This window comes from Macrotis lagotis, chromosome X (genome assembly GCF_037893015.1).
Source record: "Macrotis lagotis isolate mMagLag1 chromosome X, bilby.v1.9.chrom.fasta, whole genome shotgun sequence".
Lineage (NCBI taxonomy): Eukaryota > Metazoa > Chordata > Mammalia > Peramelemorphia > Peramelidae > Macrotis > Macrotis lagotis.
This window is the reverse complement of record NC_133666.1, coordinates 428,983,321-429,127,499: the sequence shown is the minus strand read 5'-3', so window position 1 is coordinate 429,127,499 and position 144,179 is coordinate 428,983,321. Positions and strand designations below refer to the sequence as shown.

The following is a 144,179-nucleotide window of genomic DNA, read 5'->3' as shown; positions in this document are numbered from 1 at the left end:
CTTCCAGGAAAGAGTCTGAGTCAATAGTTTAAATAATTGATTTGATTTGATCTCCTAGCTGTTCAAAGGACTCTCAGAAGTCTTCTCTAGTGAGAGATTTGGAATTATACACAAAGAGCAATCAAACTGTGAATACCTTTGTCCCAGCAGTACCATGACTAAATTTATATCCCAAAAGATGCTAAAAAGGGAAAAGGACCTCCATGTACAAAAATATTTATAGCAACTCTTTTGTAGTGGCAAAGAATTGGAAATTGAGGGGATGCCTATCAACTGGGAAATAGCTAAACAAGTAATATAATGAATGTAGTACCATTGTGCTATAAGAAATAAAGAGAAGACAGATTTCAGATGAGTCTGGAAAGACTTACATGTACCGATGCAAAGTGAAATGGAAAGAACCAGAAGAACATTAATCATAGTATCAGCAACATTGTGTGATGATCAACTATGATTGACTTAGCTCTTCTCAGCAATACAATGATATAAGACAAGTCCAAAAAGAACAATGATGTTTTTTTTTAGGTTTTTTGCAAGGCAAATGGGGTTAAATGGCTTGCCCAAGGCCATACAGCTAAGTAATTATTAAGTGTCTGAGGTTGGATTTGAACTCAGGTACTCCTGACTCCAGGGCCAGTGCTCTATCCACTGGGCCACCTAGCCATCCCTCAAAATTAATGATGGAAAATGTTATACACACCCAGAAAAAGAACTGATGGAGTCTGAATACAGCTCAAAGTATACAATTTTCACTTTATTTTGTTTTGAGTTTTTTCCATTTGTTCTGTGTTCTCTTTCATAACATGACTAATATGGATATGTTTTACATAATTGCATATGTATATATAAAACCTAAATAAAATTGCTTACCATCTTTTAGAAAAGGGAAAGGAGGAATGGAGAAAATCTGGAATTCAAAATTTTATATAAATATGAATTTTAAGAATTGTCTTGACATTTAATTGAAGAAAATAAGATACTACTTAAAATAGGAAAAAAAAGGTTTCTCTAGCACCACAATTTGGAAGTGTTGATTCTGTAACACTCAACATTCTTTATAACCCAACTCTCACAGCTATACATTGCTACTGAAACAATCATAACTTTAACTATATGAATCATTGTCAGCAAGGTGATGACCAATAGTTTTCCTTCCAAGGAGCTTTGTATCTTTTAATTTTGGGGCTGCAGTCACCAACTGTACAAGATGAGTCCAAGAATATAAAATGTGAAACTGCTTCCATTTCTATTCTCTCTTTTTCCCAGGATGGGATGGGACAAGTTGCTGAAATCTTCATTATTTTTTGATGTTAAACTTCAAGTAAGCTTTTACACTCTCCTTTTTCACCTTCATCAAGAAACTTAATTCTTCTTCACTATCTTCTGTCAGAGAGATATCTGTATATCTGAGAATGTTAATATTTCTCTTTGCAATCTTAATTCTGAGCTTTTTTTATTTGTCAAACCTGGTATTTTTCATGATGTACATTGTATATAAGTTAAATAAATAAGGTGACAAGCCTTGTTCTTCTTATTTCTTTGAGAGGCTGCCACATTTTGTTGCGATCCACAAAACAAAGACTTTAGTATAGTCAACGAATCAGAAGAAAATATACTTTCTGGAACTCTCTTGTTTTCTACATAACCAAACAAATGTTAGCACTTTGATCCATAGTTCCTCTGTCTCTTTGACAAACAACTTGATCTTCTGAAATCTCACTTACAGACTCTTCAGTCTAACACTATCTCAAATGAACTATTTTGGTTCCATACTTTGCTTGTGGGATCTTAAGTATAACTTTGCAAATTGTCCAAAAATCTGCACATTCTTTGGTATTGACCTTTAGAATTGGGATGTAAACTGATTCTTTCTAATCCAGTGGCAACTGTTGAGTTTTCCAAATTTTCTGGCATATTGAGTGTAGCACTTTAACAGCATCATCTTTTAGGATTTTAAAGAGCTTAGTTGGATTTTTGTTACCTTTATTAGCTTCATTGTTGACAATACTTCCTAAGGCACACTTGACTTCATTGTCTAGGATGTCTGGCTCTAGATTAGTAACTACAATATTGAAATTATTGGTGCCTTTAAGGTCTTTCTTGTATAGTCCTTTTGCATATTCTTGCCACCTCTTATAAATCCCATCTACTTCTGGTAAGTCTCCCCCATTTAGTCTTTAATCATGTCCATTTTTACATGTAACATTCCTTTAATATCCCTAATTTTCTTGAAGAGTTATGTCTTTCCTATTCTATTGTTTTCTCTTATTTCTTTATATTGCTTATTTAAGAAAACCTTATCTTTCCTTGCTATTCTCTAGAATTCTGAATTCAGTTGAGTATTTCTTTTTCCTTTTACTTTGTTTTTCTTCTCAGCTCTTTGTAAAGACTAATCAGATAGCCATTTTATATTCTTGCTCTTTTTTTCCCCTTTGGAATGTTTTTTGTTACTGTCTCCTATACAATATTTCAAACTGTTGTCCATGGTTATTCAAGCATTATATCTACCAGATCTAATCCCTTAAATCTATTCATCATTTCTACTTTACAGTCAAAAGAGGTTGCTTTCTCCTACTTTCTTCAGTTTGCCTGAATTTTGTAGTAAGAAACTTGTAATTTGAGCCATAGTAAGCCTTTCATTTTTTTTAAAACTACTTAGAGGTTCTCCACCTTTGGCAGCAGAGTATATAATCAATTTGATTTCAATATTGACCTTATGGTAGTGTCCATGTGTATGGTACCTGTTGGATCATTAGAAAAGAATGTTTGCTATAACTAGTGAGTTATTCTGACAAAACTCTATTAATCTCTTCCCTTTTTCAATTTGTATTCTAAGGATAAATTGCTAGTTATCCCAATTTTCTTTTGATTTCCTGTTTTGGCATTCTAATTCCTTATCATGAATGTGACAATTTGGGGGTGTTATTTCTAGATGTTATAGGTATTTATAGAACTACTCAACTCTGACCTCAGCATTAGAGGTTGAAGCATAAATTTGTGTTACTGTGATGTTGAATCGTTTGTTTTGGATTTGAACAGATATCATTTTTGTCATTTTTGTGATTATACCTCAGTACTGCTTTACCTTTTTATTCACTAAGATGGCTATTCCATTTCCTTTAAAGGATTCTTGCCACAGTAATATATGTATTGATTATCTGAACTAAATTCACCCATTCTCATCCATATGAGTTCATTGACATTCAAGATACTGATATTTAATTGTTAATCCCCTATTTGACCACATTCAGCTTATCTTAGTTCATAAATCTTACATTCCAGGATTCTATGCAATATTAATCTTTACAGCATTGAACTTCATAGCATCAACCACATCCACAGTTCAGTTTCCTTTCAGCTTTGGCCCAGTCATTCTTTCTGGAGCAACTTGTAGCTGCCATGACAAGACAGTGATCTAGAATGAGATATTTATCTATCACCTATCTCTGTCTGTTATCTATATATCTGTCTATCATCCAGCTATTATTCATCTATCCATTTGTCCACCCATCCATCCATCACCCATCCATCTATCTGTCTGTCTATCTATCTATCTATCCATCTATCTAGGCAGCTAAGTGGCACAGTGAATAGAGCACTGGCCTTAGAGTCAGGAGGATGGGAGTTTGAATCACAATGTAGGTACTTGACATTTATTAGCTGTGTGACCATGGGCAAGTCACTTAACTCTCGTCATCTCACATCCAGGACCATCACCAGTTGTCCTGATTAATATCTGGCCATTGGACCCAGATGACTCTGGAGGAGAAAATGAGGTTGGTGACTTAGCACACTCCCTCACTCAAATCCAGTTCATGTGCTTGTCATAGCATCATCTTGCTGATGTTGTGGTCTTCTTTGATAATGAAGGACAAAACATTATTATATAGATGAGTCTTTAAGTCAATATTTTGCTATATTGCATCATCAAATGCTTTTTAATAATAAAGAAATAATGAGTACAATAGGATCTTGAAATTCTACATTATTTTAATCATTTGCAAGATGGCAAAGATGGAATCTATCACATCATATCTGCTTGTTCTCTTTTTAATTTTTTTAACTTTTTTATTTTATTTTATTTTTTTAATCTCTTTTAATACCTTAAAGGAGAATGCCCTCTGAATGTATGGGTGAGTCTCATACGGTTTTTCTATAAATAACCCCCATAAATCATTAGCATTTCTATATATATTACCAATAATGCTCAGCAACAAGAGATAATTTCCATTTAAAATAGCTATAGGTCATATAAAATACTTGAGAGTCTACTTGCCAAGACAAACCCAGAAACTAGATGAACATAAATATAAAACATTTTTCATACAAATAAAATCAGATCTAAACAATTGGAAAAATGTCAATTGCTCATGAGTAAACCTAGTCAATATAATAAAAATGACAATTCTACTTATTCAATGCCATACCAATCCAACTACCAAAACTTATTTTATAGAGTTAGGAAAATTAGTAACAAAGTTCATCTGTCAGAACAAAAGTGGCCTGGCTATATATATATATATATATATATATATATATATATATATATATGTGTGTGTGTGTGTGTGTGTGTGTGTGTATTATATACATATAATATATATATATATCATATTATAAATAGGCATTCATCAAAACTTTTCATTACTGTCAAAGAAATAGAGTAGTGGATCAGTGGAATATGTTAGGAAAAGAAACAGCAGTAACTAACTATAGTATTCTGCTATTTAATAAGCTCAAAGACTCCAGCTTCTGGACTTAGAACTCAATATTTGACAAAACTGTTGGTAAAACTAGAAAATAGTATGGCAGAAACTAGGTATAGACTCACATCTCACACCCTATCCCAGGATAAGGTTGAAATGGGTAAAAGAAATAGTTTATCTGCCAAATCTATGGAGAGGGGAAGTATTTAAGACAGAACAAGAGACAGGTAACATTATAAAATGCAAAATGGATAATTTTGATTGCATTAAATTAAAATGTCTTTGTACTAGCAAAACCAATGCAACCAAGATTAGAAAGAAAGCAGAAATCTGGGAAACATTTTTTACAGTCAGTGATTCTGATAAAGGTCTTATTTCTAAAAAAATAATGAGAACAGAGTCAAATTTATAAGAATACACGTCATTTCCCAGTTGATAAATGATCTAAGCATATGGACAGGCAGTTTTCAGAGAAAGAAATTAAAGTTATCTCTATAGTCATATGAAAAAATGCTCTAAATTACCACTGATTAGAGAAATGCAAATTAGAACAACCCTGAGGTATCACCTTACACCTATCAAATTGTCTAATATGATATAGAAAAAGAAAATGGTAATGTTGAAATGGATTTGGGAAAACATTGTGGAGTTGTGAACTGATCCAACCATTCTGGAGAGCAATTTAGAACTATGCCCAAAGGGTTATAAAACTGTGCATACCTGTTGATCCATCAATTCCACTACTAGGTCTGTATCCTAAAGAGATCATAAAAAAGGAAAAAGACCTACATGTAAAAACATTATAACAGCTCTTTTTGTGATGGCAAAGAATTAGAAACTGAGGAGATGAGCATCTATTGGGAAATGGGAAGTTGTGGTACATGAATGTGACTGAATATTATTATGGCAGATTTCAGAAAAACATGGAAAGATTTATAGGAACTGATGTTGAGTGCAATGAGCAGAACTAGGAGAACATAATGCACAGCAATAGTAACATTGTGTGATGATCAGCTATAATAGACTTAGTTCTTCTGAACAATACAGCAAAAAAGACAATTTCAAAAGAGTTGTGGTAGAAAATGTCAATCACATCCAGAGGAAAAACTATGGAATCTGAATGCAGATAAAGCATATTATTTTAGTATTTTAAAATTTGCTTTTTGTTTTTCATATTCCCCCACCCCCACCCTTTGTTCTGATTCTTCTTTCACAACATGACTACTATGGAAATATATTTAACATGATTGTACATGTATAACCAATATCATACCATTTGCTATTTCGCTTTGTTTTGCTTTTGCAAGGCAATGGGGTTAAGTGACTTGCCCAAGGTAGTAATTCAACTAGGTAATTATTAAGTGTCTGAGACTAGATTTGAACTCAGGTCCTCCTGGCTCCAGGGTCAACATTCTGCCCTAGCTGCCCTTACCACTTGCTGTCTTGGGAAGGGGGAGGAAAAGAGTGGAGGGAGAAAAATGTGGAATTCAAAATTTTACAAAAAATGAAAGTTGAAATTATTTTTATATATTAATTGGATAAAATATAAAAATATTTTTTTCTATAAATGTGAAAATGGACACAGCTGTTTGAAGTTAAGATATTCATTTATTTGCATTTTTCAATATTTATAAAATCTGAGATTTCTCCCTCCCCCAGCTTTGATTTCTTCCTTTTATTTATATGTTCTAGGAATTAATCCCTAAATACTCTCAGAATTGTATTACTTCTAGCACAGATGTCCTTTTGTATACCTCTGGTACAATCTGGCTGCTTTTCCATCCAGTTCAAAAAAGTTGGCTGCATTTTTGGGATCCCTGGGAATCTTCCTTGATGTTGACATTTCTTTGAATTTCTCTGTCTGTAGGCTGATCCTTGGGAAGGTGGCCAAGAGAACCATGTGTAGTAGTGTTTATATCTTACCTCCTATCAAGAATCTAGTTTATTGTGACCAAGGACTCCATTGACTTTAACCTTCTTGGAGAAGTGAATTTATGATAATAAGACCTTTTTTGAGATAGCTTAGACTGTACCTATGAGATAGCAACCATCTGAGTCTCATCCATCTCAAAACATGTTTGAACTCAGGAAAAAAGTTAATAGGAATTGTTTGATAGTTGTCTCTTAGGCTACTATTTAATATGGACTGAGTTACTTATGGTGTTTAGCACAATTCCCTTGGGTTACCAGGATTCAAAAAGCTTCTTTAGATTATGCTTTCTGTGAAAGAACTGATAAGCACTTTACAAATCTCCATTAATGTTTATACCACCTCAGTGATGTAACAAAGGAAGATTTTAGAAAGATTGAGCTTCATAGAGGAAAATGATTTGCCCAAAATTTCCACCCACACAGTCACTCAAATAACAATCTAGTAATCCAAACTTCAAGCTATGTGTGTGCTGAGTAGTTGAAGAGAGAGGTCAACATATGACTTGCCAAATACACTGATAAATTCCCAATTGATCATTTAAATTTATATTTCTTTTTTTCCTTCCATTTTCTTAAAGAAGGGGCAGTTTTGTACATCTCTTCTATCACTGACTACTTCATTCATTCAAGAACTCACCTATATCTTTCTTTTAGAACTGTAGCAGCTTTTATCTGCAATCATTTCTCTCACCTTTTATAACCACATGGGAGAGATTTGGGCAATATTTTTAAGTGTAACCATAGGATAGGTAATTGTTAATAACCTTTGGGACCTAGGAAAAAGTGTTTTATTAAGGCAATCAATACTCTCTGTTATATGTTTGTGATTTAACTTTTCTCAATTCATCAAATTTTGAGTAGGAAAAATATTTACATTCATTTAATACAAATGTTTAAAGCTTGACAAAGAATTTGAGCACCAAGGGTATGTGTGTATGTATTTCCAAATATATATATATATATATATATATATATATATATATATATATATATATATATATATATGTGTGTGTGTGTGTGTGTGGTTATGCATATATGTATAGCTCCACAAATATCTGCATATACATACATACAGATACATTCTGAGGGTAGGTCAGTCTATTTCTCTCTCTCTCTCTCTCTCTCTCTCTCTCTCTCTCTCTGTCTGTCTAACAAGATTGTCCTTTCCATCAAAAAATGGGGTGTGTGTAGCTAAAGTTCTGCCAGAAAAGGAGAATGGGCATGGGATTGAAGTATACATATCAGCACAAGAGTACAGGCATATAGGGTGGAAAGAGAGGAGGTAGAAGGAAGGCCATTGCACCTATGACACTACTGAGAGGAGAACCCCTGGGAATTGTAGAGGGAGAAAGTACCAACCATAAGACAATTAACATCAACTCTGTAATCAAACCAGGAGGTAGGAGCATGGGATTAACAACAACAATAACAATGTCAGTAATGATGATGACAACAACACAAAACAAAAACTTGTTTATAAAAAAATTGTGATTGAAATTTTATTATTCATTCCTCTTCTTTCCTTCATTCTTTTATGGCAGAGGAATTCTTATTCCATTCATCTTTGTTTTTTAAGATTTTGTTTGCTTTCATTAGCTTTTTTTTGCATTTTATTTTATTTTCCCCCAGTTACATGTTAAAACAGGTTTCAACAGTCACTTTTTAAAAATTTAGTTCTGAATTCTCTCCATTCCTCCCACCTCAATCCTCTTCATTTAGAAAGCAAAACATTTGATATAAGTTAAAAATTTGTAGTCATAAAAATATTATCTCAATAGTCATGTTGCAAAAATAAGCATAGTACCCCTCAAAAAAAAGAAACCTTAAGAAAAATAAAGTTAAAAAAGTATGCTTCAGTCTGTATTCAGACACCATCAGTTCTGTCTTTGGGATGGATAGTATTCTTTATCATAAATCCCTCAGAGTTCTCTTGGGTCATAGCATTGCTGAGAAACAGTAAATCATTTGCAGCTGATCATCCTACAACATTGCTGTTCTTTGTATATAGTACATTTCCCATTCATTTGTTCAAGTTTTTTTACTAAGAGCATCCGGTTCATCATTTCTTAGAACAGAATAGCATTTCATATTTATCATATACCACAGTTTGCCCAGTCAGTACTCAAGTGATGGGCATCCCTTCAATTTCCAGTTAATTGCCACCACAAAAGAGTTTCTTTAAATATCTTTATATATATATATATATATGTCTTTTTCCTTCCTATTTTTCATTTCTTCTGGAATATAGATCTGGTAGTTGCATTGCTAGGTTGAAGGGTAGGAATGATTTTAAAAAACTTTGGGAATAGTTCCAAGTTGTTCTACAGAATTGTTGAATCCCTTCATAATTACTCCAACAATGCTTTATTGTCTCATTTTTTTCATCCATCCCTTTTAATGTTGTCATTTTCTCTTTTTGTCTTATTAGTCAATCCAATAGGTATAAGATAGTACCTCATAATTGTTCCAACCCACATTTCTCCTGTCAATAGTGAGTTAGGATATTTTTACAAAAAGGATTTAAATAGACAGCATTGATAACTTCATCTGAAAACTGTTCATATCTTTTGAACATTTTTAACTGGGGAATGGTTCTTTTTTAATATAAATTTGATTCAGTTCTCTAAGTTTAAGAAATGAGGTCTCAATATTTTTTCCCTACAATTTTTATTGCTAACTGCATTTCCCTCCACCCCGTTCCTTCCACTCCCATTCATTGTATTCTCGCTCTTTCTCCTTTCACCCATTCTGTCCTCAAAAATGTTTTCATCTGGCTATCCCTCTCCCCTCTTTCTTCCATCCCTTTCCTTTCCTACTTTCCTCTAGGGTAGGATAGAGTGTGTGTTTATTCCTTCTCTGAATCAATTCTGATGAAAATAAATTCACTCACTCCCCCCTCATCTCCCCCTCTCCTATTCCACTGCAAAAGGTTTTCTTGACTCTTTTATGTGAAATAATTTATCTCATTCTACCATCCCTTTCCCCTTTCTCCCAGACATTCTTCTCTCACCCATTTACTACATCTTTTCAATATATTATCCATTCAAATTCAGCTCTCACCTGTGCCTTGATATGCTCCTTCTAACTGCCCTAATACATGAGAAGATTCATATGAGTTGTCAACATCATCTTCCTATGCAGGAATATAAACAGTTCAGTGTCATTAAGTCCCTTATGATTTGCCCTTCCTGTTTCCCTTCTTATGCTTCATTTGAGTCTTGTATTTGATGGTCTGGTCATTTCATCAGGAAAAGTTTGAAAGTTCATTATTTCATTGATTGTCCATCTTTCCCCTGAAATAAGATGTTCAGTTTTGTTGAGTAGTTGATTATTGGTTGTAATCCAAGTTCTTTTACCTTCTGGAATATCATATTCCAATTACTATGATCCCTTAATATAGAAACTGCTAAATGTTGTATTATCTTGACTGTGGCTCCACTATAATTGATTTTCTTCTTTCTGACCGCTTACAATATTTTCTCCTTAATGACCATAGAGAGCTCTGAAATTTGGCAATAATATTCTTGACAGTTTTCATTTTGGGATCTCTTTAAGGAAGTGATCAGTGGATTCTTTCAATTTCTATTTTACCCTCTGCTTCTAGAATAGCAAGATTTCCTTGATAATTTCTTGAAAAATGATGTCTAGGCTCTTGGTCATGATTTTCAGGTAGTCTTATAATTTTTAAATTGTCTCTTTTGGATCTGCTTTCCAGGTCAGTTGTTTTTTTCAATGAGATATTCCAAATTTTCTTCTAGTTTTTCTTTTATTGCTTTTCTTTTATTGTTTCTTGATTTCTCACAAAGTTATCAGCTTCCCTTTGCTCCATTCTATATTTTAAGGAATTATTTTCTTCAGAGAACTTTTGTATCTCCTTTTCCATATGATCACTTCTGCTTTTTTATTTTTTAGGTTTTTGCAAGGCATTGGGGTTAAGTGGCTTGCCAAAGGCCACATGGCTAGGTAATTATTAAGTGTCTGAGACTGGATTTGAACCCAGGTACTCCTGACTCCTCCAGGGCTGGTACTTTATCCACTGCGCCACCTAGCTGCCCCCCCAACTTCTGCTTTTTAAGGCATTCTGCTCCTCATTGAATTTTTGGACCACTTTTCTGTTTAGCCCAGTCTGGTTTTTAAGATGTTATTTTTTTTTTTTTTGTATCTCCTTCACCAAGCTGCTATGTTTTCCTGATTTTCTCTCATTTCTCTCATTTTTATTCCAAAAATTTCTTCTATTTCCCTTATTTGATTTTCTTTTTTTCTTTGCAAGGCAAAGGGGTTAAGTGGCTTACCCAAGGACACACAGCTAGGCAATTATTAAGTGTCTGAGGCTGAATTTGAACTCAGGTACTCCTGACTCCACTGCGCTATCTAGTCACCCCTCCTTTATTTGATTTTCAAAATCCTTTTGCAGCTCTTCCATAGCTTGAGTCCAATTCATATTTTTCTTAGAGGCTTTGGATAAGAAGTTTTGACTTTATTATCTTCTGAGTGTGTATTTTGCTTTTCCAAATGACCACTAGCTGTTTAATGTAAGGTTTTTCCCCTTTTGTTATTTGCTCATCAACTCAGTCTAAGATTTGATTTTAATTCTTTGTTAAGGTGGGGCTCTGTTTCCAGGATGGAGAACTCACTGTCCCAAGCTTTTGAGTCTTATGAGAGGCCCTAAACTGCTCTCTTGGTCTGTGGGTTACCATAAACACTTCTTTCTGTCCTGGAACCCTGAGGAGGGTCCCTGCTCTGCTGTAGGCCATATACTCTGTTGTGCTTCTGCTCCTTTTCCAGAGACTGGTGTCCCAGTCTGTGACCCAGATCTGAGAATGGGTAAAGCAGTAGAATCCTGCCTCAGGATAGCAAAGAGAACCCTTGTAATCTCCCACAATTCACCTACCATCCTTGGGCTGTGAGCTTTAGAAGTGACTCCTGAGGCCTGCTCCTGGTTCTCTGGGACTGAGTATGCCCTGCTGAGGCCCATGCTGAGCTACACTTGGCAATCCCTGGACTGAGAAGTCTGGAAACTGCCACTGCTGCCATTGACCCAGTCCCTGGCTTTCTGTAACTGGATGACTGGGGCCTGTTTGCAATGGCATGGTTTGAAGGGCTCTACATTCCTCTCACCATGGTGCAGCAAACCTTTTCCATCTGATTTTCCAAGTTGTCTTGGGTTGAAAAGTATTTTTCTCAGTCTTACAGATTTTACCAATCTAAAATTTAGTTAGAACCATTATTTAAATGACTCTACTTCCATTATCCTTTTTTTAAAAATTTTTTTTCCAAGATAAATAGGGTTTAACATTGCATTAAAGGGCAGCTAGGTGGTACAGTGGACAGAGCACTGACCTTGGAGTCAAAAGGACAGGAGTTAGAATCTGGTCTCGAGACACTTGCCAGTTACTAACTGTGTGATCTTGGACAAATCACTTAACTCGCATCCAGGGCCATCTTCAGTCATCCTGATCCATATTTGGCCACTGAATCCAGATAGCTCTGGGGGACAAAGTGAGGCTAGTGACTTAGCACAGCACCTCTTCAACTCAAATCCAATTCATGTACTTGTCATGACATCACCTCCCTGATGTCATGGTTTTCTTTGAGAAAGAAGGATAAACATCACAGCAATGAAAGGATATCAGAGCAGTTATGTCTGGGACTTTGCAAGTTAAATGTATTTGCTGGGAAATTTCTCTTGTGGGAGGTTCACATATATAGATGAGAGGATTATTGATTGTTTTTAAAAATAACTTCTCAGATCAAGGAATTAAACAAAGATCTAGCTCTTTGTTGACAGAACAGGTCAACAATTTGATGGGAAAGACTGTGACAAACTGGGATATGGAAGAACGCTTGTATCTAGCTTATTTTCTATGCCCAATTTGTCTTCCTATGGCCAGTTTGAAAAGGAAAACTATTTCTCTTGAGGAGTGACTACAAAAAAAAAAACAAGCAGTATAACTTAGGAGTAGACTGAAAATCAGTGTGGACCAGTTAATTTTTTCCACCAGTGCACCAATACTATACCTATCTTACCACTGTGTGTTTGTGTGTGTGTGTGTATGTGTTTATGTAGAGACACACATTCCTCTTGATTTCACTGCAACATATCTTATAGAAAGGTAGTTATTATGAAAGTATTATTATGAACCATTTGATGGTTTCTAATTGGACATTTTCTTTTTTTAAGTTTTTTAAGTTAAATGCAAAGTAAATACAATATTAACATAAAATTCAACTATTAAACTCTAATACATCATCCCACCAATGCACATAAGTGGGGAGAATGAATAAACACAAGGTGTTGGGGTCCTAAGGTAAATTTGTAAGTAATATATGTGGGTAAGGCAACAAAACCCTCTGAAACTATAGAGTCAAGCATCTCTTTTATGTTCTAGTTCTAATAAATCATCAAACAGATATTTCCATTATTAGGCTGAGTTGTTCCATATTTGTGCTTGATTAACACTTCACTGTGCACAATACTTCAAGTAGATTAACTTATCTTCAGGGCTGTTTCTGTGATTATTTCCTTCCAAGCTGTTCCTCTGTTTAGGTGAATTTGCTTAGGGTAACCATCACTTTCTCCTCCAAGCTTAGTTGATGCCTTCAACTATATTAGTGTTAAACTTTTGTAAGGAAAATGCAAGAATTTTTATCCTAAAACAGGATTTTATCCTTTCCAGTTCCAATCTGCAAGTTTTTTCTCCATTTCTCACCAATGTGGCAATGCAGAGGAGTATCTTCTGAATTTTCTGCTGAGAATTCTCTTTTCTCCTCTGACTTTTTCATGATTTACCAGCTAGGTCCTTCTTATAAACAAGACCACTTTAACTTATAGTAAGTAAGGTCCTCTTCAAAAAGGAAGGATCAACAACCTCAGCAACCAATATCTCCCAGAGAATGTTCCACATTACTGAGGAATTACTACATTTCTTAGTTATTCTTTTCTATCCCACTCTTCCCTAAAATGTAGCAGTTTTGTATCTCATATAATGTAGAAGAAAGAATATATTTGGAAAATTCTAATCTTGACTGTGTTACTACTGTGGTGATGAATAAGTCACTTCCCTGAAAAATGAGAGTTCTGTTAGATGATCCCTTTTAGCTCTATGATTCTATCAAAATTGTGTCCTTCAAGCACTGCAGATGGATGAAGTAGTGAACTCACTTTTGAAAAGGAGGAAACAAATGGATTGGATTATAGGCAGGAAGTTGTGCTATATCTTCAGTGATCTCAATTTACTCTTTTTTTTTTTTTTTTTTTTTTTTTAGGTTTTTGCGAGGCAAACGGGGTTAAGTGGCTTGCCCAAGGCCACACAGCTAGGTAATTATTAAATGTCTGAGACCGGATTTGAACCCAGGTACTCCTGACTCCAGGGCCGGTGCTTTATCCACTACGCCACCTAGCCACTCCGATCTCAATTCACTCTTAACATAAACCCCCACATTGTATTGGATCTTTTACCATGGGGAGCAGAAAAGGTGGGGGGGGGAGGAATAGAATGGAAAACTGATAAAACTGGAAAATTGACAACTGAAAATTTTCAGCAAGGTTAAGGAAAAATGGGTTAAGAAAGTAGTCAAATTTGATGCCTCTATCCAATGCAAGCTAATCATGTTTTTGAAATTATTTTCCCCCTCTCTTTTCTACTCCTACTCTTAGGCCAAAAAATATATTTTGTGTTCAGGGATCCCTTGGCTCTATATTGTACTCCAACATTTTAGAATTTAGCTTTCCTTTCAATAATTGGTAATAGGGGCGGCTAGGTGGCGCAGTGGATAAAGCACCTGCCCTGGAGTCAGCAGTACCTGGGTTCAAATCTGGTCTCAGACACTTAATAATTACCTAGCTGTGTGGCCTTGGACAAGCCACTTAACCCCATTTGCCTTACAAAAACTTGAAAAAAAAAAATTTGTAATAAAATGACTTGAAGAGGTTGATTGCAATATCACACTTTACTAGGGGATGCTGTTTACTTATGACCTGTACCACACTGTGAATTCTCTAATTATAAGGTTCTATGTTCTGTTTATAAATTATATTTTATTAGGTCTCTGTGTTAGAAATTCCTCTGTAAAATACATTTGTATCATAATTGAGGGTTTCCTATAGAAGCAATAGAAAAATACTAAATATTATCTGTAGAGTGGGCATTCATCTGTGTTGCCAGGTTCTACATTCTCCATTTTATTTTAATTCAGAAATTTAATCCTGTTGGGATCAATTTTATTATTGATCATTTTGCTAATCAATACTCAGTTAAATGATCACAAATAGATCACAACTATTCAGAAACAGTTTTATACAAGCAATCTGAAACAGTTAATGAATATCCTTAAGAGACTACTTTACTTTAATGGAGGTTTAATTTACATATAGTAAATTAACAGACTCTTTTACATATGTAGGTCTTCTAGCCTTTTTGTTTTGCAAGGGGATGGGGTTAAGTGACTTGCTCAAGACCACACAGCTAGGTAATTATTGTGTTTGAGGCTGGATTTGAACTCAGGTGCTCCCAACTCCAAGCCTTCTATCCTAAATAGATTATTAGCTACTAGAGGTCAGGGAACTCGTTATTTCATGAAGCAACATGTTCAGTGTTTCTAAAGAGTTATAATCCGCTTCCCAGGGCTCAGCATTATAGAGCTATATTTCTTCTGAATGGGAGGTGAGGTTCAATTTTCCAAGACAGCTTGTTTCCCGGGATTGAACTTTTTTTTTTCCTAAACAGTACAAGGGAGGCATCTGAGGAGTTATCTCTAGACACCACCATTTCTATTTATTAATTTTCAACCAGCCAAGATCTGAATTGAGTTAGATAAGTACATCATTAGTATTACAGATTCTTTATTCTGGATGTTAGTATTTTTGACACTATCTTTACAGATTTGATCTACTTTTAAGACTTTTATCAAGCTTCAGTTCTCATACTATCTTCATTTAGGTATAACTTTTTCCATTCTTTCAGCATGAATAGTACAAAATAGGCACTTGGGGGTCAATTCTAAAACTTTCATAGATGTATAAAACCAATATGTATTAAATTACTCAGACATAAAGACTATTGAATTTGACTCCTTTAATGGCAAGAGAATTCTTTAAATTTGCTAGTATATGGTCCTATAGTCAGAGATTCTGAAGGGGAAAGATGGTTCAAGAGTAATGAAGGAATCTCATGAATGAAATTCTTATGAGACAGACATGAATTATTCTGAACAAAAAGAGTAGTTATTCTGAGGTTTTGGAATCAAGATGCAGAATGAGATGTATTTTGGGATAGGGTCAATATAAGAATTTATTTTACTCAATTATATTTGTCAAAAGGATTTAATTTTTTTCTCTTTTTCAGTGAGAGAGAAGGGAAGGGAAAATACTCATTAACTGAAAAAATATAAAAATGGAAACATTTAATTTTTAGGATTTAATTGGGAATTTTTTATTTGTTCTTTTTTCTAAGTTTTTAAATTACATACCTAATTCATTAGTTTTTCTATTTTATTGATGTAAGCATTTAGAGACCTTATATATTCCATAGGTTTTGATAAGTTATCTTATTATTGTCATTCTCTGTAATGAAGTCATTAGTTATTTCTATGATTTATTTTTTAATTCACTCATTTGTTATAATTAGTTTGTTTAATCTCCAAATGGTTTTTATTTCTTTTTCTTTTTTAATTTTTACAAGGCAATGGGGTTAAGTGACTTGCTCAAGATCACACAGCTAAGTAAGTATTAAGTGTCTGAGGCCAAATTTGAACTAAGATTCTCCTGACAACAGGGCCAGTGCTCTATCCACTGTACTACCTAGCTGCTCCTCCAATTATTTTGTAATCTATGTTTCTTTGATCCCTTATTAAATTAAATTTTATTGCTTTGTGATCTGAAAAGGATACTTTTAATATTTTTTCTTTTATGCTTTTAACTATAAAAATTTTATGTACAAATATTTGATCAATTTTTTTAAATGTGTCATGAACCTCTGAAAAAAGTATTTCTATTTATTTCAATTCAGTTCTTTTCAGATATCTATCATAAATAGATCATATAAAGATATATTCACTTCCTGAAGTTAGTCCTAAAAAGGGAATATTAAAGTTCCCTACTATTATAGTACTGTTATCTCCACCTGTAATTTATTTAACTTTTAAAAATTTAGATGATAAAGTTCTTGCTGCATATAGATTCAGTATTGATATTGGTTCATTGTCTATGGTATCTTTTATCAAAATATAGCTACCTTGTCTATCACTTTTAATCAACTCCATTTTAGCCTTAACTTTGTCTAAGATCATAATTGTTACCCTTGTCTTTTTTTGCATGAACTGAAGTAAAATAAATTCTATCCAATTTTTCATTTTAACTCTGTATCTTTTATTCTTAAATGTATTTCTTATAAACAAGATGTTGAATTCTGATTTTTTTTTTTAGGTTTTTGTAAGGCAAATGGGGTTAAGTGGCTTGCCCAAGGCCACACAGCTAGGTAATTATTAAATGTCTGAGATTGGATTTGAACCCAGGTACTCCTGACTCCAGGGTTGGTGCTTTATCCACTACGCCACCTAGCCGCCCCCGAATTCTGATTTTTTTAATCCATTCTGCTATCCATTTTCATATTATGATTGAGTTAAGCCCATTCATATTCAAGTTTATAATTACTATTAATGAATTCCCCATCATCTTATTTTTACTCACTCTTTTCCTGTTCAGCCTCTCTTTTTACCCTATCCCTATTATAATCTTTTTTTTTTTGTAAGGCAAACAGGGTTAAGTGGCTTGCCCAAGGCCACAACAGCTAGGTAATTATTAAGTGTCTGAGACTGGATTTGAACCCAGGTACTCCTGACTCCAGGGCCGGTGCTTTATCCACTACGCCACCTAGCTGCCCCTTCCTATTATGCTATCTTGTCTTCTTACTCTTATTCCTTGTATTACCCATCCCTCTAAAAGTTCCTCTCTTATCTTATACCTCCCCCTCCTAATCTTAACCTATACACTCTGCTAAAAGTCTCTCCCTTACCCTATCCCCCAGTTTTCTCATCTTTCTAGAAGTTCATTAGGGCATATTTGGCAGGCATATTTGGCAACCTACTATAGACCATTTAAAAACATCTTATTATTGGAAGCCCAAAATAAATTTGTGCTAGTATTAAATGTATACTCTTTGAGGGTAGGGGAGGGGGAAGGAGCACTTAGAATATCGTATGGGAAAATTTAAGATACCTTTTAAAAGCGGAAAAAATCTTTCTCTATTAGAGAGCCAACAAAAGAGAGGAGAGTAAAAGCATCATATATGAATTAGAAATTAAACTCTTCCAGAGTTTGAGGAGTACTTTATAAAAGAACTTAAAAATCATGAAGACAGTATTTGAATAAATCAAAGGGTGGAAGGTAGTCAAAGAATCTGTTGGAACATGGAGTTTGAAAGTTGTTTCCTTTAGCTAGGGTCTGGTTCCTTACTTCAGCTACCTTTGTTTTAACTCATTGAATTCTTTTTAGATCTAAATCAGTTATCTAATGTCTTAGCTAACCTCATCAGTCTCTTGCTATTTGTTGATTTAACAATCATATGCCTTGACAAATTATAGCTTTATCAAAGCTACTAACAAAAACAATGTTTCAAAGCATTCATTGACCAAATCACAAAGTGTTCTGAACCACTTCATTAATGATTATTCCTCTTTTTTCCAAACCCTGAATCAATTCTTTTTTTTTTTCATTGAAAGCAAAGACAAATTTTATTTTTTTCTCAATTATATGCATTGGTAACTTTTCAACATTCACACATTTGGACATTTATAAGTAACACATTTTTCTACCACCCTCTCTTCCTCCCCCTTCCCCTTGGTGGTGAACAGTTTGGTGAAGGTTGTACATAAACATTTTTGTTTAACATATATTCATATTAGCCACTTTGTGTAAGAGGAGTTAAGACTGGGGGGGGGGAAGAAAATCATGAGCTAGGAAGGGAAAACATGAGAATTTTAAAATAGTGAACAAAGTATATATATATTTAAATTCTGTGGTTTTATTTTTTTGCTATTTTTCCCCTTCTGAATGTGGATGGCATTATCCATAACAGGTCTCCAAGTGTTGTCCTCGATTTCTGAACTGCTGAGAGGAGCTGCATACATCATAGTTGATTAACTGACAATGTTGTTGTTAATGTGTTCAATGTTCTCTTCATTCTGCTCCTTTCTCTAAAGTTCTACCAGTCATAATTTCTTATAGGACAATAGTACTCCATAACATTCATATACCATAACTTATTCAGTCATTCCCCATTTGATGGGTATCCCATCAATTTCCAATTCTTTGTAAATACAAAAAGAACTGTTATAAATATTTTTGATCACGTGGGACTTTTACATTTTTTATGATTTCTTTTGGATATAGGCCTAATATTGGTATTTCTGGATATTTTTATTGTTCCTTGTGCATAATTCCAGATTGCTTTCCAGACTGGTTAGATCGGTTCACAACTCCACCAATAGTGCATCAATGCTCCAGTTTTCCTATATCCTCTCTAACATTGCTCATTTTCCTTTTTTGCCATCTTAGTCATTCTGATAGGTGTGAGATGGTACCTCATAGTTGTCTTAATTTGCATTTCTCTAATCAATACTGATTTGGTGCATTTTTTCTAATGACTATATATAGTTTTAATTTCTTCATTTGAAATTTGCCCATTCATATCCTTTGATCATTTATCAATTGGGGAATGACTTATATTCTTATACATTTTTTCAATTTTCTAGATGTTTTGGAAATGAGACCTTTATCAGAAATGCTAACTGTGAAAATTGTTTCCCAGCTTTCTGTTTTTCTTCTAATTTTGGTCACACTGGTTTTATTAGTGCAAAAACTTAAATTTAATATAGTCAAAGTCTCCATTTTGTAATTTATAATGCTCTCTATTTCTTGTTTGGTCCAAATTTTCTCCCCTCTCAAAAGATCTGATAGAGGATTTCTTGATCTCTTGAGTGATCTATGATATTGCCCTTATATTCATTTTGATCTTCTTTTGTTATAGGCATGAGAGGTGGCTCTATGCTTAGTTTTTGCCACATTATTTTTCAGTTTTCCAGGAGGTTTTTGCCTGAATCAACTCTGACAATATCTATACAGTCACTTAGTCCAGTGGTCTCTAAAGTGGGATCCCTGATTTCCTGGGGAATTGTGGCATAAGTAGAAGGGATGTGATCAACCAACCAGAAGAAGAGAAGATGGATTGTAAGTGCCCTTTCCATGTTCATGACAGCCAATTGCTTTACTTGTATCTAACACCTCCACCTTAATGCCATTTACTTATTATTTGCAATATTCTTCCCCATGTGCCACTGATATGTAGTTATCAAAACTCTCAATCTCTCAACTTCTTTTTTAAAGAATAGGACCCTTAGGTTCTATTTAATTTAACCAAATCTAGGGCACCTACAGCATCTCCAAGTAGGCAAAATTCCCCCTTTCCTCATAGTGTCCCATCTCTTCAGATGACATTTTGGCTGTGGCAAGTGTCCCTTGGGGGTGTTGGAATCTTTGGACTCTAGGACAGTGTCTGGTAAGAGTCCTACCCTTTCTGCTCTTTTCATATTTGGTGGGATAGAAAGTGTTGTCCAAGGATGTATTGTAATCTGCATTAAAGATCTCATTGAATCATCTTTCTCTATTGTCTAAATTTCCCATTGATGCTAAAAGCATCGTTATCCTTGCATCATCTTCAATACCTCACTCTCTGACAATGTATCCAATCTCTTCTGGCTCTATTCTGACTTTCTGACTTTTCTATTTTGCCTCACCCTTTAGGACAAAGGACCTCCTTACTCTGGAACTTCCTTTCACTATGTTGAACAATTTCTCCCATTGATGAGTTCCTCCCAGGGCTTTCATTGTGGGGAGGGGCCCAGAGTGGCCAACTTTCAACTTTACTCAGGCTCCGTTTCTGACTTCCTTGATTTTCACATCATACCTGCATACCTCAAGGCAAGTACTTCTCCCCTCCCTCTTCCATGTGATTTTTAGCTCCTTTTTTTTGTGTTGTTTTCTCCCATTAGGATGTAGTCTCCTTAAGAGCAGGAACTGTCAAACGTTTTGTTGTATTTGTACTTCCAGAACTTAGCATGATGTCACATAATAAAGTATTTTGTTTGTTTTCTCCCTTTGCCTGGCCAAAACTTATCTTATTTTTTACTTCCATGATAACATATTTCATAACTGTATTCCTTCTTTCTTCTCATAGATAATGCCCTAGTTCATGCTCTCATCACATCCTGCCTGGATTATTGAAATAGGTATTCAATAGGTCTTGAACTTATTGGTGAGTTAGAGGGATGTCCACCCCAAGCATGTGAAGGCTTTCCCCAGTGGAATGGTTGACTAAGAACAATTTGATCTATTGAAGGTAGCTGAAACAGGCACTGTGGAGTGCTTAGAGATTGGTCAGGCCTTGAAGATGCCAGGGTCATCCATTACATCCCAGGCCATCACTCATCATCTTGTCTATTGTCCTGCCTCTGGAATTCAATGGCTCTGGAAGAGAGTAAGGCTGATAACTTTGTGCAACTCTACCTTGATTAAATTCAATTCATGTACAAGTCATCAACCTGAGATGTCATTGATCTTCTTCAGAAATGAAATATGAACAAATGACAATTATATTAGCCTCTTATTTTTCCCCTGCCTTGTCTCTTTTAAACATGTGCTGGTAATGGCTTAACAATTAGCTCTCTGAAAAGTATTACACATTTAGAATTTAGTCTACAATATTAATGTTTCTCTACATTCCTTTGTTAAGTCTAGATAATTAACCAAAAAAACCAAATCAAGCCCTGATTTGTATTTGTTGATTTCCAAAGTGTAAATTACAATGAAAATTTGACAGTAAGGTTTCATGAGTTAGTAGGAGCTGGTTCCATCACTCTCTATTCCAATTTGTCCTTTTGGGAACCGTCAAGGTGATTTTCCTATAATCACTTCCCTACTCAAAAATTCAAGTAGCTCCCTATTAACTCTAAAGTAAAATATTAGTACATTTATTTTACCTCATTCTTTTAAAATCTATTTTGTATAAGTTTTATAATGTGCAATAATAACTATATAATTTATTAATAAGTAAATGTAAATATGCTTATACTCTCAAAACTATTTTTAATCATAATGAATATTTGATGAAAAAAATTAGATCTAGCCAATCTCTCTTTAACTTGTTAAGTCTATATGCATTTATTTAAAAGGCTATTATGTTCTAGACACTGCTAAGTGCTAGAGATACAAAGACAAGAAAAAAAATTCCTGGCCTCAATAAGCTCATCTTCTAATGGGGAAGACAACATGCAAAAATATGTACAAAAACTTGTGTAGGAATAAGCTCTATCCAGGATAAACAGAGATAATTAAAGACACTAAGGTAAAGGAGAATTGGGAAAGGTTTCTTGCAGAAAATGATATTTTAGCTGAGATTTGAAGGAATCCAGGGAAGCCAGGAGGTAGAAATTAATGGGAAGAGAGTTTCAGGCAGTGGACAGTCAGTGGAAATACCTGGCATTGAAATAAGAAGGAGGCTATTGTCCCTGGATTTTTGAAAAGGTGGACAAGAATAGAATGTAAGAAGACTGAAAGAAGGGGAAGTGGCAGATGATGAAAGGCTTTAGAAGGCAAACATAGGGGTTTATGTTTAATCTTAAAGGAAACCATTAAAGTTGGTTGAATATGGAAGTGATGTGGTCAGATTTGCACTTGAGGAAGAACAATTTGGAAACTGAGTAGCAATCACTGCCATCTGCCCTATCTCACATAATGACTTCAAGAAAATCATAGCTTTTTCCACCTCCAGTGGGATGGGTTATACTGGGGAGAGATTTGAGGCAGTGTAATCAACCATAATATTATTGAGGAATGCCTGAATCAGGGTGGTGATAGCATAGGAGGTGAGAAGATGATAAATGTGAGAAATGTTATGATGGTAAAATTGACATAACTTGGCAACAAATTGGACATACTGAGTGACAGAGAGTGAAGAGTTGAAGATGATTCTTATTTTGCAAGCCTGGTGACTAGGAGGATGTAGATGCCCTTGACAGTGAAAGGGAAGTTTGAGGAGGGGACATATTGAATTTAAAATCTCTGTAGATCATTTAGTTCAGGATGGCTAACAGGAAGCTGAAAATGTGAAAAAAATCAGGAGAGAAGTTAGAGCTGGAAAAAATAAATCTGAGATCATCAACATAGAAAAAAATACTTGAATCCATGGAGACGATTAGATCAAGAAGAGAAATATTTAGAGGAAGAGGAGGGACCAGGACAGAGCCCTGTGGGATGCCTACAGTTAGTGTTTACTAATGTCATTCATAAGAATAATTGGGAGAATTCTTTAAATACTTTGCTGAAATTTAAATATGCTATGCCTAGGCATTTTTTGATCTATCAGTTTAACAATCTTTTTTTTTTTTTGAGGAAATGATGTTAGTCTGGCATTATAAGGATATGCACTGTTTTCCAGTTCTATGTTACTTCTATTTTCTCCTGCCTCCTTATCATTTTCTGTTATTTTTAGAAAATTCTAATCATGACCTCCAGACTATTTCTTGTAGCCTCCTTGGATGATGATCTCTGTAGTTTACTTCTTTATCACTCTTATTTTACTTTTTAATTTCTCTTTTATTGCTGACTCTTTAGAATGGTAAGGGAGTTCATGGCCATTTATTTAATTTCATACACAGATTTTTTTTAAAATACCTAATCAGTAACCACCCAGGCTCTTCTTGAAGCCTTCCAAAGAGGAACTTTTGTCCTATCAGGGTAACCTATTTTTGAACATCTCTTTTGAACATCTCTCTCTGAGATTTATTTTTTTGCTGACCTCCTGAGTAAATTAGCTTTTTTATTGTTGTTGTTGTTGTTGTAGTAATTTTTTTAGGTTTTTTTTTTTTTGCTAGGCAATGGGGTTAAGTGGCTTGCCCAAGGCCACACAGCTAGGTAATTATTAAGTGTCTGAGACCAGATTTGAACTCAGGTACTCCTGACTCCAGGGCCAGTGCTTTATCCACTGAGCCACCTAGCCGCCCCTGTTGTTGTTGTTGTAATTTTTAACACTACTCCTGGTCCTGCCCCCAAAAGAACAAATCTTATCCTTCCTCTTTATGGTAGCCCTTCAAATACTTGAATATAGCCCCCATCCCTCAATTCCTCCCAAAGTCTTATTTTCTACTGTCTAAATATGTGTAGTTTCTTTGAAATTATTCTCATATAACAGGAACATAAGGCCTTTTGCCATCTTGGTTACATACTTCTGTATATTACAACTTAACCATATCCTTTGTGGTATGTATAATTGAACAAAATACTAAATATGAAATTTACAAGGGCAGAGTTTAGAAGGATATATTTTCCTGGAAGACATATGCCTCTTAATTCCAGTCCAAGGTTGTTTTACCTTATTTGCCAATCATATCACACTGTTGACTCATATAGAGCTAGTAATTCTCTAAATTTCCCAGATATTTTTTAAAAGCAACTGCTTTCTATCATGTCACCTCCATCCTAAACTTTTGAAGTTTTTTGTATCTATGAATTTAATATTTAATCTATTTTGATTTTCATCTTATTAAATTTAGTCTAATGCTCCAGGCCAGAGGTATCAAACTCATGGACAGGTTGCAGAATTTCCTAGTGAGACCTGGGCCAGACTAAAATATAATTAAATAATTTTAACAAATGAAAATACAATGCAACATAGGTGATGTTTATTTGTGGTTTTTCTAAGTCAATATGTGACCTGAAGTTATCCCTTTCTATTTGAATTTTTTCTCTTTTTTCTTTTTTTTTCCTATTTGAATTTGACACTATTGTTCTACCTATTTTGAATCTTGACTTGGTCATTCAGTGTCTTGATGTAATCTGCAAATTTGATGAATATATCACCCTTCCATTTATCTAGACAGAAATGTTAAACTGCACAGATCCAAGTACAGATCCCTAAAGTATTCCAATGAAATTTTCCTTGCCATACTGATATGGAACTCTTAATATGTACTTTTTGACTCCAGTAATCTGATCAGTTCTGAATTCAATGAATTTTTACTATTTTATAGACTATAGACTATGTTTCTCCACCTTCTCCACAAGAAAACTCTCTCTAAGTTTTTCTAAAAACTTAGGTAAATCTAACTACATCACATGGGTGAGGAGGAAGAGGGAGAAGGTAAAGGAAAGGAATGTTAGGGAAAAATTATATGACATGATTAGGGTGCACAAATAGTCATCTGTACTAACAAGGAGAAAGCTGTTGAGGGAAATGATTGACACTTGAACTCACATCAGAACTGGCCAAAATGTGGAAGAAAAATACACTCGCACAGTTCAGTACAGAAATATATTTCTGTGTACTCAACAGGAAAATAGTAAGGAAAGGGGAGAAGGGGGTAAAGTAAAGGAGAGTAGATTAAATGAGGGATTAATCTTAACAAAACAACCTCTAGGAATGTAAAATAAAGTATGGTCTTTTTTTGAGGTATCAAAGAATGGGGATCAATAGGAATGCCAATAAATTAAGGAATGAAAGAACAAATTAGACATATAAAGGTGATGGAATGCTATTGTGCTGAATTCTTGTTGGCATAATGGTCAACCTTGATTCCAGAGGACTTATGATGAAACAGGCTACTCACCTCAGGATAGAGAGGTAATGGACCAGAATAAAGAATGAGTTAAATAATTTTTGGACAGGGCCAATGTGGAAAGTTCTTTTGATTGCTTATACATCACTCTTCTGAGCCAAGTTTTATCTCTCCCTATTCCCTACATCCACCCCCACAAATTCCATAAATACCGAGAAAGAAAGAAACTTCTCACAGAAATCTGTTAAGTCTGATATCCCCCAGGATAGTAAATACAACACATGAAGTAAAAACATAGATTGTAAGATGTCATTCATGGGAGATGATGCCCCAAAAGAAGATGAGTTCATTAAGAACAAATCATGACAGAATAATGTTATTTGCTCTTTTTGACGAAATTACTAAATATTAAATTGAGGGCTCAGAAGAGTGATATTATTGGTGAGGGAAGTCTGTTGTGAAAATGTTCTTCATTGATGTAAATCGGTGGCTCATCACTTAGCATACAATGTTAGAGATATTTGAGATCACTGAGAAGTTATGCTTGGTCAAAGAACCATTATATGGAAGAGACAGTTTGAATTCATGTCTTCTTGGCTTGAAGGTGGCTCTCTTCTGAGACACAAGCTTGTCTCAATAATTTCTATTATTTTTTATTTCTCTCCATGGTCTTTCCTCTTTCTTCTTTTTCTTCCCACTCAATCATTTTTGATCATTTAAAAAATTATTGTGTTTTAATAAACCCAAATTCATCCCCTCCCTCTTTCTTCTATTTAACACATTACAGATATATATAGGCAATCAAAACCACTTTCCACATTGGCCCTGTCCAAAAATTATTTAACTCATTCTTTATTCAGGTCCATTACCTCTCTATCCTGAGGTGAGTAGCATGTTTCATCATAAGTCCTCTGGAATCAAGGTTGATCATTATGCCAACAAGAGTTCAGCACAATGGCATTCTATCACCTTTATATGTCTAATGTGTTCTTTCATTCCCTAAGTTACTGGCATTCCTATTGATCCCCATTCTTTGATACCTCAAAAAGAGACCATACATTTTTTTTACATTCCTAGAGGTTGTTTTGTTTTAGATTAATCCCTCCTTTAATCTACTCTTCTTAACTTTACCTCTTTCTCCCCCTTTCCTTGCTATTTTCCTGTTGAATACACAGAAATATATTTCTGTACTGAACTGTGCAAGTGTATTTTTCTTCCACATTTTGGCCAGTTCTGATGTGAGTTCAAGTGTCAACCATTTCCCTCAACAGCTTTCTCCTTGTTAGTATAGATGACTATTTGTGCACCCTAATCATGTCATATAATTTTTCCCTAACATTCCTTTCCTTTGCCTTCTCCCTCTTCCTCCTTACCCATGTATTTATCTTCCTTTCTCTTTCCAGTGTTTTCTTGAGAACAATGAATAATAGAACCATTTCTAGGCATTATCTGATTGAATTCCTTCTATAACATGTTAGGGGTTTAGAGGGTGCACATGTATCATTTCCCTGTAGTTGAATGATAGAAGTTTTCCTTGTTTAGTCCTTTATCATTGTTGATTATATTTATCTCTTTATGGTACTTTTCATTCCTATGTTTGAGCCCCAAGTTTTTACACAGTTGTCTTTACATTAGGAATTTCTGGAAGTTCTCGGTTTCATTAAAGATTCATATTTTTACCCTGTAGTATTATATTCAGTTTTACTGGGTAAGTTATTTCTGGTTATCAGGTAATATCTTTTGCTTTTTCAAATATTGTGTTCCAAGTTCTACATCATTTATAGTTGTGGCAGCAAATCATCTGTGATTTAGCTCCTTGGTACCTGAATTCTTTCTTTCTTGTTCCTTGTAGTATTTTTCTTTGACCCGGAAACTCTGGATTTGTGATAGGACAGCAGCAGCAGCAGCAGTAGTAGTAGTAGTAGTAGTAGTAGTAGTAGGACAGTCGTAGTAGTAGTAGTAGTAGTAGTAGTAGTAGTAGTAGCAGCAGCAGCAGTAGTAGCGGTAGTAGTAGTAGTTGTAGTGGTGGTAGTGGTGGTAGCTGTGGTAGTGGTAGTAGTGATAATAGTAATGATGGCGGTGGTGATAGTGGTAGCAGTAACTCCTGTTAACTTTAAATCCTTACAATCATATTGGGAAATGGGTACTTCTTTTTTCTCATTTGATAGTTGAGGATACTATGGTAAACAAAAAGCTGTTTTGCCCAAGGTCTCAAAGATAGTTAAATGTTTGAGACTGGATTTGAATTCAAGTTTTCTTGATTCAAGATCCAATGTACTATCTAGTTGCCCCTACAATGATCTTCTGGGATATTTTGAATTGTGCAGTTTTTTCCAGAAGGTGATTCATAGATTCTTTCTATTTCCACTTTGCCCTTTGGCTCTGGGGTAATTTTTCTTTTAAGAATTTTTGAAAATAGAATTTCTAGGCTTAACTTTATTTTTTTGGTCATGGTATTCAGATAGTTTAATGATTATTACATTTTTTCTCCTTAATTTGTTTTATTATTTGGTTGTGTTTTCCTTTTTTGTTTTGTGACACCTTATATATTTTTTCTTTATTTTCAGGGTTTTGACTTTGTTTCGATATTTCTTGTTGTCTCATGGAGCATTGCTTTCTATTAGGCTCATTTTAATTTTCAATCTCCTGTGCCAACCTATTAATTTCCCTTTCAATTCTTTCTTTCATAGTCTTTATTTATTTTTTCTCTAAGGAATTCTTATTTCATCTATAAGAAACATTTTAAACTCTTTTTAAAATTCATGTTCTATCTCTACTAAGAATTCTAGTTGAGTTTGTGCCCAGACTATTTTTCTCTGTAGATGTTTTGTAGTCATTCTCTTCTTTGGAGTTTATGTTTTTACCTCATGTATATTATATTGGATTTTTTTTTTGTTTGTTTGCCCATTCTTCCAGTCAACTACCTAAAGATGAGAATGGTGTTAGGGCTGTGCTTTGACATACTTCTGGAGGGAAGGTCTGGGTTGGCCCTATTACTGTTTCCTTGGGTTATTGAGTGTTGTGTGATTTCAGGATCTCAGAAAAAGACTGAGGATCCTCAAACTTTCAAAAGGGGTATGATCCAGTGCAAAGACTGATTGCTGTCCCCACTGGGTTTGAGTGAGGAAGATCAGTGTCTGCCATACTCAGACCTATCAGTTCTCTGAAAGGTTCTATTGATTTAGAGAGGCAGATTGTAGGCTACACTTTGGTCTAGGATTTCTGACCTGACTATTCCTTTGCAGACAAGGTTAGATGCTGAAAGTGAAACTAGCTGAAAGTAAAACTCTGCTCTGCTCCTAGGGTCTGAACCATTCCACTGTTATTGCTTCTTGCTTTTGAACTTCCTTTCTTCATACACAGTCCAGGGTCTTCCTACCCAAGTTAGGGTGGTGAGTTTAATAATGTCTTGAACTGAAAGTCAGGAAGACCTGAGTTTAAAACTAGCCCCAGTCACTAATTGTGTGACCCTGGATACCTCACTTAATCCAAGTTTCTGCAAAATGGAGATAATAATAATTTTAACTTGCCCCCCCCACCCCCCAGCTTGTTATGTGGATCAAATGTGATAGTGTGTGTAAAATGCTTATTACATAGTAAGTTCAATATAAATGTTCTTTCCTTTTCCTCCCCCAAGTCAGGAAGGGCACTTTTGTGAGCAGATACCTTGGGCTGTGACCTGGAAATGAGTAGTGGATAACAAAACTGCCAGTTCCCACCTGTCCCCATTGCAGTGCTCCAGTATGGGTCTGGAACCTTCTCTTGTATCAGTCTTTCTCTGGGTACTAGAATCTTCCTGTGTAATGAATGGAACTATAAACCTACCCTGTCCACAGCAACTAGACAGGGATCTTGCTTCCTAACCTGACCTAGAGGATTAGTCTATTTTGGATTTTCCCACTTGGATTCAGTCTGGAACATTTTCTAGATCTGTTTGGAAGAATTTTGTAGAGGAGAGCTTGGGTGTACTGCCTCCTGCCACTCCACCATTTTGGCCCTGTCTCTTTAAGATAGTTTAACAATTTTGCCATTTTGCTGAGGTTTGCTGAAATTCTAAAACTAAACAACTTCAAGTCCACATCCAACATAGCATATCATCCTTAGTGATGTTCATTACATAATCTTTCCAAAGGATGGAAATGGTATGGACCAGAAAGGTACTGAAGAAGTTTATTTTTAAGTATTTGCTTAAAATTAATCTTACACAAATGATTTAGAAATTTTATTGTAGACATTTCTGAATTTCCAGAAATTTTATATTAGTTTTTTATGTTTTAAATATATAATAGCTGTTAGGAGTCAATTGGTACCTTTTCAGTCAAAACCTGCTAGTGATGCTCAAAGAAATTAATCTTTGAATGTAATAATCATTTTATTTCTCCCCTAAAAATGAAGGAGCATTCACATTTTTCTTAAATTTGACAGTTTCACAATCTGGCTTAATCATTTGGTACAAGTAATTAGCCCAAGTGTCTTTTTTTTGTAGTATAATTTAAAATGAAAAAAAATATTTTGAGTATTAGCTTTAGTCATAATGATGGAGTTTTTTAATTGGTCCATTGTCATTAAAATGTGTGATTTTCTAATCTTGAGGAGTGGACTGTATACCCTTAGGCACAGATCATTTTAGGGTTGAGAAGTAATTTTGGAGCTTCATGAGGAAAGTCACTGAACCACTGTATATTCTAGGTGATCATCCTTCCAGTGTTAAATACTGCTTCCATTTTTTTATGCAAGCCTCTGACATGCCACTAGTAGGCATTTGAGTAATAAATTTCTAACTTAAACCAATAACACAAGTCTTTCTCATTGAGTCAGTCAGTGTTAAAAATAACTGATGGTTTTACTGAGTTTTACTGAATTCATCCATGTAATCTTTTGAGAGGCAATATAACAGATCAAGTATTCCTTGCCCTTAAAAGATTTTCAGAGTTAAGAAAATTGCTGCCTTATTGGCAATGCATATTAATTAATTATATAACAATTTTTAGACTATATACAATCAAACAAAACCTTGGAACAAATTGCAGCATATTTCATTATCAATTTTTATTTCCTACCATACACCAAATGTACAGCACAGAACACAATTTTGTTGCTTTGATGTAAGAAATATTAATTGTATGAAGAAACAGTGTACAAACTACTCCAAATTAAAAAAATGCATACATTGTTGCTTTTTTTTTACAAAAGGCCTAATTTACAGTATAGCTCATCAATGGAGTTGAACAGAAAAAAAATCAGTGCACATTACAAAACACATCAAGTACAAAGGAAGCAAATAAATACAAACATACTTCACAAAACATCCTGAGCAAACAATCCAAATACAGATAAATTAACCTGAAGCCAGAGAAAATCATAGTAATAAATACATAGGTTGGTAAGAGATTTCATTTAAATTAAATAAAATATATAAGAAATTTGTTAAAATATTTAGTAAATTAAATTTCAGTCTCTGTCATGAGTGAACTCGTTTTGTATGCATTCAACAAGTACTGTGGAGCAAATATGTTTGCAAGGACAATAATGTTCAAAGCAGATTCTGTTTGGTGTCCCGTGTATATTAGACAGCACATATGGTAGCTTCTTTTTCAAACTGATTTCAAAATAAACACAGCTCCTATCTAAGAACATACATCTTATTTTTACTAAACTTAGATTTGAGACTTCCAATGAGCCTCCACCCAAAAGTAAAGCCCCACTTAATGCAGAACAATAACCACAGTGCATGAGAGTGGAATTACCTTTGAATATTACTTTCATTTTGTGCAGTTAACAGTAATAATAGTGGCATATATCAAGCCTGTGAATGCCATCACATTCAGTCTAAATAGAAATGAGGCTAATAAAAAATAAACACTTTTTGTTGTAGCACAGAAAATTAAGCACACGCCAAGTCCATGTATACATTTACACTGAGGCACATCTGCACATGAGGTGTGTGTGCATACCAAAAAGGCAGTTTAGCTGGTTGTCTATACCTTTTTCTTAAAAAAAATAAATATAAAAAAACTTCTGAAACAATGTTTAATTACTTACAATCCCTGAAATAGACATTGCCTTTGTTATAGCAACTACTAAACTCTGATCCATTCAGAAATTCATAATCCAGGCTATTTAACACACACACATCCTGGGGTGTTTGGGCACACTTGCTGCCCCATGGAAAGAATGGCAACAGGTTCATAGTTGTCTTGTTTCCTAAGGATGGGTGAAACCTCTCATTGAGTTGCTAAGGTTTGGATTATGAACAGAAAACAAAAACAAAAACAAAAACAAAAACAAAAAATCCAACCCTCACAACTAGATTGGAATCAGATTCTTGCCTCTGTTGCTGCATTTTTAGTCTCTTTTGAGTCAAACCAGTATGCTAAAGGCTATTTCAGGGGAAATTGATATCTACAAAACTTTCATTTGGATGCTTTTGCATTTTCTAAGTACAATTCTTCATTGGTCCTATCCCTTGTATATTTATTGCACCAACATGTGGCACTAATACCTGTCTAGTCATTAAACCTTCTCATTTAGGGATAAGAATTGTCAACTATCTGAGATGACTTCAAAAACAAAACAATAAAACAAAAACAGCTCTATCATTAAAATAATTCTTTGAACTTCATTAAAAAATTTAAATCATAAGAATACATATAGACTAAAAACCACACAGCCACTTCAAATGCTTTGCTGATTGCTATATTTCATTATTGCTAACATGCTGGTTTCCAGCATACTGTGCTTTTAGGAGTGCGAGTTTTCCCACTAGTGGGCAGCATTTCTCTTTACACGCTGTCCTCCTCCAATATTATAATGACCTCAAACTTTTTCAATACAAAGTCATTGAAAAGAAAGCAGTATGCAATGAAAATCAAACTAGACCACAGACCACTCCTTTAGGTAACTGGTTCTTTCACACATTTTTTTTTGTTATGTTTATTTTTCCGTACAAACCCAGCAAGTTATTAAGTTTACAGAGTAACTTTTCAGTCTATTTAAAATCCCATTGGAAAATAAATTAATAAACACATTTGTAAAAATATGGCAGGTTGTAAAATGCTGTTAAAAGATAAAAAAATCTTTGATTAGAAATAAATAAAAATATAAAAAATAGTCACACACTTTTTACATATGCTTTACATAAAAAAGTGCAAAGAAAGGAATAAAAGACACACATAGTAAAATAAATAAAGAATACTAATTGAGTGCATCGCTGTTAACCCAAATAGTCGATCATGTTTTTCTTTCCTTATTTTTAAGTCAGCTGGGGAAAAAAATAGTGCAATGTTGCAATTGTAAATGCAGCACGGCAACCTATACGCCTTAGCAGTACACGAACCCCCTAACAGATCCATCTGGAGTTGACTGCTGTTAGTAATTTCTGTTGCCCGGCAGCTCTCACATCCTACACATGGATACCCTTCACTGCCTGTTTGATACTTTCCAACAGAGCTTTGCATTCCGGGGAATAGTCCCGCTCCAGATTGCTGTACATGTCTGTGAGTGTATTTACATATGCTTCGAAATTCTGCTCACTGATTGGTCCCTAAATGAAGACAAAACATATTATACCAATCACAGAAGCTCAGACCGATTCACAAGGTATGTTAAATAAGGGTAACAGTGAAGCAATAATCTAGTCTAGTGAGTGGGAAACTTAAGGTCACCAAGACTGGCAGAGACCCAAATTACCATTAGGAATTTAGGGGTGTGGAAGAGTGATTGGGTGTGTGGTGGGACTCATCTGCTCATTTTATACGGGGTGGGGGGAGCTTAATTGGATTAATGTAACTTGATTGTATGGTAAAGTACATTGTCAGCCAATTTAGAGTAGCAAGATGTGACTGGCTACTGGATTGATTTTTCAAAACAGAAAAAAAAAGGCATGATAAGCATCTTTGAAATAAGCTGCAAAATGACAGGGGAGTTCCTTCCAACAAAATAGGAAAAAATTTGATCTCACACATACCATTTTTAGAAGCCAAAAATGAGGGCTTATCTTAGACCAGCCAGCTTCTTCAGCAATACATGGCTTAGGGCCAGGAGAATTAGGTAGCATTCCATCTTTTTTTTTTTTATTAACTACCTGTGTGACAGTTGGCAAAGTATTAAACCTATCTTGCTTCAGTTTCTCCACATGGGGACACATACTCTATTTTCCACAGTTTAAGGATCAAAAGAGATAGCAGTTGTGGAAGTAATTTGAAAGTCAAAATTCCACACTGTTGTACAGGTTAATTATCATTATTATTGTTATCATTTCCAGAGAAGAAAAGCTTTCTTAACTTTTGAGATACTGATGATTGTGTGCCTAGATAAAGTAGATGAATATGATGAGTGTATTGTAGTAATAAATCTCCAATCTCTGCTTTGGTATTAATGTTATTAAGGGTTATTCTTAGAAAAATCACTTCACCTTCCTATACCTATTTGTTTTCCCTACTTAGAAAGTGGAGATATTGATATTTATTTGTAGAGCATTTAAAAAGTAAGTCACATTGACCTTGGAGTGTGAACAAAAAGAAAAGATGTAATAGAAATCTGAAATAGCAGTGGTATGGTTAATAAGTGATACTGCCAAAAAAATTAAGAAAAATCAGGAACTGTTTTAAAGATGGTCAAAAATTAAAAGTTTCTTTCCTTTTTAATAACATTCCTTTTTGCCTCCCCTCCTTTGGATCAAGGGATATCATATAAGATTTTATATAGAGTATCGTCTTAGAATTGGTCAAGAATAGGGTTACATTCTAGATGGAAGTAAATTTGAAGTTGATATTTTTCCCTTTTAAAATGGGGGAAAATACAAAATCATTTGATTCTTTAATTAGGTTGTACTTTTTCAAAATATAGGACAACAGGGGTTATGAGAAAATCTGAGATGAGAAGAGGGAGAAAGCAACAGATTATATATTCTTCCTTTTTGCTTTTTCCAGTGACCCTTCTGATTTGTTGTAGGCAATGATACTAAAAATTCTGGGGAAGGCTTCTTTTTAAAGGAAATAGGAAAAATGAAAAAAATTGATTTCAGGGAAGGCATTCTGATAGGTCAACACTGGCATATATGAGCTATTGAGGGTTTTAAAAAGATATAAATATATGTATACATATATACTCTTTTAAAATATATATGTGGTTTAAATATATTAATTAAAGTAATATAAATATTACATTTATAGATTATATAGAATGCTTCCTCCCCTCCCCCATCTTTAAAAACTTCATTATATTTGCACACTGCCTCCAGAATTTTGTAATAATGAAGATTCACATTTAATTATTTTTCTGTAGAGCTTCATAATTGTTATGCCTTAAGTGTTTCCTGCAGACACAGGCTTGATTTGGGATATTGGGAAGTCCAATAACTACTTTGTAGGTCGAAAAGCTTAAGTACCTAAGTAATTTTATGTATGAGTTTTATAAATAGAAGAGGAAGCAGTTTTTCATTCTGTTAGCTTTTTTTTTTTTTTTTTGGTAAACTCTTAAACTTTAGATCAGTGTGTAGAACTCTTTTATTTCTATTTGAGTTAGTTAAAAGTGACGTCATAGATCTGTGCGTTTGGTGCTGGAAACAAAGGGATAATATGTTACAAGAAAATTTTCCTAGGAAACTGTCACTTCCTGGCTATTCACCAAATGCATCAGCCAAGTCTTGGAGAAGTAAGTAGCTGCAGATTATTTTAAAGTATCCAATTTAAAGACAACAGTCATAGAATTTTGACTTCCTTCTGTGATTTTTTCAGATAGAATTTGTGTTAAGAGAATCATAATCCTTGGATTGGAATTGTAGGATTTTCATTGCTGAAAGGAGAGCTACTGGCAATATTGTATTGTGCCCTTTTTATTGAATAAAAAAGGAATAATCTCAAACTTCCCTATCACTCTCTGAATCTTATTTTACATTCAATAAGACCTTTTCTTTCCCACTTGCATTTATAGTTTAAAAATTAACTTCACATAATCTCATTCACTTAAGAGGTATTTTTTTACTGGTATCAGAAAGCTTTAACCATGATAATATTTATAACAATAGATAGTTATTAAGTTCACAGTGAGAGGGATTAATGGAGGGTGAGAAAATTATGAAAATATGTCAAGTAGCTCTCTGATTACTGAACTAGATTCCTGAAAGCTGAAATTTTACTCAGAGGCAGCCTTGTTCTTAGTTATGAATTAACATTGTTGCCATCACCGACAATGGAGGAGGCAAAGTTTTGGGACTAATATTTACCATCTGTGGAAGCTGAATGTCGGCAAGACTTGAGATGAGTGCTTGGCTCAGGCCAGCCAATTCCTTCAACAGGCTCTCATTGTTCTGTTCTATAAGTTTGTTTTCTTCTTCTATTGTTTTTAAATTGCTCTCCATAGATGTGATCTAAAATGGAAATGACAGGTTGAGAAATTGGAACTTGAAAAGGAACATACAAGGTTTATCTCCAACAAGAAAAAGGATTAGACTGTAAGAGGTGCCAAGGTAATATAATCCTTAGTTACAGATTTAAAAAGATATTTACCACACTCTTGCAGAAGCTCAAGATAGGACAAGGTAGTCACTTTATTTTTGAACTAATCTGCTGATGTTGCACACAAAATCACATTTAACAGATCTGAGATTATGCCCTGTTATGTAGGTGAGCATAATCTTGATTTCAGATGGATCAAACTCCCAATTTTCAAAATGCAGGACAACAGGGGTTATGAGAAAATCTGAGATGAGAAGAGGGAGCAAGCAAGAGATTATATATTCTTCCTTTTTTGCTTTTCCCAGTGACCCTTCTGATTTGTTGAAGGCAATGGTACTAAAAATTCTGTGAAAGGCTTCTATTTCTAAATTAGAAGACAGTATTTATAGATTACTTAGTAATAAAAATAGTATCTAGCATTTATATAGCATTTTAGGATTACAAATAGCATTCCAGGCTCAAGAAGTAGCTAGGTGGTAATAGACCTGGAGTCAAAAATATAAATTCAAATTTGGCCTCAAACATTTATTTTATCCTCCTAATAACTGTGAGATATATAATTGATATTGTTATTTCCATTTTATGGATGAGAAACTGAGGCAGAGGGAAGTTAAATGAATTGCCCAGGATAACACTACAGGAGGATGGTCAGGTTTTCCTAACTCCAGGTCCAATGTTCTGTGTAATGTGCAATCTAATTGCTTTTGAACAATGGGTAGAAAACATATAGGACTGAGTGGCAACGTGGGATTGCATGGGCAGGATATCTAAGCTTTAGAGTTTGAACTGAGAATGATTTCAATTCAATTCAAGTGACATCAGTATTAAACAAGGACTATTGATATATTGTGTGATGTAATAGAAAGAGGAAATCTGAAAGTCATTTATGTTCAGAATCTGATATGAACACGTGCATGTCATTTACTTATGTTACTTTAGTGTCTTCATATGGGAAATGAATACTGTATAATAATACTTTTATTCTCTACTTGAAAGTATGATTAAAAAAAGGAAAGGAAAACCTCTTTTGGGAGAGGGACTGTTTTCTTTGTATCAGCATTATCTTCTAAAATGTCTGGCACATAGTAAGTACTTGTTGACTTGAATTACTTTGCAGTGATTTTATAAACTTTAAAACATATCTTTTATTATTATTGCCTGAGATAGATGCAAAGTTTGGATAAGATAACCATCTTTGTTTTCATGGAGACTCAGGTTTATTTTTTTCCCTTATGAAATAATATAAAATCACAGAATGGTTATATTGGAAAGGAAATTACTTAATAGAAAGAAAGATATAAAGACTATATTGAAGGACCAAGAAACATCAATTGATACAGTACATTTGTACATATTAGAGATTATAAAATGAAAACTTTAATTCCAAAGTAAAATGATAATATCATTGTAATTATTTTTATTTAATGTGCATTTGCATGGTTTGGAGAAATTGTAGTAAATTGTGGTAAATTTATAAAAACATATCAATTGACACAATTGACAAGCCTGATATTTTTGGTGTTTAAAAGTTAATTTATAAAAATCATATGGATTATCAGGTTAGGTATGTAATTGTTTTCAGCATGATTTTCTCTTGGTCTATGTAGAATATCTCTCTTCCAGAAGATGGACTGTCAGTCTTACTTATTATCATTATTATTAGTTTGAAAAATTTCTTCTGCATGATTATTATTATAGATTACAGATGTGCATGTGTCATATTCTGTTGAATCATAGGATCAAAGAGGTCATGAACCTTATCTCTGTTATCTTTAAAATAATTCCCATGCAGTGGGGGGGGTCAATTAATTATGCTGTTTAATCAATAGTTGATGAATAGAAGAAGAGATGACTGAAGAAGTCTCCAGGATACCAGATCAATAAAAAAAGGAATCACTTGGATATAGTACTTACCAGTTTAATAATAACCATAAACATTTTTGTATACTTTATTTACAATACCCCTTAAGGTAAATAATGCAGATGTTATTTAAATAGAAATAAAGAGGACGAGAATTGAAGTTATTTGCCTTTTGTCAGAGAGAGTAGAATTTTGAATCTAGGTCTTTTGACTTCAAATTCTGTGCTCTTTCTTGTTTTAGTGTTATCTCTCAAAATCAAAGATTTTACCAGAAAATAAATGCCTTTCTGTTTTTCCAAACATTTACTTAAAAGATAAAATTTTAAATGTAGCAGTCAAAAATTTAATTTATTAATATGCTCATTTCAGCATTCAGATATTTGTACTCTGATTCCTATGGAGAATATCTCTCTATATGCTAATTCTTATTAAAATTTTTTAAAAATTATTTTACCTGGGTCTGGAGTTTCATCATGTCTGCTTCAATTTTAAGGTTGGATTCATTCAGTTCCTTTATTTCCTCATCCAAATGCCTAATTTCCTCATCACTCTCTAAACCTGTGAAGAGGCAGACAGTTGAAGGTAAGAGCAAAAATGTGCACACATGAAACTATCTGAACAATATAAAACTAAGCAAACCTAAAATACATGCATTCCCCATGAAACTTAGCATCTTAATGGGAACTGTTGAGTTTTGATAGGAAAAACAATATCTATCCATCTATCTGTCTGTCTATCTATCTATCTATCTATCTATCTATCTATCTATCTGGGAAGGGGGTAATATTGGGCAATAGGAGTTGCATAATGTATTTTTTTTTTGGTAAGAAGTTTGGCATTCTCTCAGGCACCTAAAATTGTCAGTGAAAAAGTATTCTGACATGGAATTTTTAGTTAGCTTAATGATTCCTTTTATAACTTATATAGATGACTAATTTTAAAATACATTTAATATTGGACTATGCTGGACATAATTTAATATTCAAAGATTCAAGAGGCATTCCAATACCTTGAAGGTCTTCAGAACTGTCATTGTGAACACCATTTATCCCTATATACAACCATGATATTGGAGACTGGGCTGAATCTACCCAGACCTACCCTTTAACCTTAATTAGTAATACTCATTTAACTTCATCTAATTTTTCTGTTACAACTTTTGCTCTGCTACAAAGGTTTTAGGCACCAATTTAAGGCTCAATTTTTTAAAAAAATTGTTTTTTTTAAAAAGTATATAAATTTGGTGGGTTTATTCATCATTTGTTTTGTCTTGGTTCTCTCTTTCCACCTTTAAAGAAACTGAGGAATTTTGTTCCTCTAAGTAATCTGGCTAATTGAGCTTTTTGGTTCTCTGGAATCTGGATAAATGGGAGCTTATTTCATCCTTAAGGTTAATTTCAGGAAGACCAATATTTTAAGATATAGTCTAAATTCTTTAGCTTGATCTTCAATCTATCTGGCTCCAAATTCCCTTTCCAACTTGATGCACACTGCTTGTGATGAAATGAAGGGTTTTTTATGTTCATTGTATATATTTTGAGTGTTTAAATTGTTTAAAAACATCATTAAGAATCATTAGAACAAAATCCCTTGAAAATGTTTTCCCTGATTTAGGATAACAACAAACAAAATAACAACAAGGAAAACCCCTACAACTGTTGATAGTTGTATTTTAGCATAGAATCAGTATAGTTATTAATCATTTATTAGGGAAAAAGCAATAGATGAAAGGCTCATAAAAGAATGATTATGATCTGACTAATGAAAATGTTTGCCACCTAGGTAATTGCAATATGATTGGAAATTGCAAAATTGAGTACTTAATTAGGTTAAAAATAGGATTTAAGGGAGACACTTTAGGAGCTACCCACTAGGAAGAGGATTTCTTTCATTTTGGTTGAAATTAAGGGAGAACAGTAAGATGGGAAGTATCAAGAACAAAGGATATTTTTAATAGACTCAGGATGAACATAGCAGAAAAATATTATTTAAAAGGTATATTCTTCTCAAAAGAGCCTCTTCATGGCATGGAGCTTCTGTGACTTACCAATGTCTATTGTTTAAAATATAACTGTCTCTTCTTTCAATGCATTTAATATCCTTCCCAATCTGGCTTCAGCTTATCTTTTCAGGTTTATGACATTACTCCCTTCATGATCTCTCCGCATCAATCAAATTAGCTTATTTGCTTTTTCCCATTCAACCATATTTATTCTGTGTTCCTTTCCCTCTATTCCACTTCTTGGAAATACCACCCACAACTCTTTATGCCAGGGACCTTTAGGGGTAGCCTTTTCTCATTGTTAGCACTCCCCTCATCACTGTGTATTATTTTGTATGTATCTTTTATTATATTCCACCAGAAGACTATAAATTCCTCAAGGGCAAGGACTGTCTCCCTTAGAGGCATTTATGGTTAGAGAGTCAAGTCTGGAACCTGGAAGTCCTGAGTTCAAATATGATTTCAGAAACCTAACTGTGTAATCTTGTCATGTCACTTCACCTTTGTTTGCCTCAGTTTCCTTATCGGTAAAGTGAGGATAATACTAACAATTATCTCTCAAAATTGTTTCAAGGATAAAATGAAATAATTATGAGGTGCTTAGTTAGTGCCTGACACATAATAAGTGCTATATAACTATCAGATGCTGCTATTGTTATCATTATTATCATCTCCAGTTCCAGCACAGTACATACAAATCTATATAAGAAATGTTTATTGATTGACTGATGGATGGAGATGATCCTGAATTCTTGAAGGCTTTGCTAGTGGAATATAATCTACATTAAATCCTTCTAAGCAGGGCAAATCCTTTAATTAAGGATCTAGTGATGGATTTACTACACAAATTCAAAGAGATTCTTAACTAGAATTTGGGGACCAGGTGATTAACTCATGAAACACACTCTTGAAACTATCTATGAGAAAGAGAAATTTAAAATCTGCTCTAGTGGAAGGTGTGCTTGCAAATGAAGGAAATATTTTTGAAATATTGAAGAGAAAGAAGAGGATGAATATATTTTGCTGGTTACATATAGCTGAAGAAATTTTTGCAACCTGAGACAATTACCCGGTATCTCTCTCTAAAGTCAGAGAGAGAATGATGATGCTTAGTTTTGGTATTGCTAGGCACCCTCACTTTGAAGTGTATGGGCTTTGGTCAAATTAGGCTGCTTTTCAATGCCTGTAGATGAGGAAAAGTTATAAACCAAGAGGACTGGAATAAATTAAATCACCATTGATAACTGACATTGAAGTAAAAGATGGCATCAAATAGAGATCGCATTTATACTGAAATTTTCATTGACTTCTTTCTCCAAATATGTCCCAGTGCACAGATTGGATAAAATCATTCTCCTGCTTCCCACTGGAGGTTAAAATAAAATGTTAGGAGGGATTGGCATTTAAGTCACTCTAGAATCTAGCACCAACCTACCTTTCCAGTCCTACTTAATACCATTCACTTTCACATAATGATGATGATTATGATAAATAATAATAATAATAATAATAATAATAATAATAATAATAAATAAGAGGCAGTGTGGCACCATGGATAGAGAGCTGACCTGAGAGGCAAAAAAAGGCCTGTGTTCAAAAACTTTCCTCTTATACCTTATGATGTTGTGTTTTGGGGTAAGTAACCTAACTTTTCAGTACCCTAGGGAACTTTTTGTAGAAAGAAAGTTGCCTTGTGGATGAAGGTAGGGATATTCTTTGGCGGAAATTTTAATGAAATCACAGATCCTCTCTCTGCAAAAATTGCTAATAATAGCTTAATTTAGACATAAAATACATAGAAAGCATTGAATGTTTAAATCTAACATGTTATTTGATCCTATTATTACTTAAAACATCCACCCACCCATACCCACACTCACAGACATAAGCACACACACACACACACACACACACACACACTCTCCCCTGTGGGACTTCTTTCTCTTTATTGATTTCCTGTACTTTTCAACACAAGTCCTCCCCACAAGTTAGCAAAATTATACATTCCTCCTTTAGAAATTCCATGGTAGGACATGCCTTTTAGGCAGCAAATGTGAGAAAGACCTGAAGGTATTAGTTGGTTATAAACTCAATATGAATCATCAGTGTGAAATAGAAGCTTGTTAGAAAAAGTACAATGTCAGGTTGCACCAATGGTAGTAGAGTTACAGATTACCAATTTGCTTTCTCATCTCCTATAATTCTTGTCTCTCTTTTCTTAAAATCCCCAATATACTAGATACTTTATAGTTACTAATGTAACATTAGATGTGTCCACTTGTTTCCCCTCACCTTTGTTACATGACTGGGTCCTTTCTTTTTCTACATCTACATTTTAGGATTGTATTATGATACAATTAGAAGAGCATTAGACTTGTGATTCAAGTCCTATTTGTCATTTACTATCTCTGTGACTATGGGTAAATCATAACCTGTCTTATTCTTAGTATTCTCATTTGTATAATGACAGGTTTGCACTAATTGACCTGGAAAGTGTTGTGTTTTTTTTTGTTTGTTTTTTTAGGGGCAGAGGTGACATAGAGTGCTAGTCTTGGAGGCAGAAGGACCTGAGTTCAAATTCCACATAGGATGTTTATTTAGCTATATGACTCTGTGTGCTTAAGTCTTCTCATCTGTAAAATGAACTAGAGAAGAAAATGGCAAAATACTCTAGTATTTTTGCCAAGAAAATATCAAATGGGGTCATGAGGAGTTAGACTCAACACCTTTTTATGGTCTAGAGTTATGATTCTATGTCATTTGTGTCAATTCAAAGGTATAAATCACAGTGGCAATATATTGACATCTACATAATTACAACCATCATTAATTTTTCCTTTAGCCTATGATCATTCAAAATTCTAGTTTTTCTGAGAGAATGTGGTATTCCATTTTTATAGTCATATAATATACAAATCAATGTTGGTATTAATAATTTTACAAGGTGATGTAGTAGATAGAGTGTCCTAGAGTCAGGAGGACTGGAGTTCAAATCCAGCTTCAGACACTTACTAGTGGTATGACCCCCAGGCAAGTCACCTACTTTCTGTTTGCATCAGTTTTCTCAAATGTAAAATGGGAAACCTGGTGAAGGAAATGGCAAACCATTCCAATATCTTTGCCAAGAAAACCACATAAATAGGATTATGAAGATTGAGATACAGCTAAATTCAGATGCAATCCAATATTAACAACAATATTTTTACTGTCCTCTCTACTGTTTAGATTATATCTGGAATATTATCTCTAGTTCTGAGAAAGGATTGGGGTGATTCTGTGTCTTTCTAGCACTCTCTGTGACAGCACATGGTACCTGGATCCAATATTACCAGCCCACCATCCCCCTTCTAGGTCTAGAGAAACAAGTGATGAAATCTAGATCCAGGCTCTGTTTCTTCTTTTAACCCCAGCTATAATACTGGGTCCTCTCCTTCTGTCCAATAAGCAAGGAGGAACAAGTAGGGTGATTAAGAATGAACTTCTGGCCCTTGTCTGGTAAGAACATCACTCTGGGATGGGGCATTGTTTTTCATATGTTACCCAAACTAACAAACTCTCACCACCTGTTACTTTCTTTGTCCCTGAGTTACTCAATCATTGCCTATAAGCAACTATTCTCAATTTCTGACTCCTATTCTCTAATTTATATCTTCTTCATCTCTATCATAACCATATCCCACTCCAATATGTTCATCACTATGCCCTCCGACATTCCTGTTCCAAAGTGATTAATTTCTTTGTTCTGGATTTCTTTCTATCACACTTATCTACTTGTTCTCATTGAAACCTGGTTCCCTTAAGATGATACTGAATCTCTGTCCTATCTCTACTAAACATCCCTACCCTGTCACTAAACATCCCTCTCCCCACTCCCGCCCTGAAATAAGTATTGGTTCTTGCTGGGAAGTGAGAATATTCCTTGTGTTCCATATGCCGCTTTAGTCTCTCCCTTTGCTTTCAGCACTCAAGAACCTTTCCTATTTTGATTTTTACTGATGTGAATTTTCTACCCTATCCAAACACAATAGTTTTATGTTCTTGTTTTTGCTGATCAGTCATTTCAGTTGTCTGACTTTTTGTGACATTATTTGATGTTTTCCTGGCAAAGATACTGGAATGCTTTGACATTTCCTTCTCCATCACATTTGCAGTTGAGGAACTGAGGCAAACAGGGTTGAATTCATAAAGATGAGTCTTTCTGACTCCAGGACCAGAGCACTATATATACTGTGCCACCTAGCTGCCCCTGTTAAATACTAACTCCCTGGAAATTATTTTTCCTGATTTTTTTATGAAGTTCAGCACTTGGATCCTTTTTTTTTTTTTACTAAACTCTTTCCCTTATATTAGACTTCAACAACCATATTAATAATGCTCTGTCAAACTCCCTAATCTACTTTTTCAATCATTTAAAAACCATGACCTTTCCACCTCAGCTATACACAGGTTTTGGATGATCATGCATGTCTCAAGTGTTACATTTTTTTAACTGAGCAAAATTCATTTAACTTACCATAACTTTCTATCATTCCATTTCTTTCTAATCTTCACCCACTCTAAACCTATTCTTTGTTCTCTTTGAAATTCACAATACCTCTATTTTCAATCCTTTCTCTGACCATCACCTTTTCTCTGATTTCACTTTCTTCTCTTCCCAATCTTGATCTGCTAATTAACTTTGCTGTTCTCAAATCTCTTGTTCTCAGATCCTCTCAAAGTTTATCCTTTGGGGGTGGCTAGGTGGCATAGTGGATAAGGCACAGACCTTGGAGTCAGGGGTACCTGGGTTCAAATCCTGTCTTAGAGACTTAATAATTACCTAGCTGTGTGGCCTTGGGCAAGCCACTTAACCCCATTTGCCTTGCAAAAGCATTAAAAAAAAGCTTATCCTTTGCCAAGTCCTAGGCCTGGATTACTTCCACCATCTATTTCAGAATGCTGCTTAGTGGTATTGGAGGTTATTGGTACTGATTTGGTACACAATTCATGTTCTATAGCTTCAAGTGGACCCTCATTGCAGCAAGGCAATACTTTTTTCCCCTCCCTAATTGATTTCCTGTCTCAGTTCTCATTAAGTCGATATTCTAAACTCCTCTTTAAACTTCCCTGTCAGATGAGGACTTTACCCCTTTGCTAAAATAATTGGAGGCTCTTCATTATGACCTCTTTTTTTTCCCGAGTCCCCTTAATTTCAAAATCCCTTGATATCATTTCCTATTCTCTTTACCTTTCCTTCTTTCTCTAATAATGAGGCACACCTTCACCTTTTTAAAGACCAATTTCTTGTTGAACCTCTACACATGTTAAACCTCTACATATTCTTTTTCTTCTCCAGATTTCCCTTTTAGTTATTCCCATCCCCTATCAATCCCTGATTTATCCCTAACTTCTAGTTCCTTCCCTACTAAGTTAGCTAGGAAATACATTGGATAGTGACATTCAAACCTTAAAATGCTACATAAATGCTATTTTCTATTATTATTATTATTATTATTACCATAACTATTATCATAACATAGTAAAATGTTTATTGACTTGTTTGAATTATTTTTTTCAGAGTACTATATTGTGTCTAAAAGTTTGTAACCAAGAAGGTGAGGGGAAACTTTTCCCCAGGAGGCAGCACTGAAAAAGTTGAGGAAAATTTAGCTGTTTATAGAAAATACTCACTGGAAAAGCTATAGCTGACTACAGGTATTTGAAGAAGTATAAACTTCAGTTCAGTATATGAGAGAATTTCATAATGATTAGAGCTCTGACCAAGAAGGGAACTGGCTGCACTGGAAGTATTTGAGCAACAGCAAATTCAAGATCTCATGTTAGTGAGATTTTGTCATCACACATGAGGTGACAGATTGGATTAGAGGTGACATTGAATTGGAGCATCTCTAGTTCTCTGATCTTTTGTTTTCTGCTGAAGACTACTTATGATTTCTTTGGCTGTTAAATTGCTAAAAACATCCACCTTTCACATCACTGAGAGCTTGATTGGGGTCTAGGGTGAGTTAAGTTTTTTGGGGGGACATAAATTTAAAAATATAGAAAATATAAGAAAACTTTCCTTTATATAATTAAAGTTTTGTGATTGTGTATCTTCAAATTCTTCATGTTAAATCATAACTCTTCTTTCCCTTTTTGTTCTCAGTTTCTTATATTTAGTCTTTGTCACATTGTCCTTCATTTCTGTCTCTGCAAATTTATGTTCTAGGTCACAGAAAGCTATTTTCTTTATTCCTTTTCATTGTGGAATCATATTGTCTCTTGAGCTTCTCTTCATTAAATCATTTTTACTCTTTTCCTGGGAAATTATATCTCATAAGTAACTTCTGTTTACTCCCAGAATAAAACTCTTACTTCTTATCGGTCATCAAAAGAATCAGTGTAATGTTGGAGTAAATCTATCCCTTCCCTTAGAGATTCTTCCATTATCTTTTATGTTTACTCTGATATTTTAACTCAGGTATTTTTATTTTCCCCTAATTCTAGCATTCTATTATATTTTACAGTTGAACACTCAAAATGTTATCTCTTTAACACATTATATAACTTTCTGAAGGAATGATGAAAATAAATAATGGGGCAGCTAGATGGCACAGGGGATAGACTGTCAGGTTTAGAGTCAAGAAGACTTATCTTCATGAGTTCAGCTTTTGCCTTGGATACTTACTAGCTCTATGACCTTGGACAAACCACTTAACCCTGTTTGCCTCAGTTTCCTCATCTATAAAATGAACTGGAGAAGGAAATGGCAAATTGATCTAGTACCTTTGCCAATAAAACTCCCCAAATGGAATCACAAACCCAAGATTCTGTCTCAAACTGACCCTGAAGGAGACCCAGAAGAACTACCAAGGTGATCTTGGGCCCATTATTTAAATTTTCAGTTTGCTCTTCTATAAGATGGAGAATTTGGACAAAATGATTTCCAAGAATTCTCTAGCTCTAAATCATATGATATTGCAAAAATGATTGTTGATGCTTTGTTCAATTTCAAATTGTAGTTTGGAGCACAGTGTAGTTAAAGTTATTATAAATTATCAAGGTCAAAATAGGCTTCCAGAATTTCTCTTGTAAATGTAAAGTTCATTAATATATCCAAATAAGGAGGCAGATGAGTGGTTTAGAGAGCTGGAGTGGGGATGACAGAATTTCAAATCCAACCTTAGACTCTTACCCTCTTTGTGGCTCTGGGCAAATCATTTAAGTTAGTTTCCTCATTTGTAAAACCTAGATAATAATAGCACTTACCTCAAAGGGTTGTTGTGAAGATAAAATGATATGCTATTGTAAAAGTACATTACAAAAGCTGGCTGTTTTTGTTATTATTACTATTATTTCCTCTTTTAAAGAGTACATATTTCCAACCTTTTTCAGTTCTTGGTCATGAGATCTGTACTTGTCCTCTTATATTTATCTCTTTCAACTAAGATACTGGAATTCAGAGAACAACTATTTTCTTTCTATCTATATTTATCATGATTTATAGAATTTGATTTCAGCTTCCATGTTTCTAAAGTAAGATCTTCATCTTTCACTTGTTCTCATGTATTAGCTCTCTATACTCTTGATAATTTAAATTAGCATTCTCTGGATTCCCTAACTCAGGTAAGACCAGAATTTTATTGATGTGACTGAAGGTCATAAAATTTATCATTGCTAAATATGGAGATAGTATATTTTTGGAAACATGCAGTAAAGCTTAAAACAGTGAGTTTTTGAATATAAGAATAAGTAACCTTTTAAAGTTGCTTTTTCTAAATGATATTAACTGAATAAATCACCATGAAGTAATAACCTATTACCTAAAGTAACATTTACATACAGGGAAACTGAGGCTCACAGTCATGAAATGATTCACTCTGGGTCACATAATTAGTAAATTTCAAGCAATCTAATCTCAGTTTAGTGATTTATCAAGTCACTAGTGTAGTGCAGATCCTTGGATTTGTCAGGAGACATGAATTTGGATCCTAATTTACACACATTTCAATGGACTCTTAACCTTATCACTAAACTGAGTTGAGATTAAGTGCTTGGATTAAATGCTTGCAATATAACAGGTATGGTTTTAGGTTCTTGGGAGTACAAAGACAAGAACTGAAATAGCTTCTGTCCTCAAGAAATATCCATTACATTAACAAAGAGAGGTAAATATAAATTGCATGAAAGGTCATTACAAGATAATTTCCTGGAAGGGGAAGGATCAGGATACACCTCATGTAAGAGGTGATACTTAAGCTTGACCCTGAAGAGAGACAGGGATGCTAAGAGTTGGAAATATATAGAAATATGAGGAGAGAACATTCCAGACATGTGGAACAACTCAGGAAAAGTTATTAAATATCATGTAGAGAAGAGTCAATAAGTCACTAGGGCTGGAACAGAGTGTTTGAAGGAAAGTAATAGATGATAAAGCTAGAAATGTAGGCTAGAACCACATTTTGAAGTACTTTAGCTACCAAAAGAAGAATTTGGAGTTTATCCTCAAGGGAATAGGAAGACCCTGGGGGGTTTATTAATTTAGTTCTTCAAGGCATTCATGGAGGTGCTATTAGACTTTTTTCATTCATTATAGGCTTACCAATGTAACATATATTTTTATATTTCTGGTCCAAGTCATTTGTGTGCTTAGTTTAAAATTTATTTCTCCTTTCTTTTGGTTTTGGGAAAAGACTTTAATGAATATAGACCATTGGATATATTGAAGGGGAAAACTGTTAACCTTTCCTAGTACTTAGACTCAGAATTTAATAGTTTTATATTACCAAACAGGAAAAATTCTATAAAATTAAATAAAATAGATCAACTATCATTAAGTACACATTTGATTAATAATTTAAAATATGTATTTTATGTACTCAGAGAAAGAGAATGTGAGGTTAGTATTGAAGAATAAATAGACCAAATACAGACTAGTTATATCCTTTAGTGTTATTTATTTAGCTTTTAAGCATCCTTAAACAGAGTCTACACTAAGCATCAAAAGCTATTCTTTGCTCTACATGGGTAATACAAATTCTTTCAATAAGACTATCATGAGTACATATCAAGTGGCAAATAAATCTCCCAAGATGGTACTTTCACTGTGCTTTTGTTAAACTCTCAAATAGGTTGAATTAAAGCCTCTGAAGGGAAACCATAGGACATAAGCACTTTATTCTCCTCAAATGCTTTTTTTTTCTTGTATACTCTATCTCTCTCTCTCCCCACTTTTTTTTCAGTCATACACTCAAATTAGAAAGATTGAATGATACTTCCTAGGGAAATGAAGTAACAGAGAATTTCAAAGAGTAATTTTCTGCCTTATGCCATTCATCCATCAATAAAATAATCAAAATTTTTCAAAGGAAAAGAAATACTTTGCCATTGTTTCTGACACATTTCAGGAGATTTATCTCCTGAGGAACTAGAACGTGTCTAAGATAACATTAAAAAGTGGCCTTTTGCTAACAAGATACTCAGGAATCAGTAATAGATGAAAATTCACCAGAGATTCATCCCTAAATAGGAGAGGAGACCAGCAATTGGAAAATAGACATATGGTTTAGGTAACCTGAAACTCATCTAGAATTACCATGAAAAAAATGATCTACTTGAGCCTGAGGGATAAAAATACCATGTATTTTCTAACTGTGCATTTCCCTGAATCCATTGTGTCAAATGACGATGCCTTTCTTTTCCTGCCCCCCCCAGGGGTGAATAAACAAAGAGAGAGAGAGAGAGAGAGAGAGAGAGAGAGAGAGAGAGAGAGAGAGAGAGAGAGAGAAGTTGGGGTTTTTTTTGTATATTTATTATTTGGATTGGATTTAAAATTGTGGAAAATTTACTTTGTGGAGGCAAGTCCTAAACTTTCCATTCAATAAAACAGGAGCCCAATTGGATAAAAGATACCAAGAAAAGATGCCAAGATTATCTTACCACCACTTGCTTTAAGCTTGATAGTCATTAGTTCTTCTGAGACTTTGCCCTTTTTTATGGCTTGTGCATTTAAAGGACATCCAGATAAGCTGTGAAAAATAGATTAGGCCAGTGTTTGAAAATGGAGTCATTTTATTTTGTTGTATTATAATTTTCTTATGTATACTCTCAGGATATAAGGTCATGCCATTCTATCACTGTTGCTGTGCTCATTTTTTGTTGTGATAATTTATTTTTTACAAAAGCTATGGGGAAAAATCCATAAATTTTCAAAACTTTTATTTTTTAAACATATGAATACCATACAAGTACAGAGAGCTGACATATATGACCAAAGTTTCATTTCTTTTGGTAGAAAGTAAAAATTATTTATAAGCCACTATTTGTTAACTGTCAGTTTACTTTCTATATAGACCAAGTATGAATATATTTACTATGAATAAATTCTGTGAGTATGATTGTATCTGACAGTGTCTGATAAAAACACTTGTTTCACCTTTCTTCATAGTCATTCAAATACAAACATTATATAAAACAACAAAAATAAAATATTATCACATTAGGGGTTTAATTTAACATTTAATTAAGAAAAATAGGAACCACTCTAGAACTTTGTGAATGTTGTCATCGTCTTGACATTCTGCTTGTTATATATATGAAAACAGTCATTTTATGAAACTTCCAATTTCATTGTCATGGTTTGCAAAATTATAATTAACCAGTCTTTAACTTGCAGTTAATTTTTATCATTTTGTTTAAAGAGTGCTAATCACACAACTAAACAAAACTTGGTTTTCCATGTGTCATAATTATTTGGTTATAAATATCCATTAAATTTATGATATTTAATCCACAATTATTTTATAATTTACAGTTATGCAAGTTAATAATTAAAAAGCTAAATTAGAAACTTAAACATATTAAGAAAAAGTTGAAATACATTTTGATAGGATTTGTTAGAATTTAACCTACTTAACCCTGAAAATTTCCATGAAATGCAAAATATTGGGAAATTATATTTTAAGAAAACTCTAGGATAATCTAAATTAATACAGAAGTGACATTTATCCCAGTTTCAAATGCCATATGAAATTTAACTGATTTTGATCTTTTTGGAACACATTGTTGGTAATACAAATAGAGAGGCTATAGTACAAGATGATAATATTCAGTTAATTTTAATTAGATAACCATTTATTTATATCATAGCATCATAAAATTATAAAAAAATAAATAAATGAAGTGTACTTTTGAAACAGATTCTCTTAGTTCTCAGGGTTTCTCCATAATTATGCTGAGCATTCTTAGCAGACATTGTTTTCTATGCATCATTAGTAGAAATTTATTTTGTTTTATGCAAAGAATGAGTTTCTGAAAAGGTATTCATAGGTTTTATTTTTAAGTGAAAATATATTTAATTGAATTAAAGAAATGGGTTATTTAAATCCACTTAATAATGTGAACAATCTTTTTGTACAAGGGATTACCTGTCTCAAAACAATCTGCTTCTTTACATTTGTATATTTGGGTTTATTTTTGTTGTGGTTATCTGCAGTCCATAATATTGCTACTTATTTGCTGTTTCATAGTGAATTGAAAGAGTCAATGCAGTATAAATGCCTTTTAGAATTGAGTATATTGCCGTAATAAGGGAAGTCTCAACCTTTTGTATACTGCTTGGCATTTTGTGCCTTTTCCAGACTAACTTCCAAAATAGTAACTGATTTGCCCAGAATATTTTACACTTCTAAAGGAAGCCCTTTACATTTGATGGAAAGATGATCTCTTTGTTAAAAAGTTCCAAGGAAATTTGTTTGAGGGTAGTGAGTTATGGGATTATCTTGAAAGAAGATACGACTATAACTGAAGTAATATGTACTAACATGCTTGTAGGATAAGTTTTTAGAAAGCCATTTGCCTAGAAAAATTAATAATTTTATTAATAGAATAGTCTTGAATTTGACTTTCTAAATATTATTTTTTAAAAATATTTTAAAGACTCTTATTAAACTAAAACAATATTAATATCAGATATGGTATATGCTGTTACCTGTGGATCTTTTTAAAGATGACAATTGCATAGAAATTGTATATACATTCACATTTTAATGTTCCAGCATATGAATATATAGTTTCATCAGAATTTAGGACTTAGATTTTAATGTGAAATTCCTAAATATTTTCCCCTCTCTGGACTTCCCTTCTGTATGAATGCGTTTGTTTTTGTCTGGATTGTGTGTGTATATGTGTGTGTGTATGTGTGTGTGTGTGTGTGTGTGTGTATATGCATATATATATATATATATATATATATATATATGTATGTATACAGCATACTTATAAATCCAAATCTTGGGAAGACAAGTTTTCAAGATTATATCATTGAGTACATTTGATTGCCAAATGTTGTTTCTTTATATAGAATGTTGATTCACATGCAACATAAAGGATTTAATTAGTTTTAGAAAATCAACTGCCAAAAAAACAGGGCTTTAAAAAATATCAGTAGTAATATAACTTTCTATACATAGCTTTCATTGCTTTTAGCTTGAATCAACAAGGAATTTACTTTCTGGCACCAACATTTTAGTTTTAGAGTTAAACTAAATGTCCAAAATAACTTTGCCAAATTTCTATAATGCTACTCAATATGACTTCTTTCCTGAATTTTTCACTAAAATGTCTGTCTTGGATTTCAGTCAACACCTGCACGCAATAACCCACTCTATTATTTCTACAAAAAGCAATATTAAACAATTATATTGATGATAATAACAATAATAATAATAATAATGAAATTATAACTCAAAGTATTTTATTTATATTATATAATTTTGATTATCACAATAACCCTGTAGGGTTATTCCCATTATACAGATGAAGAAATAGAGTCACAAAGATATTAATTGATTTTACCAGAACCATACAGTTAATGTCTGAGATCTTCCTGTTTTTAAGACCAGTATTCATTAAATCCTTTATGCTACCCAGTCAGTCTTGTGTTTTTAACTCTTGAGCAGAATCATGGATCACATAATTATTAGAAATGCATTTCCTTTTCACCAAGGAATTAGAAGAATTATATCTTTTATAAAAGTCTCCCCCAACTCCTCAACTTTTCTGTTATTTCCTATTTATCCTGTATGAAGCTTGATTTGTAAAAGTTTACTTGCCTGTTGTCTTCTCCATTTGATTGTAAGCTCATTAAAGAACTGAAATTGTCTTTTACTTCTTTTTATATCCCCAACATTTAGTACAGTCCAGCATATATTATTAGGTATTAATAAATATTTATTGATTGATTGTTTACTAAAACCTTCAAATAACATTCAGGAGAGAACAGAAACAATTTACAGAAATATGTAGTTGAGGGAGGTGTTTTTTTTTTGCCTCTGTCTCATTCTGATGATGATCTATAGCACTTAAGCCATTTTCGATCAGGGGTATGCCATTGAATCTAATCATATTCACAATGGCAAAATAAATAATTAGTGCTTGTCTGTGGTCTGGACAGCTCACAGTGTTGATAGAGAGAAAATAACTAAAGTGAAATTTTACTGTTACATGAACATTCTCAAGAAGTTGTCCATGTCATTTCACTTGATTAATGCAAGTAAAAACACACATAAAACATCAATGCAATTTTAAAACAGGAAAAGACAAAATATAGATGATAGATAATGGAAAATATATGCAAAAAAATAAGGCATGAAAAAGCCCAGAAAAATAAGCAACAATATATTTTATATTTTGAATTCCTCTATCAGAATTTAAATCCTGACTAATTAGGCCAACAAACATTTATCAAGCACCTACTATCTGCCAGAGACTGTGTAGAATTAGTTCTGTGACAAACACTGGGAAGCAAATTAGCCACTGTTTTGTCTCTAACTTTTAAGCCTTCTAAATATCATACTAAGTTTTTTTTCTGCAAACAGTATATTATAGGTGCAGTTCAGTAACAATAAAAACAAAAATGAAAGCAATCAAAATCATAGATACCTTCTATGGGTGACAAAAACATTATTTACATGGCCCAGTCCATTGCATCCTGGCAGGGGGCAATGTGGTAGCTCTTGTTTGTTCAATTTCCAGGATAACGAAGATCCATTGAGAGGATTCTCCTTCTGTCTTTTGGCAGCCAGAGGACAACCAGAAGCAGTGCGATGGGAAGTGTATTTACCTGATATGTGACCTTGACCATCACATCCCAATACAGGGCACCTAGAACAATGCAACAAAGATAATTCTCACTAAGGGATTAGTAGAAATTTAAAAAAAAAAGACTGAGCATAATTTAATGGGAAAAGATTAAGGGGTAGGAGTAAGATCATACCACCTAGTAGACTTACAGAATATCAAAGTGAGAAGAGACCATATGGTACAGTCATCCTCATTTCACAGAAGAGGAAACTGAGGTCCAAAAAGGTAAAATGACTTGCCTCAGGTCACATAAATAATGAATGGCAGAATTAGTACTAGAAGTATGCTCTCCTTGCTTTTGAGTTACATCTTAAAGAAGATTTTTTTTCAGCTGAGAGGAAACAGTATTTTTAATCATATCAGTAGGAAATGCTTATTTTTAAAGAAGAATGATGAGAAGGTGAATTTGTTTTCCAGAAGGTGGAGAATATTGAGTCCCAAGCCCAAGCCCATTGGTGTTTTCTGTAAAATGATTACTGATCTACATCAATGGGTTGATATAGGGACTGAGTAAAGTTACTCTGCATCTACCCAATAAAACAATAGCTTAGTATTTACTTTCTTTTGTAAAATCAACTTTTTCCATGAGTAGACTCAATTTTTTAATGCTCTATACTTTAATTTGTCCTATGCATATGTGTTGCACAGAAGGTTGCTAGGTGGTGCCATGGAAGAGCATAGGACCTGGAAGTCAGGAAGACTTGGACTCAAATTCACCCTCACATACTTACCACCTTTGTGACCCAAGTCACTCAATCTCTGCCTGGGGATAATAATAATAATACCCATCTTCTGGAGTTATGACTTTATGTCTATAACTTATATTTATATCTACATCTATATTCTGCATTTTTATCATATATCTTATATCTATAATACACATATATACAACTTTGTTAACTTTAAAGTGAAATATAAATACTAGATATTATCATTGTCCTAATATACATGAAAAGCATTAGAGATATCTAAACCTATTTGTTGTTTTAATCAAAAATAATAAATCATATATTAAGATTTGCAAAATCCTTTGCAAACAAAAACTATTAAAGTGGGTAATACAAATATGGAAACTGTAGTACAGAGAGACTGAGTCAACTGCTTAGGTTTATAAAACTAAGCATCACATCCAGGTCTTCTGGCTTCATATACAGCAATCTTTCCACTATAATATTCTTCTTCATATGTCTCAACAATTTCAAATGGTGAAGATAACTTTGTACTCTTCAGCTGATTTGGGGTTTTTGTGTCAGCTTTTCACTCTACCAAGTCCTAGAATTTAGTTCTTTATTTTTTGACTCTATAACCCTTTGATTCAAAGGAATGCTATGAGTCCAGGGAACATGACTAATGACATTTTCTTCCTATGTTTGGAATTATGAAATTTTACAAGAATTGAGAAAACATTACAAAGCCCTAGGTTAGCCTGTTTCTGACATAACTTATTTATTCCAAACTGAGATAAAAAGTAGATAAAGGGAATCTTAATGTTGGGAATAATAAGGCAGATAATAGAATAAGGAAAAAAGCAAAATTGAGAAACATAAATTCAGACTGCGAATGAAAAGAGAGGAAAATGAAATGTGAGTGATATGAGTTAGAATGGGTAACAAAGAAGAGGCAAAGAATATATTTCAAGGGAAAATGCTTCTGCATAAGCCTCTATCTTTTGATAGAGGCGGCTCAGTAACTCCTTTTCTACTTACTCTCCCTTTGGAAGTCTCTTCTGTTTTGATGCCATGGTGGTGATACTGAAAATGATGTAATTAGGGAATTGGACTTAATGCAATGTTATTGTTAAAGAATTTTATAAATGTTGCTGGCATAACATGATTTTTTTCTCAAAACTCCAACCTCTCAAAATAAATCTAACATATCAATATCAAATATTCTTATTAGATGTTTCAACAGAATTTGATTAAAAAAATTTCCCAAGATTTTACATTATCTTCAACTATATCCCAACTGAAAGTACAGATTCTTTTCTTGTCATTTTCCCATATAGGTTGCCACTATAAAAGAACAATTGATAAGAAAGAATATTTTTAACCACTGTACTTACTTAAGTTCTGGATCTTCTTTATCTTCCTTGGTAGGAGTTACTTTGACACCACCTTTCCTGGCCCGGGGGCAGCCAGACAAACTGAAAGATATACCCAGGAGAAAAAAAAAGAATAATTTTATTGCTTTTACTTTTTGTGGATGATGTGACTTTCTTTTCTCTCCCAAAGAATCAATCCTACCTTCTATGTGAAGCATAATTTCCAGTCACATGTCCTGAACCATCACAACCAGGGGTTGGGCACCTAGAATATATATATATAAATATATAATGGAAAAATTGCTTTGTTAAAATGGAACTAGACTAGGAAATTAGGTCTTCAACTAAAGGTGCAATAGATCTCTTTTTGTTCAAATGAAATTAGTTTTTGATCAGTTTCACTCTTTATAATATACATTTCAAAATTGCAAATTGCTGTGAGTGGTGTTAGGCAAGTTAGTGGCAGTTATTAAGTGCTTTTTGTAAAGCTATTCTTATTAAAAACCCACAAATCCCAAAGAAATGGTATATGTAGCAGAAAGTTCACTGAAATCAAAGTCCCAATATTTTGATCACAATCCTAATCTTGCTTTAAACTATTAACTGTGTGATCAATAACAATTCCCCTTATCCACTCCAAACCTCAGTTTCCTGATCTGCAAAATAGATATGAATAATTATACTTGCACTATCTCCCTCACAGGGGCACTCTGGTTTGTTTGTTTGTCTTTGAAAGGCAGTGGGGTTAAGTGGCTTGCCCAAGGCCACACAGCTAGGTAATTATTAAGTGTCTGAGGTCGGATTTGAACTCAGGTACTCCTGACTCCAGGGCCGGTGCTTTATCCACTGTGCCACCTAGCCGCCCCACCCAAGTTTATTTTTAAGCATATTGGTGTGCAGTTTCATGAGATGTTATAATAGGGTCTTAAAATAATTAATGTATTGTTCACAGTACAGTCTCAGAAAATGAATGATACATAAAACAAATTCTGAAAGCTTTATTACTTCAAGAATATAGAACTCATGTATATGGATGTTACTCAGAAGAACAGGCTGCAGTGATAGCAGTTGAATTTCTATAAGAACTCTCCCTTATTAGCTATTCAGAGGGCCCCTGTTGGGAGCAGCTAGGTGGCGTAGTGGATAGAGCACCGGCCCTGGAGTCAGGAGTACCTGAGTTCAAATCTGGCCTCAAACACAATAATTTTCTAGCTGTGTGACCTTGGGGAAGTCACTTAACCCCATTTGCCTTACAAAAAAAAAAACCTAAAAATAATAATAAACCTGAGTAAGTACACCTCTTGGCTCAAGTTAAGTGGCAGTTCTGAAATACTTGACAATAACTACTGGAGGGATTCAACCATTTACATGTGTTTGAAAAGAGTCAAAGAAGAAGGAAAAGGCTTCTGACCTGCCACCCTGATCAAAATATAGTCAAATCTGTAAGTTAACAAAGGTATTTACTTAGGCTCACTCTCTCTCCTCTGGTATTTTCCTCCATTCCCTTTTTCAGCTCGATCTTTCCTATCTGAACTCTCATCCTAATATCATCCCCTTTCCAAACTTTACAAAGAAAAGTGATACCTCTTCTATTTTTACCTCTTTTCCCTACAATTTATTGTTATCTTCCTTTGTTTCAAATATGGTTATGCACATAGCACTATAGTAAGGCTACTATTACACAAAGGGCAATAGTTCATCCTTTCTTTTAATAGCTAAACTTTTACATTTTCACAGGGATGTCTATAAAATCTAATGCCAATGTTATCGTTTTCCAAAGCAGAATTTGAGTATTTCCCTTTCTAGAAGAGGAAGTGGATTCTTTTTTGATGATATATTAAAGCAATAGGCAGACAATTAAATCTCAATCATCCTTTACTAGAATACCTGCAACTTGTCCTAACTCAACTATTTTTGGACATCTGATTCTATTTCAAATAAAAGGCTACTGATGTTGATCCTCTTTTATTATGATTTTACTGAAATAGTGGTTTACTAATAAATTGTAATTATAGAAACACCTCCAAATAGCATTGCTTTAGGATACTCTTTAAAAAACTAAATAGCATGGTCATAGTACCTCTGAATTTGTCCTTTCATTGCTATATGTAAAGCATGTAAGTAAAAACATCATGTGATTTGATTTATTATTTCTTAATTTATATACTATCAATTTTTCATTTAATTTAAATCTAATTTTTAGGTTTAATATTTGAAATTAATATTTCATAATAATTGGGCTTTTGTTGTTATTATGGAAGCTTAGGATAATGAAGTAAGTGTTGTGGAATTTTTTTCCCCACTTCCTTACCTATCAATTACTAGATTGTCTTTAGACATGCTTTAGCTTTTTTTCAGTTTAGAGAAATAGCAGCATAAAATAGTTTTAAGAAATTACTATCACAAAAAATTTCTGAGTACTACCATGCAATAGAAATAATAACTATCTTATAAGTCATCTTTCTCTCTAGTATTGGAAGCTTGCTTTTGTTGAATGTGTTTGTTTACTGTCACCAAAATATGTCTTTTTATATAAAAGAAAGATTTTATTTATTTTTGAATTTTACCATTTTCCCCCATCTTGCTTCCCTCCCCCCCACCCCCATAGAAGACAGTCTGTTAGTCTTAACATTGTTTCCATGGCATACATTGAATGAATGTAATCTAAGTTGAATGTGATGAGAGAAAAATGATATCTTTAAGGAAGAAAAATAAAGTATAAGAGATAGCAAAATTACATAAGATAACATTTTTTTAAAAAAAATTAAAAGTAATAGTCTTTGGCTTTTGTTCAAACTCCACAATTCTTTCTCTGGATATAGATGGTATTCTCCATCACAGATACACCCAAATTGTCCCTGATTGTTCCACTGATGGAATGAGCAAGTCCATTGAGTTTGATCAATTAGCCCCATGTTGCTGTTAGGGTGTACAATGTTCTGGTTCTGTTCATCTTGCTCAGCATCAATTCATGCAAATCCTTCCAGACTTCCCTGAATTCCCATCCCTCCTAGTTTCTAATAGAACAATAGTGTTCCATAACATACATATACCACAATTTGTTCAGCCATTTCCCAATTGATGGACATTCACTCAATTTCCAATTCTTTGCCACCACAAACAGGATTATTATGAATATTTTTGTATAAGTGATATTTTTACCCTTTTTCATAATCTCTTCAGAGTATAGACCCAGTAGTGGTATTGTTGGATCAGAGTATGCACATTCAAAATATGTGTTTTTAAAGAATTTTTGTTGTTTTTGAAATTTGTCTATGAAAATAATTAGAAAATAATATGACTGTGAGTAGGCTATCCTATATTGCCAGTGATGACCTGTGAGCTAGAAAGGTCTTAAAGACACTATTAAAAATAGGTATAACCAGACAAAGAACTTGGATAGTCAAGCTAAAACAATATTTAAAAGATGCATGAGCAGAATGCTACAGTGGTTTTGTGTATTCTATCTAAAAGCATTTATGGAAAGACCTGGATAAGAAATGCACAGGGTAAGATTGTATAGAGACAGCACATTGGAAATAGGGTCAGGAGAATCTGAGTTTAAATCTTAGAAACAAAGATACTTCACTTCAGCTTCAATTTCCTCATCTATAAATTGGGGATAATAATATAGTATTTACCCCTTAGAGTTGTTGTGAGTATAAAATGAGGAAATATTTGTAAAGCACTTTAATCATCTAAAGAGTTACCTAAGCATCACTGAGATCTAAGATTGTAAGCCTGGCTGGAATATATTATTCACTATAGAAACAATCTTTGAACTATCTTTAAGTTCATTAAATTTAAACTATCTTTAAATTCATTAAATTGGCAGTTCTGAAAAATTTTTCTTTCAAGACCTTTTTATACTCTTAAAATTACTAAGGACCCTAAAGAGTTTTTGGTTATTTGGTGAGTTTTATCTATTTATAGCTCCCAAATTAGAAATTAAAACATATTAATGAATATAACATATAACATGAATATAGTTTGGACTGCTCAACCACCTTAAAAAGGTCTTTGGAACTCCCAGGAGTATCTGGGCCATACTTTGGGAACTGTTTCATTAATGTTTCAAAGTACAACATTATTTTACTTCAATATTGAGAGTGAAAATAATTTTTTTATGTATATGAACACATATATGAATTATATTTATTTATACTTATATACACACACATACATATATATATATATTTGAGAGTAGACTGAGTTCAGTGTATGAAATTAAAATAGAAAAATTCTCATATTTTAACAATGAAACTCAATTACCAATTAAATCCCCAAAACATGTAAGTCAATCAAAAAATTTTGACTTTATATATCAAAAGTGGTGAAATATTACTTTTATTTTTGTTTAATTTGACTCCATTTTATTATTAATGATTATGTCAGCATCTAATTAGAAATATAGACAAAAAAGTATGGATAACAATCATACATGACATTCCTATTTCTTAAATTTATATTTTTGCTGATTTCTTGTTCTTATATCACTTTCATTTTCACACACACAGACACACCTACACACAACCACACACCTATACACATACATTATATCCTCAAACTCCCTCTCAGAAACCCAAAGTTTGTAAAAAAACAATAAAAATGATTCAAAAAAAATTCTTTAGCAAAACTAAGCAATACATTGACTAAACATGTCATTAAATGACATTTTCCATATCTATAATCTCTCAACTCCAAAAAAGAAGTAACTATCTCTTCTTTGGACCCAAGTTGGGTTATTATAAATATACACTATTTAGTTTCTTTTTTATTTCAAATTTTTTATTTCTATTTATATTACAATTATTCATTTTCAAACTATACTTACTTAAGCTCCTGAGAATTAGCAGCCATAAGGGATTTTAATGTTTTATCAGCCAAAGGACATCCAGATACACTGAAAAAGAAACAAATTTTGTGAATTCACTAAATCTGAAAATGATAAAAATTTACTTCTGTTGTACTCTTTTGATATGAGTTTTCTCTCTCTCTCTATACATGTATGTATATATACATATATATAATATATGGTTTTCTCTTATAGAGACAATGGAAACTATGTTTGACTGGGCGTTAGGGGACCTGTTTTTCGTCTGAGGTTTGCTATTAACTAGCTCTGTGATCTAGGGCAAATCAGTTAATCTCTTTGGACTTCAGATCTCCCTGCTATTAAAAGAGAAGGTTGAATTAAATAATCCCCTCAAGGCTCTAAAAGCTTGTGACTGTGTTCTTTTCTGTCCATCATGATATTTCTCTATCTGGAGATTTTAATATTTTCCATCTGTCTACTCAAAGATCTATATCTGTACTGAGTTGCAATGGAAAGACAAAATACAGTTTCTAAAGATTAGATGTGGGTTTTTTCCTTTTGGCCTTGATAAGTTATTTACTGAATAATGTAGCCTATGTGGTAAATGATTTTCTGAAATGAAAATTCTTTTGTCTTTTATGGTCCTATTTTAATCTTTTAAAATTAACAGATACAAGGAGATTGAATATTCAACTAGATTATAACTTTGTACATAAAGACAGAAGATATTTTAAATCAAATGGTTTATAAACCACATACTTAGAATACAGAATATTTAGGATTAAAAAAACTCCACAGCTAAGAAAGTTCATTGGCCCCTGTTCCTGTCTCCAATAATATCTTGCTAATATGAATGAGAATGTACACAGTAAGGAAAGCAGAAGATGAGATATAATTGAATACTATCAACTATACTATTATTTCCTATTAGTAGGTACCTGCGATGTGATGCATAATTTCCCGTTACATGACCGCTTCCATCACATCCAGGAGTTGGACAGCTGAGTGAGAAAAGATAATTAGAGAAAATACATTTTAAACGTTTGAAGATATCATCTGTTTTCCTTTCTGAGCAACCAAGCAGCTTTCCTTCAAATATAAGTGAGCTCAGCAAATTATGATTCAGTACTTTGACATTCAATGACTAAAGAAGACTGTGTGCCTATAAGATCAACTGGAACAGTCTAAAGAAGATTATTGGTCATAAAGTTACCAATAACAAACTCAGCAATTTCTTTTAAAGTTCAAGTCATTCAGATATTTTAGTTTAGTTAATAGCATGACTCACATTCTATTGTCAAGATAGTGTATTTTTAAAAAAGGCATGCTTTTTTGAAAATATAAAGTACTATAAAAACGACACAATAACAATTATAATATCTTGAATTCAAATCTTACCTTAGATACTGACTAACTGTGCAACCCTGGGCTAACCATTTAACTCTGTTTGCCTCAGTTTCTCATGTGTAAAATAAGCTGTATCTCTGCCAACTCACAAAATGGGATATGACTGTATATGACTGAAAGGACTCAACAACAACATACATTTTAATGGTTGGTTCCCATGAAAATTCTCAAATGGACATTAAAGCTATTACTAATAGATTTTCTAGAATATTTTCAAGGCTGCTGGGTGCACAGTGCATAGAGTACTGGCTTTGGAATCAGGAGTTCAAATCCAGTCTCAGTCACTTGACTTAATAACTGTGTGATCTTGGGCAAGTCACTTAACCCTGACTGCTTTGAATCCAGGGCTATCTCCTGTCATCCTGATTCATATATGGCCACTGGTTCTGGAGGAGAAAGTGAGGAGATAGTACCCCCTCACTCAAATCCAATTCATGTGCTTGCCATGGCATCACCTCTCCTATTGTCATGATCTTTGAGAATGATGGACAAAAACCATCATTACTTATATGATTAGTGATCTTTTGAAATACTGCATTTTAAAAGTGAGAGCATACATGAAAGAAATAGAAAAGGAGATTTTCAAAGCTGGGAAACTTTAGGCTTTTTAGAAATAATATAATAGTTTATTGAGGGGGGAACAATGAATATTTTCATGTATTCTCTTCCTGTATATAAATCTCTATTTGAGTCAGTCCAAACTTGAACAAAAAAAAATATCTCCCAACAAATAATTGTTCTATAAAAATGGACTTTGCAGGCTGCAGCATGATAAACATTGACTAAAGTCTATTTTCTTTTATTTATTTCTATTCTATCAAAAATTTAGGAAAGTGAATTTTTAATTTTTTAAAAACAAAACAGAAGTCAACACCATAACACATTGCTCATTACATTATTTTTGATTCTGCATAAAAGTGACATATTTAGGGTAAATAGAATCCTGTTCAACTCACCAAGTCCTAATAATTAGAGAACAAAAATCAGCAACATCATTATGCCTCTCAGTTCCTTTTGGCATGTTCTTTGAAATGAAGGCTTAAAGTGTATGTTACCTACTCTATTCAAGGAAATTTCTCAGATCCCAGAATCGATGAGATGTTCTATAATTTCATTGGAGATAAATTTATGTTATATTATGTTACAGATAAAATATTACAATTTATATAATAAATTAGAGCCTTCTAAGTAAAATTCTTTCCTCACAATATCCTCTTATCTTCAAGTAATCAAAGGAGAAACTAGAACTGATAGTAAAAAAAACCTTCCACCATTTAGCATTGGAGAGTTACCCAGTTTTTCCTTGAATATTTTGCTGATGGAATGATCTGATTGCGAGTTGATTTTTTTATTCTCAGCATGTCTCTTTTTAGATACATGTCACCACCAAACATGCTGGAAAAATAATTTTGGAAAAGTTTCAAAAGTTCTTTACTCCCCAGAAGAAGGGGAAGGGAAAGGAATAAGCATTTATTAGGCCCTACCATGTGCCAGATATTGTGGCAACACTTTACAAATATTTACTCATTTAATCCTCACAATATTTTTTAATCCCCATTTTACAGTTGAGAAAACTGAGACAAATATGTTAAATGCTTGCCCAGAATCATACAGATAGTCTCTGAGGCTGGATTTGAACCCAGGTCTATCCTGATTCTAAACCTATCACCAAGCTCTCTCACCTACCCAGTTAGCTCACTCAAAGAGCTTCCATTGTCCATTCACTAATTATTTATCAAGTACTTATTATGAGCCTTTGTATAAGATATTTGATGTGAGTGAGATGCAAAATATAGGTATAATAAATTCCCTAATCTCAGAGAATTTATGGTATAAAAGGCTGAAATATATGTATATGTATATGTATATATGAATTCTTTTGAAATAAAAACTTCTTTGTTATATCTAAGCAATCCAGGGGTGGTATCATGTAATATGCTTGAGCCTGAAAAGCTGAATTCTAGCACTAGATCTATCAGTAATGATCTGTGACCTGGGGCAACTCTTTTCCATGTTCGGGTTTTTTTAATAATGCAAAAAAAAAATCCACTACTTATTGTATACCTATTATGTACAAAGCACTGTGTTATGCATTAATGGCAAAACACAAAAATTTCAAAATTCTATCTTCCAAAAACCTAAATGTTTAATATTGAAGATTTGGAGTAGGAATAATGCAAATATATAAATTAATATTATATCATGTGGAATGTGGACAATGGAGAGATTCAGAGAAGTGTAGAAGAATGTAGAAAGATTCCCATATAGGTGGACCAGAGAATAGAAGAATTTTAACAGACAGCGATAAAGAGATGTGCTCCAACTGTGGGGGATAGCCTTTGAGAATTCCCTTAAGTGGAAGAAGGCAGCTTGGCATCGGGAAACAGACAAAACATCTTTGAAGAGGAAACAGAGTGAAATAGGACTGGAGAATTAAGAGGAAGATTTACAATTGACTAGAAGGAAAATAAATATGCTTGATATTTAAAACATTAATCTGTAAATTTACATGGGATCCACAGTAATGTACTAGACAGAAGACTAGTTAAACATTTTCAAACCTATTTTGTAAAGCAACACAAAGAAGAAAGAAAGAGAAATAAAGGAAAAAAAACAATATAGAAGAAATAGCATGGAGTAATGAGTTAGAAAACTCAAATTCAAGTCTTGTGTCTGTTACTAACAATAATAATGGCTAACTTTTCTAATACTCAAGTCTTTTCTAGCTCTAATATTTCATGATTTTACAGTTGGGAAAAGAAAAGGATGAGAGAAGAAAAATGGGAAGAGTAATGATACTAAGGTTATGACTATGAGTTGAAAATATTGTGTTGTATGGTGGCAGTCATTATGAAAGTATCAGGATTAGAGAAAGAAAAGCAAATTAGTTCCCTCTATGAGTTCCACTCAACCTCTCAAATAAATTCAAGGATACAGAAGATATCACAGAATATAATTATATTTGAGTCAAGTAGTTATAGACTGGCAGCAAATATTTTTATATTTTAAGAACCCAAAAGTTAAACAAATAAGTGATGGTGGGTGAAGTAATATATTTGAAGTATGACAAAACAATGAGATGGTATTTTTAAAAAAGAAATGAATATTCTAGAACTCATTAAAGGAACATTGTCTGTCCAAGTTATCCCCTGGATGCCAGGTACATATTTCAGGGATTCTGCCAAGGTGCTCTTTGAGATTGTCTTTAGGACTAATTCTTGAGTCACACAATCAGTTTTCACTCAAACTGATGGTCAGTTTACTAATTCTACTAAAGATTAACCTCTGAATAACTTGATTATTAACTAAAACCAAATCTATCCCTCAAAGGATAAAGAGATATCATTAAAGATATTAAAAAAAGAAAGAACTATAGACTCAAACAGCAATTCAAAAAACATGTTTAGCAATAGTAGGATTATTGCAATAGTATAGATAGCCTTAAAAATGATTATTTTAATGAGGATGCCCTTTAAATGAGGATGCCCTTTAAATACTAATATTGAAATATAAACAATTAAATTTAATTATAATACACTCATGGGGATATATATATATATATATATATATATATATATATGTTCTGGTAAATATGTTAAACTTCAGACTTTTAAAAATAGAATATGTACATGATTTTCTGAGGGGACTTGAATAGACAATTTTCATTTACTTGAGACTTAAAATATTCCTTCTGTTTAAAAACAATGCCATATTATTATTTTATAGTCATACTTCAAATATATTATTTTCTCCTCTTTTCTATCTAAATCATAGGTTATTAAAATATAAAAACACTTGTTATCAATCTTTACCTGATTAGTTTAGCCACAATTGAATGCCTCATGCATAGGACAATAGTATTTCTAAAATAATATTGTTTAGTATTTATAAGAGAATATAATATATAAGAATAGTAAGCTTAACTAGATGAAATATCTTCAAGCATTTCTGTGTGCAAATAGTTGTTGATTCTATGCCACATTTTATTTTTGCCTGCCATGCATCTCTTTATGGGTATTTGCAAGAGTCCCAATTTTGATTCTTTAACAATTGTGTTTTGTGTTTCACAGTAAAGAAAAAAATTTGTTGTCCTGTTGTTTCAGTCATGTCTAACTCTTTGTGATCCCATTTAGAATTTTCTTGGTAAAACTAATAGAGTGGTTTACCATTTCCTTCTCCACATAATTTTATAGAGGAGGAAACTGAGGTAAACAACTAGTAAGTGTCTGAGGCCAGATTTGAACTTAGGAGCATGAGTCTTTCTAGCTCCAGGTCCTGAGTTCTCTCCACTGTGCCACCTAACTGCAAGAATATTAGTGCTAAAGAGAGGAGGTTTTGTTTAAGAAACATCATAGGATTGTTGAAATGACCGTAAAATTGTACAAGTATAATCTAACTTTTCCTTCTCTTATAGTTCTAGAAGCATTTTGTTTCTCTTCTGCTTGTCTATCCAAAATGGACCACCTGATGAATTAATTTGATTAGGTGACCATGAAACAAAAATGTGCTAGTTTTGTTAATAGTTGTTTTTCATGTATTTGGTTTTTCCTGAATGAATTATTAGGATGATATCCTTTGTCTCTATAGTATTTTGGGATGTGATGTAATTATCACAATGCCATCCATAAACAAGAGCTTCTAGAAGGCATCATCATCTTTTGCAATTTTTTTTCTATTTAAACTCAACTTTGGACAAATTCTTTTGTGACAGTGGAAAAAACATTTGGAAAGCATATGTCGCTCTGTTTTAGTGTACATGTTATTAATAACTAAATTAGTAGAACTAACTTATTTCTGTTGAGCCTTTTAGGGAGTCTTACATGATTTTGACATATGCTCAGGATGAATATTATTAAAGGACAGCTTTTAAGACTGGGTTTTGATAAATCAATTACTTTTTTATTATAAGCAAAAATTATTATTATTATTATTGTGGGATCGTGTTTTCTTCCTACTTTTTAATTAGTTTTCCTCAAAGATGTTGTTTGTTATAGAGAACTAATTTTGAAAACTTACCCCCTCATAATTTCATAAAGGATATTCTTGATGCTTGTAGAACATTCTCATGAACATTTTATAGAGATGTTAAAGTGTATATATTTATTAATAATTTCTGATGTTCTCTTGATTGTATTTTTGTTATTTAGATTGTCTGAAATTATTACAAATATTTCACATTTTCTCTTCTTTATGGTATAAGGCTTGAAACTGATCCCTAAGACAGCAATAATTGGTTTTGTGTCTACTTGTTCTAGAGCATATATCATGCATACTCTGCATCTCCCAATTTAAAAGGCATTTCCTTTTGTTCACAAAATACATTGATTACTGAGGTGTTAGAATCTAAATATAATTCAATTGTCATTGATAATTTTGAATATATTGAGAAATCATTTCTATTTTCTATGCTTTGATCTCATTCCAGCTTTACAGTTTAAGCATTCTTTAGATTTATTTAGCTTTATATAAACCCCAGCAAAAGAGAGCTTATTTGAGACAATATTCTTTGCAATCTTCCATGTTCCTTCTCTACAACAATTTGAAAATCAATTTGTATTCTCAACCCATGCTCTTTGGAAAATTTTAGTCTAGTTGGATAGGTAAAACACACACATTAGGAAAGAGTCAACTAACAATTTAAGATGGTAGCCTAGCTTGGCTTTAAAGGCAGAAAGACTTAGCTTCAAGGTTAACCTTGACATACATTGACTATGTGACTGAGCAGGTCATTTGATTTTTCAGTACTTAAGACAATCTACTAAGGTGATAATATACATTTTCTAGAATGAATTTCCTTATTGGATGTATCTTATATCAGTAAAATTACAAATTCTGTTACTTTCTTTCCCCTCCCCCCAAAAAGAAAACCAAAAGCCAAAAATATGATAGGTGTCAAAAAGATATGCAGAAGATATTTGTGATAGAAGTTTAAGGAAAGCAAAAATCAGTCTTGTCTAGGATTGTCTGGGAATATTTCACAGGGGAAAGAGAATCTTGTACTTGGCTTTGAAGATTCGGTAGATAGAAATAGACAGGAGAGGGTAGAGTGATCCAACTGAGGAGAATGGGACCAGGAAAGGTTCAGGTGTTGCAATGATGGCAAAACATATTAAATTAAAATAAACAGCAAAAACTATCAAACTCAAGATTCCAATCTGATTCTCCTTCAGCTAGAAACATTTATATTTCTAATAAAATTTCCTAATTCTAAATAAATAGTGAGATGTGTTCAGCTGAATATGTTCCAGAGCTGCTGAAGTCATGCATTTTGGTTAGTGCATAATTTGGATATTATGATACTGCTGCTATGATTATACTGTTTTGTTGGGGAACAGTTCTTAAGTATTTGTCACTCTTTCAGATTACTTGTCTGTTCACTGTGTAAACTGCTGCAATAATGAAGGAATAAAGGCAAAGTGTGCTGCTACTTGTCCAATTAGTACAGTAGAAGTTCCGTGCTCAGAAAAAGAAGGTGCAATGTACACTCTATTCTATTTTTGACTCATGTCCTTAATGTTCTCATCTTTAAACCCCAGAGTCACACAGATATGGTTGCTTTGCCTTCAATCCATAATTTTAAATATATTTTAAATAGGTGCAACTGATACTTAATCATCAGATTTAGGGAGAATATTCTCTTCCTTGTCACCTTTGATAAAGGTGAACAGGTGAGTTTCTAGCAATTCATTTTTAGGGGGAATCTATTTCTGCCAAAACTCTTTGTAGTCTGGCATCCTCTCTTACAAATCTGCTAAAGCTGCTTTCTCCTCAATGACCTCATTATCACCAAATTAAATGGCTATTTATTCAGTTCTAATCTTCCTTGATCCCTTCTCATTTTCACTTTCATGATATAAAGTCAGTTAAAGAGCACTTATTAAGTGCTTACCATGTATCAAGACAGGGCCAAATGTTGGGGATACCAAGAAAGGATATGTATGTATCTGTGTATGTGTGTCTATCTATCTATCTATCTATCTATCTATCTATCTATCTATCTATCTATCTATCTAATGTATATTATACAAATACACACACTTTCCTTGTCCTCAAGTACTCTCATGATTCTCCTTTCTTCTCTTTATACACATTCTTTTTGATCTCATCCCCTGTCACATCTAAAATAATCACCTAAATGAAAATCACTTCCAAGTCTTTATAGCCTATGTGTACTCCTGATTTGTTCCCAGAGCTCCAAACTCATGTTTCCAAGTATCTGCTAGATATTACCATCTGGATATATCATTGGTATACCAAATTCAACATTTATGAAGCTTATTTGCTATTATTCCACCTCCCCCAACCCTGTCTTTTCCCTATCTTTTCTTCAATGACCTTCCCCTTCCTATCCATGAAAATAATCTATTTGCTCAGTTTCTAATAGCATTTTGCTTGCATTTCTCCTTTATATTTATCTCACTTTTCCATACCTTTCCCCTATTATATGGTAAGCTCCTTGAGATCAGTTAATATTGTCTCTCTGGATCCCACGTATAGCACATATAGTGTCTTTAATAAAATAGATAGAATAGTAGAATGATTACTGGACTTGGAGTCAGGAGAACTTAATTTGAATACTGGCTAAAGCAGTGACCAGTTGAGAGATCATAGGCAAGTGAGTTAAAATCTCTAGGCTCAGTTTCCTCATTTTTAAAAATGGGGATAATAATACTTGAACTTACATACTTTATAAGCATTGTTGTGGGGAATAAATGTAACCAATATAGATATGGAAATTTATTATTATTATTATTATTATTATTAACAATGTTATCATTCAGTAGAGATGCTTATTGATTGAATTGAAACAAACCTAGAATAGTACTTGATCCATGGAAAATTTCAACCTTTTGATTAGTAGGTGGTTGAAATCTTTAAACATTCATGAAAGAAAATATACAGCTCATTATGTATCAGCATTCATATATTTAGCTTAATCCTCATCTCAGAAAAATGACTACAAATGTATATCACTTACGTTATGAGTTCCTTTTTGAGTTCTCTTGCGTGGAGCTTGGCTTTAGGACTTGGTATGGAGACCTCCCCTGGATATTTTTTTTCCTCTAAATTTTCTGGAGAGCTCATTGGGTCTTTCTGAAAAAAGAATACAGGTGTATCATGTGGAGGGGATTTATCTTTTTTTTCCCAATTACATCTTAGATATCATTACTAAAGGATAAATGTCTAGGAAAAGATAATGCATTTTGTAACAATTGAGCAGTGATATTCTGGGAGATAGAAGTGATGCACTACTTTTTCCCTTTAGAAGTCACAGGGTAATAAATTATTTTGGCTAAATTTTGTTATAGTTCCTGGAGATAATAGGAATGGTAATGATATAATCTCAGAGAATCATTACCAAAACAAAATTTTAATTTTGTAAAATGTGGAATTTAAGATAGGCTTATAGGGAGGAAAGAGCTCAGGAGAACTCCTGGTCTAAGGAGAATTTGAACCCTGGCTCTTGACACCAACTGTGTGATTGTAGACAAGTGACTTAAACTTTTAGATTTTTTTTTCATTATCTATATAATGAATATTTTTTGTATAGCCCAACTCAAGAGTGTTGCAAGGAAAGAAATTATCTTGTCATATTGCTTAGACTTTAGGTCTATGATGGATTCTTTCTCTGTTGAAATCCTACCTATGCTATGAGACTTATTTTACCTGACACCTCTTGTGAAGTTCTTCCAATCAGCCCAGTAAGAAATGGCCTTTTCTTCTTTGGATATACTATAACTACACATTATTCTTAATATATTATGCTTGTTTTAGAACTATTGTATAAATATTATAAGGGTCTTATATGTGCTCTTATTTCCCCTCCCATATTTAAACTTATAAGACTATGCATTCATTCATTATCTTTGTGTCCACTGCAGTGTCCAGAATATACGTTGAATATAATAAACATGTAAAAGATAGTTGTTAAACAAACTGTCAAACTATATAGAAATCAGTTATTTTTTATAATTATCAGTAATTCAGGTCAACTCTATAGTTTTTCTAAATCAAAATAGATAGGCATATACCTGTTACTTAAAAATGTCCTAAATGACCAATGCTGATATGTTTTGGACTTGATTTTTGTTTTCAGTTTTGAATTATTTAGATAATTTTCTTAATCCTTCATTTCATGGTTTCCCATCCCCCCTTCTGTGCTTTTAAAAGAGAGCTCTGAATCGCCAATTCTTTATTAAAGGAGATTTCTTATTTTCTATTCCAATATTGAGTTCTTCATGTTAAGAATATAATCACAAAACCGCTTCATTATTTTCTTGATTGTAGAGTCAAGTATTAAGTATCTTTAACATGACCTGTTCATTTGTAGATAAAAATGTAAAGCCTACCATCTGTTGTTTTACTGCAGAGTTTCTATATGCATTATAGGAGGGGATTTAAAAGAAATCTATTAATTATAAAAGTTTAAATTGATTTTTTTTGAAACTGAGTAAAAATAATATTAAGAGAGTTATAGAACATATACCCTTCTTGAAAGAAAAAGCTAATATTTCAATGGCCATTTCTACTGGAACATTTATATATAATAATCTTTTAAACCATTCACATGTATGAAATTGTGTTCAGAATAATCAAACTTTATCTTCTTTAGTCAATATACTGTCTTGGAAAATTTTTATATAGTATATAGTTTAGGATTCAGGTGCCTTATACTTAATACAATTGAGAGAGGTACAGAGCTGAATTTTAGTCGAGAAGCATTGAATATGTTTCCCAAATGACGAAGGTTAAAAGGTTAAAATCATTGTGTAATAAAAATTAAAATATATAGAATAATTTTTAAAAAAAGTCTTTGTATGTGTGAGAAAGAATATAATGTGTTTGTGTGCATGTTTTCCAGAGAGAATGTGTGTGCAATGAAATTCCATTAATGTACAGATGGAAGTTTATATTGATTTTAGCAAAGACCAGAACATAATGGTAACATGAATAACAGATAATAGCATCTGGCACTTTTAACATTTTTTTAAGCCCTGAAATCTTTGGAAAACTGACAATTGAACTAAACTGACAGCCCTAGTTATTTCTCAGTGCTTTCCTTTCAGAGATATTTTGAGTTTTTTCCAGATTCAGGATTTTTTTTAGGGGGCATCTGGACAGGCTATTTCACTGAGAGAGACAGACAATATTTTCTGGAAATTACCACCAAAATTAAGCAACTGTTGTGCATATGAACTAGATAACAATGAATTAGAAATAGATATAATCACTCATTTTCTTTGCTTGGGCACTGAGAATAGGAGCAGGAAAGAGGCAACCTTTTAGTCTTCAACTCGCAAAATACAGTCAGCATTTGTGTCTAACTTGCTGCCAAAACTTCTTGGTAAAAAGTGAAAAATTCCAACAGTCAGCAATTTTGTGTGGCAAGATGACTACTAGTTTGAGTATCAGAAGAACTTGACTTTGACATTTATTACCTGTGTGACTGTGGCAAATTGTTTAGATATTCCCATTCTCAGTTTCTTCATCTACTAATGGGGATAATAAAATACGCATTACCTAGCTCATAGACTTGCTGAGATGGAAATCCTCTCTTATTGAAGTGTAAATTATTATTTTCTGGACATTTTATTTACATGACATTAGTCATTCAATCACAAACATTTATTCAGAGCCTATTATGTCCCATGAATGTTATTAGGCCCAGGAGATAAAAATACAAAAAAAAAATTAAACAATCTTTGTCCTCAAGGAGCTTATTTGATTATTTGATATAATTGAGACCAAGATTAGCCAAGCCAGAATTGTAGTTCCTCTTCCTGACAATGTGGTAATTATTATATTTCCTCTAATATGAACACCACATTTATATTTTCTTGTTTCTCTTCCTCCTTCCCTGTTCTCTTATTCTTTTCTTCCCTTTTATTCTTTTTCCTTTCCTGAGCTGTAGACCTATGCCCTGAGAACCTTCTGTTATGGCTTAGGTTTCCTAATGTCAATAAAGCTGCCTGACCCTTTCTGAAAACAAATCACCTGGATAATTTAATTCTTTTTCCCCCCAAGATGTTTTAGTGTGTTGAGGTGAACTAAAAACCCTCTTATTCAGGATCAAAGTCATTTTTAGCAGAGAACAAAATGTTTTCATAATCAATTACATGTCACCAATTTTTTTTCTGAATCTTTATCTAAAATCTTCAGATTATTTTCTGAATCTTCATCTATATGTTTGCTTTTAATCTTCCATGCCTTTTTCTTACATTTCAAATCCAGTGAGGGTCAAATAGCCTAAATCTCAATGAGCCTGTGCCTAAAACTTCCCTTTAAACATTCAAAGACTTCAAGGACATCATGACCTATTTCTCCAGCATTTTGGAATAGTCAATTTCCTACCAAGGTACCCAATGAGAAAGGATAAACAAATTCTCTTTTTTAGATAGAGTCCCTTCAGTATCAGTCCAATTCAAACTTCATGCCAAGTTACAAAACAGGGAGTGTCACAGAAGCCTAGCCCCTGTGGGTTAAACTGAGTAATCCTCAATAACAGGAAGATAAAGGAACACTTGACAAAACAAAACAAAAACAAATATTCAGGTAGTAACTGGGTGACCACTCATCAGAGCCATGGGAAATTGAATATGAACTAGATGACTTCTCAGGGAATTTATTAATAAGGGATTCCATTGCTGAGTTTTGGTCATTTTGTAGTTTGAGTTAATATCAAGAGAATGAATGAACTGGGGCAATGGAGAGAGTGTTGGACCTTAGGCAAGTCACTTAACTTCTCTTTGCCTCAGTTTTCTCAACTGTAAAATGGGAATAATAATATTACCTCCTATGAGGATCAAATGATACAATATTTGGAAAGTGTTTAGCACAGAGTTCATGGCACATGGTAGGCACTATATATCTCAGCTAACATGATCACAGTATCCTAAGGGAAATCACAGAGTCACAGAGTTATAGAATTGGAAGGACCTCAAAAGCCTTCTATTTCAACCCATGTTCAAAAAGGAATCCCCATTAAAACATTCTTATCAAGTAGTCTCCCAGGCTTTGTTTGAAGACTTCTAATGGTGGGTGAATTTGCTGCATTTCAAAGTATCTTATTACACTCATGTAAAGTTCTAATTCTTAAGAAGTTATTTATGACGTCAAGTATTAATTTGATTCTTTTCAATCTTCAATTCATTGATTTGAGTTTTCCATTTTTAGCTCTAAGAGAGTGTTTAATTCCTCTTCTGTGACAATCTTTCAGATACTTAAGGACAACTACTTTGTGCTTTTGAGTCTTTGCTTCAACAGGACAAATATCTCTAGTTCCTTCACAACATCCTTATATGATATGAACTTCTATGCTAGGCTGGCTGCTCTTAGCTGGATACACTTGAGCCAGTCCATGATCTTCTTCAACTGTGGCACTGAATTTGAACACAATGTTTTAGATTGACTCTAATCAGAGCAATATACTACAATATATAATAACTGTCATTTCCTTATTTCTGAAAGTTATAGTTCTCTTAATGTATCCAAGTTTGTTTTAGTTTTTTTGGCTATTACATGGTAATGCTGATTCATAGTATAACATTTTCAGTTCATTAAAGCTCTTATAGGGAGTAGTAGAGTGGAAAGAGCTAGATTTGAAGTCAGAGGAATTGAATTCAAATCCTGATTATTATTTACTATGTGACCTAGGGTAATTCACTTTCCTGGTCTCAGGTTCCTTGAAATAAGGAAATTGTACTAAAATACCTTCTAGCTCTAAATCTATGATCTTATGGACCTTTATTTATCACTTTAAATGAGCATAATTAAACATAATTTATTTCTTAACAGTGATGCTTTTCAGGTACTTTATTGTACTGTCAACTGTATATCATGTATACTGTATAAATATAAAAATATATATGAATATAGATATTCTTTGTATATATCTATACCATTTATATACATATAAATATACATCTATACATATAATAATGTTTTGTCTTTCATTTTTGAGGAAGACCATGACATCAGGGAGGTGATGCCATGTCAAGCATATGAATTGGATTTGAGTGAGGTGGGGCTGTGCTAAGTCACCAACCTCACTTTCTTCTCCAGAGTCATCTGGGTCCAGTGTCCAGATATGAATCAGGATGACTGGAGACAACCCTGAATGTGAGCCAGTCAGGGCTAAGTGACTTGCCCAAGGTTACCCAGCTAGGAAGTGATGAGTGTCGGAGGCCGGATTCAAACTCCTGAACTCCTGAATCCAAGGCCAGTGCTCACTCTATCCAATTGTGCCACCTAGAAGGTCAGCATTCCCCTTGATAAGGATGGCAGATGTCCTAGTGGCCTTTACAACACATATAAAGTTAAGGTCTTGCTACCTACTCTGTGGCATCTAACCATACATACACAAACACACACACACACACACATTTCTGGGCAGGCATATTAACACAGATTTTTTTTTTTTGTTTATTTTTATTTTTTGCTTGTTTTTGCAAAGCAATGGGGTTAAGTGGCTTGCCCAAGGTCACACGGCTAGGTAATTATTGTGTCTGAGGTCGCATTTGAACTCAGGTCCTCCTGACTCCAGGGCCGGTGCTCTATCCACTGCGCCATCTAGCTGCCCCTATAGAATGTTTTTGCATTCCCAATGTATAATCCAAAGTCTGGCAATCAAGGACCCTGATACATGTTAGCTGAATAACTGGATAAAGAGTGGAGTAACAAACTGGATAAAGATGTCACCTTGGGGAAAGGGAAGGAAACAAGCAATTAAATATATGCTGATTACTAACAGAGAATCATTTGGTTCAGTTAAATTTGATGACAGAGGGGGGGCAGCTAGGTGGCCCAGTGGATAGAGCACCGGCCCTGGAGTCAGGAGGACCTGAGTTCAAATGCGACCTCAGACACATAATAATTACCTAGCCGTGTGGCCTTGGGCAAGCCACTTAACCCCATCGCCTTGCAAAAACTATAAAAAAAAAAAATTGATGATAGAATTACGGTTGACTCATTAAAGAAATCTCTGTGTCAAAGTTTTTTTTTTAATCATTATATGTTGTTAGAGTACTAAGATCTAAGGCCTCTTCCAGACTTTGTAAGCTTTCTTTTGGCAGATGATGCAATCCTTTACATCTTCCAAAAATTTTTACAGTTTGCATATCTGTTATATTTGAAAGAAAAACTCAAATTATGTATTTACAATTGTGTATTTATACCCAATACATTGTACACATAAATATTTGTGCATGTATATACATATGCAGATATTCATATATGTGATTTAAAACATGAACATTATGATTATTTAACAATTAAGATTAGATATTCATATTTTCAATTATTCATCTTACAAATGTGCCATTTGTCACAAGAAAGAATTGTTCAGTCCAACTCATTGCCAGTAATACAAAATTCACTGATCATTTTATAAAAAGGGCAATGCTTTTTAAAGTTATATTTATTTGTATTCTTTATCATGGGACAAAGTAATATCCAAAGATATAAAGTTTCAGGTTACCAAAAGAGCAATGGAGAGGTACATGATGGGCATGATGCCTAGGCAAAATTGCCCAGGAAGAGCAGAATAAAAGGATATGATTAGAAATATGAATGATTATATATAGAAAAATGATTCTTAATGAGTTATAATGAAAGTTAACACTCATATAGTGCCAACCATGTGCCAGGTGGTTTACAAATATTATTCTGCTTCTCAAAAAAAATACTGGGAGAAGTTTACAGATGAGGAAACTGAGGCAAATTCAGGTCAAGTGACTTGCTCAAAGTCACACAGCTAGTAAGTATTTGAGACTAGATTTGAACTTAGGTTGTTGTGACTCCAGACTGCATGCAATATTCACTGGAGGAAAGTTCTCAGCAAATCAGGTTGATCCAGTATAGGAAATTTACAAACATACATCAGATGGAGTTTTTGAGAATGAAAAGGGACCATGGAGTGAATCCGCATTAATGGACTATAGATCTCTTGATGTATCATAAGGAAGTTATACTTCAGTCAAAATCCTTGATATTTCCAGTTTGTCTCAAGGTCATTTAATAACATGTGAGAGACACAACTGATGCTGTGTGGTCCTTCCCACTCCTGGCTTATTTCAGCCCCAGGTAACTATATGATCTAATATTCTGATAGATCAGTGCAATAATAGTTTTGTGAATAGAGAGCTAAAATATAGTGGGGTACATATTAATTGTGATAATTTGCCATTTTTATGAAGACTGTTCAATAGAAAGGCAATATGGTTTGATGGAAAGGGAAACTTGGAATCAAAACACTTGCATTTGAATTCCAGTTTTTTTAAAAATAATTCTCTATGTGATTATGGGTAAGTCACTTAATCTATGTGGACCTTGATTTTCATCTTGGTAAAATGGAAAGATTGAGTTAAAAGTTGTTCAAAGGCCCTTCTAGCTCTAGAATCTATTACTTTATAACATTCAGTACCATATTTTTAAATTTTAAGTTTTCAGGAGAATCCCTTGCCTATGGATAAAGAACTCTCTTTTCTTTGAAGATCTTAGCCACTGCAGAGTTTTATTCATCTATGATTATACATTTATTATGCTGAACAACTAGGAAGAGATGCTATCTCTCCAGGCTAAATTTTCCCATTTTCTTCAACCTAGTTCTCTTTGAAAATCTTAAAGTGCTATTTTATAAATGTAAGTTATAGTTATTATTCTCTTACCATTCTGATCATTTTATACTGTATTCTTTCCATTATGGTAGTGAAATAAATCCACTTCAAAATATCTACTTGTTCAAATTTGATATCTCACTCTGTGGGTGACTAAGATAAATCAATACTGATTCTCTTTCATAGGGAAATAATCTCAAACAAGGGAATTAGAACAACTAAATTTTCAGGGTGAACATAATATAATTGATTTAATCTTAAATGGAATAATTCCTGATAAAAATAAAATCCACAAAAACAAGTCTTGTCTTATTCTTTGAAATTTAGCAAACTGAAGAAAAGGGAATTTAAGAGATGGGAAATCTTTGGTACAACTGGTATACTGACAAATTCAATGGATAGCTATTAATAAAAGTAATATATAAGTAACCTCATGGTTACTTATATATCACATTTCCACTATATAGGTCCTTAGAAATAAAGAGGATTTTACTGACCACTTCTTTGAATTGCACCAGGACATCAGTGGAAAATTTAAGTCAAGTGAGGATAGTCATTACCTATTACAGATTCTGCATTAATTTCCACAAAATCTGAACAATGGTCAGATCTTTTAGGAGTTGGACTAGATTGTAAGAGCCAAGTATTTAGATCCTTCTGAACTGAAGAAATAACAAGGAACTTTTGCTGTATGATAAAACATTTTTAAGATAGCTAGTATTTATCATTTGACCATTGGAATAATTAATACTTGAATTTCTGTCATGAATTTGAGGATACAAATTTGACATAACTTGGGGTTTGTAAATTATCCCTGATTTTAGTTCATCCTTTCTCTTCTGAGTCAGAAAGAATGAGTAAGCTAGTATTTTGATATACAGTGATGCATTAGCCCTATACTGCTTACTGTGTTTTGAAAGAATAGATAATATAATTGCTTAAGTAGTGCCCACAGTTGTATCCATAATGGTTATAAAATTTGATCTAATGACATTTTTTTAGGCAACTGGCAGGAAAAGGTGGATTCATTTACACATACCTTCTGTAATCTAAAATAATCTTATCTCCTAAATTTTATTTTTTTTATTTTTATTTTTTTAGGTTTTTGCAAGGCAAATGGGGTTAAGTGGCTTGCCTAAGGCCACACAGCTAGGTAATTATTAAGTGTCTGAGACCAGATTTGAACCCAGGTACTCCTGACTCCAAGGCCGGTGCTTTATCCACTGTGCCACCTAGCTGCCCCTCTCCTAAAAATTTGAAACAAGTCCTAGAGGTAAATTATGTCTTATCTGAATTTAAAACTGAGATTTAAAATGTATAATTGAGAAACAAGAAATAAATACTTTTCAATGTAGGACACATTGAATTTCTTGATTGACAAGTTGAAAAACTACCTCTTTTTCCTCTTCTTTCTTTCCATGAGTCTTGCTGTAGTTGATAGGTGTATCCCAGCCCTCCTGCTCACAGAGGGCTTGGTAGAAAGCAGCATTTACTAAAAGGCTTCTTGTTTTGAATGGGGAAGACGAAGAAGTTGGAATTGAAATGTGAGGAGAAGTTAGAGGTGTGGCTTTGTCCAGGATTCGGTTTTTTTTCATGCTTAAGTCCAAAGTCCCATTTTCATCCACTTGTATCTCAGTTACCTGAAAGAGAACCAAAAAAAATGTTTAAGCAGCAGTTTGTGATTTTAGGCTTCTTGTGTAAAGCTTTTAAGGGATAAATTTAAATGCTAGCTTTTATTTAAATATATCTGATTTCAAATCCAGATTTTAGATTTACAACAGCTAATGTTTAATTCTTAGGCAGACATAAGAGTATCTATAATAATGCTCTTCATTTTTTTCATTTTTTAATAAGAAAGTAAGTTCAATTTTGATATTTGTTTGAAAATTTAATGTTTATTTTATTTAAAGTATCATTTTAAAAAGGATATTATTTTTACTTTATAATACTTTGATTATTTTTGATAATTTAAAGTTATTATAAGGTATAGAGCAGTGAGCTAAATTAAGTTTTTTTTCTTTAAGTTCAGATTGAAATCTTGATATTTTCTTGAAGAGAATCATGATTACTACAATTTACAATTAAAAGCTTCAGTGCTCTGGTTTACTGAGAATTGCATTTAATTATTAAATTCCCCAAATATTTTATTTGTCTTAGAGGGAAAATGTGCAAAGAGAGACAGCAGGAGGAAAATGTTCCAATGGAATATTTATTACATGAAGATGAAAATGTTCTTTTGCTACTTTCAGTTATCTGAATTAGAAAAGAATTTTTAAATTATGAAAGTGAGTGAATGGGAGCTGACCTTCAGAATATGACATTTAATAGTTGTATGATGTCTTTCCTTACAGGATAGGCAAGTCAGTACCCACATTGCTTTGAGGCATAAACTTAAAAATAATCATTTCAGACTAGAGAGCTCTCATGTGCTTCCTAGTTTATATGTCATCCTCACCAATCGTTGGGGTACCATTAGCCAAATTATTCAGGAAACAATTACATTTTGCTTTTTGTCAGATTCTGCCACATTGTTGAAGAAATTATAGTAATACCATTTTGATTTATAAAGTTACCTTTGTATTTCCTTGAATTGAGCTCAGGAATTTAGCTTTCCTTCTAAGTTAATTTAAAGTTATTATTAGAAAAAGTTCTTATTTTTCATACCATTATCCCCTCAGATACTACCAGGATATGTTTGCCATCATTAATTCCCACAAGTTAATCTGTTACAATTTTCAAAAGATATATCATCCGTCCTTGCCTGTCCTTATACAATTAGCAGTTTTTAAAAAAGCTTTTCCAAGAAAACAGCAAGTTTAGTAGTGTTGATCCCCTAGCAAAGAATATAAGATGAGGATAATTTTCATTAAACAATTAGCCTTCCTTAATTATTAGAGGAGGTGGAGGTGATTAGCCTCATATGAATGCTAGCAAACATTTCTTAGTATAGCCAATAATAATGTACCTCTCCCAACCTCACAATCTATCATATTTCCTGCATGCCTACCAAGAACTCTTTTTTTGATGTCTATCAATGGGGGGGGGGTTACTCTTTTTCACTGGAATTGTTGGATTTACTGAAGCTGCCACTGACCTTTTTTTAGATAACAATTTTATGTTAGTGTTAATTAAACTGATTTTACTCAGATCTCTATACCTTAATTTACCTTTCTCAATTTTATTTGCTATACTACCTGTACTCTATGTTTTTTAACCAGATAAATTAAGTCTGATTGTTTAAACTAGGGGCTTTTAATTTGAGGTTTGTGAATTTATTTTAAAAAAATTCTATCTTGGTAGTTGAATTTTAATACAATTGGTTTTCTTTGTAACTTTTCTATTTTTTATGTTTAAAAACATTATTCTCTGGAGTCCATACACTTCAACAGACTGCCAAAGGGGTCCATGCCACAAAAAAAGTAAGTACTCCTGGTTGTGAATACCACAATACAATAACTTTCTCAATGTGTTAAGAAGAACACTCCTGTCACTTTTATAATTGGTCCAAATTAACACCTTTCTGACAGCATCCATCAATTCACAATTAGCCTCTTCTCTGAACAATCTTTATACTCTTTTCTTTTGGCTGGCAAAGCTGGAGTCTTTCATGAATCTTTTAGCAAGATACTAAAGCATGTGGTAGCCAGTTACATCCCCTGGGGGGTTTAATATATTCCCCCACAATTGCCGTCCATGGGTGTAAGAGGCGCACTTGCCTAGTTCCATCGGCCAGCTGTTTGTGTGCAATTCTGATCTGAAAGCCCCAACTTGTCCTTGCTTCTTGTGCCTGACAGAGTTTGTGCTTTCAATCTCTAAGCTTAAAAGATAGATATGCTTTATTGTATTTATGGGAAGTAAATACACTTCTAATATGTTTGAACTAAGATGCTTTGGCTATATCTTTCTGCCCCCTTTTAGTAAATAGTTTAATCTCCTGTGATAGTTTTAAGCCCTGAATTTGACAGTACAGCTTATCCCGGATAATAACTTAGTAACCACAACATCTTACGCCATCTGTATAATATCAAATACACTTTTTATACCAGCATTAATAAACCTTAGTTACAAAAATCCAAGATATTAACTATATCAGTGCCAACTGCCCTCTCCAGGATATGACAATTTTGCCTTACCATGGCTGCATCAGTGTTTTTTTGGCTCCACAGTTGATATGTAACTATAGCAATGAAACAGAGCTACAGTAATCAAGTTTAATGACCAATGTAAAGTAAAATGCTAAATATTGTAGTTGCTGACATTTTTCATAATAAAAAAAACTTGGGTTAAGACTGCACAACCAACATTCACATAAAATTCCAGACCTCTGTGACAGATGGCTTAGGAAAAGAAGCCATGTGACTGGGCTGCAGTAGTTTTATAGTGCTAAACCCATAAATAGTGCAGATTCTCTTTCACTGAAAAAATATCAACTACTCCAAGGCAACATCAACCAAAAAATGACATAAAGCAAAGAAAAATTAAAAACCAGAAAAAATTAAATCCCACAATTATTAAATCCTAACAGGATTCATAGACTCCCAATGGGGAGATTTTACACCTTCAGTCACCAGGGTATATTAGAGAGATAGGGGAGGGGAACAACTAACATTGAAAAACTCACGGGAGGATTAAAAGCCATATTTCATGTAGTTTTCTAAATTTTTCTCTGAAGTTGGGCCTTTCATAGAACACCTAATTCTGACTGAGAAAATACATGGGCTGTACATTTGTAAAGCAGTGTACAGATGGGCTTTAAGTGAGCGCACAGATGCATTCAACAATTAAGCATAGTCAGAGAAAAATATCCCTTTCTGCCCATAGAAGGATGGATCACACGTTTACAGCATGGCTTTTTATTCAGAGCAGTATCAATATCCATCACTTTGCTTTGTGTAGTTCAAACTCCAAATGGCAGTACAAAAAAGAGAAGAAAAAAATGACTTTTTTTCTGAGATTGATTCACTTTACTCATCCCAAATCTCATAGAATCTAACTTGGATTATAGAGACCAACTAGCTCAATCTTTCCTTAATGAAATTCTCTTAAGCAAGGCTTCAGAAGAGAAGATATGGTGAATTCACCTTTGTTGAAGGTTTGAGTTAGTTCAACTATTTTGGAAAATAAGCTAGGATTATGCAAGAAATGTTATTAAAGTTACCAAATTCATAACTTTTGCTCCAGAAATTGTACAACTGGGACCATAGTCCTTCAAGGTTACTGAAAGCATGAAAAACAAACCACATGGACAAAGAAGTTAATTGTATTAATTCCCAACAATTGGAAATAAATTATGTACCCAATGATTGGGGAATGATTGAAGAAATCATATATCAATGAAATGGATCAGTACTATGCTATAAGGAATGAATAATGTGATGAATCCAAAGAACCCAGTTGGGTGTGTCTTTTCTTAGACATTTGTTTTGAAATTTATTGTAAAACACTAATGGTTCTTTGCATGCCTTCTACTTTTTGATTAAATTTCAACACAATGCAATGTCTTAACAGCTCAAGAGATAATTGGTGGATAAATGAAATAATTATGAAGTTATAAGTTCAAAAACATGTAAAGTTGAATAAAGGTTTTTTAAAAGCAAAATTTACCTCTACATCTGATCTAGCTAGTCATGAAAAATAAAATTTTAAAGTGAAATATTTAACCCCAAAGGCTTAAACTCAGAGCCCTTATACTGACTTGTTCAACAGTCAAATAATAAATACCCATAACATTCATAGTAAAATAAGTACCTTCTTGAGATTTACTGGGACTAAATAATGGAGGAACAATTGACTAAAACTGAAGTTTAAAATTAGAATGCTAAACATGGCCAACAAGCTTTCCCTGGGAATCTGAATAATACTCTATGAAACCTCTTTAAATGATTCTATTTGGTCTTTGCATAACAAATGAGAAGCTACTTTGTGCTATTGTCCAGGGGATAAAATGAAAGTCAGTGAACATTTGGTTTTCCTCCATAGTTGTCATGTATTTTCCTGTGATTCTTGACCCAATGACCTTTTTCTCTGCTTTCTGGTAATATTTTCCTGATAATAAATGGGACCATTCTGCCATTAGGGTAGAACTATGGAGGGAGTGTGCCTTTTGATTCTAATAATTGAGACAGCCACTGGCTTATTTCTCTTAGCAGGGAGGAAAAAAGGATATATGACATCATTTTTGTTTTCAGGTCTTGTTCAAGCTCAAAACAGACTTTGAACTTTAAACATTTCAAGCAAGTGTCAGTTTTTTGTTTTCTTTTAAGGCACACTGTGCATATGCCATTTTGTCTAAACAGGTGGGGAAAACACCAAAACATTAAACAGAATGCTTGGCAAGCAACAGTGATGGGGATAAAGATAGACTGTGAAGCTTGTTCCTACCTCTGTGGATAAGGGTAGGAGGAGGGATGTAAAATGGGGGATATCTCTGACATGTGTTGGCACAAGTTTTCACTGGGAGAGAGTGAGGCTCTCTGCAAACAGCTCCACTGAGAGCTGGTAATTCAATGACTGGTGCCAGTTTATGTTGAACATTATGACTGTATCATACCCTGAGTTACCTAGGTTAAGGATGTGGCATTCCAAACACTGGTATCAGCATAATCCCCAGACCTCTATTCAGTAGATTTATGAGTGACAGAGATGGTTTGATGGTAAATGGAGCACATGCTTGTTCCAGTAACTTATTTGGGGAACTTCACACAGATGTTTTAGGATCAATATACATAGCAGAATCAGAAGACAGCCTGACATAGAAAACTTCAACTATTTTTAGTATTCAGTCATTACTAATATTATTATTTGTACCCATTTCCTTGATTCTGTAAAATAACATGCAAATAATACATATAAACAATTTTGTGGCCATGTTACTTTGGAATATATTTTGTTACAACCCCAAAAATCTAAATCCTGTGCTTCTTGCTATAAGGTTGTGTATTGACATTTGTTCTCCTACTGATGAAAACTTGTAAAAAAGGATATCAGTGTGGATAATCATAGCTGCTTTATAATTTGGTATAAGTGTGGTGTATGAATAAGAGGTTTTAATATTTTTTGTAGCCATAAAAATGCAGTCTTTTCCATCATCTTATAGAGAAAAGGAATTTATTGGTGAATTTCTATATCTTTCTTCCATGCCTTTCTAGATTAATAAGAGAAACATATATTTTCCCTCTTATATCAGGAATCATTATCTTTATCCTTTTCTATAACTTCAAAGATTTCTGCCAATCACTGAGATAGGAATAGGGTACAGATCTGTGCTTTCATAGGAAACTACTGGAGGAGAAAATTTCCTTTATCAGTGCAGGTCAGCATCATCTCTGAAGCTTATAGTCAGAGCATTGTCAAGGGCACTGAGAGGCTAATTGACTTGTCCAGGTTTACATAGCCAGTGTCAGAGACTGAATTTGGACCCAGATATTCCTATGCCACATTAACTGATTGAGTTACCCTATTAAATTTGTATTCATTTGTATACTGGCTACTGTTAAAGGTAACAAAAAGCAATAGGTTTCAAAAATTATATATTTACACTAGCTACCTCCCTTAGAGATCATAAGCTAATGGTGCCATTAGATATGGGCAGCTGTCTGGGTTTCCTATTAGATCCCTTTTCCCAATATATGAAGTCATCCATATTATAAAAAGGGAGTGCAGGCAAAAATATTATGTATAATCAATAATTTCATTTTTCCTCTTAGAGTCACACCAAAGTAGGATGGAATTGTTAACCCTAACCCCTTCAGGACCAGGTGCATTCTCCCCAAAGCATCATGGACTCTACTTCTGCCTTTAGACTTGGCAATGTAATTTAAAAAACCCATGTATTAAATCCTTACTCTGAGTAAGGCATAGGGATACAATTTTATAGCGTTTTCAGTCCAGTGGGAGAAATAAGCATACAAGGACCTTCAATACAGAGAAAGGTGAGATAAGTATAAAGGAGAGATTTAACTAATAGCTAGGAGAAAGTAAAAAGGGTGAGATCACTTTCTATTGGGGGCTTTAAGAAATGGCAATGTGAAGTTCTTCACACTTTAGTTTTTTTTCTTTATTAGACAACAAACTCTTTTAGGACAAGAATAATTAACTAAACTTGCATGGTGTCTTGAACATTTAGAGTTAGACACTTAAAATATAGTTTAAAACTTCTTAAAAGCAGGTTCTGTTTTTTGTTTTGCTTTTGCATCTCTATTACTTAGCATGACACTTTCCATTTAGTAGGAACTTAGCCAATGCTTGGGAGCAAGTCAATCTGACAGATTCTTTTTTCTTCTTGTAATGCATCAAAAAAGCTTTTACAGAAGGATGGAGAAAGGACATATTTACTTAATTTCAACATGCTAATTACTAAAAATTAGAACCTGAGATGTTAAAGTTTTGGTGGAATAATAGCAATGTTCATACAACCAAACTGGTTGTAAGCTGGTAGAAAATCAATTGACCTATTAAGAGAAGTTGGTAAGAATTGGAAAAGAATACAATATAATTGGCCTATATTGTGAACTGTCTGACCATGCAAACTCTTTCAAGGTTAATGACTTGGTTTTTTGTTCTTTTCTAGGAAATTTTAAGAAGTTATAAATTTATTTTTCATAGACAAATGGGATTATGCAGGGGCAGAAATTTTGCAAGTCATTTAAGTTCTGTGTGTGTGTTATTGGGCCTCCAGGAATGCACTCTGTGAAAGTGACATGGTGGGGTGCCATATTTATCCTCTCTTAACAACCACTATGTCAAATGAGACATTTTCATGGGGAAAGGATGAGTTTTCTAACTGCCAGCATTGCAAACTCATCCTAAAAATCAAGCTGTGCACTTTCTGTCTCTTACATCATCATCATCAATTGTCAGGCTTATGCAATTAAAACTTGGTTGACAATGTGTTTGATGAGATATGACAATAGTGTCCCCCACACTCTTTGCTAGTTCTAAGGCTGCCATGACTGTGTTTTCAACAATAAAATAAGAAGTACACAGGAAGCTAATACTTTGATTTTAAAAAGATGCCAATTGAAAAGGCACTTTTCTGACCAGAAATGCACTTTGAAAGGAGAGCAGCTTGTCCTTCTAAAGGCAGTTATTTTTACATGATTCACTACTTGGATTTAGTATCTGATGGAACAGGAGAATTTAGAGATCAGAGGAAAAATATAAAACCAGTCCCAGAAATAAGGAAGTCTGTACCCTACTGTGTTGAAAGAATACATTCTATGGCATTCTAGTAATTTTTTAAAAGTATTGACATTTTTAATGATGTGTTAAATAAGGAGTATATTATCATAGGTTAAAAACACTAATGAAACATATAGTTATAGAATAATACAATAATACAAAAATATGAAGCATATCAAAAATTTCTTCAGAGTTGCTGAATGAGTTTTAATTTACTGTAGCTGGATTTTTTTGCTGTACTTTTAAAGATTGTCCTTTCCTTTGTTTTAAAACCTTATTGCTGAAAATGTTTTTGTGCAGTTTTTGGCCACTGAGTCTTCATGGGGCTAACTTGGCTCTGCTTTGTCCAGAAACTAATTCTGATTCTTCTGTCAAATGTTATATGGCACTGAGCTGCCACTATGGTCTCTTGAAAGACTGGCAGAGACACTGGGAAGCAGATGACCAGGTAGAGTTTCTGATACTTAAAAAAAGGTTTCATTTCTAATAATTTAGGTGTCAGGGTCATCATCTAATATTTCCTTTCCACCATATAAATCTTATACTTAAAAAATCTCATAGAAATCAAATATTTGATATCTTTCCACTAGAGTCCTATTCTAATATCTCATCATGGTATTGAAGGACTTCTGAGTTCTCATAGGCTATTGGAGCAGAGGGTAAACTCTGGAAGGGTCTTCCAAGCTGGAAGGGCTCTGAGAATAGTTGCAGAAATGAACTGTGTTTTTGTTGTCTGAGGATCAGCATAGCAATGTTGGAAAGTCCCATTATCAGAAGGCAAGGTACTCAGTTTCTTGATCTGGAAGTTGCTGCCAAATTTGATTACATGCTATCTAGTGTACATGACATTCCAGAATATCTCCCATCACTCTGCTTTTGTACAAGTGACTACCTTCCATAATAGAAATGCACTCCCTCCTCTCCTTACCTAGACCTAATGGAGGTTTTCTTGGTTTCTTTCTGATGCTACCTCCAACAGAAAGTTTATACTAGAACTTCTCTACCTCCTTGTTGTTAAGATCCTACTTTGCTTTCAGAAATCACTTCATATTTTTTTATATTTACTTAAATGTTTATATTATTTTCAGTCAATACCATTTAAGATTTTTGAAGGCAAAGTCTTTCATTTTTGTCTTAACATTCCCAACATCTGATAGCTAATAGGCTCTTAACAAATATTTGCTGAAAGAATGAATGATGCCTTAAATGTGAGGGATGGAGAAGAATGGCAACTCATAAAGACCAGAGATTAAGGTCCTTAATCTATGCTTCCATAGGAAAGTTTAAACACATATTTTGAAACATAGATTCATGAAGCATTGTAGTTTTCAAGTTTGAAGCATTTCTTTAATTTTTCCCTAAGATATAATATTTTCATCTCATCAGTCAATCAATTAATAAGTATTAATTAAGTGTCTACTATGTGCTAAGCACTGTGGTAAAATATAGAGATGAAAAAAGATGGCAAAAGTCAGATGGCTATTGCAACTAATGGTGCTTCAACTAATAGTTTGAAATGATTCATTCAATAGAAACAAATGACTGGTTTGAAGATTTCTGATAAGGTGGAAGGACAGTTTTTTAACTAGGAGTCTGGTTATAGTAATTATTAATAAATGACTAGTGTACTAACAGCAAAATTTAGTTATAATCAGCTGATCATTCAAATGATAAACCTGCCACTTGCAAAAGGTAAAGATTTATTTGATATTAGCTAGAATATGAATATGATCTAGATTGCAAATAATTTGCTTTGCTGCTGGAAAAACATCATAGAGGAAATGTGGATTTTCTGGCGGCTACCAAGCTCTGGAGGCACTATAAGTTTCCATGGGCCAGAACTATAGTTTGCTTCCGGTTAAACTACTCATTCATTTACAGAACATAAATTCTAAGGCACATGTAAAATGTTAAATAAACCAGGAAAACAACTCTGTACCCAATGAATTGTGTCCTGGAAATTTCACTTTACCATAATTGTTTAAACTAGACATTTTATACAAGGAACACACAGCAATTAAATCAGTTGAGTAATATCTGCAAGATCTTTCAAAAAAAACCTTACTTTCTTAGCTTAGCCATCTTTTATTGTCATAGATTTTTTCAGTCAGAAAAAAATGAAAGAATTTGAATATCAATTCTTCCTTCATTTTTCTCTCCCCCTACCCCCAAATCAGTTTTGAAGTCTGGCTAATCTCCTTCTCTCTTTCCACTTCTCCATTCCTTATTCCTCCCCCACCCCTTTTCAGTCTCAGTGCTAAAGATCAAAGCAGAATCATACATTTATTCTTTCTTTTTTAATTGAACCATTCAGTACCTTATTCAATTTTTCTCTGAATCTCTGGAAAAGATCATGCAAGGAGAAAAGTCTTTCTTTGAGGGGGAGGAAGGGGATGTTTTGAATGTGGTTGCGAACATGAAAGGCAGTTTATTCTCACAGTTCAGTCGCTAGCACACCCTCCAGGTTCTTGGACTACCCTACCTTGGCAGACAGACTCTGTGGTTTGTTGGAGAGGATCTCTGCTGCTTCCCTGCAGCGGGTGGAAAGGTTCAGGATAGCAGCAGCTGCTGCCATGTGGGTGTCTTCACTACATTGACCGTAGCTATAAGAGCTGGCACGGCAAGGGCTCTGTGTGTGGGCGCTAGCACCAGGCAGCCGATTGGAAAGTTTCACTGGATTTGAAAAATGCTTTGCTGTTGAAGAGAGATTTGATTAGCCATTGCATGTATGTGTTTTTAGTCATTAAATAGATTTGTTTTTCAGGTGGTAATTTTGTACATTAAAATGTGTGAAGAATAAATTAAAACATGGTCCATTTTTCCATCTGTATGTTAAATACAGGTTACTCAGATTCTCTTTAACAGAGGTCCAAGGATCAAATTATCTGATTGCTGGAAAAGAACTCCTCTTGTCTTAATATTTCAGTATTTACTCTCTCTCTCTCTCTCTCTCTCTCTCTCTCTCTCTCTCTCTCTCTCTCTTTCTCTCCCTCCTTCCCTTTCTCCCTCCCTCTTCTGTCTGTCTGTCTCTCACAAAATTTCTATACCATTAGTGGGCAGGTGCATTGGCACCATTCATTGTGAAATACTTTGAAAAAAGACAACATTCCAGCAAAATTCACAAGGAATGATAAGCTTGTAACTTCAATGCCTTGAATTCAAAGACCATTTTAGTTTCATTTAAAGCAAAATATTTTATTCCTGGATAATTTCAATGTTTGCTCCCCACTTTAAACCAGTAAAAGGGAATCAGAGTTAAAACTGGCCTTAGTTCCACTAGAGAGATATGAAGCATTGATGGGGTCTTTCAGGAGCTGGCACATTGAAAAATCATATAAAGTAGGTTGAGTTAAGGATAGAGGGAATGGTTTTCAAGGTGAATAGAAATGTATGTCAGTTATCAAGACTGAATTCTGGTTTCAGATTTCTGCTTGTTACAAATAGCATACCTTATTTGTAAATTAAAAAAGAGAAGTACATGTATTTTTCCATATTTTGAGGTATTTATAATATGTGTAATGAAGGAAACAATATTCATAATGCAGACAAATAAGTTTCCTTTTAGAAAACCTGACAACTTTATTTTAATTAAAATTAAATAATGAAACATCATCAATTATTAATAAAGGTCTAAAGAGTAAAGGAGGAAGAGCAATGCAAAGCAAATCTGACTATTACATGTCTATATAAACAGGATATTAGGGAAAAGCATAATTATATTATTTACTCTAACTTGATCAAATGGAAAAATGTATAAAATGTATATTAACAACTTCATAAACTTTAACATGTTTTGTAAAGCACTTGAGATGAAATACAAAAACTCTTTGCAAACTTCCAAATGCTGTGTGTTAGATATTTGTTGTTATAATTATTAGAATCTGATACAAGACTATCATTCTAATAATATAAATTTCCCAGTTTATATTATTAAATAGAACAAATTATTTGCCTTAAAATGAATTTAGTTAACCTACTGGAGGCCACTTACACTAAAATTTTGGCTATTTTCTAACTTGCAAATATAATTTTACTGAAATGACTAGTACATATTTGTTAGTCCAAATATTATCCAGAGTTAAAACAATGATTTTTTTTGCAACTCAGGTTAGCCAAACTATCCATTTGAATGAAATTTTCTCTTACAAGGGTTTCTTAAAAGGTTCAGTAGTTTTAAACTTTCATAGTTTAAACTCCTATAATAACTGTCATATATTCTTATAGAGTATTAAATGGCATCTTGGTCCTGCATCTCATAGGAAATGGATGCTTTTTTCACCACTTTGTGGTTTAGATCAAGATGACCATGTTCTAGTGCATTATTCAAAAGACTACTGAGATAGCTGCTTAACTTGTGACTAGCTCTTCAGAGGCACAATGGTTTTTATGTTTGTCTAGAGTCTAACATTTTCATATTAGAATTTTTAAAGGGTATGAACCATTTTGGAGGAAAGGTGCAAGGAAATAACTCTATAATTTCTTGTTTTAAAAACTGAGTTATTTTAGATGACATAAATGTCATCAAATTAAAGGAAACATGAATGCATTTCAGAATGTTTCAATTTTAAATCTTAAGTTTATTTATAGATATGGAATGATATTTCAGAATTTGAAGGGACCTCAAAGGTTATCTTAATCAATCTATAACTGAGTTGCAGCCTCTCTATATCATTTCCATGACCAAACACATAAATCAGTTCCCTAACAAAAATTTGATTCTTGGCAATTATTTCTTTTCAAACTTTCTTTTTCTCCTTTTAATCATCTGGTTTAAGTAGGATTTCAAATAAACAATTCCACATTCATGTGTCATTTCTTTGGTTTCAACATAAATAAGAATGTGTGAATCACAATAGCTTTTAACTCATAACTTGTCAATTTCAATTCCAGACAGATGTATAATTAATATCCTTTAGAATTTCTTTTACTTACTTTACAATAATAGCATCTTGATTACAGTTTTTCACAATGTTTATAGAAATATTTTTATTCCTCAAACTTAGGCAGTCTCCATCTGGATGCAGGGCATGCAAATCCTAAATTATCAATTTCAGTACCAGAGCGGGTGAAAGGCATGGTCTAGAACATGGTCTTCATTTTATAGCTGAGGGAACTGAAGCTTATATGGACTTTCCTACATCATATAGTGATAGAAAAAGTATAGTAGTCTAAGAATCAGGAGACTTGGTTTAAGACCCAATTCTGGTAATAGCAAGCTATATGACCTAAATCAAATCACTTGAGTTCTTTATACTTCAATTTCTTCATCTGTAAAATATAAAGCAATCTCTTCTCACTCTAGACCTAATACCCTATGATTCTATGATTTTTCACATTCCTTCTAGCTCTAACATTCATTAATCTATAAGAAAACCCAGCTCATTCCTAATCTCAAGATACCTCTCCATTCCTTTTTTTAGAAACTCAAGTTTCACCTGCATTTTACTTAATCGATTTTCACTTTAAAATCCAGAATGATTTTTCCTTTAAGTAGAAATACACACACACACACACACACACACACACACACACAAACATTCACTTCCCATCAGTGATAAAAATTGAAGCTTACATTCAGGAAGTTGAGGGGGACTTTGTCCTTGTACTGTTGGTACTATTGTGCGTTTTCCAAAAACCTGAGCATCAAAGCTTGCATAATCAAATGGAACTTTTCCAAACTTCTCTTGTTCTTTTGTAATTGTAGCTCTGGGAGATGTGACTGTTTGTGATGATCGGAAACTGAACTGAGATAACTCAAGTTGTTTCACTATGCTTGTCCTGGAAAGATAGAAGGGGAAGAATGAAAAAGTCAGAAAAAAGAATAAAAGATGAATATATAGTTATCAGCACCTGGAAAGAAAGTGGGCAGACATATCATAGAGTCAGGAAGCTCATAGGAGTTTCCTTAATAACTACAGAGAGCATCAGAAGGAACAAAGGGCTATGATGGCAATACTTGGTAGAACACTCAGTACTTAAACATTCAAGTTCTATGTCTCATTTCCTAAGTGACTATGATGAAGACATACTTTCTCTCCTATTCCTACAATCGGGATAATTCTATCTCCGCCATTTTAGAAGAGGATTATTGTGAGGATCACATAGTCAATATTTGTTAATCACTTTGAGCTTCTTAGAGAGAGGTAGTATAGTAACTATAAGTTGCCACATTTTGTTACTGTAAGTCCTATCAATGAGAGATATTGAGAGCAGAAAATATTCACCTTGATATCTGGTGTGATCCTTTTTGAAGGAGAGGGAAAAAATGATTTATGAATGTTGAGGGTGAATCAGGTAATAAATGAATTAATTTTTCTCCGAGTGATTAAAAAACTAATGGTATCTTTTAGGAGATGTCATTCACCTTGCCCTCAACTTTGGTCAGAAAATGACCAAGTTACTTAGTGTTTTAGAAGAAAAGTGTGTTTGAAATGCTAAAAGTCTATCTGTGATTGATTGATTACTTAATAACTTTGAGCAAAACTGAGACTCAAATATGTTTTGAAGAGTATTCTTGTTTTGGGTCATATGGGAGTAAGATGTAAAAGTAAGGGAATATAAGCAACTTTGAAGATGAAACTATGAAAAGCAGTGGGGTGCAGAAGACCTGGGTTCAAAATCCTTATTTTTGTCTTGGTATTGCATTACTTTCGATTTTATATGCTCCTTTCCTTCATGAATAAATATTTTGGACAAAGTTAACTATACCTGGCAGTACTGGGGCAGACAGGGAAAAGTAAAAGTGTGAGTAGTAGAAAAATAACTGACATATATATTGAACTTTCATGCATTTTTCCTAATCTCACAACAGCCCTATGAGGTAGGTATTATCCCATTTTATAGATGAGGAAAATGTGTCTCAGAGAAACCAAGTGACTTGTTCAAGGTCACAAATTTAGCAAATGTCAGAGGCTAGATTCAAATCCAGTTCTCTCCTGGCTTCAGATCTAATTTTCTTTCTTCTATTCTATGTTAATTTAAAATCAAGAGACTCAACATCAGTAGTGGACCAGAAGAGAAAAGATAAATTAATGATTGAGAGGAGTAGATTTTTGAGTCTATGATTTGAGTTTAGTGATCAATGCCAATTTCTTAGCAACTTTAGCCACTGTTACAAGATTAGATTTATAGGAAGAAGGAAACCCTAAGCCAAGAATTCTGAGAATAAAACCCTTTATTCTGGGATATTGAAGTTCACAACAAAGCTTTAGAGTACTGGTATCAAATCAAATAGAAATGGAAGCCACTAAAGTATATGCAGGATGCACATTTTAATCTGGTTCATGTCATACTCAGGAGTGTTTTGGACCATGTTCATCACCTTTGACCTAAAGAAATCCTTTATGCCTCTGTGCAAAATACCTGAGGTTGAGCTCAATCTTTGTATCCTAGGGCTGGTAGAGAAGCTCAGAGTCAAGAAGAGGTGGTAGTATAGTCACTCAGTCCAAAGAAAGAGGTTGCCTGACTCATTTTATTGTGAGAGAATGATAAAGGTACATGGATTACAATATTGATTTTGAAACTTGAAAATAGAAAAATAGAAAACGGAAATGTTTCCTTCATTTTCCTTTAAATGTAACTACCCATTATAATGTCACATATAAACTCTTCTTTAAATTTGGGAGCATAATATATTTGTTTGCAATTTAAAAACTTCTTGGTAACATTTCTCATTCATTGCCTAATAAAAAAAATTTAAATGGTATTCTATTAGTCACATAAATGTTTTGTGTAGCAACCTTATTTTTTATGTAGCAAATCATAGATATGTATGAGAAAACATGTTTATTATATATGCTATATGAATATATAACATATATAATATGTAGATATGTAAACATACATATTTATTAAGTATCTACATACATAGTGTTTAATGAAAGGGGACAATGAGATCATTGAGCTATTAATTTAATAAATTATTATTAAAATACATATTTATTATTAAATTACAAATAATAAACTAATAAATTGATCATATCAAAGACTGTATTTAGAATTTTCCTGTTTAATATTTCATTAACATTTAGCAATTCATGATTTAAACTATAAAATGAAAGTGATTCTATGATTATAATGCCAATTTTGACCTTTTAAATAGCTATTTGGGACAAAAAAGTAAAGGAAAATAAGTTCTGGATAAAAATACAATCTAGGGTGAATATTATGTCATAGAGGCTCTGTCAAGAGCACACAGGTTGGGGGGTTCTAATAAATAAAAAATACTTTGGGAAGATTGAAATCTTGGATTGTTAGTTTGGTTCAATGTGAGTAGGATATTCCAGGGATTATGGGAATCATTGGGGATGAGGAAGAACATGGTGCCCCAGCATTTAGCACAGAGCCTGTTACTCTAGGCACTTGTTGATTGACTAACCATGAGAAGCTAGGATATTATTTGAAGTGTGTTTATTCTTGTTTTTTTTTCCATGTATCATTCTTTAAAATAATAGGAACTGGTTTAAGTTCTTTTACCTCAACCTAATTTTTATCCACATAAGCATAATGTTTTTGTCATTATGTTAGGCCATCAAAACTTCTTAACATTGTGTTTCCATAAATTCAAGGTATTTAAACTACCTAACTGACCACATGACAGTCTTTTAATTTGAAGATAAAGGTTCAATAAGAGCATTTAAAATAATGTATCATATTAGAGGAATGATATAGTCTGTTCATATGGATGAAGCAGAATTTGAAACAAAACTAAATGCATATGATTGTATGATTTTTTGTAGGTATGGCTGGGTTATGTAATTCCTTGTACCACATGAAAGCTTTCAGAAGACTAAAATTGATTTCAAACATGCATCATTTAAGGTTAATGGCATGTTCCAGAACTATGACAGATAAAGGCTATTGTCATATATTCTGTTGCATTTTTGATTCATTAATTATATTAGAGTTATCTGTGAACTGTTTGTTATAGTTACAAAGGATCTAGATAAAATAATCCATAATGTGATTTTAACCTGCCCAGTCTTTCTAATGGCCTCACCATATAGAGATGCTTATTGATAACTGATGGTTGAAGGCAAACCATTTAAGACTAGTATGTGATGGATGAAAGAGACCCTGAAGTATAAGATCAATTACACAAAAATAGAGTGTCAGGAATATCACGTGAGGTTCATACCTGTGAACCTGGTCAGTACACTGCCCGGTTTTGGGAGAGTCAAGCTGATTTTTATCCTGGGACATTGCCAATTTTTCAGCTGCAGCAATTGGACAACCAGAAAGACTGTTTTAAAAAGAAGTGGCAGGGTTTGAGTTAAAATAATAACGGTTCCTTGCACTTACATGTGCCTTTCACATATTTGGCAGACAGTAAATAGTTAAATTATATTATTAGTTCATATAGCACCATTCCTATCCCAAAGGATCCCAAGCAATTTGCAAACTACGTTGTCAACTATGTTCACCTATCTCAGAGGTATACAGTAGTTGACAGCTAATGATGTGTTTTAGCATCAAAAAACTATTTAATTGGGGGGGGGAGGGTGAAACAACTCAACTATATACAACTGATATGGTTTGGATTTTGGGATTAAAAATGAATGAAATTACTCAAATTGTAATTTGGTTAGAATACTAGAGGGAACATAGTTACTAACCCTGAATTTTTCTTTAGGGGTCTCTAACAGTTTCAGACTTGGTTTTATGTCTCACCCCGAAAGAGGAGTATGTAAAATGTGAAGTCTTCTCAGATGTATCTGTAAGAATTATGAATATAGCACACAGGACCATGGTCTATCTTTCTTGTAGAATATGAATTTTATGGAGAAATACTAGCATCTGCAGAAAAGTGCTTCTATATGTAACTCTCTGGAGGTAGACATGTATATATTTATCTATGCAAATTGGAGTTTCAAGATAATACTGTCATAATCATCTGCCAAGGATCTGCTTTATAGGCAAAAAGTGCCTTAGGAGAAGATCCTTTTGGCAGTGCTTCTAGTGCTTATTGGATGAAGTCCAAGGCTCACCCACCCATTATTTTTCCATAGCAAATAACGTAAGAGTGTGGCTCCAGTGCATACATAAAATTCAGTATTTATACAGCCGTCTGTACATATATATATATATATATATATATATATATATATATATATACAATTCTACCACCAATCTCAGAAAGAGAGCAAACACATTTTGGTCTGTAATGAGTTTGATGGTTGCCAATATGATAATTTATAGGAAGGGGATTTACAACATGAGTTTCATGATTTATAAGGTTATTAAGAAACATATTGGTATACTTCAGAGAAAAACTGAAGTTGATTGTAGCACAATGCTTTAATATCATGCTGTTAGTGGACAACTTTGAATTCAATGTATTAGCACTGATTCCCTCTTGCCTGTTTAATTTGAAAGGAAGAACAACTAATTGGGATTACCTTCTATGTGTGTTGCGATTACTGTTGACATGGCCTCTTCCTGTGCATCCAGGAGTGGGACACTTGAGCACATTTTCATGCATGGCAAGAACTAAGCATAAAACATTAAAAAAATTGGCAATTTATTCTAAAAACTGGATGCACTCACACATTTATTCCTCAGTTCTGTATTACAGGAACATAAAATCACATATATTCATATACCCTCACTCTTCCTCTAGTTCCATTATGAAAAATATATTCAAATCAAAACAAGTGAACATTAGAGGATTTCAAGTTATCTGGAAAGGAAACATTTATATATTACTGACATGTTCCTGGACCAATTTTTGTTGCTACTTCTACTGCTACTGCTGCTGTTGCTGCTTTTGCTGCTGTTAATGGAAAATCTTGAAGAATCTTCTCCGTTTTTATCCCTTACATATTTGATTTAATTCTTGATGCTCAGAAATTTGTTTCTCCACATTTGAAATTGAACTTGCCCAAATAGTATTCTTTCCCTTTCTTCCTAGATTGAAATTCTGGGTACTGTCCTCTACATATAATAAATGATATCATTTTGGTTCTTTGTACACTTTTCCCTCCTGCTATTTGGTTGCTGGCAGAAGAATGTAGTTGAGTGAACAATCAGATAATCATTTTGAGGAACTGCTAATCCAGCAGGACAGTACTGAGCTGATTAGATGTGTGGTGATTTGTAAAAATCTTACTTTTAAGAACATTAAAGATGTTGAGGCATTCCAACCACAGAAGTCTGTGCTGCTCAACAGGTGTTACTATAAATATGTTTCAATGGGGGAAAATTCAAGCCATAACTGGCTGCATTATGACTATAAGTACATAAGCCACAAGGGTCCTGTTTCCTATGGGGGGGATTGAATTAGATGTTTGGTTGCTGTAATAAATTCAGATTCATTTGCTCTTACATATTGAGCTAATTGTATACAACTGCCTCATGTCATGGAAAGCCATGAGAAAACAAAAAGCTTTGGGAGATATTATCGTGCATCAGAGGATGGAATTTGGAATCAAAATACCTGGGTTCAATACTCTACTCTGTCACTTTATAACCCATGACCATATACAATTCACTCAACCTTTTTAAGTATCAGTTCCAATATTTGTGAAATGGGGTTGGACATGATGAACTGTAAGGTGCTTTCTTATTCTGAATGTATGATTTTTTTACTGGTCCTTGCACTCCAATGGTATGGGAAAGACCATCAGAGCAACAACCTCATGTGTCTAATTCTTCCTGACATTTGCTTTTATTGTCAGTTGAGGTTGAGCAGCAGCATTACAATTACTTTGAATGGAATTAGCACATGGCTTCCATACCAGGTCACAAGAGTTGGGTGGTTGTACAACAAATAAATACCCTTCCACTACAGATTGAGAGGGAATTGCACATTGATTGTTTCAAATTGCCTACTAGGAAAATGAAGCTGATTATATTCAGGTGCTATCCTGAAGAGGAGGCCACTTTGCACTGAAAGCAAATACTCACTTTCTAGGGGCACTCTGACTTTATGAGGGCAGCCGGAGAGACTGCGGTGATGTGGATAGAGTCCAGTAACATGCCCTGTGCCATCACATCCAGGAATGGGACATTTAGTCTCTCTCTTTTCAGGTCTAGGTGAATCTGTAGAGAAATGAAGTGATTATTTCATTTGATTACTCTTCCTTCCCTTCTCATTCAATAGAGTGGCCTTGCAGGTATAACATTCTCATTCATTTGCTTTTGCAGTCAAAAACATTTTTCTTACATTGCCTTGAATAAGACCCTCAACTCAGACCTGTGGAAACATAAAAATGTTTTTATTTTTCTTGGTTTCCTAAGCAAAGGCTGATAGAGGACAATGGTGTGTTAAAATATAGAGATGATTTTAGGTTGTTATGTCAACTACTGCATGCAGTTAGAACCTCTTCCTGGAAAATGAACCATAAGGAAGAAGGTATGCAGCTTCCTGAAAAGAAAGAGATGAGGTAAAAGATAGAACATATTTAAACTGAAACTTGTCTTTTATAGCAAGGAACTGGAGGTTGTTAAATCACAATTGTAAAATAAACTAAAAAAGCTCTCAGTGACCCCCATATCTGAGGCCTCTTCGACATTATCTTCTGTTAAATAACTGGACAGTTATGACAATTTGATTTGAGGGAAGTGGAGGGAATAACTAATTCTTCCTGCCACCCTTGCCAAGACTTGTCTCTGTGGAACAGCTGATGAGAAGAGTTGAAACAGAAAACAGTCACAAACCTCTTTTTTGTGTCTTACTGAATTCTTACACTTCCAACCAACCTTCATTAGTACAAAGCATGAAGGATCCAAACCCCTGATGCTTTCCCATTTACTGTCAGTATGTAGTGACTAGGGGAAGAAGGAATGCATTTTATTTTGAGTACTAAAACTGAAAACTGGGGATTTGGGAAGTCTGTTTGGAAAGGAATCTTGCTTGGGGTAGACACAGAAAATGGAAGCATAGAAAATGGAAGATGCTTTCATAGCACTTGATAGAGTGTTGCCAAAAACATTGGGGAGTGAGGAAAGATAACAGCTGCAGCCAAGCCGAGGAAAGAGACACCTTGTAACACATTTTGTCAGGCTGCAATGAGGCACAAGCCCAGAGAGGAAATGGTTGGGGACAAGCCGAGGGGTTAAATTTTTCTGGCAGTCTTTTAACAGAAGGTTAAATAGAGGTTTAGGCAAATATGTAAAAGAAGTAAAGGATGGGACAAATAACTAATTGAGTTATTAGTGAACATGGAGGAAGACGAGAAAATTTACGCTAGAAAGATAAAAAGTCTTCTTGAAAAGAGGGCATTGTTATCCACATGGCCTTCCCGACCCAAGGATTATTAATGTTTGGGCAAATAATTGTCAGAACCCAGTGTCCCAGGATGAAGTATATTTTTTGGTGGGAAAACCATTCTTGGATCTAGTTTAAGGACCAAAAATAAAGGGTTATAACATAGAATCCATGCAGGCTGCAGGATTCCCAGAACATTCAGTATCTGGAATAATGAGCCTACCTGATGCTGAGAGTGAAAATAAATAATATGTATGATCCTGCCACAAAAAGCTGTCAGAGATAGAATAAGGGCGAGAGTCCTGCTGAGTTGAGATGTGGAGGGCCCATATGCTCCTCTGAAACGTGTGGCACAGATAGAAAGGCAATATCGCAAGATGCGACAGACATCTCTAGGGGTACTGTATTGCGATGAGCAAACATGGCTGTGTGATATAATGCCTTGCCCAATGCTGGATTAGAAATGTTCTTTAGCAGATGGAACCCAGTAGGTTGTGTGTAATACAATTACGTGGGGGCATGGCTTCAATAAAGGGGGAAGAAGCAAGAGTATCACAAGTTATGGTGGATGAGTATCCCAAGTGAAGGTATTGTAAATTCTAAGTTAGAGATAAATGATCCAAAGATAAAAGTCTCAAGTAGCAGAAACTTTTAATTAATTCAACAGAATCTAAAGTGTTATGATTTTCCTCTGTGATTTTGAATGATATTGAAACCAGGTTTATGTAATTGTTGAACTACTTTTAGTAGTTATTAAAGTGTGGATAAATCATAAACTTATTTAAATATTAGTAGTTATATAGAGAACACTATACAAATTCACAGATAATTGAAGTTGATTTGGAAGGAATTGTATCTATGGGAGTAAGTAAATGAAACAATATATATAAAGAGCTTTGTAAACTTTTAAAGCTATACTCAAGTCAGTTATTATAATTATTTGTTCTTTTGCTTCTTGAGTTCTTATTCAGAGGACATACTCATTTCTAAACTTCACTGAACTCTTTGTTGCCAAACAGTCTTCTAATTCTCTATACTACTTGTTCTCTGGGGATCAAAGAAAAGTCTAAACTTTGACTAAATGGAACCATTGACATCCTATTGTGAAGCCCTTAATCCAGAAATAAAGATGTGGAGGAAACATAGTATGGCACAGTCTGTTCCCATGATCAAAAACTGGTGTATGGGTTCTGTATAATGCTCAGATCAGGTTCATTATGCTTATATTATTTACAAGTACTGAAAAAGAGTCAGACTTGAAGTGAGGAAGACTTAAGTTCAAATTCCCCTTAGATGCTGGTTGTGTGACCCTGGGCAAGTAATTTAACTCTCAGTTGCCTCATTTCTAAAATTTCTTTGCCAAGAAAACCCCAAATGGGGTCATGAAAAGTTAGACATGACTGAAATGATGGAACAAACAACAATTGATACTCAGAAAAGATTTGGTGATGACAATGTTTTTCTTTTGAGACTTGGTATAATGAATATATGTTTTATCTAACCTTTTCAAATAAATAAGGAATATACAGTTTGGGCAATGCAAATAACTGCTATATTTGGGTGAAATACTAACTGACAAACAAATGAATGTTAATTTATAGAAACAATTCAGAGAAAAGGAACTATGTCTAGAAAGCCTCTGTTATTATTGCCAAAGATATTCAGTACTGAGAGTACCTGCTTTTAAACTTGAAGCCTTGCAGCACAGAAGCTCAGATTAGGGATAGAGTTTGCTATTGAATTTGCTGAAATTCAGTCTTAGAGCAAATATCCAAAACAAAATACTGGCCTAAAATAATGAACTAAAGAGGGACTTCTGTGGATGGCTCCAAGAGTGGTCATAAACCCTATGCTGCAGGGTATGTTGTTTACAATTTTAGTAACATCAGTAAATTTCCAAAAGTGTAATGCAGGATAATATATTGTTAGCATAGCTAGAGATTTTGGTGGTTCATCAATTATGGTACTAATTGTTGAATTAGTTGAAAAGTTGTGCGTAAATACGTTAATATAGCAAGCCTCTCCTCAATTTGGAATCGAAACATCTCAGTTATATTAGAAATAGTGGACTATGGAAATATAAAGTAAGTTAGCAAGGGAAAAATACTGTAAAGTTACAAAAATCATATGTGGCTATGCTTGTGAGTCTCAGTGCAGGAGCAAAACATAAAGTGTTTCTGATCTCAACCATTAATCCTCAGCCTTCTGCCCACATGCCAGCCCCCACTCCCAGTGTGATTTAGAAGATGGTGAGGTTAGTCTAGGATCATTATCTTGCCCCCCAACTAATGCCACCAACCTTTTGACTTGGTAGGAGGTGTTGAGAAATGAATTTCTTGTTTTGTCATTTAAGACCATTATATCACTCACCTGCAATTCTGCCAAACTCACTTCTTATGGTTCACAGCTTGGAAAATACAAAAGAATGAAATAATGGTTCTAAACTATAACAGCATGCCATTCTTGTAACCCCTTTGGGTCCACAGTTTCACTCTTCAATCACTCTCATATGCACATCCTCTAACCACCAACAGATCTTTCTTTATTAGACCAAAGTGGTGTAGGGTTCAGGATAGGGGAGGATGGTAGATCTACTTATAGAAGCAAAGAAGTGGTTTCTTTAATGCCTGGAGGGGGCGTTCAATCTAGAGAAATCCCCTTGGAGAATGAGTATTTGAGCAAATAACCTTTTTCTCCCCATTCCAGGTTACTCCAGAAGCAACAGAACTAATTTGTGAGTTCTAAAGTAAGACTAAATTTGGGATTCATTTGGAATTAATTATATTAATAGCTGACTCCTCAACAACACATCAGTGTACAAGGTAGATAAATAGGATTACTCCATTCCTTCCCACTCTCACCTCTATTCCCCATAGTAGGTCCTGATAAAGATAAAATACTTATAAAATTGTTATAAATGTATTTTTAATGGTTATTACTCCCAATTATGTAATCACATATTACTTAGGTTCAAATTAGGGGAGAAATAAATGTTATCTGAAAACAGAATATTAATTATTCTAACTATATTATTTTAAATACTTTAGAGAAACTTACAAAGCTGTAAATATTTCAAAAATAAATGTAATTAGAATGCTATTAGAAATTAGGAAAGTTGGAAACAAAATTTCTTTTTCTGTAAAACATATATATATATATATATATCTAGAATATTTAAACAATAAATATTTAAACAGTCAGGCTCAAGTAAGGGTCAAAGAATAAGAAAATTATCATGAATTTTTAAAAATGGGTTAACCTATCAATAATCTATCTAGAAGAAATAACCCAAATTCAGTCATTTTTTTCCAAATCAAAATGAGGCAACTGTTACTCAAATTAGAAACATGAAAATGTGTCTTACGTTTACTGTTAAAGACTTGTCTTCCACCCACATCGATAACTTTGGTGTGCCTCCTTTCACCTGCTAGGTGTTCCAATAGAAACCTGTCCAGTTCTTTGTAGGTGCTATGAAACACATGACCTTGCTCTGCCTGCAGAGCTATGGCCTGCTCTAGCAAACTCAAGTGTCCTTTTGTTTTATCCAAGTCAACTGACTCTTCTGTTGTTATAGATAGACACTCAGTGTCATCTTCATCACCCTCTAGGAGTGGATTTTGAGCTCTACTCTCCAAAGATTCCATGGGAGAATTCTGAGATTCTCTTATCTCCATTTCAGAGTTCTTTTCACAGGGGATAAAATTTTCCACTTCAGTTTTAATTTCTGGAACTTCCAAAGGCTCCTTTTGATTATTACTTACAAAATAAGTTTGAGCCATATGGGATTTTTCAGTAGTTTCTTCTGAGAAGTTGGACCCACTGTCCCAACCATTTTCTGCAATTTCAGAGTGACTTTCATTGTCATCAGAAGAGCAGTACCGTAGATTAGAGTCATTGATTTTGGCCTTGCAATCAGCTGAATGAATCATGAAGCAGTCATCGACTTCATCACTTTCAGTTTTTAATGACTGAATGCCACTGTCATTTAGGTTTTCAGTTAGTGCTTGGATGGAGGCATCTTGCTCTAATTTTCCCAAGTGCATTAGAGATTTGACCACTAGATCTTGGTAGCTGGTATAACTGTCTTTGTTTCGGTTGAAGCTTTCTTTTCCACTTGAATGAAGAATTCCTTCAGCAGACTTCATAAGATTTTCTTCTGTGAGGAATGCAAGCCAATAATAACAATGATTAAAAAAAAAGAAATTTTAAGAAAACAGCACCAAGAAAACTTGTCTTGGCACATAATACTAAAAAATATTTGTTTCAAATCTCTTTTACCTTATCACCTTTTCTCTTCATGCCCTCCCCTTAACCCTACAATTCTTGAGAAAGATGAGTCCATTTCTTTTAAAGTCATGGAGATAATTCCCTTCGTAGGGTTCCAACATTCAATCAAATTCAACAATTGAGAAATGCCCCTAGTCCAAAGAAAATTTATACATTTCTTTACCCCAAACATTCTACATATTGAGACATTCTATTCTGAGTAATTTGGATTGATGCTGAGCTTGGAATGAGGCAAACTTTGGTTCAAATTTTATTCCAGACACTTCCTGGCTGTGCCACCTCAGACGAGCCACTTAAATTTTCTGGACCTCAGTTTCCATATTGGAAGAATGGTGATAATGATAGCAATGACCTCAAATAGCTGTTGTGAAGACTAAATGAGAGAATGTATCTAAAAGCACATTGAAAACTCAAGCGCTATATACAATCCAACTATTATTATAAAAAATGAATCATTCTGAAAATATCCTAAAAAATTATTGCCTTGAAAAGAAAGCAATTCTGCTCCTGTGAGTAATAATAATAATAATAATAATAATAATAATAATAATAATAATAATAATATGAAGTGGGACAGTATGGAGGCAAAAGTACATTAATGTGAGGAGGCTAAGAATTAACTTCTGCATCTATTTTATTCCATATTAGGTAAGTTAGGGGTTCAAGAGAATCTCACAGCATGTCTCTGCACCAGAATAATTTCATGGAACCCATTACTCTTATATGCACTAGTAGGGCAGTTTATGATTTCTGGTGTATGGGGGCTATAAAATGTACCATAGCCTAGCAATTTTCATTTTGACATACATTTGCACACAAAAAAATTAAAGAATCATTTATATGCTTGCTAAGACAGGGGTGGGGGTGGAGACATGAAATATTATGCCCCCTTTAAAGACTGATAAAGACTCCAAGTGAAGTACATTCTATGATAATAAACATCTTTGTGGGCAAGAAAGAAAGAGCCACCCAGTACTGAGGGATATAGAAAAGGCGTCTATGTTGGGAGACAATATGCCTTTTTTGTCTCATTTAATTTTTTATAAACATTGTCTCTGACAAGGACACTCAAAAATACATCTCCATCATCTTCCTTTCTGGTAATTACCTCTCTAAATCAACACTGGACTGCCAGGATCAAGTAAATATTGCCATAGTAACTAAAAGCATTTTTGGATGAAGGGAAGAATTTAGTCACAACACTAGCCCCTTTAATAATGCTGATTATAGGGTGCAGTCTTTTGTTGGGATCTATTCAACATAAACTGAAAAATTTAACATTTTACTTCCTAGAAAAAAGGCTAGATAAACAAGCACATAATGTTTGATAAGATGGCCTATCCTCTTCTGAATTCATATCAGAGGAACTCCAGGTTTAAATAATAAATTAAACATAGTCTAAAATGCAAATGAAGTTTTTCTCAATAACACGTTGGCTATTAAGAGAAAGTGTAAAGGGTTATGATAATTTTAAAGTATTATGAACTACAGAAAACAAATAAAAAGCATTTTCAGTGAATATGCTCAATTCATTGAACTATTCTCTCAATTCACTTAACTACCCACATGTGTACAATAATGATTTATAGACATTATACCTAATTATGCATATTTGGGCTATGTTAGAGTGCCTAACAAAAGCTCTAGAAAGCAACAATTACCTCTGTTGCTTAGCTACATAGTTTAAAATATTCCTATTAAGTGCAGATTACCAGGGAGGGAGGGAGACAAAAATGCACATGTGCACCACAATGCATTTCACTCTACTGATGCCAAACTGTTAGCATTTTGGGTCACTTCCAGTTTACATAATTGTTTGGTTCAACTGTTTGTTATATGTTAAAAGAAAATATTTATTAATTATTCTTCAGAAAATAGGACTCATACAGTGAGAGGTGCCTATGTGCATTATATGCGCTGGTTTCTAAACAGGGAGTCTACAAACTTCAACCTAACTTTCCAGAAACTCCCTACTGACTTTCACTTCACTGTAATTTTAAGGAAAAAAAGTTGCATTTAGAAATATAGCTCCTAGTAACAATACGCTTAGGCCCATGAGCTTCCACAATGTTATAAAGAAAAGTTCTGGTTTTGTAAAATTCATATTTTTTTCTACTTTCACTGGAAATGCATCCTGCATTATTAGTAACAGATTACAATAAGTGTACTTGTTTCTTAACATACATTTTTAATGATATTAAAATAAGTACACATTTATTCCTTCTAGGTGAATGATAAAGAAAGATTAAAAACCACTATTCCAAATTAAATTTTTAACAGACACTTTTATCATGTTAATGCTATGAAGGGGTTATTTACAAATGAAGATATATGCCAAACTGAAAAAAAAGGAAGTGCTGCTTAGCTCAAGAATGTAGTTATATAAGATCACACAGTGCTACTAAGATAAACTCCAGAGAAGTGCTCACTTGCATTGGTATAGTGAGTTTCTGTATCCCTCTAAAATTTTGACATAGTCCCCATGCCAATGCTTTTTCTTTTATCCCCAATGGCTTGTATTTAGTATTTGCTAAATAATTCTCTATTGGCATGGATTGGAAAGTGATGGGTATGATGGAGAGAGTACTTTTTGTGTGGTATACAAAGAAATCCCCTTTATTAGTGATGAGTAGAACTTGGAGCAGTAATTGATTTCATTGGAGAGCCTTTATTCTGAAATGTCTAGGAACCAAGTTTCTTGGATGACTTCCATTATCCACAATAAGCAGGGTAATTTGTGAGCCAATTTTTACAAATATGTCAAGAGTTTTATATCCATTGCAAAGGAGTGCTAAAAGAGAGGAGGAAGGAAAGGAGGGGGAAAAAAGGAAGGAAGAAAGGAAGAAAGGAAGAAAGAAAGAAGGAAAGAAGGAAATAAAAAGAAAGCTAAAATCTACCAACTAGAAATAAAATAATAAAAAATGGTTAAAATAATGTTTCTTGAAAATCATGACTCATTCCTGAAAATATACGTAAAACATACAATGTACTGGGAATTGGCATGCCAAAGTTCAAATCCTGGTTAAATCTAAGTTTAACCTGGCTAAGATTTTTTAACCATTTAGACATTTCTTCATCAGTAAAATGAAGATGTCCTTTAGAGTCTATTCTATTTTTCACATTAAATTGTTTATTTATTAACTCCCTGGGGTAGGAAACCACTTCTTTTTAGATTGGACTTAAGAATTCATTGATATGTGAACTACTTGTACTATTGGAGACTGACATCTACTATGCAACTTGCAGGCTTACAGAGTTGTTTGACAGCACTGAAAGGTGAAGGGAATTGCCCAGATTCACGGTACCAATAAGTCAGATGTGAGACTTGAAACCAGGACTCTAAGATATCTATGCTACCTTAGGAAATAATTTTAGAGTAATTAAAAACAACCTTAATGGCCTTTCAGAATCAATGTACCACCCAAAGTGTTCAACCAGCAGATTATGATATTGAATCCTATGATTCATAGGATCATAACTGTCAGGGAGAACAAGGAGGTTTTTAAACCCTACTGCCTTATTTTAAAGATGAGGAAACTGAGGCTAAGACAGGCCAAATGACTGGATAAAATTCACAAAGGTAGGCAGTGTCTGAGGTAGTATTTGAAACTAGGCTCTCAGACTCTTAATTCAATTATCCTTGCTATGCCATGTGATTCATTCAGATTACTATCTGAGATTATATAAGAATTTAGTATAAGGCCATAGGATGGTGCTAAGACCTCATAAAGTTTAAGCTAATTTTGTTGACTTCATTAGCATAATGCACTAATCAGCCGAATTATCTAGCTGGAGACATAATTAGATGAACATAGTTAGAAGGGAAACTTTTCTTCCAGTGGGCAGTTGGACATTACTGGGTAGATGAAAAGGATAACTTTTAGTTTTTACAATTTTTTACATAGGGGATGGATCATCCAGGGTCTGCCACTTAATAACTCTGTTCAGTGGTTTCATAGCATAGGAATGTACTCAGCCTCATATCTGAAATTAATTTGTTCCCAGCGCAAAGAAGAATACTGGGGGAAGGGTGGCAATTACTATGGATCTTAGGACATAGAGAAAACAATATTGGAGGGAAGAAGTAGTCATGATTAATTAGCTACGCATGCTTTTTCTATTATTTTATATATTTTTCTTTTTTATAGTTATTTTTGGCTTTAAATTCTATAATGTTTCAATTTGAGAGTATCAATAATTGAAATTAGCAAATTAATTTTGCCAGAATGAACTTTAACCATATCCATTATAGAGACTCACAGAACTGAAAGATTGGAAGGAATATCAAGTCATATAACCACTTAATCTTCCTCTTCCCATTGCCTGAAATATTCTCCCTCCTCATCTTCATCTCCAGACTTCCTTCAAGTACCAGCTAAAGTTCCATCTTCAATCTCTTAATTTATTGATTATTTTCTATTTATCCTACATATAGCTTGTCTGTATATAGGTTAAACACTGTCTCCCCCATTAGATTGTGAGTTCCTTGAAGACTTTTCCTTTTCCTTTTCTCTTTATCTTCAGGGCTTAACATTGTGCCTGGGACATGGTAGGTGGTTGATAAATGCTTACTGACTAACTGACCTCCAGTGAAGAAGTAACCCCAGTCCACTTTAACCTAGAAAATCTTTAGGAAGTTTTTCTTAAGAGCTAAGTGGAACTGAACCAAATTTCCATATAAAACCCTAAAAATTCTTGGAGATAGTTGTTATCAGCTACATAGTGTCAGAAATTTCTACAGGTTTGCCTTCTATGGCTTTATCCAAGACATTGATAAAAAAAATGTTGGACAGCACAGCATCAAAGACAGATCCCTATGGGCTGTTAACTTGAGACCTTTTTCCAAGTTAACATCAACTCATTAATGATAATTACTTTTTGGGTCTAGTAATTAAATAAATTTGGAATTCATTTACATGTATTGTCTTCTAACTTTGTCTCTCCATATTATCAACAAGGATAACATAAGAAACTTTGTGAAATGCTTTGTTAAAATCTAGATTTATGGGGCAGCTAGGTGGTGCAGTGGAATAGAACACAGACCCTGGAATCAGGGGGACCTGAGTTCAAATCCAACCTTAGACACTTAAAAATTGCCTAGTTGTGTGACCTTAGGGAAGTCACTTAACCCCATTGCCTAAAATAAAAAAAAACAACTAAAAATCTAGATTTATTTTATCTATAACTTTCCACTTGTCCACCAGCCTTGTAATGCTTTTATAAAGGAGAAAGAAAACTCAAAATACTTATTTAACGTTCACTTGAGGGTAAAGCAAATAAATTTCTCCCTTTTCCAATTTATTCTTAGGTCATATATACATATGACACAGTGATGGCCAACAGTGAATGTTTGGTTGAATCTATTTTGGTAATCAAGTGTTCATGAAAAAACATGCTAGGGGCCAGCTAGGTGGCATAGTGGATGGAGCACCGGCCCTGGAGTCAGGAGTACCTGAGTTCAAATACGGTCTCAGACACTTAATAATTACCTAGCTGTGTGGCCTTGGGCAAGTCACTTAACCCCAATGCCTTGCAAAAACCTAAAATAAACAAATAAACATGTTGATCTTTTTTTTAAAAGTTCTAATGTTGTTTAGGAAAAGAATGAGATTTTCGTCAGATTGATGAAGAGTCCATTAAATCTCAACTCATGATGACTCAAGTTAACATAAATAGACTGACTATAGCTTACTTGAGGTCCACCCTTCAGCTTCATAGGTACTTAGGTGAGAAAGACTTCAAGTGTTAATTAAATGCCATGGAGAGGATCTCTAGTGACTAGCTTTTTATATTAGCAATACAAACACATGTATGAAAAATATGTAAGTATGCTTTGAAAATATCAAATTAGAAGGCAGGGATTTATATGATTGAATTTGAAAAGAAGACTTTAAACTGTTTTCAGATTGAATCAGGAATAAAAATCTGACCCTAGAGTCCCAAACATGTAGAAACCTAATTTTGATCAGTTTATTTCAACACTAGTTACTATTTTGCCTATTAAAGATTACTGTACACAGTGGTATATCTCTTATCAATTATACTATGAAAAGACTAGTTATAGTCTAGGCAATAACAAACTTATTGCTATTTATTTGTGTAAGATAAAGGGTTTTTTATTTTTTTATTTTTTAGGTTTTTGCAAGGCAAATGGGGTTAAGTGGCTTGCCCAAGGCCACACAGCTAGGTAATTATTAAGTGTCTGAGACCGTATTTGAACCCAGGTACTCCTGACTCCAGGGCCGGTGCTTTATCCACTGCACCACCTAGCTGCCCCAAGGGTTTTGTTTTAACATTTAGCCATATTATTTTTTTATATATAATACACTAAATTCAGAAATATTACTTTTCATTCTTTGCAGTATTATATTTTCCTGGAGTCAAAAAGACGTGAGGTCAGATTTAACCTCAGACACCAGTTGTGTGACCCTGGACTAGATATTCAATCTCTGTCTTAGTTTCCTGAATTATAAATATAAAATTTGGATAATAATAATAATAATAAATAATAACTACTTTACAGGCTTGTTGTCAGGATCAATTGTGATGATATTTATAACATGCTTAGGACCATTTCTGGCCCTAGCTGCCATTTTATAATTGTTCATTCACTTCCCTATCCCCCTCTTTCATTTTCTAATTTATCAAATATTGGATTTTATATAACATAAATCTAGCTACCAAGCACTTCAAAGTCTTCCAAGCAATGCAGGGCACTGCAAAAAAAAAATTGTCTAATAATCCTGATTGGGAACAAAAATAAGAAAGAGGTATTGTTTCCAGATTAAGATATCCGCTGAATAGAAAACCTGTTGATTTAGTTGCTCTGTCTCTCTCTGTCTCTCTCTCTCTCTCTCTCTCTCTCTCTCTCTCTCTCCTTTCTGCCTATCTATCATCTATCTATCTATCTATCTATCTATCTATCTATCTATTTATCAATCTCTCTATCTATAGTGTATATGCATGTGGACAAGCATATTCAGTATAAAATGAGAGCCAGTACAAGTGAGTAATGACCTGGCTGAGAAACTAGGAGAAGATCCTGCTAGCTCATATTTAGGAAATTGCAAAGTGCTCTTAATGATCTCAAATCCTCCAATGGACACAAAATCCAGTATCTTTAACACCAACAGTTTTCTAGTGTTTTTACATGAATGTGAATCTTGAAATAATACAATCTTAGGAGAATCAATATCACATGTAGCCCTTAGGAAAGATGGGCAATGGGAATAAATAGGCTATGGTATTTTCCCCATATTGACTTTGGTACAAAAAAGTGGTGTAAAAACAATGAAGACATCTATGAACAGATGAGTTGGGTCAATCATATGATAAGAATGAAAAACAATAAATGGACAGATTAAATACTACATTGATCCCTCCCAGTTAATAAGAGGGGGCTTCCCACACATCAAATGGATATTTTATGAAGGATTGAGGCCAGAACACAGAAAAAATTTTGCAGGATGAAAAGATATGGAAAGGTTGTTGTCTGTTATCAGTGAAAGAGATACCTATCCTGAAGAAATCATGGATTCATGAAAGTAAATAAAGGTTTGTATTTAAATTTTTTGCTTACTTGATAGTTTATACACTTTGTATTTTCACGATAAGTTCTTGACTATTTCTTGCAGTTATTAAAAGGGAATATTGAATTCATTTATTCATGTTCCTTAATTTAATGTTAATATACAAAATGGTTAAGTGGTACAATAAATACCCTGATTAAGTAAATGAACATACTTTCCTAAGAATATAACATTATCAGAACTAAAGAGAATCAGACTTGCTAACTATAAAAAAAGATGACTATAGTAACTAGAGATAAAGAGAGAATTTGGACCCTGGGAAAAGAATGGAATTTGATCTCATAGTCACACTGAATTGTTCCAATCCTCTTATTTTATCCAGGTCAATTTAGTCCCACCTTCTTATCTTATAGATGAAGAAATTAACACATTGAAAGAGGAAATGACTTGACCATCATCATATGGGTTTTGTTTGCTAGAGCACAGATTCAAATCTAGATCCTCTGATACCAAATCTGAAACTTTCTTGCTTCATATGAACTAATTATAGTTAAATCATCTGCAATGAATGTTTTTATTGCTGATGAGAAGATCATAAGGATAAGAACTATCCTCCCTCATATATCCCTGGATTCCACTCAACCTATTTATTTTCACTAAATATTTCAAGAACCAATGTACTGCAAGTTGAAAAGAGGGGAAAGACCATTCCCTTCTGAGTAATACTATATGAAAATGCTTTTGAATTTGACTCTGGATTTTGGCTTTGCTAGCTCCTGTTAAGAACCACACATTATTTCTGGGTACACAGAGAGAGATACAGTCATCTTTTTATCAGTCTTGGGAAGGAAAAACAATACAGTCCTTTGTCTTTGGAAACTTTGATTTTGGAATAAATACCTTTTACAACTATTATGAAGTATTATGTCTTTTGGCTACCCTCCATTAGTGCCAGAGGATATGTGTTATCTAAGGCTATCTTCTTTGCTACCTGCAATGGGATGGCCATTTGTCTCCAAGAGACAATCATCTTCTGTCTCACTTTGGTCATCATGTTCATCTTTGCATTCTATGCTGGGGTTGTAGTGACGAGGTTTCATTAGAAGTGATTTCCTTTTGTTGACTGGAACACCTAAGGCTGTCTCTTCAGTTTTTCTCTTCTTTGCCATGGAGCAGGCATATGCAGCACTGTAGTGAGTAAAGAGAAAAAGTTAATAAAGTTAAGTCTTTGAAAATGTTATTTATATTTGTCTGAAAGGCTATGACATAAGACTACCGGAAAGTGAAACTAGTTTTTTTTTGAGATAGTGGATAGTGAATAGAGGTTTAGATTCTGTTGTTGGCACTAACAAAAACAGAAGGGACAAAGCCATTAAACTGTTTTGATTCTCTTTCACTGTTACCAGTACAGTTGAAAAAAAATCATCTTTAATCCTGAGTAAGCATATGTTAATCTGAGCTCTGCTTGGCACTAGACTAAATACACTCAGGGAGGGATGAGAAAAGATTTATGCTGGTTTCCTAATCCTAAGAAACAGCTAATGTGAAAAATATACCACCAGTTACACCAAATGTGTCAATTATGGAAAAATTACAATTTGTTACAAATGCTTGTTTGATTGATTGGTTAGTGTGCTTGCATACCTGTGTGCTACAAAAACTGCTTATCTCAGGCCCAGTTGTGTATCCAGCTTCAGAGGCATACATGTAAAGTACTCTGACTTGAAAAGGAAAGGGTGGGGGAGTAAGTATTAAATATTCATTGAACCATTGTCTAGTCACTGAAGGAAAAGTGGACTGAGTCTATACCAAAATCTCTCCTTTGATTTTCACACGTCTGGCACCCAGATCAAACAAAGAAGGGAGGAGAAATCTGATTTGATCTGCTAACAATGGTCAGCATTTTATCCCTATCCATGATCTCAAATGAATTTATTCTAAAGTACTCATCACTGACATTTGTTACATCTTGACTGAGAAAGCAAATCCAAATAGACTTCCCAGTCATATCTCTACCAGACATAATGCATATCAGCCTATTGGTTATAGTTAAGTGTTTACTCTTTTTTTCAGGATCCATCAGATCCAGAAATCTTAGCTAAGAGTCAATCTTTGGCATATTAATATTTAGAGAATATCCATTTTATGCAAAGCATAGGCAGTCTGGTGAATTTCAGAGGAAAAGACATATATGTTCCTGACCCTCAAAAAAAAAAGTGCTGACTAACATTATAGATTAAGGCTAGTGAAGAGACCAAAAGGAAGAGGAAAATCAATAGTCTTCAAGATACTACTGTTTGTGAATGACATGTTCTTTGCACAAAGTCCAGAATTTTTCAGAAACTTCTAAAGGAATTTGTAATCAATCAAAATTTCTGAGAATAATGATATCTTTAGGGGAAAAAAACAAGTAGTTGAATAATACTTAATTCTGTGACTATGATACTTCATAGGATGGATGGTTCTTGGGGCAGGTTTATTATTGCAGATATTTTGCACAGAATGGAGAATAAAATGGGATCAGAAATAAGTAGAAACAAGAGAGAGGACTGGATTTAGGAAAATTGACGCTGATTTTAATGATCTCAAACTTATCTTGGAAAAAATGCTGCATCTTTCAGAACATTGGCAAATTGTTTCCTTTTTTGTATCGCTAGCAATTCGCACAATATCTGGCACATAGAACATAATAAATGCTTATTTTATTTTATTTTTTTAAGATTTTATTTATAAATGCTTATTTTATTGATGAGTTTGTATGACTTTGAGTCATACAATATATTATTCTTAAAAAATTTTGGTTAAATCCCGGAAAGACTTAGATGAATTGATACAAAGTGAAGTGAGCAGAAATAAGAGGCCATTGTACACAGTAACAGAAATATAGTGTGAAGATCAATTGTGAATGACTCAGCAATACAATGAGCCAAGACAATTTCAAAGGATTCTTGATGTAAAATATTAGCCATATCCAGAGAAAGAACTGATGGAATCTGAATGCAGATTCTATTTTCCCATTCTTTCTTTTTTTTGATGTATGTTTATCCTTTTTTGATCTATTTCTTCTTTCACAACATGATTGATATGGAAATATGCTTTACATGATATAAAATCTATATCAAATTGTTTACTATCTAAAGGAGGGGGAGAGAAATTTGAAATAAATTTGTAATTTAAAATAAAAAATTTAAAAAATGATTTTATATTAAAAACACTATTAAATTTTTTGTTTAAAAGATGTTCAATGGGCAGTAGAGAGGCCCATAGTAAGTATGGCTAACTCTAACATATTGGTAGTGAAGTACTGGAAAGAAAAAGAAACATAAATGCTATCAAAAAGATATATAACTAGAAAAATAGGTAAGGTGAGCATGTAGAATAAATGAGGAATAGCTAATGAATATCCTACATATTTTGCTGGAATTCACAAAGTATCACAAGAAGACTCAGCATATGGAATGTTATTTACATGAAGAATTTATGGGAAGACATAAAAATCTATGGGGTGAGAAAAAATATTTGGAAAGTGACCTGCACCAGAGAAGTAGTAGTCACATGGATGAGTTCAGAGATCTATCAAAATACCCACAGAGGCATTTAGAATCGATTAAAAATATGCTTAATCCAGTATTATAATAATATCTTCTTGTATTTTTACTAATTTAGAACTCAAAGGATTTGTGTATTTTATTCATTAAAAGACTTTATTAGAAATTAACAGTTGGAGGGGAATTTAGGGATAAATCAATCCACCCAGTACTTTAAAGAAAAGGAAACTAAGCCCTACATTTTCAAGTATGTTTGAAAAAATTTTCTTGAACATGGAAATATAATCAATATGTTTGACCATGGAAATATAATCAATATGTGTTTATTAATTTTGTTTCTTATTGCAGATTGATGTAAATCTTTCTTTGGATGAAATAACTATATGTATTACTATGGTAGTTTTTTCTCTAGCTCTTTGAAAGTAATGTGGAATCTAAGAGATTGGAGGATTTTTGTTGCTTGCAACTTTGCTATTGTTTCAATTAGTTTCTTTGATGATTTCCTAGGATTTTCTTCAGTAAACATGGATAATTTCACCTCCTTTGCATATTTCCATGCTTTCCTTAATATTTTTGTCTCTTTTTGATATTGATAGCATTTCTAGAAGTATATCAAACAATAGTAAGAGAATGGATATCACGGATGCTTACTTTTAGTTTTAGATAGATACTTTCTATTATATTTTAAATTTCCTTTTATGTATGTATGTAGTTTGTTTTGGTTTTTTGGCATAAGTGTTATTGGGGTTTTTTTTTGTTGTTGTTAGAGGTTTTTCTGCATCTATTGAGATGTTTATGTGGTTGTGAATACTTTTGTTTTTGCAAGGCAATGGGTTAAGTGACTTGCCCAAGGTCACACAGCTGGGTAATTATTAAGTGTCTGAGGGCAAATTTGAACTAAGGTCCTTCTGACTCCAGGATTGGTGCTCTATCCACTGTGCCACCTAGATGCCCCACTGAGGAAAGATTTGATCTCATGAAGATGAACTTTCTTTCTATCCTAGTCTCACCTAGTTGGTGAGCAACTCAAATGGTGGCAATTCATATAGAAACAGGATCCACTAAAACAAAAATGAAAAATCCTGAGGGGTTGTATATTTACTTAGAAAACTACCTATTAACCACATGTATGATTGACACTTTTGACTTAAAGCATTGAATGAGACTTGTGCAGACTCACACACTCATTACGCATGAGAACCCTGTCTTGAATCCAGATCTTCATGACTCTGAATTCAGCTCTTTACTATTCCATGTTATGTCTTTGAGTTGGGGTTTTGAACATGACATAGCAGATATATTAGTACAATCTATTAAAAGTCAGTCTTTGAAATAAAATGGAGATAATTTTAAAAATTGCTTACCTCATAAAATAGTGTTACCTCATGGGGTTGTTGTGGGGAAACTTGCTAAAACTTTACAGACCTTTGTGAACATGAGAAAATATATAGGTCTAATTCCTGCTCTGGAGATACTATCCCAATTCCTATTTATACTGATGAATCAACACTAGATTCCCCTCAAGGTTGTATGGGTAACCCTGAGATCATTAAGGGTTAACATTCAAATGATCAGTGTGATTTCTGCCATGATTATTCAATACCAACCACTAGTAAAACAGTCATAATTAGTGCTTAGAAAAAGAGATTTACTAAAGTGGTATAGGAAGAAATTAGCATAAAATATATACTGAAAAGTCTGTCAAACTTTCCCATCAGCACATACACAGTCTTGGAGAAAGAGGGCTCATGCTTAGATATTACTTATAGCAAAAAACAAAAATACAAAAAAAACCCCTCCAACCCCCCCCCCCAAAAGAAACCCTAGTTCACAGTTCCTGAAAATCCTTTTACTGGGATCCTCAAGACATTCCCCTCAGATATGGTGTGGTTTTTTGGGGGGTTTTTTGGCTGGGCTCTTTGTGGAACCTTCCTCATTGCATCTAATCTGTCCTTGGCACTCAATGTAAACATTGCCATTAGCTGTTTTGGCAATGCTGTTGATGCTGATGGGGCATAGATAGGGAGATGAGAAGGCCAAAATTCTTGGACTCCTTTGAACCTCACAAGGTTCCTCTTCAACCAAGAGTGACAAGTAGGATGAGGGCAAAGTTGAGGAATTCTTTTCTCCCTGAAATCTCCCCCTCAAGCAGTTTCTTTTCAAGGGTTTGGCTGGACCACTCTCCTGGCTGCTCTTCACTTGAATTTCTGATTCCAACTAGCTTGTTAGCTTCATCTAACCCCCAGGGTTTTATCAAATTCCTCAACCAATCTGAACAGACTTATTCTAGCATCCAGTTTTCTAGTTATCTCTTTTAACTTTATTTCATGTTCCCATTTGATAAGAATGCCATCTATTTCTTTATTTGCATCATTAGTACAAGTATTGAATAAAACAGGGCTCTGTATTGTATCACTTAGAGTCATTCTTTCAGCCAGACATAATGGTCATTAAGTCGGTTTTCAATCCACCTAAAGATGTAATCATATAACCCATATTTCTCTATTTTGTTGACAAGATAAGAATGAGCTGAGACTTATAAAAAAGATTTATTAAATTATATTTGGAGCAAGAAATGGAGCATGTTTTCTATATAAGTCCCAGATCATTTTAGACCTTTGGTTTTCCTTTTGCAAAATGGGCTCATGCTATGCTTTTTAATTTTTCCTTGATTAGTTACCATTGTTTCTATGTTTTTTACATGAGCTTTTTGAATCTGATATCATTAAAGAACTCCTACACCACCTCATGAATCCTATTTTTCCCCCTAGAGTAATTCATGATTATACAATCAGAATGCCATCATAAAATGATTCATATCCCACTTTATCCCATAGCTTTGCTGTCAACTTAAAATTCATTCTTTTAAGAACTCGGATAGATGTTTGACTATACCTAGTATTGACCATTTTGGCATACCCCAAACCTAAAATGATGTTTGCTTTTTTCTCATGGTTTACAATGTTACCAATTTTTGCTATCTAGTTCTTCTTTTTGGATGTGTCATCCTTTGCAGGAGTGGGCTAAAAACGACCACAGGCTATGACACAGAGGGACCCATAGTGTTAACTGAACACTTTCTATTTTGAGGAACATGGTAGAGAAGGGGACAGTCAAGTTGTTTCTGGACTGTTAGGATATAAGAATTGCATTGTAAACTGGTCAAGATAAAGAAGTAAGCACATTAAAAATGATCAACTGTGAAAGACAGCTACTCTGATCAATATAATACAAAATTCTGAACTTATGATGAAAAATGCTATCCACTTCCACAGAAAGAACTGGTGAACTCTGGGTGCAGATTGAAGCATAATTTTTTTTAACTTTATTTTTCTTGCTTTTTTCCAATGGTTAATATGGAAATAAATTTTGAATGATTTCATATGTATTATTGATATCATATTGCTTGTTTCTCATTGGGATAGGGGAGGTAGGAAAAGTAGGAGGAAGAGAAATTAGAACTCAAAATTTAAAAAATGACAAATTTATTTTAAAGAAGAAATAAGCACAGTAAATTATAAATGAAATAGTTGCCTACTTTTCACAGACATGTAAAAGTTTTAATTCAATATCAAGATGTATACTAAGAACATCAACTTTTGAGGGTTTTTTCCTTTCCTATAAAAATAGTTGTGGGTTTTCATTTGCCAATACATACTCTTTGCTCCTTGTGACAATGATATCCATTTGAAAGATAACTGGTATACAGCAAAGTTAACTAAATATTGATTTCCCTTTTCATAACTTCCTGATTACTGTCAAGGATACCACCATATCCCCAGTCACCCAGAGTCATAAACCTAGCTGTCATCATTCTCCATTTCTGATTCTTTCTCAATCCTCTCCCCACCAAAATAGTAACATGTTTAACTGTTGACTCTCCCTCCAAGAAATATATGCACAAAACACTTTTAATTTACTCTTTAACATTTTATCATCTCTAAAAGTCTAGAGATAATCAGTAAACAATATATCAAGTTCAATTTTCAGTATTCATCAATTTCTGAGATATAAATTCTCACAAAGAAAATTTAACAATAATTCTTGCAGGTTGAGTCTGAGTTGGTTCTAGCATACTCCCGTATCTAATTTGTTGCCAATCCTATTGGCAATATTTCTTGCATATGCCATTTTCTCTTCTCTGGCACTGCCACCATTCTGATGTAGGTCATCATTCCCTAACCTACTGCAAAGTCCAGTTCATTGACCTGCTTTTTAAAGTTTCTCTCCATTCCAATCATTCATCCAATTTCAATTGTCAAATTGCTCTTCCTAAAGCACGGGTCTAATAATACCTCTCTATTGAAAAAATCTTTGGCGACTATTTCTTCTTGAATCAAATATAAATTTTTCTTTTTGGTTTTTATAACCTTTCATAATCTGACCCAATCCTATCTTCCAGTCTTCTTAGCTATTACTTCCCTCCATGTATTTCACAATCCAGTGACACTGGCCTTCTTCTTGTTCAGACAGGTTACTCCATCCCCTGAATATATATTTTTCACTAATTGTTTTCCATTCACATAATGCTCCCCCTCCTCACCTGTCTCCTGGCTTCCTTCAGATCTCAGTTATAGCTCTACCTTCTGCAAGAAGCTTTCCCTAGTCCTTTGTAATCTGAATGCCGACTTTCTGAAACTACTTCTGATTTATTTTGAAACCATTTTGTTTGTTTATAATTGCTTGCAAGCCATATCCTCCAATAGAGTATAAGGTCCTTGAGAAAAGATACTATTTTTGCCTTACTTTATAGTATGGGATCTGATCTATAAAAATCACTTGATAAATGATAGCTGAATGATATGTTGAAGAAAAAAATTAAAACCCATATTGCACTCTTCATTTTTAAGCTACTCTGCCAGAAAGAATTAAATTTAATGTAGCATTGATCTATATTGAAACTATCTTTACCTTGGAGAGAGAATTGTACAAACTGGCTTATTTCTACCATACTTCCCATCATAATTTAAAGTAATAGCAAGACAATTTAAAGTAACATTAGTAGGAATTTTTGATAAGGAAGTCATAATAATATGTAAAAATATAATTTGGGTTAATATTCAAGAATTGTCAAATAGCCAAATTTCCATTCCATTCTTTCTTGAGAAACCCAAGTTGAAATTTTAAATATGTTTCCATATTCATAGGAGTTAAATTAATCTTGTTGTTGACATGAAGTGTTCAGTACAGTACCTGGCTTATAATTGTTGCTCAATAAATGTTTATTGATTGAATAATTGACCAATCAACCACAGACTATGATCTCCATGAATAAAATTGATCTGTAGGATTAAGGTATCCTTAAAGGAAACAAAGTTATATTTAAGAACAAAAACAACCAACACCTATTATCCAACAATATAGTTCTCTGGTTTTTAATTAGATGTAGTGACAAATGAAAAAATGAGTGACAAATATTAAGGATACAGTTGTATGTGAACTTTAATAGATTCACATCTACATATTTGTGATCTTCCTGATGCCATTATTAAAATGTGGTTTATAATCTTATTGTTTTACAATTCCAATTGATTTTATTTTTCCCAATACATGTTATGAAGGTTTTTCAATATTCATCCATATGCCTATGTATATTTTTAAGTTACAACATTTCTTTCCAGCCTCCCTTCCCACCCCCCTCCCCTTAGCAGGTCAGGTTAATATTGTACATATACATTTCTCTTAAACATGTTTGTAGATTAGTCATTTTCATTATGAGGAATTAGGATTGAGGAAAAGAAATACATGAGATTTTTTTTAAATGAATGTAGTGTTTAGATTCTGAAGGATTTTTGTTTTGTTTTGTTTTGTTTTGGATGGGGAGAAAGTTTTTCAACATTCATCTACTTGTATATCTATGATTTACACAATTTTTTCCACCTTCCTTTTTATTCCCTCAGCAATGAACAGTCTAGTTAATGTTGTACATGTACATTTCTGTTTTACATTTATACATAATAGTTATTTTATGTATAAGAAATTAGGACTTAGAGAAAAGAAAAAAAATCATGGGGTAGGAAGGAAAAAACAAAAGAGAAATTTAAAAAATGAACATAGTGTTCATTCAGATTCTGTAGTTTTTGGTAATTTTTTTCATTTGTGCATATAATCTTATTCTATTCTATATATATAAAATAGAATAACTTATTTACTGGAAAAATGGTGCTGCATATTTATAATCTAGAAATATCACAGCTATATTGAAGGATCCAATGTGAAATTCAGAGGTGAACAATTTTCCTAATGAAGCAAATTAGGAAAAATGGTGATATGGCTCATTTGAATCATAGTTTGCCTATCTATATTGACAAATTTAATATGATTTCAAGATATTTCAACTTCTAACTCTATGTACCTCCCCATGCCTGGAAGATTTTTATCTCAATCTATTGTTTTTCTTGGTTTCTTTCAAATTCCAATTACAAACGCATTTTTTACAGGAAAACTTTCCCCAACTTTTCTTAATTCTAAAATGCTTCTCCTTCTTTAATTATTTCCTATGTATACTGTATAAAGGTTGTTTGTACATGTTTGGTTGCTTGTCTCCCCCCCCCCCCCTTATATTGTGAGCTCCTTGAGATCAAGGACTGTCTTTCATCTTTTTTTTTTGTATCCCCAGCATTTAGCATCATGCCTAGGACATGGTAGGCTTTTAATAAATATTTTGACTTGGTTTTGAGAAAGCACCTGTATATTCATCTACATTCTCTGGCCTCAAGGTAGAATCTTAACATGAGAGATGATGGTAAGGGTAAGACACATACTCAAAAAGTTATAATATCAGACAGAATGTAGTAGAGACAAAGGAGAGATATGGATAAAATAATGTTAGAAATTTGAAGAAATTAGAACTGAAAAATGATTTTCATTTGAGAAAATGAGAGAAGGCTTTCTGGAGAAGCTGGAACCCAAGTTTGTTCTTGAAGGAAAGGAAACTATAGTATCATAGATTTAGACCTGTAATGGATCTTAGAGATCTTCTGATCAAATTTCCTCAGAAATTAAAGGAAGTTAAGTAATTTAAGGTCACAAAAGTAATAAGATCTAGGAGCATTTTTAAATACCTGTAATATACTAAATTAACTACTATGTCTTACAAATACTACCTCATTTGATACAGACAAGGATCTAATGATGTATATGCTATTATGACCCCCACCATGGAGGAAACTGAGTTAGACAGAGGTTGAAAGACTTGTCCAAAGTTATACAGCTAATAAGTGCCTGAGGTTGGATTTGAACCTGGGACTTCATAGTGCTTTGCCCAGGGAATCTATCTACTTTACCTCCTGAATCTACTATTTCAGTATTCTAGAGAATATCCACAATAAACAGAGATGAAGGAAGGGGGAGTTCATTGCAACTAGAGCTTGGGAATGGAGGTGCTCTTTGGAGGAAGGAGAAGGAAGGATGAATTCCATTAGGCTGGAATGTAAAATATGAAGATCAGGAATATGAAGGATAGTGAAACTATAAAGAAAACTAGGTGGTTAGAGGCAGAATGTGGAATGCTTGAGAGCTAGGATAAAGAATTTAAATTTTATTTGATAAATTGTAATAACAACTGAAAGTTTTTATATAAAGAAGCAACTTAGGAGGTTTTAATTAGGAAGCAATATGAAGTATGAATTAGGAGGTAGAAAATGGAAGATGTGGTTGGCTATTTCAACTGTAAAAATAAGAAGTATTGAATAATGAGCTAAGGTGGGTGCCTGATATGGGAGTGGAAAGGTAATGGATGTGAAAGAATAAATAGAGCTTAGAAAGTGACTGGATAGGAAATGAAAAGAATGAGCAAGAAAATATTTTGTCTGTATACTGAGAAAGAAAATATCAAGAAAAAATATTTATTTTAAAGAGCTTACTTAGGTGAAATAAAACCACATTTTTAACAGTGGTGAAGTATCTTGAAATTTGGGATAAAATTGCCTTTTCTTAAAATTATTGCAGAGATTTAAATTGAAAATTATTATTTCATACTTTATTAATTCTTTACATTTATCCAGAGTGAGTAGAATTTTTTATTTTAAATGATTGATTTCACATATAATACAACAGCAATAAAATGTGATCATTCATTTTGCATGGCTATTTTACATATTAAATATCAAATTTTCTTGTACATTTACTTCTCCTATGATTACATAATCTTGAAGAAGAAAATGAGGAATTTTAACTTTGTACTTCCAAAGGCTTTTCTGCTTTGGTATAGTAATAATGCTAGAAGTGGTGTTTTTCCAAGCAGAATAAACTTATTTTCAAGTTTCAAGGTTAACTTTAAGAAAAGTATATAAATAGACAGCTAGGTGGTGCAGTGAATAGAGCCCCAGCTCTGGAGTCAGGAGGACCTGAGTTCAAATTTGACCTCAGACACTTAATAATTACCTAGCTGGGTGACCTTGGGCAAGTCATTTAACCAGATTTCTTTGCAAAAAACCTAAAAAAACAAAAACAAAGAAAAGTGTACAAATGTACTTGCCTTCATACTTCTAGGCTGAGGTCACAGAGATAGGCTGCTGCTCTAGGTTCTACTTTATTTTTTGAATCTGTACTTTAAAATCATATCTCACATATCCCCTTACTGTGATTCCCCTTCAGCTAATAGATGCAGTTAGCTCAAAGTAAAGGCATTTACAAGATGATATAATGAGAACAGTAGCTACAAAACATTACCTCCAGAAACCTGTAGTATACTTTTCCACAAAGCTATTATAAACACACACACACACACACACACACATACACACACACACACACATATATATTTCATATATATATATATATATATATATATATATGTATAGTCTGTGGGAAGTGTATGTACAAAGTTAACATACACTAGTAGTGATCAACACATGTAAGAAACACTTGTAGATGGGGGTGGCTAGGTGGTGTAGTGGATAAAGCACCGGCCTTGAAGTCAGGAGTACCTGGGTTCAAATCTGGTCTCAGACACTTAATAATTACCTAGCTGTGTGGCTTTGGGCAAGCCACTTAACCCCATTTGCCTTGCAAAAATCTAAAAATAAACAACAAAAAAAAACCACTTGTAGAGACCCTGATATCTTTTCTTGTGGAAACCTCTCTGCAGTGTAGCTCTTAATTGTTAGGTCTAGCTCTCTCTTGAATCCATGGTAGGCTCTCTTTTTTGCTATCAGGGATCATACTTTACTATTTTCCTCCCTTGAGACCTTGTCTCTCTATTGGTCTGTTCCCTCAACTCAAACTTTATAAAACTGTCCCCTTGATTGTTAGATGAGATGTCTACTATTGGGAAAAATAATTTTGATACCAGATGTCATAGCTGACTGGGGAAAAAAGTCTTCTCCCCTACGCTGTTTAGAATATGTATAATGGCCATACTTTGCTGATTCCAATCTATATTTTTCTGAATTGACTCACTCTTGAACTGTTTGTCTTTGGGAAATGACATCTTTTGTCAAGCCAATAACCAAATACCTCTTGAATGGAGAAAAGGGGACAGTGCCAATAAAGTAGAAATGTTAAGACTTTACAACAGATTGGATATGTAGGATGAGTGTGAGCAGTCAAGGATTTCAAGGTTCTTCATAACCGGAAGAAATAATGGGGACGTTTTCTACTTTGCAAAGGGATTGTCAGATATAATCATATCTTTATAGTAATTTTAATGCTTTGTTATCTGTCCTTGATATTCTGTGATTATACTCTGGGATTTGGGGCTAGAAACTTGGTTGAAGACCAACTCTCCTATGCAAAAGAAACAGCTGACTTCTAGCCTGGAAGATAAGTAGAGGACAAGATTCTCAGTGATCATGCTTCTACATATGGTCAGCCATCTCCCATTTGTTTCCTTCTTGTTGATCTCTAGGACTGGGGTTCAGATGTAACATATTACCATATGTAATATAGTAATATATATATATATATGTATGTATGTATATGAAAATAAATAATCAGTGGGAATCTTTACAATAGCTGCATAGTTCTTTCCCTGGGCCAAAGACAGTCTACAAACTTAAAAAAAGGGAATTTCAAATGGCTGAGAATGTGAAGAACATGTTTCTTAAATCTAATTAAATATCATCTCCTAATCATTTTCAAAATATCTTCCTTTCCATGTAAACACAAATGAGTCTTTTAGACTTTGCTGTGAAGAATAAAATACTGCTGAAGAAAAGGAAAATGTAAACAACTTGGAGGCAAGGATGAGTTGCCTTTTGTCTTTGTATGTCCAGAGGCTAGCACATTTCCCTTATCAGATTATTCCACGACGTTTGATGAATCATGGTTAGTTAGTAAACTGGAATGAGAATCTTAAAGACTAATAAAGATTTTGAAGTGTATTGAACTACACAATGTTATTCAGTCATTTCAGTTGTGTCTGGCTTTTTGTGACCCCATTCAGAGTTTTCTTGAAGAAGATGCTGGAGTGCTTTATTTCCTTCTCCAGAATCATTTTACAGATAAGAAACCAAAGAAAACAGTGTTAAATGACTTTTCCAGGGGCACATAAATATTAAGTGTCTGAGGCCAGATTTGGACTCAGGGTTTCCTGACTCCAGGCCTGGTGTTCTATCCATGGTGCCACATAGGTGCCCAAACTAAAATATAGATGCTTGCAAATTTTCATTGCCTTCCCCATTTTAGAAAGAAAATACCAAGGGAAAGGTGTTAGGAGAATTATGTTTGTATATTTATACAATGTCAAGATGTAAGAAGCAGCACAGCTTATAGAGAATAGATAACTATCTGGAACCAACAAAATCCAGATTCATGTCCTGCCCCAATACTGTTTGCTATGCAATTTGACTTCTCTGAGTTCCAGAACTCTAAATTTCAGAGGTGTTAACCTGGATTAATACAGGGAGTTCCTTACATCAGTGAAATCAGAGATCTTTAACTTATTCCTCTAAACCTATCACTAAATACAAACTAGCTTGATATGAAAGACAAAGTTAATTGGAAAGTTGAGTTAATCACCTGGATTTGTCATTGAACAATTACTTATTATGGAAAATGATAAAGTTTTGTATCATTTTGGGTTGCGTTATTGAACTTCTTTGCAATGCTCCATTTTAGCAGATAAAATGGACCATTTTCTTCTTTGTTGTCTTAATGAAAATGCCCTTGTTTATTTGAAGGATAGGATACACTGAATCAAGTAAGGACATTTTTTTCTATCAAGAGGATTTGATTTGGAAAAATTCAATAAGGTGACATGAAAACACATGAGTAAAAACTATCTTAATTTTAGGGTTTTTTTAGAAGAATATAAAATTCTACTCATCCTCTTGCTTGGTTAAGAGCAGAGAGCATAAAATTCTGAAAGCAACAACAATGCACTTGAGTTATATAACTCCTTTATCACTAAGTGAGAGTCAGGAAGAAAAGGTGAAAAGAGAAATGACATTGTAACAAGAAAGACAGACAAAAATAGAGAGACAATCAAAGAAAGGGAAAGATGGAGAAAGTTAGTGAATGGAAAAGAGAGAGTAAACAAAAGAGGTACAAAAATATCATCTAAAGATAACCAGGGATACAAAAAACCCAAAGAGGAAACAGTACCTACAGAAAAAAAGACAAGAAAAGAGAGACAGATGAAATGGGACAACTTTAGTGAAATTGATGTACTCTTATTTTGACTTTTTAGGATATCATAGCTAAAGACTTTTTAAATAATATTTAAATTTTACAATAGGAATAAATGAAGATATCATCTCTTGGTGCATATATGTAGACTATACATGGGTTAGAGTATGATTTGTCTGTTTTTGAACTAACCTATCATGTTTGAACTGAACTACACATAAACATTAAAAACATCTGAATATATAGAAAAATTTAATTTGTTATGTCTTCCTTAATCCTTCTCAACTTTGTTAAAAAATACCTCTAAAGATCTAATATTTTGTTTGAAAAATGGAAAAAAGACCATGTTAAATCACACAAATACAATCACAGATTTATATTTGTGTATTGTTTATATGCATATAACATGAATATGCGATAGAGTTGGACTAAGGAGGATTGGGATTCAATGTAGTGAAATGCATTAATCATGTAATCATATGTAACTAATATAACCTCTTCAGGCTTTTTCATGTGTAAAATAAAATTAAAACATTTACACAATCTATCTCACAGGATTGTTGTGAGGAAATTGCTTTGTAAACCATACCTTATAAATGAATGCTATGATTAGGATTACCTATATACACACAGGTGAGGAGTAACAGCATAATGGACAGAGAACTGTCTTCTAAGTAAGGACCTAGATTTATGTTGAACCTCCAATATCCACTCAATTGTATGACTGTACAAACCCACGGTTTCCTTTGCTGGATCTTTTTTTCATGCTAATAGTGAGTAGCTCTAAAGTTTTGTCCTGGGCCCTCTTCTCTCTCTAGATCATGTCATGGAGGGATTCCATCTGCTCCTGTGAGTTCACTGATCATATCTCTATAATTGGTTCTCGTATTAATGTATCCATCATTAAACTTATTTCTGACCTCTTATCTCATATCACCAATCACTTCTTGGGCAGTTCAAAGTGGATTTTCTATAGGCATGTTAAATTCAATCTATACAAAAAACTCCTTTTTTTAAACCTCAAAATCTCCTCTCTTATGAACTTCTCCATTACTTCTCCAGTTTCCTAGACTTAAAACTTTGCTGTCATTATTAACTGCTCACAGAACTCATCCCACATATTTAATCTACTTTCAAATCTTGATATTTCTGCCTTCATACCCCTGTCCACTTCACTCCATTTATCCATTTACTACCTTGGTTCAGTCCCTCATTTACTCACAATAGGATAATTGCTCTAGGTGCTGGTTGTTCCATCAGGTCTATCCCATTCCAATTCATCCTTCACTTAACTGCCAAAGTGATCTTTCTAAGCACAGATCTGACAACATCACTCCACTGCTTAATAGGCTCCAGAGAGGCTCTAGATTACCACTTGAGAAAAATATAAAATCCTGCTTGGTTTTTAAATCTTTTGATAGCCTAACTACTTCCTGCTTTCTCTAGTCTTTTTATACTTTATTTCCCTCCATCTGCTCTTCTCTCCAGGGTCACTATTCTTCACCCTATCTACTCCATTTCTCCACTGATAATTCCTTCTGCTTGGAAAATTCTACCTCATCACCACTGCCTCTCAACTCCCTTGATTTCTTTCAAAGTTGAGCTCAAATTGTACTTTCTCTAAGAGGTCTTTCTGCTAGTTCCTTTACTCTGAGATGACCTTCCACTTTACACAGCAAACATTTCTTTTTATTTATTTAAGGCAATGGGATTACATGATTTGCCCAAGGTCACACAACTAGGTAATTATTAAATGTCTGAGGCTGGATTTGAAATCAGGTCCTCCTGACTCCAGGGCCAGTACTCTATCCCTGTGCCACCTAGCTACCCTCTACTGTGCCACCTAACTGCCCGCAAACTTGTTTTTTAATCTACATAATTGTTTGTATGTGATCTCCCTTGGTGGAATGTGAATTGCTTGAGTATTGATATGGTTCTTAAAAATTTCTTGCTGACTTCCAGACAAACTTTCAGTGCTTCTGAGAGTCTCCAGGACTAGAAGTTTCAAACTTTAGAAGGAGGTCCCTACACTAGTGAAATAACAGTTCTGGAACAAAGAATCAAATTAAAACTTCAATACCTTGATGCATGAGAAATCTTAGATATGGCACTTCATTCCTAAGCAATAGTTTGCTTATCTGGGTCTTTCATTGTGGTTACTCAGTTTTTAAATAATTTATATGCTTGAATATTTGCTGCTGTCTGCTATCAGCAATGGAATTTCAGCCCAGCATGTTTTCAGTGATGAAGCTAACTCTGATTAATTCTCCCACTTTTGGTTAGAGTTTCAAAGCCCTGTAGCTGAACCTTGAAAATGGCCCAGCCCTTACAGACTTTTCTATGGCCCTCTTTCCTATAAGCCCTTAGAGAGGCTCAGGCTACCAACTATTTTAGATATGTCCTGCTTAAAGTAGAACTTTGGGGACTTTATCTCAAAATCATAATTTCAAAATTTCCTAGAAAATATCTTATGGAGGGTAGAGCCAAGTTGGCATCATGGAGGCAGGAATTCTCAGAAGCTCTCCTTCAGAACACTCCAAATGCCTTAAAATTATGACTCTAACCAAATTCTAGAGTGGTGAAACCCACAGAATGATGGAGTGAAACAATTTTCTGACCTAAGACAATTTTTAAGATCTACAGGCAGGGCTTGTTCCATCAGGACTGGAAGGGGTCACAGCGCAGTCTGGCTGCCATTGTGAATGAGGTCCAGTCTTCCAGGATCAATCTGCAGGGCACCTGGGTCTCTGGGAGCTATTGGAGAGACACTGCAGAGATCTCTCCATTATCCCTGGAGCAGGACTCTGCTGCTTTGTCCATCCTTGGACCCAGGTCATAGTCTGGGCCCCCATACTGCCATAGCAGAGCAGGGACCCTCCTCACAGCTCCAAGGCAGAGGGGAGTGCTTGTGTTCTCCATAGACCAGAGCACAGACCAAGAAAACAGTCAGAGCCTCTCAGAAGACATTGGAGGAATTAGGGTGCCTGGGGGGCGGGGTGAGGGTGTCCCAAAAATACTCAAAAGTTTGGGAAGTATATTAAAACTAGATCACAGGCCAGGGAAATGAGTAAATAATAGAAGAAAAAAGAATATGATCATAGATAATTACTTTAGTCCCATGGAGGCTCAAAATACATGCTTAAAAGATGATAAAGTTGGGGTGGCTAGGTGGCGTAGTTGTTAAAGCACAGGTCCTGGAGTCAGGAGTACCTGGATTCAAATCTGGTCTCAGACACTTAATAACGACCTAGCTGTGTGGCCTTGGGCAAACCACATAACCTTGTTTGCCTTGCAAAAACCTAAAAAAAAAAGATGATAAAGTTAAAGCTTCTGTATACAAAGCTTTCAAGAAAAATAGGAATTAGCTTTAGGCTATGGAAGAGTTCAAAATCAAGGAAGGGAAGTAGAGGAAAAATTGAGAAGAGAAATGAGAGTGATGCTGGAACATCATGAAAACCAAGTCAGCAGCTTGTTGAATGAGACACCAAAAATAATAAAGAAAATAACATGTTATAAACCAGTTTAGGTCAAATGGAAAAAGCAGTTCAAAAGGTCAATAAGGAGAAGAATACCTTAAAAAGCAGAAGTGGCCAGATGGAAAAGGACATGAAGAATCTCTATGAAGAAAATAGTTTCTTCAGTTGTAGAATGGAGCTAAAGGTAGCTGATGATTTTGTGACAAATCAAGAAACATTAAAACAAAACCATGAAAAAGGAAAAATTAAGAACATGTGGAAAATCTCATTGGAAAAACAACTGACCCAGAAAACAGATCCGGAAGAGATGATTTAAAAATTATTGGGCTATCTGAAAGTCATGACCAGGAAAAGACCCTAGACTTCATTTTTAAAGAAGTACTCTAGGAAGATTGCCCTAATATCTTAGAAGCAAAGGGTAAAATAGAGATTGAGGGCATCTACAGATCACCTCCAGAAAGAGATCCCCCCCCCAAAAAAACTCTCAGGAGTTTAATATCTATCTATCTATCTATCTATCTATCTATCTATCTATCTATCTATATACATATATATATATATATATATATATATATATATATCTATATATATATAATAGCTAAATTCCAGAACTCTCAAGTCAAAGAGAAAATATTAAAAGCAGTCAAAAAGAAACAATTCAAATATTGTGAAGCTACAGTCAGGATTATACAGGATTTAGCAGCATCTACATTAAGGGTTTGGAGGGCTTGGAATATAATATTCCACAAGGTAAAAAAGAGCTAGGATTACAATAGAGAATCTATTACCCAGAAAAACTGAACAGTCTCTTTCAGGAGGAAAAGATGGACATACAATGAAATAGGGGGAATTTCAAACTTTACTGTTGAAATTACCAAAGCTGAACAGTAAGGTTGATCTCCAAGTACATAACTCAGGCTAAGCATAGAGAGGATGGATGGGAAGAGCAAATAAGGATTTTAATGCTGTTGAACTGTTTCTATTCCTGTATGGGTAAATGATACTGATAACCCATACGAACATTCTCGTTTATTAGAGCAGTTAGAAGGAGCATATATAGACAAGACACAGGAGAGAGCTGCATACGAAGGTATAATAAAATGATGGAGTTAATGAATAAAGGAGTGTATTGGGAGAAAGAGAAAGGAGAAGTAGAATGGGCTAAGATATTTCACATAAAAGAATCAAGAAAATGCTTTTGGCAATGGAGTGGGGGGTGAAGGGAAATGAGTTGAGCATTCATTCTCATCAAAAATAACTTAGAGAGGAAACAAAATACACACTCAATAGGGTATAGAAATCTATCTTACCTTAGAGGACAAAGGAGTGGAAAGGTATGAGAGAAAGGAGACAGAAGAAGGGGAGGGGAGGCATAGGTGATAGGAGAGGGAGTTGTAGGTGATAGAAGAGAGTGAAGACAGTAGAAGAAGATACTTAGATACAACACACTTGAGGAGGAACAAAGTAAAAGGAAAGAGAGAATAGAATAAATGGGAATGGGGAGGAATAGAGGGAAATACAGTTAATACCAACTATGGGTGAAAAAAATTGAAGGAATTTTTCTGATGGACTTATGATAAAGAATATAATCCAACCCAGAGACAGAGCTGATGGTATCTGAATGCAGACTGAAGTTAATTTTTTTCTTTTTCTCTTACTTTATTTTTCTTGAGGTTTATCTTTGGGGGGAGGGTAGAATATATTTACTTTTACAAGACTATTGTAGTAATGTGAAAATAAATATATTTTTTAAAAAAAAACTCCTTTAGTCCTTAGTTGAATTGCTCATCTCTCATCTTCCTTTTTTAAGCAGTCTGTTCTGGGTGGGGTGGGAGTGGGGGAGCAGTGTGATCTCCAAAATAATCTCTCATGCCCTATACTTTTATATTCTACTTATCCCCCGCTTGCTTGTCTTCTTTTGAAGGGCATCCCTCTCTGGGGGGGCATGAACCCCAAAATAACCTCACAACCCTATTATCTTCTTTATTTCTTATCCCCGATTGCTTGTCTCTGGGAGACCAGCCCACCCCTATACTCTTCCTTTCTACTTATCCTCTAATGGCTTGTTTTCCTTTGGGAGGGTAGCCCATTCTTGGGGAGCATGATTCCTCATGTATCCTCTCTTGCTCTTTTACTTTTCCTTGTTGCTTAACCTCATATGACAGTTTAGGTTGCTTAGATTGATTAGGTTGCTTAGGGATCAGTGATTTCCTGTTCTTAGTCTTTCTTTCTCTTTAGCTTCTGCTAATCACATCAATAGTTAAATAAACCTTTTTGTCTCTAAAATATCTTCTGGGTCAGAGTTGGTCTTTTAAGTGAATTTTTTCATGTTTGCTTGAACTCCTAAAACCATTAGCTGGACACATTTTCCAGTGACAAAGGGATGTCTTTCAATTGAGGAATGTCTGAACAAATAATGGTATATATAAACATGATGAAATACTATTATTCCTTAAGAAATGATGAAGTTTTATATGAACTAATGCAAAATGAAGTGAGCAAAACCAGGAGGGCAGTCAATGCTGCAATATTGTAAATATAATTTACTGGAAGACTTAATAACTCTGATCAATATAATAATCTACTACAAAGAACTTATGATAAGTATGATGGTATCTGATAGAAAACTGATGGACTCAGAGAGTAGATTGAAGCATCTTTTCCTTATTTATTTCAAGTTTTTTGGTAGGGGACATGACTCAAGTGGAAATATATTTTGTAAGGTTTCATTTGTATAATGGGAATCATATTTATTGCCTTCTCAGTGGATGGGGGAGGGGTTGGAGGGAGAGAATTTGAAACTGAAAATAAAAATCAGTAAAAGCAAAAAATATAAAAGTAAAAACAAAAGCAAAAAAAGAAACTATATTATAGCTTCTAGTAAGGGACTTATTTACAAACTTTTGGAATTTACTCATTGGTAATTTGGAAATACCAGCACTTGGATTTCCATATAGTTATTTTTGTTGTGTTGGCTATGTAGACCAAAACATTTTCCATAGATTTGTTTAAACTAGAAGAATATGAGTCCAGTTTATTAAAGTAATGTTTTAAAAAGGGCTAGAGGTAGACAAATCCTAGGTCAGACACTTAGGCTGTGTAATCTTATTTTCATTCATTCAAGACTTTAAGAATCACACAGTTTTGGACCATTTATAGCTATTAATTTAATGATATTTGTCCATTGTGCAGAGAGCTGATGAAATATTGTAAGGTCAGAAGCACATCAATATTGACATTCTCTCCATAAATTAAGCAAGAAGATATAATGAACTTGAAGCAAAATGAGAATGACTCATTTATATGATGCTATTATCCTTGCAAAAGTGAATAAAGGTGTTGGTAGTTTTGTTTCATTATACTGTCAAAAGCAAAAAGAAATAGATACTCTGGCAATGCTTTGTCATTTTCTTTTTCAGTATTTATGGTGAACCTAAATCAAAGGTTCACTATGAAGAGATGCAGGGGTGAAGTAGTAGAAAATATCTATAATTCTCCAAAGTAAAAGCAATTAAATTTAACAAAGATTAAAGTACCTACTCTGTACAAGGGATTATGTATATTAAGAACTGGGGATACAGACATGATAATTTCTGTAAATAGTCCTTACCCTTGAGAAGCAATATTTATTTATTAGTGAGTCAACATATAATTATTAATGATTCCAATATAGAATGGGGAATAGGGGATGATAACAACCACAAAAATGCTTCGGTAGAGCTGGGATCACATTCATGTGAATATTCCTTTCATTATTGCAGATTTCTACTGTGCTATACCTTCTTCTTCTATGCAATTGTTTTCCATGTACTGATAGATACTCCATAGAGGAGTCACTTAGTTGGCTGGAAGATTCTCCTATGTCTTTCTGAATTCTATATTGCTGATAAGTGTTGATGAAGCTTCCAGACTGTTCTCTTATTTCTCAGTCTTCCTTAGTGGATGATTCTGCTCTCATTTCCTGAGAATGTAAGGGTAGGCACTCTCCCACTTTTTGTTTTTGTAAACTTAGAACTTAGTACTGTGATTAGTTCTGTCACTTTAGTAGTACTTAATAAATGTTTGTTGATTGATCATTCAATTTCTCAGTGTAATCCCTTATACCAAGTAATATACATAGGCCAACCTTAGAATTTGCTATACCTGACTTCTGTCTGTCATGTGTCTTTCTATTGTCCTTTGGGTCATCCATATTGATATGTCAGGACTTGAAGTGTTTTTAGATTTGCAAAAGTATATCATCATTGGGCAAATATATGTGTTATATGTATATGCACATATACCTCTATGTTTTATATGTATGATCATACATTTTATATATATATATATATATATATATATATATATATATATATATATATGATATGTATGTGAAAGACTAGCCTATTATTGTTTTTTTTTGCAAGGCAAATGGGGTTAAGTGGCTTGCCCAAGGCCACACAGCTAGGTAATTATTATTAAGTGTCTGAGACCGGATTTGAACCCAGGTACTCCTGACTCCAAGGCTGGTGCTTTATCCACTATGCCACCTAGCCGCCCCCTAGCCTATTATTGTTAAAAACAAAGTATAATTTTTCAAATGCAATCTAGTAACAGGCTCTCTAACCATTCTTTCTAGTGTGTTGACTGGTTGACTCTTCTATCACTCATAACATCCTTGGCCTTCCAATTCATGTTCATTGTGGGGCATTGGAATTAGAATATTCCTTGCTCCCCAATGTCACTTCTGGATTTTTCCTCTGCTTCTCCTTCTTTGAGGTTCATTTAGTCTATACTTATCATTCAATCAAGATTATGGTAACTATTATCTACAGGCCTCCATGACACTTTTTTTTTTACCTCTAAGGAGTTCAGTGCCTAGATCATAGTCTGCCTTTTCTCTCCGACTGCTACTCTCACACTAGGCGATTTCAACATATTGATACTCAAATAAATTAATTTTCTAGATCCTAATTTTACTGCTTTTTCCATTATCTACTTCTTTCCCTTATTTCAGTTAAAGATAAAGATTGTCATGAACTTATTACCCATGTGTCTGTTCACTTCCATACTCATGATCTCTGAAATGGCTTTATCTGGTGATAATCATTTGTCATTTTTTCCTTCTGCTTTACAAATATATACCTATTTTTCATTCTTACCAAGACCTCTAATCTCTACGCAAGCCACTGACTCTGTATTGACTATACCCACCCCCTTCTTCCCCATTCCCCACCCTTGGTAAGTCAGTTTAACTTTACATTAAACACTATTCTCAGGTCCCTTGGCCCCATATCTTGCATAACCTTGTCAAAATCCTTCCCTGAATAATTTCCACCATCTTCTGCCTTCAGTTCTATTCACACAAAGATAGAGAAAAATAACAAAACCATGCTGATTGGGCCTAGTATGAATTTATGTTACATAATCTCAAATGAATTCTCCTTATGGCAAGGTGATACTTTTATAACTCCCTAATTAACTCATTATCCCACTCACAGTGACAGTTTTTTTCAAACCTTTACATTCCTCCTTAAATCTCCTAACACTCCCCCTTTACTCACTCCCTTAGTTGAAAACCTTATCACATATTTCACTAAAAAAACTAGAGCCATTTTCAGAGAGCTCCCTCTTCTCTCTTGTTTCTCAATATATATCATTCAGATACCTTCCTTCACTACCTCTGCCTTCACCCCTTTCTCACATAAGGAGATGGCCCTTTTCCGTACAAAGGCAAGCTTCTCTACATTTACAAGGGCATCCATTTCATCCAGTCTTGTCCAAAAGATTGTCCTCTCATCCCCACTTTCTCATTAATCTTCAGTCTTTCCATGTTCACTGGCTACATCCTTGCTGCTCACAGTCACTCCCACATATCATCTAGCCTATTAAAAAAATCCTTTTGAGATGTCCCTGCCATGGTCAAATTCCTCAAGAAAGCTATCTATAATTTGTGTCTCTACTTCTTTTCTTCTCATTCTCTTCTTAACTTCTATCTTCTGACTCCATGAAATTTCTTTTCCCAAAGTTACTGGTCTTTTAATTGCCAAATCTTAGGACCTTTCCTTATTCTTCTTCCATCTTGACTTCTTTGTAATCTTTTACACTATTGAGTACTCTTTTCCTACATATTCATCTCTAGTTTTTTGGGACACTGATCATTCTTGGTTCTTCTCTTACAAGCTTGACAACTCATTCTGTAGTTGCTGGATCTTCACCTAGGTGCTATCTGCTAATCATGGGTCTCTCTCCTCTCACCCACCTCAGAAAGAAAGTGTGGGACAAACGAGGTATTGGACCTGCTAACAAATTGAAGGTCTACAGAGCTGTTATGCTGACTTCAATAATATATGTTTGTGAAATCTTGACAATCTATCAGAAGCATGTCTGAAAACTGAATCTCTTCCATTTAAATTGTCTTAGGAGAGTCTGAAGATCACCTGGCAGGAAAAGATACCAGTCACTGAGGTCCTTTCTGGAGCTAAACAGCCTGGCAATCCAACATTACTACAGAGAGTGCAACTATGATGTTTGGTCATGTTGTTAGAATGCCAGAAGTAGTCTTGCCAAAAAAAAAGAGGCTATTCTATGGAGAACTCACACAGGACAAGTGCTCTCAAGGGGGTCAGAAGGAGTGATAATGGGATACTCTGTCTCTCTTAAGAACTTTGGACTTGATTGTGCAGCATGGGATACAATGGCACAGGGCTGCCCAGCATGGTGTGCCCTCATCAGAGGGTGCTGAGCTCTGTGAGAAGGGCAGAATTGAAGCAGTTCAAAAGAAATGTGATATACATAAGTTTAGAATACTCACCCTGGTGTTCACATGGACTATTTGTACAGGACCTGTAGTAGAGTATTCTGAGCTTGTATTTGTCTCAAGCATAGTGATGTCATTTTAGTTTGCTTTGATAATGAATAGCAAGAACCAACACACTCCCATGCTGAGGCTCTGTCCTGAGCCTATACTTTTCTCCTTCTATATTTTTTTCACTTGGTAATCTTATCAACTCCCAGGGATTCAATTATCATTCCTATGCAGACAATTCTTAGGTGTATTTATCTAGTTCTTAGCTCTTTCCTGAACTCCAATTTCACAGCTTCAAATGCCTTTTGGAAATTTCAAACTGGATGACAAATAAACATTTTAATTCAACATATCTAAAACTAAATTCCATCTTTTCCTTATAAATCCTTCCCTCCTCCTAACTTTCCTATTACTGCTAGTTATCTTTGATCAAAACCTAGTTATCATTCTTAACTAATTTGCACTCACTCTACATATTTGATCTGTTGCCAAAACCTGCTAATTTTACCTTTGTCATATTTCTAGTATACAGTTCCTAGTGCTTTTGCCAACCTATTACAGGATCTCCACAACCCCAAACCTGTACTATTGTAATGGCATTCTAGTTGATCAACCTGATTCAAATCCCTCCCTCATACTAGTCCTCCTCTATTGAGCTATCAAATTGAATTTCCTAAAGTGTGGGTCTGTCAATATAACCCCTCTCTTATTTAATAAACATCAATGTTCCCTATTACCACAGAATCAAATATGAAATCTTATATTTTGCTTCCTTCTGGGGCCTACTGGCCTCTTTGGATTTTTTGGCACAAATATTTCATCTCCCAAGTATCTATATTTTCTCACTCCCTCATTCTTTACCTCCTCATCTCCATCTTTGGGCTTTCCTGGTTTACTCAGTTAAAATCTTATCTTCTTCAAGAAACTTTATCTAGTTTTCTTTAATGCTGGTACCTTCACTCTGAGATCACCTCCAACTGATGCCTTCCATAGCTTGTTTGTTCATAGTTATTTACATATTATCTTTCCCATGAAATTTTGAGCTCCTTGAGGGCAAGGGCTATTTCTACTTTTCTTTGTATTTCCATTGTCTAAAATAGTGTCTGGAATAGAGTAAATGCCTAAAAATGGCTAATGATTGACTAACTTAATCGATCCAATAGCAAATAAAATTATGCTGAAAAATATGGTTCAGGATTTTAAAAAGAGGCCAAAAATTCATTGACTACTCAGAATTCTACCTGTAGAGAATTAATACTTCTGCAAGAAGAGGGTCAGAAAACACTAGACATGGCAAATGGCATATTTCTATTCAGTCATTTCTAGTTGTCAGAATCTTTGTGACCCTATTTGAATTTTTCAGATAATGGAGTGGTTCGCTATTTCTTTCTCCAGATCATTTTACAGATAAAAAAAACTAAGATACATACACTTAAGTAACTTGCCTAAGGTCACACAACAATTACATGTTTGAGATCAGATTTGAACTCAGGAAGATGAGTTTTCCTGATTTCAGGTTCAATATTCTATCCACTAGCAAGCAGCATATAACATAACATAAAATCATAACAGATGGGAATAACAATTTACTGACATAGTGCTTTTTTTTCTCAAATCAGCTGTTTCTTTACAGTGAGACTATCAATTGATTAAAACAAAAGGCAAATTAAACACTAAATTAGAAGAAAGAGTAAAGATGAGAATACGATGCATATGATTGTAATGTTTCACACTGACATATTCAAATAAACTATTAACATTGAAAAATGGGAAATGATTAAAGGTAAACATACATATTGATCCCTGATGATTGCCATTTACAACAAAAATATGACTAAAGTAAAGCAGTACTCATAATGAAAAGTCTATTAAAAAAGTCAGAAACCAAAGTAGATTACAAACACTTAATGTCCTTGCCAAGCACAGAGACATGGCATCTAAGTATAATAACAATTTAGAATATAAAATATTTTATAAAACACTATGTTTAAGAGTTATGGAAGATTATGAGAAATATTACCTCACAAAACAGCAAAAAAAAAAAAGCATTGTAAGAGAAAAAGAAGTGTCTCTAAAAAGCTTGGTTTGAGATTTAACTTAGCCAGCTCATCTCAAGAGCATTTAGAGTTGAATGTAAGAAGTAAAATAGGGAAGAGGAAATGGGTTTTTCTGCATTTCTATGGTGATTTATTTTCATTAATTAGTGACAATAGAACTACCACTTTTGGATGCTAAGGCATCAGTGCTGTACTCAGAGACAGAACTGGTACTTGAGAAGATGTAGGGAAAAGCAAAAGGAATAGAACAAATACACAGAGAAGACATTCATGCTCTAGGCACAAAAATTCTGAAAACACTAAGTCAATTTATCTAAAAAATATCTAAAAATATCTATAAAAAGCAGAAAATACTTCAAAACTACTAAACCATATTCTTTTTAAATCCCTATAATGTCTTTATAAGACTAATCTGAATGTGCATCACAGGTATTCTTGATGAAAACATGTTAAAGGTACTGATATTTGATTTTTTTAGGTTTTTGCAAGGCAAATGGGGTTAAGTGGCTTGCCCAAGGCCACACAGCTAGGTAATTATTAAGTGTCTGAGACTGGATTTGAACCCAGGTACTCCTGACTCCAGGGCCAGTGCTTTATCCACTGTGCCACCTAGCCATCCCATACTGATATTTTTTTATGAGGGACTTATTAGAGCTGGTCATCACTTCTAGTAGACAAGATAAGATGTCCCTGAGTTTTGTGTTGCTTCTCAAGTATTTGACTAGATAGAGAAATATTCTGCCTTAAATTTTCTTCTTTGACACAGTATCTGACATATAGTAAAAACATACAATATTCCTAAATACTCAACAACCTTGTTCAATGATTTTTTTTGAGAATTATCAAGAAAATCATAAAACTAGGGTATATATATATATATATATATATACATATATATATATATATATATATATGTATATATATATATGTCCAGATGGAAAAGGAATTCGCTATAGATGATGAGTTGGAAGGACAACCCATTTTGTAAGTCCATCAATGCCTATGGTCTTGGATAGGTACTAAAGATGGAAAATAGGCTGATACCAGAACTTAATATAAGAAGGAAAAGAGTCTGGATATTACTATAGAAATTGCATAGTGTTTTCAAAGACCTATAGTTACTATTTCCTGACACTAAAACCTATCTTTTCAATCTCAATATTTTCCCAATGATGTTATATACCCAAATATCCCAGAATACTATAATCTCTGAAGAATCAAATTGTGGATGACCCAAATGACAAAGGAGAGATGCAAGGTGGGTGAAGACAGAGTCATAATTCTGACTCTGGCACTTAATACATGTGTGATTTTGACCAAGTCATTTCATCACGCTGGGCCTCAATTTCCTCATCTGAAAAATGTTAACACTGGATTTTAAATCTTTAATGTCCTTTCTGGCTCTTTTTTTCCTCTCCAGAGAATTCATTCTACTATATATATGGTATAAAGAATGGAAATTAGAGCTATTTTAATGTTCAAATTAAAATCTTATAGTTATTGATTATCATTTACCTTTTTCTTTTGATATATCTATGTGCATTTCAAAGGTAAAGCATAAAAAATTTTCTACTTTTAATTATATTCATTTTTAATAGCCTGAATTTCCTTAGATTATATTTCCTTCATTCTTTTTAGTGTTTTTAAAATCAGTAAACTTTGGTTTCTGATCATGTGACATCAAAAAATTTCTGAATATATACACTATATTGATTTTGCAGTAATGATTTTACTTTTAAAAATTTCTGCTTGTTTATCTAAAGATGGGGCTTTCTATCCCCAGTCAATTTAATATAAACACTGAAAGCCTAAACAGCTAAATTGAATGAATCATTTAACCATACTAGTTGTGAACAGTTTTTTAGTGAATTTGGGAGAGGTCAAGTGTTTTACACATTGGAAAAGATATTGTGTAAGCCACACAAGAAATACCTTATGAAAGCCTGAAAGAATAAATCAAACCTCTAAACCTATGTATAAAACAACAAGCCTGGACAAAACTATACATTTCAGCACTAGGTTAATTGAGTGGTGGTTGAATCCCATAGTGAAGAATTCCTCTGTGGGAATTGACTTTTTTTTGAGAGGCAGGGGAGTTGAAAAGCTAAGATTTATTTCTTTGTCCCTCCCCTTTGTTCATATGACAACCTGTAAAATTATAAAAGTTTGAACCCTTGGTGTGTCCACTGGAGCTGGATAGTTGTGTCCCAAGAGCATCACTGACTGATGGGAGTGTCTATTTAAGGAGTTAAAGAGAACAAACTAGGTACAATGAAGAAAGGCATTTTGAGAACCCTTGGAGGTGACCAGAGAATTATACCTATGGGAGAATTCATAAGGACTCATGATGGGAGAAAAATATTTTCAGCAAACAAAAACACAGACACATATGCTTTCTAGTTTGAACCCTCTCTCCCCAGCACTCTTATGTATTCGAGGGAAATGAGTGTGCCCCTCCTCCTTTTTTTGGGGGGGGGAAAGAATTTTTCTTCAACAACTATCCTTGTTATGCTTTCTCAGTTAATCACCCTCTAAAAGCTATTCAAATTCTACTGGTTTATTGTAATGGGGCATTCACCAGATGGGGGCTTATCAGAAATCATCAGCGAGTCAAAAGGTTGTCCTAAGAATTCTAAAGGGAGAAATAGGCAGTAACACTCTGTAGAACCAATCTGCTGGTACAAGTGATAGTAAATAGTTCCAGAGGGATTCTAAATGATGTATTAGAAATAAAAAAAGATGTTTTTAGGGGAAAAGGAAAATTAGAGAATGAATACTGAAAAGTCTGGCCATAGAACTATAAGTTTTGGAAGGGGCCTCAAAAATGACCTACTACTATTATTCTAAGTCACAACATTTTTCATTCCATTTTTGGAGTACTAAAATCATTAGGATATTTTATTTTGACCTAGATATACTTCCACTCAGTTTTTTTTTCCATTGGTTAAAAGTCTTCCTTCTAAGGCCAAGCCGACTAAGTTTTCAGTCTTCTTCTTATGAGAACTGCTTGATGTGAAGATAGTTGTGTTCCCTCTAAAGCAACTCTCTACCAGTTTAAATATTCCCAGGTCAGCCCTTCAATCTATTTTCATATGACACCCTCCTGGTCATCATCATCTACACACAGTACAGTTTGTTAATACTTTAATAGTTAAAAAATGAATTATTTCATCGAAGGGGGTACATCTTTAAGAGGCATGTCACTTTTCCCCCCAAAGGAGGTTTTTTAAGAATTAATAAAGCAAAAACTAAATGGTTGCTTTTAGCTAGGCTGATGATGAGCTCATCTGACTTAGAGAGGCTGATCCTTATATGACAGATATACAATGTTACTGAGTCTATACTTAAAAAAAAAATATTCCTGTTTAGTACGACCTCTCAAACTTTATAACCTGTAGGCATAGCTTTCAAGAATCTATAGTCATTTCCATTTCATGGTCAGGCATCTAAGTTCACCTTGTCGATGTTCCTTCTACAATAAAGTATCCCAAAATAAATTTGACATCAGATATGATCTGATTGGAATAGATTATGTTGGAGTTAGCCTCTTGTCCTCATTCAGTTTACCACGTTTCTATCAGTGGAGCCCAAGATCTTACTTTAGACTTTTTTTTTATCATAGTACAGACTCATTTTGAGCTTGGATTACACTAAAATCTTAAATAATTTTAAAAATATAAACTGGTTTCTACCAATACTTACCCTATATTATATTCATTTGTATATTTAATTTTTATTTATTCATGCTAAATGACATGGTTCACCCTTCCAACCTTTTAGCATCATTTTGGATCCTGATTCTGTTATTTAGTGTATTATTATCTATATCTTTAAGTTTCTTACAATATTTAAAATAGATAAACTTTCCATCTATTAGAGGTCAGAGTTGCCTAGAATGAAAATAGGAAAAGCTTTATCTTGGGAACTGTACCAATATATAAACTACCTACAATGTTGCAGTTCTTATTTAAAAATATGCCTTAGGATGTTGCTGTTAGTTATTAGCTGAGGGGAATATAAAAAGTTTAGCATGTGTATTATTGCTAGGAAAATTAACTTTGGTGCATTTGAAGAGGAAAATAAAAGTGTGAGACTGGATAATTTATGTGAGATTATGTTCAAGAGAGAAAAAAGAAAGAAGGAAACAATCATTTATTAAGTATCTATTATTTAAGTCAGAGACTGTGCCAAGGGCTTTACAATTTTTATTTCATTTGATCCCTTCAACAACTCTGTTAGGTAGGGGCTATTATCACTTTCATTTTACAGTTGAAGAAACTGTGACAGAGTTTAAGTGATTTGCCCAAAGTCACACAAATACTAAGAGTATGAGGCCAGTTTTGAGGAAGCAGGGTGCATTTCAGAGCAATAGAGAATGAATTAGAACAGCATAACTGTGAGTGATGGGTTTGTAAGTGTAATCTCCAATTCCCCAATCCTTTGGTTGCATGATGGCCCTCTCCTCTAATACTGCTGCCCAGTGAATTGGCTAAGCATGTCCATCAGTCCTATCAAGTTGTTGGCCACATTAATGCCCTGGGAGCAATCTGGAGTTTATTGCTCAAACCCTACTTCAAATTTTCTATAAATACCACTTGCTCTCAGTATCAGGTGACTCTCAAATGCTTAAATTCATTCAGATATTTCAGCAGGGCCCTTATTCCCTTCCCAGCCTTAGTAATGATATTTTAGCATTCCATATGCTAAAAAGGTATTCCTATATTTCCAAAAAATTCTAATTCAGAGAACTGGAAATTCTCCAATAAGGTGTTATACAATATAATCCAATCAAGGCTGTAAGGGAAGAATGAATACTGAGAACTGAGGGATATGGGGGAGGGTAAAGTGACCTAGTATAGAAAGTTTGAATGAGAGCAGCAAGGTAATCTAGTATAGAAAGTTTGAATGAGAATGGCAAATTTCCAAGTGACAAGTTCATAACACTATATATTAGTACTACCTTTCCAGGTTGACATT

At 33.8% G+C, this 144,179-nt stretch overlaps 1 protein-coding gene and 1 pseudogene across 3 annotated transcripts; one reads left to right on the top strand and one right to left on the bottom strand.

The window, feature by feature from the left end:
- Positions 1-32,643: 32,643 nt before the first annotated feature.
- On the bottom strand, positions 32,644-112,951 carry ST18 (ST18 C2H2C-type zinc finger transcription factor). 3 transcript variants are annotated; one of them, XM_074199991.1, is made up of 18 exons: positions 112,755-112,951; positions 103,312-104,103; positions 98,645-98,779; positions 97,138-97,228; positions 95,877-95,981; positions 92,313-92,518; positions 89,223-89,434; positions 78,955-79,200; positions 69,925-70,040; positions 61,478-61,540; positions 60,558-60,626; positions 55,926-55,988; positions 55,745-55,825; positions 53,482-53,703; positions 49,480-49,568; positions 38,014-38,117; positions 35,467-35,610; positions 32,644-32,784 (listed from the first exon to the last, which is right to left on the bottom strand). In XM_074199991.1, exons 1-18 carry the CDS (start codon positions 112,930-112,932, stop codon positions 32,644-32,646), a joined length of 3,057 nt encoding a protein of 1,018 aa, XP_074056092.1. In that variant the 5' UTR covers positions 112,933-112,951. The 3 variants fall into 3 exon arrangements, with proteins under 3 accessions (XP_074056092.1, XP_074056093.1, XP_074056094.1); XM_074199992.1 differs by lacking the exon at positions 78,955-79,200 and having other exon boundaries at positions 112,755-112,945; XM_074199993.1 differs by lacking the exons at positions 78,955-79,200; positions 103,312-104,103 and having other exon boundaries at positions 112,755-112,945.
- LOC141503852 (U6atac minor spliceosomal RNA) lies at positions 75,197-75,307 on the top strand (annotated as a pseudogene).
- Positions 112,952-144,179: the final 31,228 nt, after the last annotated feature.

Excerpts from the sequence above, each read along its gene's own strand:
- ST18 (XM_074199991.1), bottom strand. The coding sequence starts at position 112,932 with ATGGCAAAGAAGAGAAAAACTGAAGAGACAGCCTTAGGTGTTCCAGTC. Across the intron at positions 70,041-78,954 it reads AGAAAGAAGAGGAAAAAGAG|AAAGACCCAATGAGCTCTCC; the intron begins GTAGTTTTTCAA and ends TTCTTTTTTCAG. Across the intron at positions 53,704-55,744 it reads AAAGAAGATCCAGAACTTAA|GTGCCCTGTATTGGGATGTG; the intron begins GTAAGTACAGTG and ends GCATTGTTCTAG.